Source organism: Ananas comosus, linkage group 20 (genome assembly GCF_001540865.1).
Source record: "Ananas comosus cultivar F153 linkage group 20, ASM154086v1, whole genome shotgun sequence".
Classification (NCBI taxonomy): domain Eukaryota; kingdom Viridiplantae; phylum Streptophyta; class Magnoliopsida; order Poales; family Bromeliaceae; genus Ananas; species Ananas comosus.
The window spans coordinates 824,973-939,212 of NC_033640.1; the positions used below are offsets into that span (position 1 = coordinate 824,973).

Consider the following 114,240-nt stretch of genomic DNA (forward strand, 5'->3'; position numbering starts at 1 on the left):
TATATTAGAGAATGCTGAGGCTTTATATAGCTCTTACATAGAGAGAGAATCCAACATGCGTCGTATTACAATGGTACATGTAATGAAGGATTGAGATAAATCTCACGCTTCAGTCATTCATATTATGTTCCACATCTCTGTATACATGTACAGTGTAATGAAGATTAGAGAAAATTCCACTTTTAGTCATTATAAGTTATGGCTACCTATGTTAAGTCCACGCTTTCTAGCATCATAGGGGTATTATGTTAGAATGACATATGTTGCCTTCTAGTTCATTCATAGGGTAAATAAATCTTTAAATAAACATTTATTCTCAAATATAGATCTAAGTTTGTTCACCATGGATCTCATCCAACGAATAAAAAATAAAGTATCTGTCATTTTTGTATGACAAAATACCTCCACATCCGTTATCTTCCTATCTACGCTGCTGTTTCTCAAATATTTTTTTTCTATCTCACAATATGTAATACGTAAAACTAAATTTTCTCTTATTAACGTAGATACCACCAATACGGTAATACTTTCGCCCATACACGTAATACGTAAAATTAAATTTATTTCGTATATCCGTTTTTCTCAAATATTTTATCTCTCAAACATAATACCGGCCAACACGTAGTATTCAAATGCCCATGACGTAAATATTCAATTAAATTTTAAATTTGTAATCCCGTCAAAATTAAAAATTTAATTACTAATACTCTTTGTGTTTTAAGTTTCTAGCCTATAGTCTACTCCTAATTATTAATCACACTGGATCAAACACTATCCACTCACCCATCATCTCAACCTCTCATCTCTCCATCCAATGGTTAAAAACTCAAAATACCACCTTCGTGTTGCTTGAGAGATATCTTCTTCAACTTCTCTCTCTCTCTTCTCTCTCTCTCTCTCTATCTCTCATTCTCTCTCTCGTCTCTACGTAATATTTATTATATATATATTATATATATATATAGTTCGGCTGGCGATCTTATCGATAACAAATTGCATTGTGCATCAAGTTTTCCGCCATTAATTATAATCTTTTGACTATTTTCACCCGTTAGATTATTACTATTCAATTAACACATCAACTCAACCCTAGGAGCGCCCACATCATCCTAAAACTATATTTTTAATCCAAGACCGATAAACCTAAATAGCCACCAAATGCTTGGTGCTTATTTAATAGATTCCGGCTAAGTCTAATATATATATATTATATATAATATAATAATATATTATATATTATAGTATATATATTGAGACGAGAGAGAGAGAGAGAGAGAGATGCAAGCGTAGAATGCTATCGTAGCAACGGCTCTAGTTGCCATATATTTGTTTTCGATGATAGGCCTCCAATCGATGGAATCGGGCACCGGTGAACATGTCTATACCACGTGGAAGGTTTAAGATATATTCAAATTTAATATTTCGACATCATTGCTAAATATCAAGGGCTGTTCAAAATTTGTAATTATTAATAGCTCGATATGAGGCGTTTTCTCGTTTAACGGTCGAAAGATATCCAAGAATCAATTGAATTTTGCTTAAGAAAATTCCTGAAACTATTTAAAACAAATCTAGTACTTTTGATCTTGAATATAGACTCCTATCTATATTTTTAAAGAATTCTTTGTCAGCCGTTCATTTTTGTGGTCCACTCAATCGGATAAGAAAATAATATCGAAAAAGTATGAATTTGATTCTAGATTTTCAAGTGGTATAGATCATGGTACAACAGTACGACGGTTCATTTGAGAGCCCATCATCGAAATAATGGTGGCCAACGGGAGCCGTTGCTAACGATTAGTATTCCAGCTGAACTTTATTTATATTATATATATATATAATATATATATATATTAATATATAGTATATATAGCGCATGCTACTATACGTATATGAGATTGGAGCCCGTTCGTTATCATAAGTTGTTTTTCGATGTGGAGCGTCCGAATCGACGATCTTGCTATTATAATAGTATCAGTAGCCGACTATTATATATTAATCATAAGTATATATATAGGCGGGCTACTATATCATGATGGTATATAGAACCCTTTACTCATAAGTTCTTCGACCGATTCAGATGAAAGAAATTGCTGGCGGTTAGGATAAGAGGTTACATGTTAGGTTGACTATGCGGCCCGTAGGGGATGAGTGGTTGGTGAATAGTTAAATCTAACGGTTAAAATGATTAAAGGGTAATCTACGGCCAAAACTTCTGGTACAAATAGCCTCTATACTCAGTAAGATATAAAGCCGGACTTTCTCTCTCTCTCTCTCCTCTCTCTCTCTCTCTCTCTCTCTCCTCTCTCCTAATATATTATATATATATATATATATATATAGTCCGCTAGCATACTATCGATGGTACGAATATTTGGTGCTATCTAAGTTTTTACCGTTAGATGTTATCTCTTTTATCATTTTCACATTCGACTTATACTATTCAACAACCAACACTCAACCCTAGCGGGCTCACAATCATCCTAGCCGTACATTTTTTAATCGAAGGGCAACAAACTTAAAGCACCAGAGTGAATTTGCGTTATATATTATATACTATCTATAATATATATATATTATATATATATATATATATATATAATAACTCTCTATATATATAAGGGGCAATTGTTTATATATCCCTGTAAAGTTCTCGATTTTTTGATTTACCCCATCTTAGAAAGCTAATGTTAAAAATACCCATTTTACGTTCTAACCTATTTCAAATATATATCTAGAATTAAAATCTGTTAATGAACTCTGTTATCGCTATGAAATTACTATTTTGCCCTTTCAAAGTACCGACTTTTCTTATTGGCCATTAAGTTAGCAGTATAAAAAGTATCTTATTTTTTGATCTTTTCAAATATACCCTTCTGTCATCACCAACATTTCTTATTTGCCCTTAAGTTAAGGGCAAAAGTGACATTTTAATTTTTTTTTGACTGTGCTAGATATTTAACTCACGTTTAACCGAAATTAACTTAACGGATGGTAATTGTAAGAGTATTTTGAAATAACGGAGAAACATATGAGAAATACATTAGAAAAAAGTAAAAATAAATGAGATATTTTTAACGGATCGTAATTGTAGGGATATTTTGAAATAACGAAAGAACATACGAGGAATATATTAGAAAAAAAAATACAATAAATGATAGTTTTTTAAGTTTTGGAGAGGTATATAGGCAATTGGAGTGCGGCTAGGATGCTTATGGAGACACGGAGGGCTCCGTACTTTCACATTGTTTTCGATGTTCGGACTTTCGAATCGACGATCGGCTCCGTTAGATTTGATCTAGAGTATTTGAAGTATCTAGAAAATAAATTTTGCGATTTTTCGATATTATTTGCCTTGTGCTCGAAGTTGCTCAAAATCAACGGCTGAAAATAAAAATCTTACAAAATATGATGATATGACATTAAAATTTTAGATCAAAGTTATTTATCTTGTTTTATATGGTATATGGTATAAAGAATTTTCTATCAAAATTTCATGTGATTTGGATATTTCTACATCGTTAAACTTGCAACCGGCTCACCACGGCCGTTAAAATTATTGATTTTGAGCCCTTTCGATCACTAGGCAAATGATATCGAAAAATCACAAAATTTATTTTCTAGGCACTTCAAATACTCTAAATCAACTCTAACGAAGCTGATCGTCGATTTGAAAGTCAGAACATCGAAAACGACTTGAAAGCACGAAAGCCTCTGTGCTGAAAAATTCTAGAATGCACCGGATGTATTGGTGAGGTGGCGTCACAAACCAATTAAATATCTCCTTTTAGAGATATATATCTCATCATGATTGTAAAAAAATATTTTTATTATACTTTTATTTAAGAAAAAGAGATATGATTGGCTTGTTATTAATAACATGGTGTAAGTGTGACAGTATAGAATCCTTCCTCTGTGCTTCCATAAGCATACCAGCACAACTCTTGGCAATTGTCTATTTCTGTATTTGAACATTGCATGCATGGGAAGTCGTGAGAGTGCCTGTTTGTCTCGGAGACCCTCCCCCCACACATCCCAATCTCCGTACCTGCTGCGTGAAAATGCATGCACCAGTCCTTGTATTCAGCAAAATTTCAAAATAATAATAATAATAATAATAAGAATAAAGCACTACTTTTGAAACTTAAATTTAAGGGAAAACTTCAAAACCCTCCCGTTGTTTCACACTTTTTTATTTTAGTATCCTATAATTTAAAGTATATTAAGTTAGTATTCTATGATTTTTCACTTTATCACTTTAGTATCANTTGCAACCGGCTCACCACGGCCGTTAAAATTATTGATTTTGAGCCCTTTCGATCACTAAGCAAATGATATCGAAAAATTACAAAATTTATTTTCTAGGCACTTCAAATACTCCAAATCAACTCTAACGAAGCTGATCGTCGATTTGAAAGTAAGAACATCGAAAACAACTTGAAAGTATGGAGGCCTTTGTGCTGAAAAATTTTAGAATGCACCGGGTGTATTGGTGAGGTGGCGTCACAAACCAATCAAATATCTCCTTTTAGAGATATATGTCCCATCATGATTGTAAAAAAATATTTTTATTGTACTTTTATTTGAAAAGAAGAGATATAATTAACTTATTATTGATGACATGGTGCAAGTGTGACAGTGTAGAATCCTCTCTCTGTGCTTTCATAAGCATACGAGCACAACTCTAGCAATTGTCTATTTCTGTATTTGAACATTGCATGCATGGGAAGACGTGAGAATGCCTGTTTGTCTCGGAGACCCTCCCCCCACACATCCCAATCTCCGTGCCTGCTGCGCGAAAATGCATGCTCCAGTCCTTGTATTCAGCAAAATTTCAAAATAATAATAATAAGAATAAAGCACTACTTTTGAAACTTAAATTTAAGGAAAAACTTCAAAACCGTCCCGTTGTTTCACACTTTTTTATTTTAGTACCCTATGGTTTAAAGTATATCAAGTTAGTATCCTGTAATTTTTCACTTTATCACTTTAGTATCATGTGGTTTAAAGTATATCAAGTTAGTATCCTGTGGTTTTGCACTTTATCATTTTAGTACCCTATAGTTTAAAAAACCACAGGATACTAACTTGATACAAAATTAAAACCACAGGATACTAAAGTAATAAAGTGCAAAACCACAGGGTACTAACTTGATACATTTTAAACCACAGGGTACTAAAGTGATAAAGTGAGAAACCACTGGATACTAACTTGATACATTTTAAACCACAGGGTACTAAAGTGAAAAAATTGAACCACAATGGGGTTTTTGAAGCTTTTCCAAAATTTAACTAATAAAGCAACACTAAAGGTGGAACAAATTAAACCCAATGAGCCGTAATTAATACCGTAATATCTGCAGGGGTTGAGGCGCATGTGTAACCAATATTTTGGAGTGACATGTGGTGGTGGTGTTCTTGTACAATTTCATGTTTCATTTTTATTTTTAGTTTATTTGGAAATAACTATTTTTTTGTTCATTTATTAGTAAATCATAACATTTGATTTTTATGATTTGGGTTTCCTGTCGTTTTAATTAACAAGTATTCTTTTTTTTTAAAAAAAAAATTGTACTCATATGATTTGTAAGTTACAATATTTCTCATGTTAAAACAAAATATTATCTTAACAAAGATATTCGGTGAACTACTTATCACTCACTGAACGCGTGTAATTATAGTTAATAAATACCATCGATCTACGCCTATAAGAACGATCTATTCTTTTGTTTCGTAAATTTCTTTGCCAGTCTTTTTAAATTTAAGAATAATGTGACTGCTAATTCAATTATCTTTTTTTTCCTAAAATAATAGGGTAATAATAGTCTATGAAAAGTTAATATTTAAAGTTAATAATATGCCACACCATAAAAAATGTGAAATAGCTGTTATATACCGTGTTATTAAACTAAATCAGCTATATTAATTGTATAAATCTCTTTTGGAGGTATCATGTTGTTTCTATAGAAAAATTTGGATCAAATGTAACAAGATAATTTGATCAAAAATAAAATTTTAAGTTAATAGTGTAAATAACATTTCACATATATGTAGTGAGTTCACTTACTAATAGTGCAAATTTAAACTTTTTTTTTTTTTTTGTTTTTTAGGCAATCACTTTTACCTTTAAAAATCATGTGATACCTCCACTATGAAAATTGGCCAAAAACACCAATTTGTTTGCTTGTGGTGTTCCCACATGCTTTGTTCTGATTTTTCTCCCTTTTTTTTTTTTTTACCCTTTGGGGTTTAGCACATAATTTGTGGTCCTAAGAGAATCCCATTACCATCTCACCAAGCCCCTCCAAAATCCAGCAAATATATATGCCTCATTAATTACACATGTTATTATTAACTTATTATTGCCTAGGAGTGTAAATGTGGGATGAACATGAGTGGAGGATATATAGAGTAGCTATGTCCATTTCTATCATTTATGTTTACATGCAACACAAAAGTGGAATATTTATATTATTATTACATTAATGAATGTGATTGGTCCTAATTGTGATGCTATTTTTTATTGCTAGATGGAAAAAAAAATAGAACTATAACTTTACAATTAGCAGATTGGTTGATTGAATGTAGTTCAAATTCATTGATAAAAATTGACCAGATTTAATTAATATGATCTGCTCCTAATGAATTAATTATTATGGGTGTTGGATTTAGAGGGCATGCAGAAACTTACAAACTAGATAGCCAATATATCCGATAATCAAAAGAAGATCGTGTTTGCTTGTTATACACGCCTTCTAATTGGATCATCCTTGTCTTACTGCTTCTAAATTTTTCACGTATCTCATATTCTCCTATGTGTTGCTTGTTATAGCAGCCTTTTTAGATCGTTCTTGTCTTAATCCTTTTGGATCTTACACATTTCTTGCCTTCTCCCACGCATTGCGGATCGCATGTGAATTACGGATCGGATGCAAAGAGGGCAATTAAAATACTCTTCTATATCCACACTCCAAAACCTCGCGAACATATATAGGTGGAAAATTCAGAGAGAACATAGAGAGGGAAGAGAGGAAAGAAAATTTTTATTTTCTTTTTATTTTCTTACGTATCAAATCCGAGAGAAAATGGATTATATTTATAGATTACTAGAAATTTTTAAAATATTCTAATTCTCATATAGAGATAAAGATAAGAATCTCTATTAGGATATTAGAAAATATGTTTCTTAACTAATAAGAAATATATAATTCATTTTTATCCTTAATTTATTAAGATAAATTCTAATTCACATCTAATACGAATTGAGTTGAATTAAAATCGGCCAATGTGAACACACCACATGGAAATAATAGGAATAGTGAAAGAAGATGATTTTGTAGTTTTACATAGAAATCCTGTATCAGTATATGTTGAGTGTTTAACATAGTTGGAGCTTATGGATAAATTTTTTTTTAAAAAAAGAATTTTTAGTTAAATTCCATGAGTAACATGACATATGAATATACAATAAAACAATAAACTTTCTAAAAAATAATGACATGTATATTTGGATAATGCAAAAAATTTAATATCTCAAATATGCTTTTGAAGTACATTACCATAGATTGCAAATGCCAAAAGAGGCCAGGGTGCATTTGAGATCCACTGTTCTCTCAACTTGGCTGGGTAAATTGCAGTGTACTAAAAGGACTTCTCCATGCTTGGGGCCCCACCCACTTGTTTGACACATTCAAAAAAAAGAAAAAAAGAAAAAAAAGAAAAAAAAAAGGGGAGATTTATGGTTTCACTATTAATTATGGTTAGAGCTTTCAAGAATAGAAGAAGAGATCTATCCAAGATATTCAAGTATCAAGATTTAAGTTAAGAGTTAACATATAAACAATCTCATATTGAATAACTAATAAAAGATATATAAAATTAATTTTATGTTAATAAAAAATTAATATATAGTCTCACCTTAATAAACTAGAGAGAGCTCAAGATATTCTGTATATGATTGTGCATGACTGTATTATTGAGACAAGAGTTTGAAGATGAATCCATATTTCATATGTAGTCATGAAGACTCACCAATATCATTCAGATGTTGATGCCGACTGAAAAAGAAGTAATATCACGTACGCGGTGATCTTTTGGATAATATGATATCAGAGTCAATTTCAAATTCTTTTATTTTGTACGTGTCTTCTATATTCATCATGCACGTGAGTGGATGTGTTAATATATATTTCTGGATTATTTTTTATATATATCTTTCGATTAACAACAACAAATATAAAATATTGTGTTTGAGGGCTAATACAATAATATAGGGTTTTTTTCCCCCTAAGGTTTAAAAACCATGCCTTAAATTTGAAAGATTATATACTTACATGTGAGTATTTTAAAGGGTATATATTTAAAAAAAAAAACCAAAATTTCCCATGAGTTATTATGGTAAATGCTAATTGGACCAAAGCTTTTTATGCTAGTTTTCTTGTTTTCCTCCCACACTATAAAAAAAATTATTACTTGGACCAGGTACATTCTAAATGCCTGGTCTTGTTACAGCTTCACTCCCAAATAGTAGTTCTGAACACTTTTTTTTTATTTATCAAATATTTTATCAGAAACTGATGTGACTTGTAAGCTAATCTATATCTATATCTATACTTACTTCTACATTAAAGGAGAGTTAGGTCACCTCAAAGTGGTTAGGAAGTGACACGTGTCCTCCTCAAGCTCTCCTATCTCTTTTAAAAATTTGCATGCACCCGGTCTACACAAATATAACATACACCAAATCTATTTTTTTAATTTAAAATTAAAATATAATTTAATGGATATATTTACACTATATAATAAATTTTTGTACAAAATATTATAGGGTTTAAGTTCCAACAATATGGACTTATCAATATAGTGTTTAACATATAAATATACACTTGGTGCATGAAATAATTTCTTCCCAACCCACTTCTCATTTATTAAAAACTTTGCCTACGCCCGGTCTATAAATATTACATACACTAACCTTAATTTTTAATGATTAATATTATTAAATTAAAATATAATTTTATAAATGCGATCTATACTATATAAAATGCCCCTATATAAAAAATTATCAGAGTTAGATTTTTATATCAAATATTTAAAAATAAAGTGTGTAAAATTTACTTATACACCTGGTGCACCAAATAGTATCATTTGTTTTAATGTAGATAAAGATATATAGATAGCCCCTCAACTATAATTTTTTTGAATTGAGTATATAATACGAAATTTTAAATTTTTATACTTTCAAATTTTAAAGTTATAAATATCAAATTTTATATTTTATATTTTAAATTCTAAATTTCAATTTTAACTCATAATATTTATTTCTAAATTATAAACTTCAAATTTTAAAATTTTAAAATTTTAAATCTCTAAACTCTATAAAATTAATTAATTAATTTACTATATTTAAGGAGGGTTTTGGGGAACCAAAGGGTGACACGTGTCCCCCCAAACCCTCCTTTACTCGCTCTTTCCCTCTATATATATAATAAAAATATATATAATACGAAATTTTAAATTTTGATACTTTCAAATTTTAAAGTTATAAATTTCAAATTTTATATTTTATATTTTTAATTCTAAATTTTAATTTTAACTCATAATATTTATTTCCAAATTTTAAACTTCAAATTTTAAAATTTTAAAATTTTAAATCTCTAAACTCTATGAAATTAATTACTTAATTTTATTCATAATTAATTAAATATATTATATTTAATTAATTTTATTAATAATATGCGTAATAAATTGCATAATAAAATTAAACCTGATAGATGCAATTTAAATCACGTAAAATATCGTTATATAAAAAATACAAAATTTAAATTTCAGGACTAAAATTTTAGAAATATAGTGTATATGTGTATATATATAATGAAGTTTATTAAACAAGTTCTTCTACAGTTTTATTTTTCTTCTATTTATTAATTTTTTTAAAATTATTTTGATAGATTTATCTCAAATTCTTTTCATATAAATTTTTATAAAATAAATTGTTGTATAAATTTCTTTTGCGCATATACCAATTTTAATGACTTTTATTTAAATAGATTTAACTATTAAATTATTTTTATCTAACTTTTATTTAATTAGTAATTAGACTTATAAAACAATATAAAAATATTTAAAAAATAAAATTTATTATAAAATATTTTTATATCCGCAGCATCGCGCGGGTATTTCACTAGTAATAGTATAAACTGGGCCACTTATTACTGATTTAAAAAGATAAAGATTATAAATGCAATATATGTAAGACGTTTTACAAATATGCTAATACATTAGCAACACATATTATAAAGAAAAAAAATAATTTTATATAATTTTCTGTAAACATATGGAATAGCATATATATTCCTATATATATAGTTTGGTTCGGGTATAAGCAAGAACTAGCTATTACAGAGATAGGTACAAATATGGGGATAAGAAAAATAACGTTTAGATGGAAATTGGATTGTTTTCGGGGATAAGAAAAATATTAGGCAGTTTTATATAAAAAATGGAGGTGTTGGTGGGGATAACCGAGAACAACTATTCTCGGATAAAAAATTAGCGTTTGGGTATAAAGCGGGGATAAAGGCCTATTCCTATCCCTATCCTCTAACCAAACGCTTTAAGTTTAAGCTTTCAAATTTATTCCTCAAAAATTCTTAATGGTTTCAAATATACCTCTATTGCTAATGTCCGTTTAGAAAAATGTAATTAGGTATCGGTAAAATATTTAATTTTGATTAGTGAATGAGGTAAATTAATCTTTTTACTCCTTTGATATTATTATACCTTCTTCACTGAATCAAAATTCTAGCAATGAGAACTCTTCTTCTTCCTCCTTTTTTTTTTTTTTCCTCTCTCTCCTCTATGCTAGTTTTGAACATGTAACCAGAATTTCAACATCCTGATTTATCCACAACGTGTGTAGCTTTGCCCATGTCGAGCACCGGGGAATCAGTATTAGATAGGTAGGGAAAAAAAGAGAGTGAAGAATAGGTAAAGAAGATATTACAATAATGTTACTGGATAAGTTAGTTTTTATAGAAGAAGAAGATGGCTATTGGAGTTTTTTTTTTTTTTTGAGGATATTTCTGCGTAATTCTAATCGTTGAAATTTTTAAAGAGATATATTTGTGATGACAAAATTAACATTTCACCGCTCTTCTGTTAAAAAACTAGTGAGCTAACGGCAACAAACTGAAAGGACAAATATGAACTTTTAAAGAGATAAATAAATTTGAAAACTTAAATTCTGCAGAGATATATCTGCTATTTGATATATGTACAGAAAACTGTATAAAATTATTCTTATAAAAAATAATACATACTTTTTTGAGCAAACAAAAGGTAGACCAAACCAAATAGCTACTTGATACCATTCAGCGACAATCAGAACATCTCTTCTTACAAAATGCCAATATTAGAGTTGTCATTGAGTATATATATGTATATATATATATATATATATGAGTCCGGCTAATATGCTCTTATGAGTACGATCACCTTCGTACTCATAAGTTGTTTTCGATAAAAGAGCTTCCGAATCGACGATCCATACCGTTAAACATTATCTAGAGCATTTAAAACTTCTAAAAATTAAATTTTAAAATAATTTTTCAATATCATTTATCTTACGATCAAAAGCCCACAAAATTGATAATTGTTAACGGCCGGTATGAAATATTTGCTAGTTTAACGGTAAAAAAGAATCAGAATATGTTGAATTTTTGATAGAAAATTCTATTCACTATATAAATAAAGATCAAGAACTCCGATCTTAAATTGAAGGATCCAATCATCTATTTTTATGATGTCGTTTGATTTTAACCGTTCATTTTATACCTGCTTAATGGACTTTATAATGATTTCGAAAAATTACGAAATTTATTTTCTAGAAGTTCCAAATACTCTAGATCATGTTTAACAGTGTCGATCGTTGATTCGAAAAGGTCATATCAAAAACAGCTTATGAGTACAAAGCGCTCTATACTCATAAAAGTATAGTCCTACTATATATATATATATATATAAATAGTATTAATTAATAATATATAATAATATTAGTTCGCGGGCTGCTTAAAATCTATGTATCTACCCAAGTTTTGCTTTGTACCTTTTCATTATTTCTAACCATTGATAAATACAATAATTCAGTGGAGACCACCAACCCTTAGGGGGATCATCAACTCAACCGAACAATATCACCCCTGACCCTACTTTTCATCCAAGGTTAAAAAGCTTGATAACAAAAAGAGCGTTTTTCTATAATATATTAGTCTAATTCGTATTTAATATATATATATATATATATATTCACCGGTCGCAATGAATTCCCATCCCTATCCTTTCCGGCCCGGTCTGGCCTATGGCCTGTCCATCCCCTACCCCGCAATTCACGTCAACTCAAATTCCATTTCACATCCCCCCTCTCTCTCTCTCTCTCTCCTCTCTCCCCCCTCCCAGCATCTCAACATTCGCCTCCACAGCCCAAGAAGCGTGACCACCTTCCTTTTACTCCCTCCTCTTTTCCCCATCGAAATCCCCGCCATGTCTCCCGATCGTCCACCCTAACATCTCTCTCACACTCACACACACACCACACAATGCACAAAAAAAAAAAAAAAAAAAAAAAAAACAATGTCGCCCATTAATCCTCCTCTGTCACGTGCATGCAATGTCTCCGCGGCGGAGGACATTCCCGGTGCCGCACGCTGAACACGAGGTCTGGCTGATCGGTGTTCCGGTGGCGCTCTCCGACTCCGTCCGTGCGCGCTCTTCGTCGGTCGAGGCCGACGCGACCCGCCTGCGGCTGGACCGCGTGAGTGCGAACCGGGCCACGTCCGAGCCGTCAGCTCGACATCTGCCTTCCCTCTCCCTTGCATCCTCGCCGCGCCACTCCCCCGCGCCACGACCGTCCCTCCCTCCGCTCCTCGTCCCTTCCGCAACAACACTCTCCGGCCCCCTCCCTCCGCCTCTCCCTCCTCCCCTCCCTCCGCTCCCTCGACCTCTCCTACCAACGCCCTCTCTCGGCCCCCTCTCTATACCGACGCTCCCCCTTCTCTCCCTCCCTCCGCCTTCCTCGACGCTCCCGTCCAACCCTCCCGGCCCCCTCCCCTCCTCCCTCCGCTTCCTCCTCCTCTCCCACAACTCCCTCTCCGGCCCCATCCCCCTCGCTTTCTCCTCCTCAACGCCCCTTCTTCTCCACCTCAACCTCTCCAACAACCGCCTCACCGGCCCCGTCCCCTTCTCCGGCGCCGGCGGCCTCTGGTCCCTCGCCCGCCTCCGCGCCCTCGACATCTCCTCCAACGACTTCTCCGGCGGCGTCCCCGCCGGCGCCGCCGCCCTCCGCAACCTCAAGCTCCTCGACGTCAGCCGCAACCGCCTCTCCGGCCCCCTCCCCCCCGACCTCGGCGCCTGCCGCCACCTCGCCGCCCTCGACCTCAGCCGCAACGCCTTCTCCGGGCCCCTCCCGGACTCCCTCCGCCTCCTCTCCTCCCTCGTCTCCTTCTCCGCCGCCGGTAACCGCCTCTCCGGACCCCTCCCCGCGTGGGTCGGCAATCTGTGGGTTCTACAACTTCTTGATTTCGCCGATAACGACCTCTCCGGAAGCCTTCCGGAGACGCTCGGCGGGCTGAGGGACCTGAATTACCTCGGCCTGTCCAACAACCGGCTCGGCGGCTCGATCCCCCGTTCCCTCGCGCAGTGCGCGCGGCTCCGCGAGCTGCGGATGAAGGGGAACGCGCTCTCCGGGAGCATTCCGGAGGCGCTGTTCGATCTGGGATTGGAGTCGATCGACCTCTCGTCGAACCAGCTGTCCGGGGCGGTGCCCGCGGGGTCGGCGAGGCTGGCGGAGGCGCTGCGGTGGCTCGACCTGTCGGAGAATCGGTTCGCGGGGAACATCCCCGCGGAGATGGGGCTGTTCTTCAACGTCAGGTACCTCAACCTGTCGTGGAACGAGCTCCGGACGCAGCTGCCGCCGGAGCTCGGGCTGTTCCGGAACCTCTCGGTGCTCGACCTCCGGAGCTCCGCGCTCTACGGGCCGATCCCCGGCGAGTTGTGCGACTCCGGGAGCCTCGCGGTGCTCCAGCTCGACGGCAATGCCCTCTCCGGCGCCATCCCGCCGGAGATCGCAAATTGCTCCTCACTCTACTTGCTGTAAGCGGTCGCTGAATATAAATATATAAAATACCGTTATCTGATAGCTTAAATTATTATAATATATATATTTTTTTTTCTATAATACTTTAACAATAGCAATCATTTATAGCTGCTGCATATAATTGAGCAATCATTTTGTAACTGTGTGTATATTTGTGCACTACCTTTTTAGAGGCTTTATATATACCTTTTTTTTTTAATTTATTATAGGTTGTTTAAAGTCTCATTTGATACGGTATTTATTTTTTATCTTTTCAAATAGAATTTTTATGTAAAATAAATGCAAGAGGTAGCACTACATTGTTTGCAATCTTTCAATCCCAAACATTTATTTGACAATAAAAATAAAAATTTTAAACTTATTTTTTTACTTTGAACTTTTTTTAAAAAAAAATTATTAATCGGATGCATTGCAAGATAATTAATTATGATAAAAAAAAATTCATCCTATCAGCGCATCATTAAATTATATAATATTAATGTTTAAAAATATAAAAAAATAACGATAATATCAAACGAAGCCTTAATAAATGTTTGAGTTGAAATAATAAGATAGAATAAGAAAACAATTAAGTTAGTATGTACACAGAGAATGCTAATAATGTGGTAGAACTCAAATTCATGATTCTCTATATTTTGACACCGAATTTTCGATCTACAATCTTATTTTACTTTTGAATTTTCACAATTTATTCGAGTTATAATAAATTTTTTAAAATTATAAAATTTAGATAGTTAGATTGAAAGCATAAGATATGATAAGGAGTGTCTGTAACGGCTAGTATTATTATTATTATTATTAATTTTGGTTAATGCAGGAGTTTGTCGCACAACAGCTTGAGCGGATCGATTCCGGCGGCGATGGCGGAGCTGAAGAAGCTCGAGATCCTGCGGCTGGAGTACAACAACCTGACCGGCGAGATCCCGCCGCAGCTTGCGGGGCTCGACAACCTCCTGGCGGTCAACATTTCGCACAACCGCCTCATCGGCCGCCTGCCGGCCGGCCCGGTATTCGAGACGCTCGACAGCAGCGCCATCGACGGCAACCTCGGCATCTGCAGCCCCCTCGTCGCCGAGCCGTGCCGGATGAACGTCCCCAAACCGCTCGTCCTCGACCCGAACGCGTACCCGCGCGACGGCGGCCGCAGCGGCGGCGCCGCGAACCAGCTGGTCGACTTCCCGGGCCGAGCCGCGGCCAAGCGCCGCAACTTCCTCAGCGTGTCCGCCATCGTCGCGATCTCCGCCGCGGTCGTCATACTCGTCGGCGTCGCGGTGGTCACCCTACTCAACATATCGGCGCGGCGGAGGATCGGGCTGCTGGAAAACGCGTTGGAGAGCATTTGCTCGAGCTCGACGAAGTCGACCGGATCGCCCGCGGTCGGAAAGACGGTTTTATTCGGTCAGAAGAGTAGCCTGCGGTCGGAAGTCGAGACGGTCGGAGGCGCAGAGGCGCTGCTGAGCAAAGCCGCGGAGCTCGGCCGCGGAGTGTTCGGTACCGTCTACAAGGCGTCGGTCGGAGAAGGGAGGGCGGTGGCGATAAAGAAGCTTCTCGCCGCGAACGTAGTGAACTCCCACGACGATTTCGATCGCGAGGTTCGAACCCTAGGGAAGGCGCGGCACAGGAATTTGATGCCGGTGAAAGGATACTACTGGACTCCGCAGCTTCAGCTGTTGATCTCCGACTACGCCCCCCGCGGGAGCCTCCACGCGAGGCTCCACGAGGAGGATGCGGCGCTGTTCTCGTGGCCGGACAGGCTCAAAGTCGTGCTCGGCGTGGCGAAGGGCCTCGCGTACCTGCACCAATCCTTCCGACCGCCGATCATCCACTACAACATCAAGCCGAGCAACGTCCTGCTCGACGAGAGCGGCGAGCCGATGGTGTCGGACTTCGGGCTCGCGCGGCTCCTGCCGAAGCTCGACAGGCACGTCGCGAGCGCGCGGTTTCAGGGGGGGATGGGCTACGTCGCGCCGGAGCTGGCGTGCCAGAGCCTGCGGATCAACGAGAAGTGCGACGTGTACGGGTTCGGGATCCTGGTCCTCGAGGTCGTGACGGGGAGGAGGCCCGTGGAGTACGGGGAGGACGACGTCGTGATACTGATCGACCGAGTGCGGGTGGCGCTGGAGCAGGGGAACGCGCTCGGGTGCGTCGTCGATCGGCGCATGGACAACGCGTTCCCCGAGGAGGAGGTGCTGCCGGTGCTCAAGCTGGGGTTGGTTTGCGCGTCGCAGATACCGTCGAGCCGGCCGTCGATGGCGGAAGTGGTGCAGATACTGCAGGTTATAAAGACACCAGTGGGGGATAGAATGGGGGGTTTCTGATGCAGCTGCTGCAAAAAGCCTATGGATGGATTCAAATCAAATCAAATCAAAATCCACTTTTTTTAAAATATTGCTTTGTGTTCTTGAGCAGTTATGTGAATCTATTTTCTGTGTTAATTAGTTGTTGTTAAATTCAGATGCTTCAATCAATCAATGTAACCTTTTCACTGTTAATTTCTGTTTTTTATTTTTATTTTTATTTTTATTTTTTTTCATATGATACTTGGTACATTTTTTCTAGCACTTCTTCAATTCTCTAGTTTTGAAAAAATATTAATAGCTTTTTTTTGTTAAAAGATACTTCTTATATAGGGAAAATTATACTTTTGGTTCTCAAATTATGAGCCGTATGATATTTCGTTCATTAAATTTTAATTTGTTGTAACTTTTTGAGCTTACTGAATTATTACGGTTAAATCCCACAACTCAATTTAGCTGGCTAAATATTAACAATTTATATAATTAAAAAAATTAAAATTTAAGCTTTTGATTTAAGGACCCACAAATTTATTTAAACTTTTCGTTACAGCGAAAGCTTCACATTTTTTATTTTAAAATCGCTTAAAATAAACCATTCAAGAACATTTTTTAGTGCTCAAAATAGTCATAGTACTTATGAGGCAAGAGTAAAAAACCACAACAAAAGAAACTCTATATTTCTTGATGTTTTGTTTTTGTTTTTGTTTTTGTTTTTTTTTTGAAAAAAAAAAAAAACCAAATAGGCTACATTGGTGCTACAAGAATCATGTGAGCAAAATGGAGAAGGTTAAAAATTAGTAAGGAGCCAAAAACTTGCCTAGAGATTCTCAATTGGGTCCACTATGGTGATGTATCTTTTTAGCTTACAAATAATTACATGTGTAACTTTCTTAGGTATCTTTTTTTTTTTTTTTTTGAGAGAGATAGGTAGCACATTACCCGTTTTGTTTTACTTCATTTAGAAATAAACTTAGTTGAAAATGTGAATCAACTAGGATTCGAACTTGGGACCTCGGGTATCAACTAACAAACCCTTTGCCACTTACTTTAGGAACAGTCGCTTAGGTATCCTAAATTTTCAAAAACAAAGAAAAAGAGGGATGCAAATAGAATGAATTTTTACCGTATATTTTGCTTTCACTTATCACTTCATTTGAGACTAACTAGGCGGAGAGCGAGTTTTCCACGAATTTTTGAGGAATCAGAACAAACAAAGGGAAGGAACGGGTTTTCTGCCTCATGCTCTACTTAGGATGTGTTTGATTTTCCAAAAAAAACAAAAAAAATTCAAAAATATTATGAAAACTATTTTTTTGTAGTTTTTATTTTTGAATTAAAAAATTTCAAAAAATAAAAAATTATTTTTTAAAAAAAATCAATTGGATAGAAAATACTTTTGTAGTCAAAAAAATTAAATTTTGAATTTTTTTAGAAAAATTGAATACCTTCTTAGCTGATCGGAATGACTTCAAGATGAATTATCTTTTTTCCTTCTTTTCAGTCCCTACATGCATCCCCATTCGGAACAGATCAAGGTGGGAGCTCCATCAACCTACATCCGTTTGCATCCCTCTTAATTTAGCATTAACTATCAAAGATTAAAAAAAAAAAAATCAATATTGCCTCTAGTATTCTAAGAATTTAGAGGTGAATAACCGTTTTGTAGAGTAACAGAATAAAAAGCTTTGAGTTTAAATCATATTATATTTTGAAGGCTAAATTACAGAAAATCTTCCTGTCGAAATCCGATTTTTCATTTTTCCCTCATGTCATTTAAAACTTATACTTTGTCCCCTCATAAAATGAAAGATGTTCACAGGGGTACGGTGTGAACTGTAATGATAAAATGACCATTTTGCCCTTCACCATTTTTTTTCCTTATCATGTTCAGAGAAGAAAAGGCTGAGGGCATTTTTGGTATAAAAAAATATATAATAATATTTTATAAACGGAACCCTAACAGATTACTAACGGCAGTGGGCGAAGTGAACATTTTTCATTTTACAAGAAAGTAAAATATAGGTTTTTAAATGACGGGAGGAAAAAGTAAAAAATCGAATTTTGACAGAAAAATTTTATGTAATTTAGCCTATTGTGATGCTACACTCGATTAAAGTAGGAGTGAAGTAATAAAAATTCCCATAATTATCTCTACCTAATTTCCAATTACTTAACCAAACATTATGAAAAAAAAAACACATTTAACTAACTAACTAAATCAAGTTTCAAAATGTGAGACCTAAATAAGCTCTTACAATTAATGCTTGGCTCCTTCTAGAATATTTTTTAGCACTTTTAGTTCCCTGAGGAGGAGGGAGCCAAACTACATGTTTTTAATGCAGGATTAATATGAAGGGGAATAATAATGGAACAAGTAGACCAAAAAAATAATAAAGGAAAAAGAGAAAGGAAAAGGTGGTCACATAATAATCCAAACTCACTCACATGGGTGGAAAATAAATTCTCCTTTTGTATCATGAGCACAAACAAATTTATGAAGTTCACGGGTCTCTTGTTGCCTTTGTAGCAGGGACACCCACAAAAGACACTTTTTGTGATCTGTTAAAAAAAAAAAAAGAAAAAAAAAAGATGCACCTTNTTTTTTTTTTTTTTTGGAAAAACTTGGTTTTGTACTTTTTTTTCTTATTTTAGTATTGTATAATTTAAAATGTTTCAATTTAATACTATGTGGTTTCTTATTTTCTTACTTTAGTATTTTGTGATTTAAAGTGCATCAATTTAGTACCCTGTGGTTTCATTTTTTTCTTTTCGTCGGCTCCTCTATTAATATTTCGTTAAATTATATACAAAAAACTTCAGATATCCTACTTAGGTTTATCGAATATTTACTTTAGAGTCCTTTAGTTTTAACTTTGTCATTGATTTTTTTTTACTCCGTTAATATTTCGTTAAATTATATACAAAAAACTTCATATACCCTACCTAGGTTTATCGAATATTTACTTTAGTACCCTTTGGTTTTAACTTTGTTACTGATTTTTTTTTCCTCCGTTAATATTTCGTTAAATTATATACAAAAAACTTCAGATACTCTACCTAGGTTTACCGAATATTCACTTTAGTACTCTTTAATTTTAACTTTGTCACTGATTTAACGAAAAAAATTAATGAAATAAATAATAAAAAGAGAAAAATAAAGTCACGGGATACTAAATTGATACACTTTAAACCACAGGGGACTAAAGTAAGAAAGTGCAAAACCACGGGATACTAAATTGATACATTTTAAACCACATGGTACTAAAGTGAGAAAGTGTGAAACCACAATGACAGGTATTTGAACTTTACCCTTTTTTTAATTTTCTTATTTATTTTTCTCATTTGGTGTTGATTTAAGAGATTTTGGTTTTTTTTCATTTGCATTAGCCTCCTTAATTTTTTACTATAAATAGTTTCCAATAAATTCATATTTACAGAAATAATCCTTTTTTTATCATGCGGGCGCTATATTGGACATTAGAGAGCCATATAAGCGTTTTTAAGTTGAACGCAGTGATTTAGTCACTGTTTGCGGTAATTCAGTCAACATGTTTAAATACAATGACTAAATTTTTCGCGTTCAATTTAATATGACCTCTTTCTGTTCAACGTGGTGCTTGTATTGCGGAAAAAAAGATTATTTCTACAAATATAAATACATTCTGCGGAGAAAAAATTCAAGGGGCTAAATACAAAAAAAAAAACCTTGGTACTACGTTTGTGCTTTAGCACATTTTTCATTTTACCATTCTATGATTTAAAATATTATATTTTACCATAAGAGCATATTAGTAAGAGCAGCAAAGCGATACTTTTTTGTACACTACTGGACTGTAAAATCGCATATTGTGCTACTCTGAGATTTGAAAAAAATATCGCTTTACTGTCCCGCTAAATGATAAGTTATTATGGTGAAACAACGATAAAATTATAGAATAATTATGATAAAATTATTTTATTTTTAAACTATGGCATGGTTAAGTGAAAATGTGATAAACCACATGTGGCAAATTGAAGTGTACTTTAAAAAATCATTTTAGTTAATTAGATTATTAGGACCGAAAACGGGCCGGGTCGGGTCAAACCATGTCGGGCTAAAGCTCGAGGTTCGGGTCCGGTCCGGCCCACTCAAAGTATTAAAAGTCCAAGTGATTCTTTTTCGTAGACTTAGGACGTGTTTGGTTCTCTGAAAAATATTTGAAAAAAAAAATTTTTGATAAGAAAAATATTTTTTGTTCCTTTGATGGAGAAAAATATATTTTTCACAAGATTTTATGAAAAAAATCTCCTTCTCATTTTTGTCTTAAATTTTTTATTTAAAAAACAAAAAAATGAAAAAAAATATTTTTTATAATTTTTTTCGAAAAATAGCTTCCACCCTCTTATAAATATAAATGTAAAAATAAAATATATTCAATATAACAATATTAAGAATAATTCTCTATGTAGCTTAAATTTTTACAAAATAATTATTATTTTCTAACTATGAATTAAAGCTAAAACATTTTTCTCTTAATTTTGTTCCCCGTTTTCACTATAGATCATTTTGGTTTGACTATACATTATTTAATTTTTTTAAAAAAATTTTAATTTTAATATCTAAAATTTTAATTTGTTTGATCTTGGTCATTTGCTTGTTCCCTGATACAAAATTTAAGTATATAAAATATACTAATTAAATTTATAAATATAAACACCGCATTCGAAATTTGAAATTGCAAAATCATTAACGAAATCAAATCAAATAAATTATAAATTTAGATTAGTAAAATCAAATATTTTTAAAAATAAATAATTGATAGTTAAAATAAATTGTATATATTTTTATATTTATATTTATATTTATATTTTTTGTTTCTTCACCTAAATTCCAAACAAAGAGGCAGGTCGGTAGGTGGCCCGTAAATGCATAAAATAATACATGTGTGTGTGGGGACCACACACACATCCACCGTTCAACCTCATCAAACCAACCCACTTTGGGGTCATCTGGGCCGTCCATCAGTCAGAAATCATGCCATGCACCCGGTGCGCGGTGCGTACGCATTTTTTATTTTGGATTAATTGCATACAGCTCCCTATAAATACATCGAATAATAAATATATTCCTACAAAAAGTTCAACTTTTTATATTTAGCCTTGCAAAATATGAGTAATGTACATATTTTGAAGGATAATTATGATATTAATGGTTTTATGTGGGTATTTATAATATTTTTAACCTTTTGCAGAGTACTTGTGAATTAAATATTTTCATATATTTGTTAAGAGTGACAAACAAGTTTTTGCCAACCGTTGGAGCCTATTTGGTTTCTCGAAAAATACCCTAGAAAACTTATTTTAGGGTGGAAAATTTTTTTTCGTGTATTTGGTTTGCAGGAAAAGTTGATTTTTTGAAAAATAATTTTTCACATTTTAGGAAAAAATTTTCTTTTCATTTTTCATTTTGTTCGGAAATTTTTTTTTTTTCTTATGAACGTGTTTTGAGGAGTAAAAACGAAAATTTTTAGTATATATTTACCATCCAACCGTCATCTTAATCATCTTTATCTTCCCAAACTATATGCGTAATTATCTCCATTTCTTATCTGTTAATCATCTTCATCTCCTTTATGAAACTATTTTATCTAAACCAAATTATACTTAAAATTATTTTTATTTACTTAATTATTATTACTTATATTATAAATAATTTATGACGTCTAACCAAACAGCAGAAACTAAAAACTTTCTTTTCCACGAAAAACTTTTTGCTCCGAAAATAATTTTCTACTATTTTTCGAGAAACCAAATAGGCCCTTAGCAATTCATTAAAGGCTTATTTTGATTTTTCATAATTTTATCATATTCAGATACTTTTATTATTTTTTTAAAAAAATTTACCTTTATATAAGGATATTTGGGCACATTTTTTTATATCCTAAATCCAATAAATAAATTTTGTCCTAAAAAGAAAAAGAGCTCGAATTGATGTATATTTGTATAAATTATATCAAAAGATATATCCAATAAAAGCATTTTACCAATGTAAATACTAAATGTTAATTACGGTGCATGAGATGTACTGGTACATCTGGTGCACGCAACAGTTTCTCGTATCATAAGCTCCCCCTTTTTGCCACGTCATGAACCCTAAAATAATAATTAAAAAAACTACGAAAATAAAAAAAAATCATAAATTTAATTATTAATAATTAATTTATAAATAAATATACCTATATAAATCCCCCCAATTACGAGTCAAAAAAAAAAAAAAAACGAAAAACTCCGCGATCACCCCTAACCTCTCTCTCTCTCTCTCTCTCTCTCTCTCTCTCGCTCAATTCATGGCGACCACCTCGGAATCGACGACGACGACGACGATAACATGCGATCACTGGTGATTGCCCCAAGTTTTCACTTCATTTTCTTTCGATTTATCCCAAATTTGGTGTTGATCGATCTAATCCTCTCGTTCGATCGATCGATATTCGGATCTTCGATTTGGGGGTTACTTTTTTGGACCTTGGATTGGGGATCGTAGATTTGGCTTCGCAATTAGTTTCAGTTTCTCATTTTTATGTGATTAGGGGTCTTTTTATGTTAGCATGTAGCAATCTATGTATATCTAACATGATTGAGCTAAATCACTTTGACTTCTATTTCTTGTTGTTATGTGATTTTAGGTATTTTTTGATGTTAGCGTGTAGCACTCTATGTATAAATCACGTAGCTTCCATTTCTCATTTTATGTGATTTTAGGGATTTTTTAGGTAGCATGTAGCAATCTTTGTATTACTCACTTGATTGAGCTAAGTCACTTAGCTTTAATTTCTCACTTTTATGTGATTTTAGGGTTTTTTTTTATGTGAGCATGTAGCAAACTATGTATATGTATATCTCACATGATTCAGCTAAATCACTTAGCTTCAATTTCTCATTTTTATGTGATTATAGGTTTTTTCTTTTTTTCTTTTTTTTTAAATGTTAGCATGTAGCAATCTATGCATATCTCTCATGATTATGAGGCTCTCATATCTCAATCGCCCCACTTACATGAAAAAGTGGGTAAAAATCTAAGGAGAAGCCTTAATTGTAACCCATTTTGTAATCGACCCCTCAAGTTTAAATTTTCTTTCTTTTTGTTTTTTGAGTGATGCATGCTTAGTGTTTGATTATTTTGACTTGAATTATTTCGGTCGTTTGTATTGGAGATTTTGCTAAAAGTAAACAACTTGTTATCTATCGAATGTTAATTACAATTAGAATGAACATTGCCATTAACTAAGGAACTGGAAAAACCGTTTAAGTTTAATGAAATAGCTATTAAGTTTAGGGAATCTTCAATTTATTTCGTGTGAACGACTTGAATAAAGATAATCAAAAGTTGAAGGGGTTTCAGTGCAGAAAATAAATTTAGGGATATATTTCACAAAAGCCTATAATTTGAGGGGATCTCCGTACAAATTTACCTAATCAATTTCAACCCTGAACTTTAGTACTGTCTCAAATAAGCCCGAAAATTTGGGTTGATTGTAAAATTTTGATGCAAAATTTTATTTGGATGATAATGTTATGTTGTTGACATGTTGCATCTAGTGAAACTGCTAGATGTCCCAACAATTGAGGATGAATCTTGTCGAACAAACTGTAAACTAAGAGTACAAAATGGATATAAATACAATTGAAAATTTAGAATCAACCTAGTTGAGTTGTTGAAAATAGAATACGGTAAAGAAAAAGGTTACAGAAAGGACGCAATAAGTTGGTATAGTAGAGGTTGTAGCTTTAGAATGAACTTACAGAGTGATAAGATCAAAGCTTTTTACTAGAAGTGCCTTGTGAAGATAATGGTTTTTTGAGTTTGATGAATGTTCGGACTTTAGTTTCCAATGACCTATTGTTATGGGAAAACCAACTAAAGCTAAAGCTCTTGCGGCATCAATTAGATAGATGACATGATAATCTTTGTATATTAATAATATTTATAGTTCATGCTATAACATGAAGTAGACTTAAGCCTAATTTAAAAAATAAGGTGCTGAGAGATAAGTATGGACGGCCTTTGTTATTAAGGCATTTTTAGATGCTTGAGTGATTTGACATGTCAATATCTACACAATCTTGTGCTCCGTTACATATAATTAAGTAGCTTTTGTACTTTTGCTACTGCCACTACCGCTAGACATTCTAATGCAATTCATGATTTTATGAAGGTAAAGAATGAAAATTATGTTTGAGGAAGACTATTTTTTGGGAAATTGCTTTGCCTAATACCTTGGATGATTTTGTTATTTATCAGTGAGAGAGACATTCCAACTTCAAACATCGATTTGCACTATGCACACTGCTCTCGCAATCTTCAAAAGTGTTCAGTATGTGGAGATATGGTTCCACGAAAGCTTCTTGATGAACATTACGACGAAAGCCACGCTCCGGTAAATTACTGATGATCCAAACATATCAGTTTTTCTAGGTTCCTTATTCTGTGGATGCTCTGGGTGCTGTCTTTAATAAATGTTGATCCAATAATTTGTTTCTTTCCTATTTTTACTTTATGAACTGTATTTCATCAACAGTAAGTATATCTTTGCCCACTAATGCTGGAATTTTTTGAGTGGAAAGTCGTTCTTACACCTTCCTATTCTTGCTTAACAGAAAAGAAGGAAAAAAAAAATTGTAACTTCACCTCATCCATTTTAATCAAATTGCCTATAATTGATTTTCTGTTCTTCAGAGATAACTGGCAGTAAAGTCTAATCTTAATAAATACTGGTACTTTCCAATATTCCACTTGCACATATGCTTCTAACCTTAAGCATTATGGATCTTGTAGCATACCTTATTAGCGAGCCTCCTTGCAAAGGCGATTCTCTCATATCTTTTCTCTTCTCCCACATAGTGCAAATAGTAAAGTCTGCAGCTTATTAGTTTCCTTTGCAGCTATACCAGTGAGCACTTTCTTATATCTCAGTTTCGATACTGTTCATAACTTCATACCTGCCTAAGCAGTCGTATATAAGCCACTGATGTGTCCAATCTCTGGCAATCTTGTGCAATTTAGAAAGCTGAATTTCTAGAGAATAATCTCTTATCCGAATATCATTCCAAAAACCTAGTGTCTTTCCCATCTCCCAACCTTACCCAGATCCTACTCGTAAGTTCCCTAAATTTGCCCGAACGCCTCCCAAGAAGTAAGAATAGGTTTAATACAGTTCAAAGCCATTATATATTTCCTGTTATCTCTGCAGTTGTTAGCCAGAATTGTTCTTTTCCAGATGAAACTGCAAGAAGTTGCTTCTTATTCTGCACCGCTACTTACATACCAAAGCTTTGTTAATTGGACACTAGCGGTGTATCTAAGATTTTTGATGCATAAAAATATCTTAATCATCGTTCTAATAAGCAGCCATGTAACAGCTGCTGTGATAGAAATCCAGTCTCAAGCATTTGACTTTCGAATGCAGCAAAAAAGACAATTTACCTTGAAAGAGAAAACAAATCAGTAAACCACATATGTATCTTTCTCCCTTGGTTTTAGCGTTATCCTATATTATATCATAGCCAAAAATCTATGTTGGACTATATGTAGTCCATATAAAATTACTGTTACTGGGACTTTTATCTGATTATTTTTATCTTTCTTTTGTTGTCGATTTAGCCTCCTTACTTTTGTTAATAGCTTTTAAATTCATATGAGATGGTAATCAGCTTAATCTCCCCCTCGTTCAGGTGAATTGCTCACTATGCAGCGAGACTATAGAACGTGAGGCTTGGCCTCTTCATAAAGGTGAAAAATGCCCGCAAAGAATTGTTACATGTGAATATTGTGAGTTTCCATTACCAGCGGTTGATCTCTTTAAACATCAGGTATTTTTATATTTAGTCCGGACGGGAATGAAATTTTAAATTTGTTTCCAAGCACGTCCCATTGTGATCTGATTGATTGTAAACTTATAGGAAATTTGTGGAAACCGAACGGAGTACTGCGACATGTGCAATAAGTATGTTAGACTCCGAGAACAGATTGACCACGAAATCCAGTTCCATAGCAACTCAAATGGCACCGCAGAGTCTTCGAGGTAGACCTGTGGAAATTTATTCTTTGTTATTTTACTTCAATCATCTTTATATTTTTTTAATTTTTCCATGATTTTCATTTTTCCCCTAATAAAACGTGGAAATATCTATATCCCATTTAAAATATAAAATTTCATCACTTCGGTTTCTTTCTTAAAACTTCCTTATTAGGCAATAGGTACAGTTTATTGCAAACTTCAGGGGCTGGAATTGTTAAATTCTTGACCGCATTTTAGGCTTCATATTATTACCCATCTATCGCTGATCTTTACTTATCATTGTAGGCAATTTAATGAATTAAGCTTCTAGGTTGTGATCACTTTTCAAATTACTATGAAGTTTTCATACTTGTTTCTTGTCGGTTAACGAATAGGAAATCTATTCCATCCCCATTTATGCAGTGTTTAGTTAGGGAATAGGGTGGGGATAATCATAGATTTTCCCTGTATCGCCCTAAATATCCCAATATTGAATTGCCACATTGAATTTCCGTAGCCGTGCTATTCCCGGGCAAAGCAATTCCAAGGAATACGGTGGAAAATATCCCAAACTAATCACTATTATTTCAATATTTCTAACCAAACAAAGCAGGGATAATACGAGGAACTAGTATTTTTGTTATGGATATTTGCACTATACCCCGTATATTAATCCCGAACCCAAACATTACCTTGATGTTGACTTGCTCCTCAAAACCCGTCCCTCTTATACTTCAAAACCTTTCATACATATTTGCATGTGCATTATTTGATTGCGCATGGATGTCGACAAATCTGAAGTAGTATAGAGGTTCCAAACCAATGTTAACCACACTTGAGTAATTCCCTTCAACTAGGTCTTGTATTTTAAGCTGATGTTACCACGCCAAAATGCTTGTTCGCAGTTCCCATGAGTAGCATTTAAGCTTCAATATACCAACCAATGATGCCTAGAGAGAAACCAGTATTGTGGGTACGGTACGTCGTGGTAACCTAGAAAGTGTCTTCTGCTTTCTACGGAGACATTTAATTTTGAATTTTGAATCAGCCATAGATGGCTTAAACTGCTGGTTCCAGATGAAATTATCGTAAAATTTGGCATTTAGCAAGTTTCTAGTAGCTCTACTGGTTTAAAATTATTGTAAAATTTGTGGTTTCGGAGTCAAAGAAAACAGAATCGAACTATTTCGTATCAGTGTCATTTACTTTTGGGGACTCATTATGTCTTCTTTTTTGTTTGAAGCACGAGGGGAATACCCGAGCGGGAAGAGCGCGCTCCGCGAAGGCAAGCTCGCGGGTCGTCGCACAAGAAGTTGCTCTTCACGATCGCGATAACTGGTTTTGCCGTGCTGCTCGGGTCGTTCCTTTTCCAGAGACGAGTGGAAAATCATCAGCCGCAGTAGCTGTCGAAATGCGCCGTCGAACATCTGGGGCTATCTCTGTGTATTTTCCCCACGAAAGAGATGATAGAACCCATTTAAATTTGTATACGGCGGCTAGAAAAAAAGGAAAAAAAAACTAAAATGGGAAGTATGAGTAGTAGTCCCTGGGAACTCCGTTAAGCATAACTTCATCAGGTCTAACCTCTGAAGCATTTTCTATTTATCGTCGCGGTAATAATTTATTGCCTTTTGTATCTCCGTTAATATGCCTATTTCATATGCTTTTATGGTTATTTTCGTCGCGAATGGACATTTATACGTGTGATATTGGTGCTCCCCTAAATGTGACTCTTGTTTTTCCTCTTTTTCTTTTTCGTTATATATATATTTTATATATATATATATATATATATATAGAGTTGAGTTAGAATACTATCAGTAGTAAACGAGCCGTTTTACTACCGATTTGTTTTCGATGATAGAACTTCCAAATTGACGATCGGCTCCGTTGAACATGATCTATACCACTTGAAGTGTTTAGAAATCAAATTTCAAATCTTTTCGACATCATTTGCCTAATGATCAAAGGGTTTCAAAATTTGTAATTTTAATGGTCGATAAGAGGCGTTTTCTCGTTTAACGGCGTAAAGATATCCAAATCAATTGAATTTTTGTTAGAAAATTCTTTAAACTATTTAAAACAAGATCTATACTCTTGATCTTGATTACAAGACTCCTATCATCATTTTTTAAAAAGTATTCATTTTCAGCCATTCATTTTTTTGTTCACTTGATGGATAAAAGAACAATATCGAAAGTGCGTGAAATTTGATTTCTAGGTAGTTTAAATGATTTAGATTATATTTAACGGAGCCGACCGTCAATTTGGAAGCTCTATCATCGAAAACAAATCGGTAGTAAAACGGCTCGTTTACTACCGATAGTATTCTAGCTCAACTCTCTCTCTCTCTCTCTCTATATATATATATATATATATATATATATATATATGAGGGTATTTAAATCTGTGAAATTCATACAACATTAATGCGTATATGTGAATGCAATTCTTTTTTGAAAGTAATCAAATTTCGGTGCGATTCTGCTGCTTAACCCCAAATTTCTCTTTTTATTGGAAAAGCTGGGAACTTGTTAGGTTGAGCCCACTCTTATAGTTTATTAGAATAGAACCCATGTTTTGCTGGGTAGATAGTATTTCAATCAATTAATATATATAATTTTTAAAATTTTAAAATTGAAAAAATTATAATGAAAAATACAAAACCAACTTATATATATATTCTTTTATAGATGGGAAAATTTCAAATACTCCGGTGGTTTCGCAGTTTCTCACTTTAGTACTCTGTGGTTTAAAGTGTATCAAGTTAGCACCATGTGGTTTTGCAGTTTCTCACTTTAGTACCCTGTGATTTAAAGTGTATCAAGTTAGTATCCTGTGGTTTCGCACTTTCTCACTTTAGTATCCTGTGGTTTAATATTTCGTTAAATTATATACAAAAAAAACTTCATATTTCGTTAAATTATATACAAAAAAAAACTTCAGTTACCCTACCTAGGTTTATCAAATATTCATTTTAGTACCCTTTGTATCCTTTAGTTTTAACTTTATTACTGATTTAATAAAAAAAATACCTCGAAATGAATAATAAAAAAAAAAAAAATGAAACCACATGATACTAACTTGATGCAAAAATAAAACCACAGAGTACTAACTTGATACACTTTAAACCACAGGGTACTAAAGTGAGAAACTGCGAAACCACACGGTACTAACTTGATACATTTTAAACCACATGGTACTAAAGTGAGAAACTGCGAAACCACAGAGGGAGTATTTGAAGTTTTCCCTTTATATATTATAAAAGCTATTTTTTTTATACTAATATTTTTAATTTTCAGTATTTGTACAGTTAAATATTCTAATAACTTTAATTAAAAATTCAATCAAACTTAATAGTTTTAGTAGCTAATTTATAAATAAATTTTTAATTTAAGAGTTAAAATTGGAGAAATTATTCTAAGTTGCCAAATATATAAGATCGTCTGTACCTTACTAAAATTTATTGGAAAAATATGTTAGTGTTTACAAATGATGTATATTAACACACCGTATACTACAATTTATATTAGAGAACTAATTTCTAATATCAAAATGTAATTAAATATATCTAAGCTATGAAGTCTAATAATTTAAATATATTTGCCGAATTAAATTTTAAATTATTATTAGAGATTTGAAGCACGAGGTCCATGTAATTATATACATTTAGTCTAGAGAATACTCACCGGACTTTTTGAAAAGCTCTTTTTCGTAGTTCTAAGAAAAAGAGGAGAAATTTTTGCTTGCACCTTATATATACTAATATTTTATACATCGTAAGTATATTAGATGATTGATAAAATACCTAATAATTAGTATTATAAAATAAAATATAATATAGTATAATATAATATAAAATATAAAATATTTTAATAATTGTTTGTATTATAGAAATTTATTTTTTATTTATATTTTATATTCGGTCTACGGCTCAATTGGTGCGTGGAAAATTTATATTGAATGAGTGACGTGTTTTTATTGCCTAGGGACTACATCAGAGACTTGGCTCCTAAAGTTACCTTTATGATGTGACCGTACTGAATATTCTATATTCTATATAGATAGTTGAATAAGAGGGAGGGTTTTTTTTTTTTTTTTTTTAGACTTTTTTTGCATTTGGTCTAGTAAAAGAAAAATTAGTTTAAAAATAATCCTAACAAATTTATATTTTCAAAAAATAGCTCTAAACTTGTCACGCAGATGCCACGCCAGCGCCACGTAAATGGGGCTGGGGCCAATTTGTTAAGTTGAACACGGTGAACCATTCACTGTATCTAAACACGGTGAATGGTTCACCGTATTTAGAGAAAATACAATATATATGTATTGCGAAAAAATATAAAAAATATATATGGAGGTATTTGAACATGATAAATGAAAAAGGAGGGGAATATAGATATGGAATACAGTGAACCATTCACCGTGTTGGAACACGGTGGATGATTCACCTTGTTCAACTTAAAATTATGTATTGATGTGACACTTGCATGGCAGAAATATGACTAAATTTGTAACTATAAATTTGATGGGACTATTTATAAAAAAAATATTTTGAGGTAACCAAAGGCCCAAGAAAAAAGCCCCTTTTTTTATGTTGATTTTTTTTATGTCGGTGGGTCACGGCGGACAAGCGTTCAAATCTGGATCTCAATAGTCAAAGGATAAAGGGTTTTTGTTGACTAATTGTTTAATAAATAAGAGTTTTGAGTGTAACTTTTTCTAAGCAGAGAAATTCTATACGGTCACGCTTGCAGTGATTTTTTTTAAGCGGAGAAATTCTATGCTGTCACGCTTACACTACAAATTCTATACTGTTACACTTGCACTACGACATTAATAACAAGCCAATCGTATTTTTTTTTTGTTTACAAAGTATAATAAAAATTTTTTTTTTTATAATCATGATGAGATATATATCTCTAAAGAGAAATATTTGATTGATATGTGATGTCACGTCATCAATATATCCCGTATATTTTAAAATTTTTTCTCTAGGAGGTAGAAGGAAGAAGAGGTAAAAGAGAGGGGAAATACTGGTTAAGAGAATAATAATTCTCTTGTGATACTACAGTAGGCAAAATGGCTTGTTCTTTTCTTAGTTCCATGAGAAAGTACTAATAAAGAAAAGTAGTCTCTTTTTTTTTTTTTTTCGCAAATAATATCACCTTGCGCTTACCAAAATAATACTAGTAAAGTGACCCACACATTGCGATTGACTAATACTATAAAAGACAGAATGATAAAGTTAAATTTTTTAAAAAAATTTAACTTACCACAAGACATCAATAAATACAAATAGAATTAAAAGAAAGAGAATAAAAAGATCTTATTTCATTCCTTTTTATTTTTTTGAAAAGTGGACAAATAGAGATAAGAGGATAAGAAGGGGAAGCATCAAAAAAATGAGGGAAAAGGGGAGGGGAAAAAAAGGGTAAGAATAAAAGAGGAACTACCCATATAACAAATTTTATAAAAAATAATGTATATATATAAATATAGATTTCCACGCTCCCATGGAAAAATAGAAGCATATTTTTAGTCTAATCGCATGACTAGTAATTTTAGCAGCTTCGCAGACACAATTTCGCAGTCAATTTCTCTCACTCCAATGCATTATTTGGGAGCAAATGCGAAGATGATTACGCGAGAGTCAGATAAAAAAATCGAAAGCATTCGCTGAAAAGTTCAGATTATTGAAGCCAAGTTTGAATCAGATAAAAAAATTCGGCACGGAACGATTGAATAATTGTGATCTTTAGACCTAACAAGAAACATAATCATACCAAACCATTTAAACACACAGAAGTATACATCTAAACAAAGATATTAGAAACCCATACATAAGTTGCTTTATAGAAGTACATCATCTTATGCAAATTTCACACATAATATCTTAGAACAGTGTTTGTTATCAGCAAATGATCATAGTACTTAGAGCACACACCTACGAAGCTCGTGGAATAACCGGAATGCAGTTTATAAACAGAAGGGGGTAAATACCAGTTAGGAGGTTACTACTTTTGCGAGGTTTGAATCGCGGTCACGGTCGAGACCATCGAGTCGACGCCGCAGACGTTGCGGCCCCTGCAGATCCGGTAGTACCCGTCCTCGCCCCAGCTCTCGCCCCACGAGTTCTTTATGATCCAGTAGGGCTTCTCCTTGAAGCGGATGGGGGAGTAGCCTGCGGAGCCGTAGCCGACGAGAAGAACACCGTGGTCTAAATGCCTTCCGCAGATGTACGGGCACGAGACTCCCCCGATGTATGTCTGCATGAATACTGCGTTGATCCCGACTGCAGGTGAAGTGTTGTTTTACAGGAAGATCAGCGACCATTTCGGATATATCCGAGTGAACCAACTAAGTATTCATGAGGATAATTTAAATTCGTGTTTCCGAGCTCGGAGCTTTTGACGGCTGAATATTCAAACTAGTTACTGATATTTATGTAACTAAAGATATCTTACAAATGTATACCCGCAAAATCATAATCATTAATGTAAGTGAATGAAGTGGATGATACCCCGGCTTTAGATAAGGACATTTTTGTAACGATCAGCGCTTTTTCATGGGTATATATGAAAAATTCAGAGATTATACGGGCATTAGTGAAAATGTATTATTACTTTAACTAATGAAAAGTACTAGCATTGGTAATGAAATATATAACCACAGATGATTTACTTGCGAGAGGGCCGTGTTTCACGAGATTGGCAGCGATTTGATCTTCGTCGATTGAGACGACGCTGAAGTTTTTAACCGAGGCAGCGATCTTGGATTTGTCGAATTTGCAGCTGCCTCCGTCTGTCCCGGTGTAAGGGTAGTCTGCCTCGCTCTCCAGGCCGCCAGATTTTAGCAGGTACTCGAAGGCGGTAGTCATTAGCCCGCCATTACATCCTTGGTCACATGCATCCGCTTCTGATGGATCGCACTGCAAAATGTACATAACAGTGCATGTATGAGACAACTGATTTGATTTAACATCCAGCTGGGCGAAGCGCAAAGCTCAAACCTAGAAAATACGTCAAACACTCGAGGGTTACAATTTCTTTTTTCGTTGTCAACATAAGGAATGGATATCGATACAATATCACTTGGGTAGCCTCGAGAGTTGTTTTCACTTGAAGTCGGTTACCCACACTGCGAGTATTTACCAGAGACAAGAGTCTAGTAGAAGATACCTAGACTGCCTTGAAAAAGATGATTTTACCAACAGTTTTGGGTAGTATATTGAAAATTCTATCACTCAACTATCGGTTGACAGTTTATACTAACCAACAAGAGAAAGCCAATGTCCAAAAGAAACCTAGCTAAAGTTGGCTGTCAATAAAAAGGGAGACATTAACAAAGGAAACTACTTATGCGACAAACCATAAGTAATGAAAACTAATCTCAATAAGAAAACAACAACAATGTTTCCACAAAACAACAAATCTAATTTTCCTTTTGTTTTATAGTGATAGGCAAGATGAGAGGATTCTGGTTTACGCTACAATAAAAACAATAATTCCTTCAATATCTAGGCCTGTGATTACGGTAGGCTATCGAAGGACCCAATAATAGTCCATAATTATCCTCTGCATGTGTGTAAATAATTGTGTCCTCACACTATAAGCTTTTGGATTATCTGTGATCTAATGAAAGAGAAAGAAATGAATCCTCTGGATCTAGACGTCTGATCTCCTTGAGAAGATCATCGAAGAATCCTTGAAAAGATCATCCATTCTTTGTCTTCTTCTTGTAATGTTTTGTCTCGATCTTCTCATTTTACTTTAATTCAACATAAAGAAAAGTTATTAAAAACTCCACGTGGAGCCTCAAATCCTTCAATTAGAAATATACAAGTATCATTAGTACAAAAAGGAATCATTAATTCTAATCCTCTACTTTTCTTCTGAGTTACATAGTGAAAGGATTTCTTGCAAGTAGATGACAAAAATCTTACACTGCTAAAATAGCAACGCAAAAACAGGAAAATACAAAACCTAATAACACATAAGGTAAAAGGACAAAGCGGAAAAATTAATTAAATCAACACCATTAAGAGATTAGCGGAGCTAAACAGAAAGAGACCTCATGATCACAATCGACGAGCTGCTGCTCGCTGAGGCTCTTCAGCTTTCCGGTGGCCAGAAAGTTTGCCCCTTCCAACGCCCCCGATGCACTGAACGACCAGCACGACCCGCACGAACCCTAAACACATAACGAATCACAAGTCACAACAGTTGAATGATTTTTTGTCCCACCAAAAATAGCGAGAAAGATATAATTTCATAACCAGAAAAGTTCAGATACTCAATTAAAATCAAAAGATAGCCCTAAAAACTGCACTTAATCACTCTCTAAATCAAAGCGCCAAATTTTACAACCACATGGCTATAGTTTCAAAACCCCATTAGGATTTACCGTTGAAATACCATCAAATTGAGCACGTAACTATCATCATTTTACTCATTAAACCATTAGATCTTACACAAATTAGTGAGATTAAGCAAAATTTTAAACATATTAAATACCATTTTAAACAGGAAATCACATACTCAATTTGACAAAAATAGCTACATAAAGTTAAAACTAGAATAGATCTGCATCGCCGGAGTTCGTAAAATTTGCGGTTTTATCTTCGATTTCTCTCTATTTTCTTCTGACGAGTTACACGATTATAATTAGATGCATTTATATCATAATTAGGGACTAAAATTATACTTTAGATTATCATGCGTCGCACGCGAACTACTACTACTACAAATATGCATATATAACATAAAAAGCACAAATCGAGAGGATTTGGACCTGATTCTTGACCCCGGTGACGGCGCCTTGATCCCTCCAATCGAAATCGGAGGGGAGATCGTTCGTGGGGAGGATCGGGGCCTCGTGCGAGGAGCCGAAGATGCTGCCGCCGACGCCGCCCTTCTTCCGGCGGAGGCCGAGGAAGGCGCGGCGGAACTCGGCGGGGGTGAGGTCGGAGAACTGGGTGACGCCGTGGACGGCGCCGGGGTCGAGCCGCTGGTGGCGGCGCGCGCGGCGGAGGTTCGCCGCGAACACCGAGCGCCGGTGCGCGCGCTCCTCCGCGCTCGCGTACGATCTCCCGAACCGCCGCTCGAAGCTCACGAAGTGCGCCTCCACCGCCGCCGCCCCGAGCCCTAGATGGCCGCCGCCGCCGACGCCTCCCTCCTCCTTCGCGTCCGGCACCACCTGGAGGATCAGCGGGTCCTCCGCCTCCGCCTCCACCACCGCCGCCGCCGCCGCGGCGGAGGAGACGACGAGGATCGAGAGGAAGAGGAGGAGGGGGCGAAGGAGAGGAGCCATGGATGAGGGTTTGGGGATCGTGTAGCTTCTCCGACACGCATTATATAGAGAAAGATGTTGACGAGGTAAGGAGATGTGGGTACAAAATAACTTCCCCAATAAGATTAAAAAAACGCAATTCCAAATTTACCCCTCCACAACTTCAAAATATCATCAATGCCCCTCCGAAATCTAAAATTACCACTATTACTCCTCTAATAAATATCCAAAATTATCACCAGTATCTCTCCAAACATGCAGGCTAAATTACAGAAAGCTCCCCTGTCGAAACCTAATTTTTCACTTTCTCCTCCTATCATTTTAAAACCTACACTTTACATTCTTATAAAATAAAAAATATTCGCTTTACTCTCTACTGTTAGTGATCCATTAAGTTTCCGTTTATAAAATATTATTATATATTTTTTTATGCCAAAATTGCCCTCAGCCTTCACAGTTTATATGCCGTAACCCCTGTGACCATTTTTCATTTTACAAAGAGGTAAAGTGTAGATTTTTAAATGATAAGGAGGAAAGTAAAAAAATCGGGTTTTTGACCGAAAGATTTTATTTAATTTAGCCAATAAAACTATTATTTTTAGAATATCACCAATGGCCCTCCGAAATATAAAATATTACCAATACCCCTCTAAATATCTAAACTTATCACTAATACTCCTCTAAATATATAAAACTATTATCAATATATATTTTTTTAGACCCCAAATCCTGTTTGGTTCTCTAAAAAATATTCCAGATAACAATTTTTTAGCTGAAAAACTATTTCCATTTATTTGGCTGTTAGAAAAAACTACTTTTCTGAAAAAAAATATTTTATTCAATTTCATAGAAAACTAAAATATCACTAATGGCCCTATGAAATTAAAATATTACTAATACCCCTCTAAATATCTAAACTTATCACTAATACTCATCTAAATATATAAAATTATTACCAATATATTTTTTTAGACCCCAAATTCTATTTGGTTTTCCCAAAAATATTCTAGATAACGGTTTTCTAGCTGGACAATTATTTTTACCTATCTAATTTTTAGAAAAAAGAACTACTTTTTGAAAAAAAAAATGTTATTGAATTTTATAGAAAACTAATATTTTTTATATTTTAAATTTTTTATTTGAAAAAAATGGTGAAAAGGAAAATCTTTTCTGAAAAATAGTTTTTCAAAATAATAACATTTCCACAGCTTTTTGAAAAATAACTAATCTCCTCAAGTTAATAATATTTCTCAATTTAGAAAAATATTTGTAAAGTACACACCCTTCTAGAAAGGTTATTAAGAAAATTTAATTCCTAGAGAAATTATATGTAGAGTTCTTTACTATTGACCATTTAAGAATATGCTTGCGAATAATCTTTTTGGTAAAATGGATAGAATTTGTTTGAACTACATACCAATTTGATTCAACCATTCAATCTTTTAATATTTTAATTTTAGTATTTAATTTTTTAGTTTATTTGATCTAAGAAATTTGATGGATATATTTACGCTAATTGCTTCATTTATATAAATTATATAAAATATTTATAAACGATAAATTCAATTTTAAAAATAAAAAGTTAATAATTGACTCGAGTTTAATAAATTAAAAAGATTAGACAATAAAATTAAAAATTTTAAAAATTAGTTCGCCGATAAAATTAGTAAATTTTATAATTTTTTTATTTTTTTAAGTAAAAATATATAAAAATATGTCAGTTGTGTATTGTTTCGAAAGCATTTGCATACATCGCCTAATTTGACTAATAAAAGAGTATTAATTATAAGATAATATTTATAATTTACGAAAATAAAATTAAATTATTAAATTTTAAATTTTATAAATTATTATAGAATTTGTTTGCAAGCACAAGTAGCCATGCTATTTATTTATTATTTTTATTTAAGTGCCCTCTCTTAATTTTTTTGAATTTTATGGTTAAAGCTATTTTTAACCACTTTTTGGGCTAATAATAACGGTATTTGATGGAGGGCAGTTTCGTAATTTTACACACAAGATAGAGAAAATTTCATGGGTTCGCAATAATTTGGGGACATTATGGAGCCGCGTAGGGGACTAGTTTTGGGCCAATCATATCGGTGCCGTATAAGTGTACCCCTCTGCAAAAAGTCGCGTGTTGATTAGTGCCATTTGAGCCGTTCGATGCGCGACACGTGTCCGTCCGCGAACCAAATAATATCTTCGAGAGCGTTTGGTGAATCGAGCCCCTGGATGGGCCCCACGTGTCCCTTTGATGCTTTTTTAAAAATTGGTCCACTTTGTCCGAGTATCTTAACTCGGCATTAAATGGACCCGGTGTACGAACTTCGAGAATTTCCCTGAACCGGGTGCATCAGTACATTCCATGCACCAAATTTTATACAATTTTTTTTAGGATGATTTAATTTGTTTTTCTATCTATCTTTTTAACTAATTTTATTTGAATCATTCAGTGAAAATGTTTTATATTAGTTATTTACTTCCAGTAATATTTTATTTTAGTGCACCTAGTTCATCTGGAAGTTGGTAAACCATATATCTATGGACCTTCTATTCATCTCAATTTTTGGATTCTATAGTCTAATTTATAAATAAATAAATAGAAATAAAGAAATAAATGCTAGTATATGATTGGGCAGATGCACTGGGTGCAACCAACATGTTACACTCCAATTATAAATGGTATAAATAAAAATAAACTAGGAATGTAAATCGAGCTCCCGTCCAGATACGCTCCGAATAGAACGATATATGAGGACCAATAATAATAATAACAATAATAATAATAATAATAATGATTCATTCTAAATTCATCTTAACATGCTAAAAAATAAGTTGGATCGGACCTGATCCATTACTTAAATATCTGTCAAAAGTTCGCTTCTGTCTTGATCTGTCAAAATAGAGTGGTAAATAAATACAAGCGAAAAAAACAAAATAAAAATCAATCACAATTTTGAATTCGCTCCGACCCGTGAAGAAAATGGGACGGGACGCGGGAGACCCGACAAAAATTTTATGAAGATTGGCCCCAGAGTGATTACTTTGCCCATCAAAACTGGGCACCCACTGCTCTCCCAAGTTGGGAGTGAGAAATTGTTGGGTGCAGTGTACCATATACTTATAAAACTTTTTTTATTATTACTTTTAGGGTTTAAAATTTAGATATTAGGTTTTAGGATTTGGGTTTGAGATTTTAGGATTTAGGGTTCAGGTTTCATCATTCAGGTATTTAGAGTAGGGATATCTATGGGTTGGATTCCGAGCAGAATTTTTTAAAAATCCGAACCCGACTATGAAACTCGAAAACCTGGACCTGAGTCTGAATCCGACGGATTTCAAAAATTCATATCCAAATCTGAACACAACCAAAAATCCGAAAACCCGAACAGAAAACAATTATTTCTTTCCTCTCTTTACAATGTTTCAAAACATATTACAATAAACCTGTCTAAATTTTTAAAATATAAATTCAAATGTAACATCAAATATTTATTATATAATGTAAAATTAATTCCAAATTCGTTGGATTTTCATTTTTTATATTCATATTCGAAACTACATTCATTTAGTATAAAAAAAAATTCGCTCCGTTCGAATTCGGATTAAATTTTGGATATCCGTACCCATTGACATCTCTAGTTTAGAGTGCAGAGTTTTATCTTATTGTATACGTAGAATCTTAATCTATACGTAGAATCTTAACTCTGAAACTCAAAACTTTAAATCCTAAACCCTAAACACAGATCCTAAGAAAATAAAATTTTAAAAAAAATTTACAAGTACATGGTACACCCGGTGCAATAAGCAATGAATCACCATCTATCAACTTCAACAGTTAAAAATTTCTAATGTCAAATTTGAAAGTTCGAGGACGAAATTAATTAAAGAGTGGTTTAAAGGTCAAGGATTATTGGTGCAATTAGCCCATTCTGAAATTAATGCATTTCCTATTCCTTAAACTGAAGCACCCATAATTTACACCAACAATTACAATATTGGTACTACTAGTACTTAAGGAGTAATATCCCACATGCATCTGAACTACTATGTAGATGCATTTATGAAAGCAGCTTCATATATATATAATATTTTATATAAAAAAACATTCAAATACCACCTCTCCCTTTAGGGTGCGTTTGGTCTGTAATCCTGTCAGGATAACTATATTTGATTAATCCGTTATGTAATCTAATCGTTAATGTAAGATTACAAATCGAGCAGAATTACATCGAAAATATTAACGGGAGGGGGGTCGTGTATCTTGCATTACTGAAACCCGTTAATACTACATATTATGTGACAATTTTACCCTCCAACAACCCCAAATCTAATTAACAGCATTATTTTCATCTCTCTCTCGCCTTCCCCCCGGCCCTCTCTCTCGCACGCCGCTCTCTCTCTCTCTCTCTCTCTCGCACGAACACCTATCATCTTCTATTGCGTCGTCCTCCCAATTAATCATCACGATCTCCTTCCATCCATTCGTCATTTCCACAAAAAATAATATTCAAATGACCACAACAAGGGCAATTTTGAAAAAAACTATACTTTTATGTCAGGATTACTAAATTTTATAAACTGAACCAAACATATTAATCCTATAAACACTGTAATCTAGTATTACATTACTGTATTAAACCAAACGCTCTAATGCAGCATTAGTAGTAACCTCACGCCGAAATCCAAGATACCTGGATATGTCGAGATACTTTGTAATATTACATAACTCGAACCAAACGGGCCCTTAGTAATATGTAGTTTAAAGTGTATCACTTTTGTACCCTATGATTTTATTTTTCTCTTTATGTTATCCTCTTCACTAATTTTTTTCGTTAAATTAGTAACAAAGTTAAAACTAAAAGTTACTAAAGTGAATATTCAAAAAACTATAGATAGAGTATCTGAAATTTTTTGTATATGATTTAAGAAAAAATTAACGAAAGGACTGACGAAAAGAGAAAAATAAAATCACTTGGTACTACATTGATACACTTTAAATCACATGGTACTAAAATAAGAAAGTGCAAAACCACATGAATGGTAATTGAAGTTTACCCTAAAATATATATATGTATCAACATTAAAGAAAAGATGCAATATCGAAAGCATAAAGGATCCGATGCATCTGATTTTTGACCCTTGAATAAAAAATTGAACGGTTGAAATAATTGCAGTCACCCCTAGAATTGAGTAGTAACTCTAGGGTTGAGTGGTTCCCACAAAGTAATAGTATTAATCCAAATGTTAAATGATTAAAGAGACTAATCTACGGGCCAAAAAGTCAGAAGTATCGAATCCTCTATACTTCCTATAGTATAGTAGCTCCACTGATACATGCATACATATATATATGTATATGTATGTGTACATATGGAGTGCATCTGGTATGCTTCTAGAAGCACGGAGCGCTCCGTTCTTACAAGTTATTTTCGATGTTGGGACTTTCGAATCGACGATCAGCTCCGTTAGACTTGATCTAGAGTACTTTAAGTATCTAGAAAATAAATTTTACGATTTTTTGATATCATTTGACTAGTGATCGAAGTGGCTCAAAATCAACGGCTGAAAATAAAAATCTTACAAAATATGATGATATGACATTAAAATTTTAGATCAAAAATATTGATCTTGTTTTATATAGTATAAAAAATTTTCTATCAAAATTTCATATGATTTGGATATTTCTACACTGTTAAACTTGCCAACGGCTCACCACGGCCATTAAAATTATTGATTTTGAGCCCCTTCAATCACTAGGCAAATGATATCGAAAAAATCACAAAATTTATTTCTTAGGTACTTCAAATATTCTAGATCAAGTTTAGCGGAGCCGATCGTCGATTCGAAAGTCCCAACATCGAAAACGACTTAGAAGCACGAAAGGCTCCGTGCTTCCAGAAGCATACCAGCTCACTCTGTATATATATGTATATGTATATGTATATATATGTATTGTGTGTGTGTGTGTGTATATATATATATATATATATATATATATATATATATCCAGAAGAACCAGAACTTTGATCCATTTACAACTCACCACCTGACATTTTTTAAAAATTTGAAAGTATTATCTGAACAATCAAATCAATTTATCGAAATCGATTCCTCGGTTCAAACTTCCCCTTTAATTTGCCTTCAACACAATTAATTTCAAGAAGGGATATATAAGCAAGGCGAAACTTCAAGCTGTAGGTTATAATTCTTTTGTCTAATTTAGAAAAAGTATGACGAAAACTCGTAGAAGGTGATTAATTGCAACATGCAGATTGTTGAGGTGATACATTTGAACTTAAAAAACTTTGGGTGGCAAATTACAGATGGGCCAAAGTTGGAGTGGTTCGGAAAGTTTTTTCTGAAACCAAGCAGAGTATACCCGCTTAAATCAGGAGCTGAAACTCTTAGAAGAGAAAAAGAAACCATGACAAAGGTTAATATTTTGCAGTTACACTACTATATTATGATGATAAGAAACAACAATTCTTAAGATAAAAGCATAGAAAAGGGTGCATTAGTCTAATTGTGTCGAAAAAGGGGAAAAAAAAGCATTCCGTTTATAAAGATATGGGACTATTAGAGCATGAGCAAAAAGATCATACGGTGTAACGGTTCTTAGCAACTTTATCGTGTTTCTTCGCATCATCCTGCGACAAAAGAGTCAATAGTGAGGAACCCACAAACTTATTCTGACCAAACATTACGCCCAAAAAAAAGAAAGACGAGAAGCTAAAGGCACTTACGTGAACTATGAAACCGATCGTGTCTTTGTAATCTAGAAGCTCCTTCCATTGCCTCCCAATGCTTACCTGATATGGAGAAAATGAAGTTGTTTTGATAAATGAAATAAAATGGAAAGCCACATGACCTTTATTATGTAACGAAAGTATGGCAAACAAGCAGTGAAAACTCGACGCAAATGTAAGAAAGATAAACCTAATGGGTAGTCGACTACAAATTAAGTCAAAACTCATGGAACTTCACATCAATTTTTATTTGTAAGAAATGACAATTCCCATATAATAAAAATTATTAACTGTCATTAACCATCAGAATAGACATGATGATTATCCCAGGATATCAGAAGTACGTAAATATCATTTGTACATATCAGATTGGTTATAAGCAATGAAAAATATGAAGACCGATTTATTGAGAGAAAACCTTAAAAAAAGATATGTCATGAAAGAGAAAATGCATTAAATTAAACTAATGAAAACATTCTTTACAAAGAATAAATATTTATATACCAGTTCAAGCAGGTAAATCTGGAGATGAGATAACTACCAAGTGTTCAAGAGAGGATCTCAGCACGAAATATTTTTGAGGGAGTTAATTAAGGATTAACTGATCAATAAGAAAAAAAATGTGTGACATAGCATCATTACTCTTAATCTGTCAATACTTGCAGAGAAAAACTTTACCTGTGGTAGCATTGAGTGAAGATTAGCATGGAAATTGTTACCACTCTACTTTTTCAGGGATCTACCGTGCATTTTACTTATTTGAAAACCTAATTTGGCAAAGTTGGCTGAAGTTATTCATAATAAAGTAACTATTAGTTAGCTACATGTGTCATTTTAGTTATCTCAAAACAGTCAATAACTACCTGAAATCAGAAATTAGTGACAGAAATGCAATACATTAAACTGAGTTAACAAGTTTGTACAACACTTTGTCAATTTTCTAATGTAATGTAGTATTGATGCTGTTCGTACCTGAGCAGTTTCATTAGCAGCATTTTTTGTCCACACAGCTATTCGTTCTTGCTTCCCACGTATACTAACCACTGCTCCACAAATTTCATCACCATAGTCGAATTGCTCACCAATCATCGCCAATAACTGACAAAATATTTCAAAGACGTCAAGAACAATCAATACATGATTTTGAATACTAACGAGATTTTTTTTGTTTTAAGGCAAAATACATACTGTATGCAACCACAATGTGTCTGATTTCCCTCTAGTACAGCTAATTGTCCACTTTCCTCCATTAGCACAGATCGGGTCTTCCCACTTAGGCTCAATCTTGTGTTTGAAGCAATGGAAGTCAGCACCCACAACCAACTTGCTCGGGTGGTTAATATTGTTGTAGAGGCTAATGACCATTTGTGACACAATACATACATTTGACACAATACATACAATTAGTAAAAGGCAAGGATTTAAGTGCCCATCGACACGGGCCGTATCGTGCCAACAAGATATCGGTACGATACAACCCCCGTACCGATGGCACAGCTCAAAATCTTCTAATTCTTTAAATTAGTAAGTAATTTTCTCAAGAAAATTCAAAAGATTTGATAAAAATACAAAATACACAGTTAGACTATTTTGTTGTTAAAGAAAATAAATATTTCATGCTATTATGTGTCGGCACACATGAAATTTTTGTAATTGACACGCATCGACACGGTTTTCTACACACCATGTCGTACCATGCCGGCAAGTTTTCGGCATGACCCCGTGCCACGACACTTAAATCTTTGGTAAAAGGTAATAGTTGAACGAGGGAAAAGAACAGTTGATAGATTATAATTCTTCGAAAAATATTTAAAAGGAAATGAATATCAATATAGCCAAATCACATAATTAACCAACATTTCATCTCTGATGTACCCAGCAACTGATTTTGAACATTCAGCACTCCCTTGTATAATGTTCACAATATATCACCAATAAATCACTGTTGCAGAGGGTCGTACCTCTCCAACACAAGCGCATGGATTTCACAGATACAAGAAGTAATTAGTCTATGATGCTAGTATATGAAAAATCATTTGATCCTTGTAGATTGGACAGGGAGATCAACCAAAATACATTATTGATGTATGACTACCCAAATTGGACAATTAGACTAAAGCGGCGTGCACGAATTACCTTAAGATGGTATATCATTTGATCTAATATCTAGAACCTACTTATATCCATTTTCTAACCTTTGTACTTATAATTAACATTTTCTATTAGTGATATTTCGGAAGACTTTGAAGTCTTAGAATTGTTAACATAACATTCAAACAAGGAAAAACAAGGTTATAATCTACTTATGGAAGTGAAAAGCGTCAGCAAATTTATTGAGCTATAGTTTGATCAAATATCTAATTCTGAGACACTTAGAAGAACAAAAGACAGTTAGGGGCATAATTAGTAAAATAAGACTACTAGAAGAGTAAGGAAACTTTGTTTTCAAGCGGCTAAGTTTGTCAATATGGGAGACACACAAAACAAATCAATAACCTTATTGAAGCAGTTACTCCAATAGCAAAATAACACATTACGTGTGATGTATATATCGAATATCGATACCCCTAAACCCAATGAGGCGATTTATCTTAATCCAAAAAAATGATGTGAAGGCCAAATATGATATCGAATTCTAGAATTCGAACATATTCCTCATCTCCCAAATATACAAATTTTCTGAGTAAATCAAGCAAATATACGGAACAAGATATTCATGCATCCAATTACGGCCTACAAGCTACCAATATGACAATATCTCGAACACTCACACATAATGCTTACAACAAATGATTTAAGTGCCCATCGGTATGGGCCATATTTACCGTGCCGTATCGTGTCAACAAGATATTGGCACAATATGGCCCCTGTGCCGACAAACCCTCCATTCTTTAAATTAGTAAGTAATTTTCTCAATAAAGTTTAAAAGATTTGATAAAAATACATAATAAACAGTTATAATATTTTGTTCTTAAAGAAAATAAATATTTCATACTATTATGTGTCAGCACATATGAACTTTTTGTGACCAGCACGGCACGGCACGCCCCGTACCGGCAAGTTTCCAGCACAACCCAGTGCCACGCACTTAAATCCTTGCTACAACAGTGCAAAGATTGAAAATTTAGACGAGATTGGAAGAAATTTACGAACTCCAGCAGTCTTCGACACCAGCAGTCTTTGACAGCGGATTAGTTATCACTGGATAATTTATTCTGAAAAATCTACGAGGGCTTACCATCGATAGCTCAAACACTTGCTTGTACGAGGATTTTAGTAGCGGTATCTCAAACAATCGCATATAATACTAAAATTTAGACGAGATTAGAAGAGATTTACCATTCTGAAAACCTTAGGAGGATCGGATTTACAATCGATAGCATGAACACTTGCTCATAAGGTTTAGAACATAGAACACTTGCTCATAAGGTTTAGAACATAGCAGAGAGAAAGGGATGTGAATTGTGTTACCTCCAGAAGTCCTCGACGGTGGCGAAGGTGTGGATGGGGCGCAGGGAGCTGCCCCACGCGGCCTGCTTCGACTTCCCCGAGGGGTTGTCGAACCAGAACGTCCACGCGTGCTCCAGCGGGTGCCCCTGCGACGGAGCCCCCATCATCCCCATCCCAGCACCTCCTCCGTCCATGGCGTCGCTCTCGATCTCGCCCTCCTCCATCTCCTCCTCCTCCTCCTCCTCCTCTTCCTCCTCCTCCTCCTCCGGCCCCCGCGGCGGCGGCGGCGCTCCGCTTTCTCTCTCTCTCAGCCTCTCCTCCGGCGCCACCCCCGCCGCCGCTGCCGCCGCCGTCGTCGTCGTCTCCGTCTCCTCCGCCATGAGGGCTCCTCGTTAAAGCTAGGGTTCGGGCTAGCGCTCTCTCTCCGTAGCGATGGGTGGAGTGGAGGGGAGGTGATTTTGGAGCGCGCACCGCAACAAGGGTTTGGGCATTAGAAACGTAGAAGGTTCGGGAGCTTAGTTTTTTTTTTTTTTTCTTTTTTTTTTTTTCTTTTTTAGAAAAAAAAAGAAAAAAAAAAGATGGTAAATAAATCATTAAAAAATTATATATCGATAGCATCAAGCGCTTAGTACTACCGAATTTTTTGCCATTAAATTTATCCCTTCTATCATTTCTAACTGTTACACCGTATTATTCAACTAACCACTCATTCAACTCTAGAGGACCACTATTATTTTAATTGCATATTTTTTCATCCGAGTACTGAAAACCTAATAGCACCAATGATTTGGTACTATTAATACTATTATCACGCCCCGAGACCGCTACCACTTTGGTCCGGTTCGAGCGCGTCGAACAGACGCCGGACGGACAGCACCTCCCCTGCCCGTCCAAGGCTAAGCATCAAGATTGTGTACAACAAGTTTCCAAAAAAAACAATTTGAATATATACACAATCAACAACAACAGTGAGAGCACAACCAGTGCTAAACATCACAAGAGCAAGCATCACAAGTATATACAAATGAACAAAAGAGAGATACTAACTATTACATCCATTTAACTCTTTAATATATTTGATTAACTTTACATTCTCTCAAAACATAACCATAAAGTTTACAATTCTCCAAAATACCTCACCACCTATGCATCATCCACACTCATGTACATAGGTAGCTCTAATACAAAAGGAGGTCTCTACCAAACCACTAGGGCGCTATGCCCTTACCACGATTCTCGCCGGGGGTATTCGAGCTCGACCCTGCAACAGAGTAGGGTGAGAACTATTGTCCATAGTTTTCAGTTGGTTCGGCTGCTGATTCCGCCGATCTCCCCACTAGGTCTAAGCAGGCATAGAAAGACAGATAGATAGATAGATATGTGTATATGAAAGCAACAACGATAAAGTAGAAATACAAGTATCCTACTATACCTCAATCTGATGTAATGAATGCATGCACTACATAGTAAACGACTAGCTATCATACTACTATGTTCAATAATGAAGCTATTCATTAGATCACCCAATCACTCGGCTAGCTCAAAGGCTCGCCTTCAATCTCACGCCTCAATCCCATAAGTGAGGAGACCCAAGCCGCTCGACTCACCCGGGACCGCCTGCGGACAGCTAGCTACTGCCCTATTGTGTGACCAAACCTTCGGAGTGCACAGCTTGTGTGGAGAGATCATGACAAGCATATAACAGGCTACGCGAGCACGATCCAATCCTCGTCAACTGAAGATACCCTACCAGCTAGGGTTGTCATCATCATGGAATCAATGTATTCCTATACTCAGCATCCTAGTGTCTCAACTACACTAAGGTTCTCATATGCCACTCGTTCTTATGTTTACATTTAACTAGATGTCACTCGTTATCAATTAGGTATTCCCAATACACTAATTTTCACATCACTAGTTTTTCATCTGCCTAGAGTCAAATCCACAATTTATCATCTCATTATAGGGTTCCAAGCCATATTGCACTAATCTCATGCCTCCTAGGTTCAAGTGCTAAGCCCATTACACTAATATACCAAGTAGCATGCAAGAATGGAAAGCAACCATCTAAGGACCCTATAATGCAATGTCACAATATGTGAATATAGTCAATAATGAAGCTTAGACATAGGGAGCAGTTCAACTGCTTCGGGATGGCACCACCCACTTTTTGGCGATGCTACGAAGTAGGGAATCCAATCTCACGATCACACGTCGCCGCCTCGACCTCTCGAGCGGAAACGAAACCGAAACGCCCTCCGCTTGGCGATATCTCCGCGCCGATTCGACGAATCATCGAACCATCGTCGCCAACGCGCTTAGACATCTAGCAATTAGGTTTACAACCAACCAAATGAGATCAAACTCATCGATTTCTCAAAACCCTAAATTGGAGCCCTAGGTTGCAACTAGTGCAATCTACTCCAATAAAACCCTAGATACATGCAATTAGCACCTACTTAGCACCATTAAGCTCCACCAAAATCATTTCTAGAGTATTTAAACCCTACCCTAGAAATCCACTATTAGAAAGGTTAGAGCTTACCTCAAAAGCTTTGCCCTAAGCTTGAGAGGAAGTAGATGGAAGTGATGCTCTTACTCCTTGCTTCAATCTCCACCAAGCCTCCTCTCCTTTTCTCCTTCCTTGAGAGAGAGAGCAAGAGCTCTAGAGAGAGAGAGGAGTGTTATGTTGAGGAAAAAGAGAGAATGAGGGAGAAGAGTGACTCCCAAACCTCTCTTATAACGCATAATTATCAAAACCTCTCTCAACTTTGCCTACATCACCCAGCCCAACCTGGGCTAGTTTGGGCTACGGGGACCGATCCCTCTAAGGGAGGACCGGTCCCCGAGAGCAGTTTCACCCACACGCTTACGAGGAACGGTCTCCTCCCAAAGGGACCGGTCCCCAAGAGCATGAAATATGCAATTATGCAGATTTTTGCATAGTTGCTGCACTTTTTGCATTTTCATCGCATTCGGACTTTCCGAAGCATACCAAGTTAACGATAAGTCAATTCCAAATGAAGCCCAACTCTCGGATTTCGAGAATTCACTTCCTTACAACTATTCCAGCCAAGTTCCCTTTTATAAGGATTACATAGAGATTGGGGCAATTGCTTATATACCCCTAAAAAGTTCTCAACTTTCTGATTTACCCCTCTTAGAAGGCTAATATTGAAAATACCCTTTCTACGTTCCAATCTATTTCTAATATACCCATAGAGTTAAAATCTGTTAATTAATTCTATTATCTTTGTAAAATTACTATTTTGCCCTTTCAAATATACCCTTTCACCATCACTGACTTTCTTATTTGCCCTTAAAGTCAGGGGCATAAAAAGTACTTTGACTTTTGGTCCTTTTCAATATACCCCTCTACCGTCACCAACATTTCATATTTGCCCTTAAGTTAAAGGCAAAATTGGCATTTTAATTTTTTTTAACTGTGGTAGATATTTAACTCACTTTTAACTCAAGTTAACTTAACAGGAGATAACTGCGGGGGTATTTTGCAATAACGGTGAAACATATGAGGGATATTTTAGAAAGAAAAAAAAGTAAGGACAAATCGGATATTTTCAAACGTATGAGAGGTATATAGGCAATTATCTCTAGAGATTAAGGAGCAATTTAGTTAGATGTAATTAAATATACAATATAATTAAAAATATATATTATTTAAAATGCAGTAATTATAATTAAATGCACTTTATTTGGTTGGATGTAGTAAAAAAGAGTTGCAACTATGCATCTTATTTTTTTTTTTTTATCTTAGTGAAAAGTGTATTTTTAAAATTTTATTATTTTATATATGTGATAATTAAATTAACTCTTTTGTTGAAAAAAAGAAATATATCTAAAATGAAAAACTTTAAATACTATCCTTGCAAGTTTCACACTTTTTTACTTTAGTATTCGATGATTTAAAGTGTATCAATTTAGTACCCAATAGTTTCGCACTTTCTCACTTTAGTAGCCCGTAGACTCGCGGGATTTTCGTAGTCTTTTGAAGATCTATAAAAAATCAACCAAATAACAGGAAAAGTTTTTTCCAACGAAAAAATATTTTTGGGAGTCATTTTATGAGGATCCAAACACACCCTAAACCTAAAAAAAAAGCCCCCCTGTGGTTTAAAATGTATCAAATTTTTTTCCTGTGGTTTCGTTTTTATCTTTTCGGTAGCTTTTTCATTAATATTTCATTAAATTATATACAAAAAACTTCAGATACCTATCTAGATTTATCAAATATTCACTTTAGTACCATTTAATTTTAACTTTATCATTGATTTAAGAAAAAAAATAATAAAATTGATGAGAAAAAGGGAAAAAAGAAACCACATGGGGACAAATTAATACATTTTAAACCACAGGGGGCAGAGTAACAAACTACGAAACCACGGGAGGTTTTTTGAAGTTTTCCCAAAAAATAACTCATCTCTATCTCCCCCCCTCTCGCGGACACACACCGCGTTCCCAGCGCCCGCACGCTCTGAGCAACTTCGAACGCGCCGAGGTCGCCGAGGGAGCAGGGACGAGCATGGCGACGAGCGCGCGCGGCGGCGGCGAGGGAGAGGCGGCGGCGGGGGGCGGCGGAGGAGGGGGAGCTGCGGCGGAGATGGAGGTGGAGGCGTACCGGCGCCTCTTCCCCGTCGCCTACTTCGAGCGCCACCTCCGCGAGTCCGTGCGCCTCGACGCGCGCCCCCTCGCCTCCCCGCGCGACACCTCCGTAGCCCTCGGCCTCGTCGGCTCCGCCGACGGGTCCGCCCTCGTCAAGTTCGGCGACACTGTAAAAACCCTAGCTTTACTCGTCCCTTTCGTTCTTTTTGCTCCTTCTAACTTCACTCGATCGAGTGTTTAGAAGCCCGTTAATTTTACTTTGTTTCTTGTTCATTGCAATGCGACCTATATAGTTTGATTTTGGTAAAGAGACTCACAAGTTATCTAATTTATGTTTGCTGCTCTGATTTTGATTAGTTTCCGAGGTTAATTTTGTGAATCAAGCTTAACTTTTTGGCCCTGCTTATGCTTCTTTTCGAAGTAGTAGCTGTTTCTAGTAGAGCGATTTGGCAAAGAGACAAATTTGGATTTTCTGCTTTACCAGGAAGCACATTTTAGGTTTTGAGCCTCGGAAGCAGAAGCTCCAATTCAGACATTTTTGATTCTACTGTAGAAAGATGTTGTTAGTACATTAATATACCGCTTTTTTCATAGAAGAACTATTCAGATAACATTTCATTTTAAACCTTCGCCTGGTGCGTGCACCAACTGATCGATAAAATGCTTCTGAGAACACAGACTATGGTGGCTGCTATCAAACTTGAGGTGATGACCCCTCCGGCAGAATCTTCAGATGAGGGTTCCGTTGGTTCGTGCTCAATTCCGTACTTTTCCTGGCTTTTTGTTTGTTTTCCTTTATTAACTCTTTTCTTTGACAGCCGTCGAGTTCTACATGCCGCCAATTTGTTCTCCGACCGTTAGGCCCGGGAGGTCGGCTGAGGTGGCGCCCGTCATCTCTAAGCAGTTGTCGGACGTCATTATGAGGTGTGTCATCTCGCTTTCTTTCATCTTCAATTTGAACTCCCATATAAAGAGAGCAAAATATTAAGTATTTTTACCCTGTTTGCATGTGTTTAACGTTATCCTTTTGAATATTAAGGCCCCATACGGGTATGCAAAATAAGCAATTTAAAGTTCGAGCTATTTGGAGAGTGCATCGTTATGTCCGTGTGACTAGTTACTTCAAGCTAGCGATATGAAGTAAAGAAGCAATTTACACATCATATAAATACGCACATTACTGACCATGCCGATGGCTTATCCTAATTTGTTGTCAAAACCTAGCTGTAGTTTTTGTGTTCTGCTATCTTTGCTTGTTCTTGCGAAAACAAAACTTGGAAATGCATCTCTATACTAGTATAGTGTTATTGTCCATGTAATATCTTTTGTAGCCTAAGCAGTTGCTTTGCTGTTTTGCAAAAAATGATCTTTCTTTATAGTTTCCTATCACTATTATAGAACTAATAATTTCCAGTCAATTGCAGTTCTGGGATGATAAACTTGAAGGACCTGTGCTTAATAAATGGAAAAGCCTCATGGATAGCCTACTTGGTATGGCTTCTTTTCCTTCTGAATCAAATATCTATTCCAAATTTAGTCTAGTATTTCCTTATATTCATGTGAATGTTGTTGTGGGATGCATAGAATTTGAACTTATTTCTTTTGCTATGAAATTAGTAGAACATCAAAATTGGTATCCTGCACTTCCTAACTTTTTGTCCTATACGTTTAATGTTTGTCGTTAACCCTGTAAGATTGCTCAAGTATCTTAGCCGAGGCCAAGGATTTCCGTGCCAGTCGGCATGTTCTGGCATGGCTGACGTGTGCTGCCTGAGCCGGTTAGTTTGCGCCAAATGTGCCAACATATAAATGAGGTCTGTTCCAAGGTGTCTCGATATGCTGTGCTGTGCGAGTGGCATACCGACATGCCCCATACCACTGGCACACCAACATGCTCTGTGCCAGTGGCACAGCAATACTTGTCCAGGGGGTCCAGGACAAATTTAGGAAACTTCTCTTACCCTTGTTGCTGCAGTTATGATGCTGAGAATCACCTTCCTAATGTCTATTTGTAATGGAAGGACCCTTTATTATTTTCCTGCTATTTCTTTTTTTTTTTTTTTTTTTTTTTTTTTTTTTTTCTGTTTTTGACTTTTTATTTTTATTTTGCAGGATATCTACTGTCTGAATGCTGACGGCTCTCTCTTTGATGCTGCGCTAGTTTCAACAGTCGCTGCATTCACACACCGTATGTTACTATTCTTGTCAACTACAGTTTATAAGATTTTATCTCCTCATTGGGTCAAACTTATGACATATTCTAAAAGCACGATACCATGGCTCTAGTAGGATATATGATTCCCGTGGAATAAGTCTTGCTACATTTTATGACAATCAAAAATAGAATGTAAATGTGGTGTCATGACAATTGAAAGAGGTGCTATGCATAATCAACTATATTTCCCAAAAAAAGAGTATACTTGGAGATTATCTTGTACTTCCTCTAAATTATGAAAATACAGTGACTTTTACTAGTCTTGGAGCTTTATCTAAGATTGCAAAGTAGAAGAAGGAACTAAGTGAAAAATGCCTTCACTATATTTGATTTTAAACTAGCATTTTCGTCTTATTTAGTTTAAAACAATATTTAAGGTAGGTGACAAATATGTGGTGCAAACATGATATAATACCCTTTAAAATCCCTTCTCTTAGAAGGGTTAGTTGCAGACACTCAACAAGCTCGATACACCTGTATTTCCATACTGAGCAGAGTCAGCTATATAATTCACCACTCAGTCCTATGTTTTGTAGTACTCTAACTCTCTTAAATTACCATTAGCTTTAACTAAATAATCAGCTTGATCATAAGTTGGATAAATTAAGATGCTCAATCAATCTTATTAGTTACTTGTGCTTTTTTATGATAGCTGATTAAATGCTACATTGCTTGTTTGATATCGTAGCCATGTATTCATGTAGTTTCTACCTCATTTAAATTGTGATTTTTGTATTTCTATTGCCAATGCATTTGTTTTCATGTCCATAAATCACTATTGATCTTGATCATTTAGTGAATTTGAACTGGTTTCGACAGTGGAAATCCCTCTAGTTTCGGTCAGTGACGATGGAAGAGTAGTCACTGTGCCGGGGGAACTTGAAGGCAAAACTAAACTTCCGTTGGTCAACAAAGATAAGAGGAAGCTCATGCTCAACAATGTCCCCTTTTCCCTCACATGCGGACTCCATAAGGAACATATCTTGGTAGATCCCACTGCCGAAGAGGAATCCATAATAGAGACCTTTGTTACTGTCGTGCTAGATACTTTGGGTCGCGTCGTTTCTGTATACAAACCGGGAGGTTCTGTTCTTGCCTACACATCGATTCTTAAGGTAATTCCACCATTTTCTTCTTAGAATAGTAACTTGAGGCCTATTTGGCTGAAACTGGAGCTTTTGTATAAGTATTATTTCAGTAGATTTTATTCGAAGAAGCACTTATAATTGTTTTCGTTAAATTATCTTCAAATTGAAGATTTTACTTTTGGAGCCTAAAAACTCACTTTAGCTTACTACTCCAGCTAAAGCTCTAGATTATTTGTTAGCCGAATGCCTAGTTTCTATATGCTTATACTTTTTGTATAAGAGAAGCTATTGTGGAAGCCACGTTGAGCATGTAGTTAAGTTGAATCTATCGAAGGTCATTTAGTACAATAAGATAGTGCGAGTTCATAGTGCTCAGAATTCCTATCCTCTCATTGCTCTTTAACTGTCATGAGATACATTACCATTTCCAATTTTCACTAAGTAAATTATGCGTACGCATGTAGCTTAACTGTTAATGGCAACCCCAGTTTATCCTTAGTTCTAATGTACTTGAAGGTTAATGACTTTGATTCGGTTTCAGGAGTGCATCACTCTCGCTAAACGTAGGGCGCAGCAGCTAAGGAATATCTTGAATGAATCCGTTTCCGCCATGGAAGTTGATAAATCTTCGTAAGTACTACTAATGTTAATCAAATCACTTTTTACGTATTCTTTTCTGATTCTGAAATGTGAAAAGGAAACATCTGTTTTTGTGCGATACATTTAACCTGTTACATCAAATAGTTTAGGGAAAATGTTAGAAATAATAGTGATGTGATGTGACATGCTAACAACTTATGAGAATGGGAATTGGCATGTATCTGAGTTTATCTTCTTTGATTGTGTTTATAACTTGAAAGTTTAGTTAGATAATATAACTCGAAAGTTGATTCATTAGCTGCGCTTGCAAGCGATTCAATGACGAAGAAAATTTTTTGTATGGGCATGATTTTTTTTTAAAATTTTTTGCCTTAGTTATTCTGATTCGATAATTCGATGTTGGAAGTATATTGATTGTTTCTCAAGCAGGTACAATTGGTAAAATACAGTACATGTTACACACATTATATAAAGTCACATTATAGAGTTAAACTTAAAAAGTGTCGATTTTTATATAAATATTCATCACATATTTATATAGATTGATTCCTAATTATTAGTGTTTTTTTTGGGACAAAATAGTAAAATTCGTAATGTGCTTATATTTATGCTATTTTGTCCAAAACAAATTTCTCCCTTTTTTTTTTTTTTCTATTTTTTGCATCTCTCTTTTGCAATTGTTAGCTCTTAGTCTTTTTATGGATTAAGTTTTGATTTTTTTTTTTAATTTTGGAATTTGGAAATATATATTTAATTTTATAAGAAATTTCTAACTTTAGCAAAATCAAGAATCAGATAGTTCTCAAAAATATAGAAATTCTTTTTTCTAAATTAGAATTTATAATAAATAATTGGAGAGATATTTTTATTCTCTTTTTATTGAACAGTACTATATTCACATCTTTTGTTAGAGTTAAACTCCTGTACTTTTAGAAGCATGAAAGTGTTTGTGTTTGTGATTTTTTTACACGTTGGATCGCTTCAAAATTCGTACAACATTGTTAATAGTAGATTCTGTTAAGCATTTTTAATTTGGTATTTTAAATTTTTTAAATTTGAAATTTCAAATTTTAGATTTTTAAATTTAGATTTAATCTTAAATTTTAAATTTTAAATTTAAAACCTTGAATTTTAAAATTTGAGATTTAAAAATTTAAATTTAAATTTTGAATTTTTAAAACTTAAACGTTATATATTTAAATTTAAAATTTAAAATTTAAAATTAAAAAATTTAAATCTTAAATAGAATATAAGGGTCAATTATTATTTTTTTTATTATAAACTATCTACTATTCTTTTTATTTTAATCTTATCAATCAAAAGTTATTTTCTTATTTTAGAAACAACTCAATTTCTATCCATACGTAAAATTAGTCTATCTTAGGACTTATTATGAATTTATACCTATTCCTGAAATAGACAGTTTTTGTTTATTCCGAGCAAATGAGTTATGAGTATAGATTTTTTTGTGCTCATAAGTTTTTTGATCGGTTAGATCTATTTCTTTGATCATTTTTATCCGTTAAAATTATTTATTTTAATCGCATATTTTTTTTATCAACGGTGTCGAAAATTTATGAGTTATAAAAGTGTTTTATTATATTATAAAAGTACAGTAGTTCTAACTTATATATATATTTAAAGATGTTGGTGAATTTAGAGAAAATATTTCAATAGTCTAAGCCATTTGATGAGTTGACACTGTTGCAATTAAGCAGGAGTGTCGAAGCCTTCAGTTAAGGAATAAGATTAAAGATGAGAAGAGGTGTATAAAGAAGAGGTTATTATTGAACTCGCCATTTGAATTAAATCTGAAACCACAAATAATATAATATTATAAATTATAAATTATATTAATATAAAATAATAATATATATATTATTTTTTATGTGTCTATGATGAATGGGGTGCAGCTAATAATTTAATATAGTAACAAATGTGCATAAAATTAATAATACAAAATTTTATACATTAAAAAATTCTCATGCCCCCTAAAAATAGAGTGGACACGTACGTAACCAAAAATGCAGAGCTGCATCCTGATGGACCCGGTCTACCGCATCATACAATCGCAAACCAATCAAAATGCAATACGTGGGACGTCTAAACGAGCCAATCACTCACACGCGGTCCGGTGTATACGCCACGGTGCACGTAATAATTTCTCTCATGCAATGCAACACTTTCTCTTGCGTTTTTAGCTTCTCCAAACACAAACCCTAAGAAAGGGGGAGAGCATTGTGCTCGCAAATGGAACACGAGGAGGAGAGAGTTCCGGCCACCGCCGCGGCCGACACGGCCGCTTCGAAGACGGTGCAGCGAGACGCGGGTGATCACGACGCAGAGTGCGGAATAAAAGGGCGAGAGGAAGCAGTCGCCGTGTTCGCGGTACATCGCGACAGCAAACAGAAGAAGAAAGAAGCGGAAGCAAAAGTAGAAGCAGAACCAAAAGGGCTTCCGCACCAGCAAGTTGTCCAGCCCGAAGACGTCTACAATGAGAAGCTGGAGCAGCTTTGAATTCATAAGGCTTTTTATCGCTCTTCCTGCTTTCCTCGCTTTTTTAGGGTTTTATATAGGGGAAACTTCAAAAGCCCCTTCTGTCGTTTCGTAGTTTTTCATTTTGCCTCCCTGTGGTTTAAAATGTATCAAATTGCCCTCCTGTGATTTCGTTTTTATCTTTTTGGTAGCTTTTTCGTTAATATTTCATTAAATTATATACAAAAAATTTTAGATACCCATCTAGATTTATCAAGTATTTACTTTAGTACCCTTTAATTTTAACTTTATCATTAATTTAAGAAAAAAAAATAATGAAATTGATAAGAAAAAGAGAAAAAAGAAACCACAGGGGGGCAAATTGATACATTTTAAACCATATGGAGGCAAAGTGAGAAATTACGAAACCACATGGGAAGTTTTTGAAGTTTTTTTTTTTTATATATGTATCAGTTTTTGAAGGCTTTTTACTGCTGGTCATGTGTTCCTTTTTTTTTTTTCTTTTTTCTTTTTTTTTTTTTTCAGGTTACGAGAATTTAAGATGTCAGAGAAAAATGTTCCAAATACTTTTTATTATATCTGGATTCGAGACCTTTTAATAGATTTAAAACCTGAAATTGAACTAATCAGAGAAGCATTTTATTGTTTGTTTCTCCTACGGTGATTTAATTTTATTATAATTTTATAGCATTGAAAGAGAAAAATTTAAGTGAAAATATGTACTTGTAGACGCCGCAATTTCAAATCAGGCTCCATAATAAAATTTGAGTTGCGATAATTACTTTTTTATATAGTTTAAAACAAATATTCTAATAATTTGTTATTATTACTACTATTTTTAATTTGTTTTTGAAAATGGGCTGAGCATTACTTCCTTATTGCATATATATATATAGAGAGAGAGAGAGAGAGAGTTATACTACTACACTATCGATAGGACCAAACGCTAAATATTATTGAGTTTTTGGCCGTTGGATAAAAGGATGTATCGTTAGGATAATAGTGATCTATTTTCTCAAAAAAAAAAAAGAATAATAGTGATCTTCGATTAGAATGATATGACAGTCGGACTATATACAGGCTCCTATAATATCTATAGTATCGAAACTTTGGTACTATATTCTTGTTTTCGATTTTAGGATATTCAAATTAACGATCCACATAGTTAAAATTGATTTAGCATATTTAAAATTTTTAGAAATAAAATTTTATATATTTTCGATATAGTTTAACTATGATCAAATTATTTTAAAATTATCAAGTTTCAACTACTATTATGGCGAGTTTGTAATTTAACGGTGTAAAAGAATATAAAATTTATTCAAATTTTAATAAAAAATATTTTAAACTGCCTAGATCAAGTTCAACATCTTTGATCTTGAATTCAAAAGTCCTATTTTCAAATTTTAAAAATTATTCATTTTTTACCGTTTATTTTGACATATATAATTACTTACTAAGTAAAAGATATCGAATAAAATTAAAATTTTATTCCTAGGCTTATCAAAATCATAGTTAGTTAATCCGGATTCAGCAAACATTCGATATGGATATAATACCCATAAAATTCGTTTTCTAATGTTTAAATTCATTGAAAAATTAGGCTTAAAAAACGGATTAGGCATAAAATATAAAATATAAGATAATCTATATTTAAACATAAAAATTATAAATTTTTTATTCAGATTTTCAGGGAATAATTCGCGAATAATTCGTGAATTATTCGGCTGGTCTAAAAATTCGTGAATAATTTTCTTTCTTTGAATAAAAAATTCATAAATGAACCATTTAATTTAAAATTTTTAATAATTTATGAATAATTCACCAATAATTCGCGAATTAACTAATAAAGATTAAAATATCTATAATAAATAATTTATGTCCTTTGCTTTGTTGGAAAAGCACTTTTGTGGCACCCTTTGATTTGATTTTGGAACGCTGCAATTGTTTCATTTTCCTGTGGACTCTTTGACCATTATCTGTTGATATAAAAAATCTAAGAAAAATGCTACCTTTTAAAAATGGGTCAATTTCATTTGTGCCCCTCTAAACTTCAAAAATATCATAAATGTCCCTATAAATTTGATTATATCACAATTACCCCTACAAATACTTATTATTTTTCAAATATACCCTTACCCTAACTATTTATCTCTTTATAGAATGATAAAATATTTAGATTATCATAAATATGGTCAAAATGTCCATTTTGCCCTTAACTTCTAAAATTTTTTACAAAAGTATTTTAGCATGATATATTTATTTTAAAATATTAAAATAAACAGTAAAATATATCATTTTACTGTTGTGTGGTTTATAAAATAAGATACTTTATATCATTTATTTTAAAATTCGAGATGCCAAAGTATAGAAATTTGTGCTAGTTCAAATAACTTAATTCACATCATGCATATATATTTAAGTTATATTTTGAATAAATTGTTTAACCTTATTTTAAGGAATTGATAATAAATTAGTGTAAAGGTTATTTTTGAAAGTTTCTCCCTTTTAAAAGGTTATTTATGATATTTCAATTTTTATAGGGGCATTCATAATATTAGACTTATTTGGAAGGGTAGTGATGAAATTTTCCCTTTAAAAATGAACAGAGCCCCCTAACCTATAGTTGTTTTTGAAAAAGCTCCTCAACTATTTTTGTTTGGATGTGTGCCTCATTCAAAGCTATATATAAAGTGAAAACAGCTGTTTTTTTTAGTGGACTCATTCAAAGCTTTTACGAGTTACTTTAAATTATTTTGGGAAAACTTCAAAAAACCCCTTGTGGTTTTGCACTTTTTCATTTTCACCTTTTAGTTTAAAGTGTATTTAGTACCATGTGGTTTCGTACTTTTTTACTTTAGTACCCTGTGATTTAAAGTGTATCAAGTTAGTACTCTGTAGTTTTATTTTTATATCAAGTTAGTACTTTATGATTTTATTTTTGTATTAAGTTAGTATCCCGTGGTTTTATTTTTCTCTTAATGGAATATTAAACCACAGGATACTAAAGTGAGAAAGTGCGAAACCACAGGGTACTAACTTGACACACTTTAAACCAGAGGGTACTAAAGTGAGAAAATGCGAAACCACAGAATTCTAAATTGATACACTTTAAATCACAGGATAGTAAAGTAAGAAAAAGTAAAACCACTGGGGAGGTATTTGAAGTTTTTTCAATTATTTTCTATTATTTTCTGTGTCAGAACAATTTGAATACATAAGCTTGTACTTTTAATTAGTATTTTTTAACAGCTTGTATTTAAAATTATTGGTTTATTGTTTATAATATAGAGATTGAAAAAAAAAAGATGATTTAGTGGCCACGTTGAAAAAAATTAGTATAATATATATAGAAAGTGAAAACAAATCTATAAGGTACAGTATAGTGTTGTATAATTAAGTTAAGAAAACATTTCAAATACCACCTACGTGGTTTCATATTTTCTCACTTTAGTATCCTGTGATTTAAAGTGTATCAATTTAGTATTATGTGATTTTATTTATTTTTTTTTTATTATCGATTCTACTAATTTTTTTTGTTAAATCAGTAACAAAGTTAAAACTAAAGGGTACTAAAGTGAATATTCGATATATCTAGGTGGGGTATCTAAAGTTTTTTGTAAATAATTTAACAAAATATTAACGGAAAAATTGTCGAAATGATAAAAATGAAAATACAAAAAATTAATTTGATATATTTTAAATCACATGATACCGTAGAGTACTAAAATGAGAAAGTGCGAAACCACAGAAGTGGTATTATCCTTAAGTTAAAAAAAACTCAGTTTAAGGGATAAGGGGGGGAATAAAAGCAAAACCCCACTCACAACTCAAACTCCTTTACAAAGAAGAAGAAGAAGTACCCAAAACAAAAAGAAAAAAAAAAAAAGCATCATCCTTACCATCATCATGAGAAGCCACTCAAACCCAAAATCCAAAGCAGAAGCAGAAGCAGAAGGTGTTCATGACCATGACCAGCCACTCAGCAGCTGCCACGTGGACCAGCCTGCGGCCACCCTGAACCGGGTCCACACCCTCCTCCACCTTGGTGCCACTCTGCTCTTGCTGCGAGCCCGCGCCTCTTCCCTCCGCTCTTGCGGGGGCCGCCCCCTCGCGATCTTCGCGTCCTCTCTCCTCCTCCTCTCGGCCGATGCCGTGCTCGCCTTCTTATGGGCCCTCGGGCAGGCCTTCCGGTGGCGGCCCGTGACGCGCGCCGTGTATCCGGATCGGCTCTCGAAAGCGGCGGTCACGCTTCCCGCGGTGGACGTGTTCGTCGTTACAGCCGACCCGGAGAAGGAGCCGGCTGTCAAGGTATCAGTCGTTTGTCTCAAAAAACTTAAGCTACATAAGAGAAAAAAAAAAAAAAAGAAAATAGAAATCACGGTGCCCTTATTCATTTCTTTTTTTCTTTTTTTTTTTGAGAAAGAGATAAGTAGCATGCTATTCGTTTCGTTTATTTCATTTAGAAATAAACTTAGCTAGAAACGTGAATCAACTAGAATTTGAACTTGGGTCTCCGGTACCGTGCCCTTATTTATTTCAAAATGTAATCTAGTTGGGGAGCATTCGCACATTTTTATCAAGTTAAACTAAATTAGAAGCGAGTTTTTACGATCCTCGTTCTGGTATCACGTGAAATTATTATTTTATATTTAACAGGTCATGAACACGGTGATGTCGGCGATGGCGCTCGACTACCCGTCCGACAGGCTCACCGTGTATCTGTCGGACGACGGGGGTTCGCCAGTAACGTTGTTCGCAGCCAAGGAGGCGTATCGGTTCGCGAGGGCGTGGGTGCCGTTTTGTCGGCGGTATAAGATCGCGACGCGGTGGCCGGAGAAGTACTTTAGCGGCGACGAAGGCGGCGGCGACGGTGAGTTCAGAAAGGAACGGAAAAAGCTTGAGGTATTATTCATTACATATCATTCTCTCCGTTATACCATTTTGTTACTATAGTATACACGAATAATTCAATAATTAGTTAGGAAAAACCATTAATGTGAAGTAAATATTTAAAAAGTAAGCTAAATTATTGAAAATTCTTATATAAATATCTATTTTTTTAAATTTTTTTATGACTTTCAAAATTCTATATTTTAAATTCTTAACATTTCATAAATATTTTAAAAAGGATACGATGTTAACTGAGAGGACAAAATGATCAAATTATAATTACTTCTTATATAAGAAAAAAAAATAATTTTTAATATATTTTTATCATTTTGAAGGGTATTGTCAGTATAAATTATAAGAAATCGACGGAATAGTGACAAACCCTAACAAACGAGGCGCTAAATGTAACAATTTGAAATGTTGATGAAATAAAATACATATTTTTAAAAGTTAGGAAGAAAAAGTAAAAAAAAAAAGTAATTATAAAATTTTTTTTGTAATTTAGCCAAAAAAAAAGTAATTATATTCTATGCGTGCTAAACTTTATTTAATGAAATAAAAGAGCATTTTACAATAAAAATATTTATATAAGGAAAATACAAAGAAGCAACTCAATTTGTCAAAGGAAAAATCTTAAGTCACACTTAAAGATAATTTTATGTATATCAAAATATAAAAAATAATTTTTGTAAACCATCACTCCAATGTAGAATTTATATATTTCTCTATTAATTATATCCTTAATAATTTGACATGTCAAAATAAAATTTATTTTAGTGAATATCCTAGAATTCAATAAATAAAATTAATGTTCATTTATAGCTTCTTTTAATTAATTTAATTAAATCAATAGTGAATGGGGCCAAAAGCAAAGCTCATTGTATGGGACAAAAATTCTATGGGCACCAACCCCAAATTACTTAATTTGGGGACAGTCCCCGATGGGCGCCACGTGGCACACCATCCACCACTGCTCTCCCCATATGCTCTCCCAATATGGGGAGAGCAGTGGAACTTCTGGGTGCACCTGGTGCATCTATACCAGGTGCACCATAAAATTAATTTTTAATTTTTAGTTTTTTAAATTATAATTTTATGCAATACTTTATTTATTTTTTTTAGGAGTTATCATGTAGATAATATTAAAATTTTAAACTCCATTTGGTTTCGGAAAAAAAAAAGGAATAATAAAAATTATCCACGCTATTCCACGAAACCAAAAATAAATTTATTTTAAATTTTCAATTTTCTAAATCAATAATTATGAATTATAAACCATATAAATCTTAAATCATAACACATATACTAACATATTAAGTTACAATTTTAAAAAATTTTAAAAATTACAATTATGGTGCAACCTGGTATAGATGCACCAGGTGCACCCAGAAATTCCACTGCTCTCCTATATTGGGAGAGCAGTGGTGGATGGGGCGCCGCGTGGCGCCGTGGCGCCCGTGCCATGCGGCGCCCATCGGGTACTAGCCCCAAACTAAGTAATTTAGGGCCGATGCTCATAGAATTTTTGTTCCATTGTATGCATGCTACAACAATTGAATCAATTAATGCCACGTTTCTTGGACACTTTTTTTTTTTTCTTTTTTTTAACCCCTCCCATGTTAGTGTACCAAGTTGTATACTTACTAGGGTTCTCTAGAATATCCCTAGACCTAACCCAAAAAAAAAATTGGGTCTTTTTGGCAATACAAATACTATAAAAAGAAAAAAACTTTTAAAAATACTTTTTTTGAGAAATTAATGATGCTTAAAAGCATATTGAAATAATTTACCGTCATATTTAAAAGCGTCAACAAATAAAAAATTGTTAGTCATATTTAAAAGAGTCAACAAATAAAAATTCGTTATATATATATATATATAGTTGAGCTAGAATACTATCGATAGCAAACGGGCTCCGTTGCCACCCATTTGTTTTCGATGATAGAGTCTCCAAATCGACGATCGGCACCGTTGAACATGATCTATACCACTTGAAGTGTTTAGAAATCAAATTTCAAATCTTTTCGACATCATTTGCCTAATAATCAAAAGGTTTCAAAATTTGTAATTTTAATGATCGATATGAGACGTTTTCTTGTTTAACGGCGTAAAGATATCCAAATCAATTGAATTTTTGTTAGAAAATTCTTTAAACTATTTAAAACAAGATCTATACTCTCGATCTTGACTACAAGACTCCTATCATTATTTTTTAAAGAATATTCATTTTCAGTCGTTCATTTTTGTATCCACTCGATGGATAAGAAAACAATATCAAAAAAATATGAAATTTGATTTCTAGATACTTCAAATGGTATAGATCATGTTCAACGGTGTCGATCGTCGATTTAGAGGCTCCATCATCGAAAACAAATGGGTGGCAACGGAGTCCATTTGCTACCGATAATATTCCAGTTCAACTCTATATATATAGAGCAAAGTTTTGAAATATATTTCAATATTTTGAAGCGTTGAAAAATTAAAATAATAGTGCAATTTATCTTTCAATTAATTGGTTTGATATAAAAAACAACGGTTCATATATATGACGATACTTTTGAAATGTCGGTATTTGGTATACAGTAGCATCGTCAAAGAAACATCGTTATAATAAAAATTTTTTTTTTTTGATAAGAGAACGAAAAAACTTAAATTTGTTTCACTATAGTTTACCACAGTTTTATTTTATCATCCTATAATTTAAAGTTTTAGTTTTGTTTTACTAAATAGATCTATTGGTAATTAAACAGAATTAAATAGAATAGTTATTCAATCTACTATATATTAAACACATTAAGGACCTCACTTATATATGATGGGGCCAAGGGCCAGTTGTGAAAAAATAAGATAAAAATATATAAAACTTATCTGAGCGATGAATCATTTTAATTCAACTATTTGACATTTCACAAATTTCTTTTTAGTATTTATTTTTTTTTAAAATTTGTTTGATTTAAGTCATTTAATGATTCTTTTGACACAAAATTTAAATTGCTGGTTAAGCCTGCAAAGATAAATAATATGTTCAAAATTATTAATTGGCTCAGGTAAAATAAATAAAAAAAATTAGATGGTAAGATTAAAATTTTATTTTTAATTATTGGATTGTAAGATAAAAATGGATAATAAATCAGGTAAATTTCACATATTTTTATCTAAAATTAATTAAAATTAATTAGGCTATTTTAGAATGATCTGTCGATAGAGTTTCTATTATGTGTTTTTATTTAATAATATAAAAAAGGGTAAATTTCAAATACCACTCCGTAATTTCACACTTTCTTATTTTAATACCCTATGGTTTAAAGTATATCAAAATTTTATTTTTTTTTCTTTTCGTCAGTCCCTCTATTAATTTTTTCTTAAATTATATAAAAAAAAATTTAGATAACCCGTCTATAGTTTATTGAATATTCACTATAGTATATTTAAGTTTTAACTTTATCACTGATTTAACGAAAAAAATAAATAAAAAAAAATAAAAAGAGAAAAATAAAATTATAGAGTAAGTAAGTAATATACTTTAAACTATAGGGTACTAAAGTGAGAAAGAGTTTTCTAAAAAAAAAAACCACTAGATTGAGTCTAATTAAGCTGCTTTTGACTAAAGCTTTTTGTCTTTTTATGGCTTGAGCATCCAATTTTGACCAAAACTTTTTGTCCCTCTTTTTTTTAAGAGAAAATTCTTAGGTTATTTTATTAGCAAATTAAAAGTACATTAAAGGGCACAATAGAGTTAGACAAATTAAACTTTTTGTCCTTTTATAGGTTGTAAAAGTCCACATTATCAATTAATTTAGTTTAAAAAAACAAAAACAAACAAACAAACAAAAACAAACAAACAAAAAAAAGAAAAAGAAAAAAAGAAGTACATGCGTATTGGAAACTAATTAATGCCAGTTTCTTTCATTCAAGAATCTACAAAGCTTTAATTAAAGCATTAAACCATTTATGATGACTGTTTGTAACATTTATCCTTTTCAGGCTAAAATACAAATTTTTTTATAAATATTTATTTATTTTTAACTTTTGAAACTTATAATTATTTTTTAAAATTTTAAATTAATCACTAATAATAAGAGCACGTTTGGTTTACGACTTGTAATATTTCAGTAATATTTTATATTTTTTTGTTAAAAATATTTATATTATTATTATTTAACTTAAGTTAGTTGTGAAAGATGCTGGTAAAATACTATTATCATTATAGATTTTTTAGTGATAAGAATACTAGATTATTACAGAGTTATGAGATACTTTTATTTTCACACTTTTATTGAGATTAATTATTAGTATTCTATTAATAAGAATTTACAGGTTCCTAACAATTTCCAAACCCAAGTGATCGTAATAATATATTAAGGCCCTGTTTGGATGCATAGTTAAAAAACTCCATAGGATTTTTATTCTGTAGTTTTGGTCTAAATGAAATACGGAATTCCGTAACTACAAAAAAATTCCACAGCTTCATTTTTAAGCTGTTTGGATGCAGATCATACAATTCCACAGTATTTATAACAATTAAATCTTTAAAATTTTAAAATTCAAAATTCAAAATTCAAAATTCAAAATTTAAAAATAAAATTTTAACAATTAAAATTNAAATTTGAAAGTTGAAATTTGAAATTTGAAATTTGAAGTTTGAAGTTTGAAGTTTGAAGTTTGAAATTTGAACTTTTTGAAATTTGAAATTTGAAAGTTGAAATTTGAAATTTGAAAATTGAAAATTGAAATTTGAAATTTGAAATTTGAACTTTTTGAAATTTGAAATTTGAAATTTAAAATTTAAAATCAAAATTAAAATTTAATTTTAAAATTTAAAATCTTGAGATTTAAAATTTTATGTTGAAATTTAAAATTAAGAAATTGATACATCTTTGGGAGCTCAAAATGGTGGAATTTTTTTTCTTTGGTTAAAGTGGATTGTAAGTTTACTCTATTTTTTGGAGTATAGTATAACTATACTTCAAAAATTATGTTATTCTTTTTTGTTCCAAACGCTTCATAGGATTATTTTCCTACCAGCGTAGCATAGTTTAACTATGCTACGTTTTTAGAGGTATCCAAACGGGGCCTAAGTGTAGAGTTAGTGAGCTACATATTATGCTTTCGAAAGTATAAATGAGCTGATACTTTCGACTTTTTGACTTTTAGATCAAGAATTATAGGACTAAGATGATAATGACCCTCTCAAGGATTTAGTGGCCGTTTAGGGTTTAGTGGTCATCCTAGAAAAATAATATTAATCCAATGCTAGAAAATGATCAAATGATTGATCTAAATGTTGAAAAATTAGAAGCACCACATCAGTGGTGCTTTCAGAAGCACCACAGTAGGACCCATAAGTTAATAACAAACGTGCTGTGCTAAATATAAAATATACGATATTTTCAAAATATTACAAATCTTGAACCAAATAGCTTATGAACTCTTAATTCTTGTAATTTTTAGGATTATGTAAATAAGAAGCCAATCCATACTTTATGAATTTAATCGCGCAACTCGTGTATTATTCTAAAGAAAACAAGTTAGTAGTGTGTTGTATTGTTTCATGCTTTGTCAATCGTAGAGAGCTTGAATTTCTTCAAAGAGAGCGAAATATCTATACCTTGAATTAATTAATCAAAGATGAGTTTTTGTAACTATCCAGTCCACTAGCAACAATAACTCGTTGGGCCCAAACACCAGCCCTAAATGTTTAAGCCCCAGTTATCCAAAATCACCTTATCTTTCAGACTCTATCTCAACTAAGACTCGCTACACATTTCCGGCCGGTGAACTGGCTCTGATACTAAATATAACGACCCAGCCCACTAGCAACAACAACTCGTTGGGCCCAACCACTGGCCCAAAATACTTAAGCCCAGTTATTAATACTAGTGTCTAAGTCTCTTATATACCCAATCATATCCCCATTCCTATCTGATGTAGAATTATTGGGGTGTGATAGTTTTCATTCTATCGCAGTTTATTCTCTGTTTTTTATACTTTCACTAACAATTTGAAGCTTCTGCTGCTGCAGTGAAAAGTAGAAGTTTGATTTTGAATCGCAGAAGTTAGCATAAGCTCTAATTTCATACTTTTAATTTTTCCGATTTTCTTAACAGTAGTACTCAATCTTGTTGATGCTTTTGTAAGTTTTAAATGATATATAACAAGAACATTTTTTGGAAAATGAAAGATATATTACTAGTTAGTCCTAGTAATATCATGATATTGCGACTTGGTCCTTAAAGTAATGTATGTATATATGCACGTACATTAATTTCTCTGTACTTTCTCACATATTGCAATTGCATTCTAAATGAAACAAAACAAACGATTAATTTCATACACGTCCCTGTAAACATAGTGAATGATAAATATATCTCTACAAAATTTAACTTTCATATGTTGTTCCTGCAAAAGTCCCGTTATTTTTAAATATGTTCCTCTGGTTTGTTACCGTTAGAGAACCGTTAGAGAATTATTTATATTTTCAATTTTGTCATCACAAGTATATCTCTCCAAAAGGCATAACAGTATAATATAAGGGGATAAAAATGTTAAAAACTAACCAGTGTTAAGTATTTAACTTATGGTTAACTAAATTTTTTCTTACGGATTCTAACGGCCGGGACATATTTGAAAATATAAGGATTTTTGCAGGAACAACATATAAAAGTTGAACTTTGTAGGAATATATTTGCTACTTACTATGTTTGTAGGGATCTGTATGAAATTAACCAAAAAAATAATATAACGCTTGAATATTATTATATATATGTACATTAAATTTAAATTCGCACGAAAATTTAGACATTTCCAATTGCAGCTTTAGAGAAATTTATTGTGTTAATATAAAATTATGTGTATCAAGCTCCAACATATTAATGGCTAAGGTATTTTCACTTTTCCTTCAAAAATATCTTTTAATTTGATATTTTCTCATGATTATTTGTAACATATATATAATTTGAAGATCAAATTATATGTTACAATGACCACCCAAATAAAAAAATAAAATCATATGATAACATTTAGAATCACTTGAATCACTTGAATAAATGGATTTAAGTAATGCTTAACTCCGCAGATTATGTATGAAGATTTTAAGGAGAGCGTAAAAAAGGCGAAGGACAAAGCAATTGCGAATGGAGATTTCGCGAAAACCGCTCGCAATCGTCCTCCTCGCATCGAGGTAATTTCATTAATCTGCGTTAAAATCTCGTCGCGCATTTGTTTAAATTGAATTTCCTCATCACAAAACTTGTTCTAACAGTGTTTTTATATATTTTTTTCCTTTTTCTTTATTGAGCTTGTAATGTTACTTTAGCATAAGTAACTACTTTAACTTTGAAAACAAATATTAGAAATACAACCCTATAACTTTGCTAATAAGTAAGAAGCATTAAAGTACACAATTCAATTATATTTTAACATTAAAATCAATAAACTTGAAGATAATTAACTCCTAATATCTTGTACATTTTGTAGGTTAAAATTTCACTAATCCACAATATATATATATNTATATATATATATATATATATATATATATATATATGCAGTTCATTTCTATTGTAGAAATTTATCTATATTATGATAAATGCATTTATTTTTAGTTTTTTTTTTCTCTTAATTTGGTGTTGATCATAATCTAGGTTATTAAAGATGAACAAGAAGAGGAACAAGATGATCAAATACCTTCACTAGTTTATGTTGCTCGCGAAAAGCGAAAGAATTATCCTCACCACTTCAAAGCTGGTGCACTAAATGTTCTTGTGAGTTTCCTATTTCTTTTCTTTCTTTTTTTTTTTCCTCTCTTTATAATCTTGATTTTCTATAGTTTAGTGTAAAACATCGTTCTGTAATAGCTTAAGCTTTTGAAGAAAACAATCCAGTTGCCTCGCATGGTATTTGTGCGCGAGGTCGTGAGTCTAAATTTGATGTTGGTGATTGTCTACAAGGTGTAATCAAATGTGCTTCATCGATCTTTGTCGTCGACGTAGTGATGAAATAGTTTGCATTTATTTAAGGGGTTTTTGCTTATTTATCCCCGTTTACTATTCAAAATTTTTAAATTTATTCTGAAATCACCAAAATATCTTTCTAAATCGCAGATCCCATTAGTAAACACTAGAGGTTTGGGGATATGTGAAGGAATTTGAGAAATTAATAAGGGTATTTTGGTCAACCAAGAATATGTCGTCAGATATTTTCAAGTTTTGAAGGGTATATTAGATATTATCCCTTGATACTATCTGAACAAGTGACCTAAACGCGCTTTTCATAACTACCCTTAAAGAAAAGCTTGGACATTGCTGTTCTCTGACAGTTTAAGCTTTTTCTGCAGCTTCGCGTCTCGAGCACGATCAGTAATTCGCCCTACGTACTGGTGCTGGACTGCGACATGAGCGCGAACGACGCTCTCTCGCTCCGGCAGGCGATGTGCTTCCACCTTGATCCCAGACTGTCCCCTTCCTTGGCCTTTGTTCAGTTCCCTCAGAAGTTCCACAACATCAGCAGGAATGACATTTACTGTGCTGAACTCAGATCAATCTTCAAGGTACAACTATTACAGCACAAACTTCTCCTTTATAACAAACAAAAAATTTGTGTAATATGCATGGATACCTCTTAACTATAGCTTCTTGAGTTCAAACGCTCTAACTAACATGTTGTTTGATTTCAGTTAAGTTACAGAAGGGAATAAATTCTTATGGAAAGCACGGTCTCCGTATAGTTTTCTTAAAAAAAAGCTTTTCCAAAAAAACTACTTTTTATGCAAAGTAAACGAAAAAAAAAAAAAGGGGACCGACCGTCCCTAGAGCAAGTGGCAAAGGGCTTGGTGGTTGGTATCCGAGACCGAAGTTCGAATCCTAGTTGATTCACATTTCCAGCTAAGTTTATTTCTAAATGAAATAAACGAAGCGGGTAGCGTGCTACCTATCTCTCTAAAAAAAAAAAAAAAAAAAAGGGGATAAATTTCAAATACCACCCTGTGGTTTCGCACTTTATCACTTTAGTATCATGTGGTTTAAAGTGTATCAAGTTAGTGTTATGTGGTTTCATTTTTATCTTTTCGTCAGCTTTTTCGTTAATATTTCGTTAAGTTATATACAAAAAACTTCAGATACCCCACCTAGGTTTATTGAATATTCACTTGAATACCCTTTAGTTTTAACTTTGTCACTGATTTAATGAAGAAAACTAGTGGAATCGATAATAAAAAGATAAAAATAAAACCACAGGACACTAAATTGATACACTTTAAACCACAGAGTATTAAAGTGAGAAAGTGTGAAACCATAGAAGTGGTATTTGAAGTTTTTCCAAAAAAAAAAAAAAAAAAAAAAAAACTTTTCCAGCAAGATGGATTCTTCATGGGGATCCAAACATATCTCCTAATTTCTGATGGAATTTTCTGAAGTCCATGGAAAGTGTAAATTAGATTCGATGAAATGGTTGAAATTTTTTAAGTATGATAATTAATGGTCAGTATATTGTTCTTCTTAGATTCTATGGAAAGGTTGTGATGGTCTCAGAGGGCCAATACTCTCTGGAACTGGGTTTTACATCAGGAGGGATGCTTTATATGGAGCCAAACCAACTCACACATCAACAAAAGAAGGTAACTTAGATTCTATATTAAGGCTCCTCGCACTTTAGCTCGTCTCAGTTACCTCGCTGCGTTAAAAATTGCATTAATTTACCGACCGTCTCTAGCGCGAGTAGCAAAGGTCTTGGTGGTTGGTACCTGAGGTCTCCAGTAGTTGATTCATATTTCCAGCTAAGTTTATTTCAAAATGAAATAAACGAAGCAGATAGCATGCTGCCTATCTCTCAAAAAAAAAAAAGCATTAATTTTCCCCTCCTAGACTTTGCCATATCCCAAATAGCTTTAGCCATTGGCAAAAATAAGTTTTTAGATAACAAGTAATGCAATAGAATCATATGAATTGATATACAATAGCTCAGTAAGTTATCACTTTTAATAGTATTAGCAGAATAGGAGATCTCTTTTATCTGAACTTTTTTTTTCTTTTTTTTTTTTTGAGTTGCAAATTAGACAGGCGTTGATATATATGGAACAATACGATATGCAAACTCATTTTAGCGTAGTTTTACAATCTGGATCTATTTGAATAGCGGCAAAGTACATACTGACAACTGACGTAATTTTTAATACAGAAGTGTGATTGAGAGCGCGACGTACTATTTTACCCAAGTTTATTCTTATGTAGCTCTAATTAGATAATGATGTATCATATCATCTGCAATTATTATTTGTACTAAAGTTTGGTTTGCATATATTGGTAGAGTTCAAATCTATGGAGATCTCAGAATTGAAACAAAGGTTTGGCACCTCAAATGAGTTCACAGCTTCATTGAGGGAGAAAAGCAAAAGTGAGCTCAGTAAAAGGAGTGGAGCATCACACACTGTTCCACAAGAGGCAATGCGTTTGGCTTCATGTGCATATGAGAGTGATACTCAATGGGGTGAACAGGTAAAGTTTCAAACAATGTGAACCCAAACACAAACACATCTACATGATTTTGGCTCGAACAGAGCAGAAATTTTACTAAAGTGCTATTTGAGAAGAGATGTTTGAAAAGGCATTAAAATTTTTGTTACTGTAATGTCTCTAATAGTTTCTAGCTGCGACAGATATAGAAGATCAAATTAGATCCTTTGATTTTGGAGTGCCAGCTTTCGGGGGCTGAAAAGCTCATCTTAACTTCCTATCGTACAAAAAAAAGCTCCAAAATTTCGTAGTTGCCAAAAGCTTGACTAGCGGTGGCTTCAACCAAAAGCAAAAGTACATCAAACAAAAGTTTTGTAGAAAGCATATCTTATGCTTATAGTGTGGGATGCGTCTTGCATAGCGCCACGTGGCTGATCAGAGACATGCACGTAAATAAGTAAGGTTTTCACATTTTTCTTCGTTAAATGTTGTAGCAATCCCTACCGCCCGAAAGATATTCATAGGAGGGGTGAAATAAGCTCTTCAGACATGGCTGTAGCTGAAAGTAAAAGCAAAAGCCAGGGCGACCAGTCTACTGACTCTTCGTTTCTCTCTCTTCAGGTAGGGTTCTTGTACGGCTCCCTCGTCGAGGACTACTTCACAGGCTTCCACCTCCACTGTCGCGGCTGGACCTCCGCATACTGCGATCCGCCACTGAGGCCGGCGTTCTTGGGTAACGCGCCGACCAACTTCCACGACACGCTCGTGCAGCACAAGCGGTGGATGACCGGCCTACTCGAAGTCGGTGTCTCGAAGTATTGCCCCCTTATTTTCGGAATGCGAATAAGCTCTTGGCGGTCGACACTTCAAAGCATGTGCTATGCTTGGCTTGCGTTTGATGCACTATATGCTTTCCCTTTATTGGTATATGGCATTGTTCCACAGCTGTGCTTCTCCAAAGGGGTCGCCGTGTTCCCCGCGGTACGTGTGAGGACGTTTTACTTGTGTTTGATTTCACGTAAAACTATCGAAAACTTCTTTCGGACGTAAAACTATCCACTTACAGGCCTCGAGCTCGCAGTTCCCCATCTTCGCGATAGTTTACGCATCAGCGATGCTTCAACATCTAGCGGAAGTGATCGTCTCCCGAAGAACCCTCGCGACGTGGTGGAATGAGCAGAGATTCTGGATGCTGATTGCAGTCACGAGCTATCTCTTCGCCTGCGTGGACGTTTTCGCGAAGCTGATCGGCGCGAGGGCCATCGACTTCGACGTCACCAACAAGGCGGTTGACGAGTCCCAGATCAAGATGTTCGATGACGGTGTGTTCGACTTCAGAGGGGCGTCGGTGATCCTCCTCCCTGCGACGACGCTCAGCTTGCTCAACGCGGGGGCGCTAGTGCGCGGAGGATGGAGAATGGTTGCAGAGAGCAAGTTCGACGAGCTGTTCGGGCAGCTCTTCCTCATGTGCTTCGTTTTCGCAATCAGCTACCCGTTGCTAGAAGGGATCTTCGTCCGGAGAGATGCCGGACGAGTCCCGACGCGCATCACGATGTGGTCGATCGCGCTGAGTGCCGCACTGCTGTATTTGCTTGGTTGAGGGGAGCATTTTGATCAGATTAAATTCATAAAAATTTGGTTTTTACAAAAAAGTAATCTTCTGTTCTTGAAGTAATGTAACGTATATGGGTTTTTCGTAGCCCCCACAAAACTTCTTTTTTACGGCCCCAGCAAATTTATATTTGCAGAATTGCCCTTCTCTTTACCATGCGAGCATCATGTTGGACAGAAAAGAGCCATGTTCAGATAAACAAGATGATCCAATCACCGTATTTAAGCATCATGTTGGACAGGAAAGAGTCATATTAAGTTGAACACGATGATCCAGCCACTTTGTTTAAATACAATGATTAGGTTAATGTGTTCATATCCACACGCAAGTCCGTACAACAATAATCCAATCAGTATTTAAACGATGTGACTTGATTACCGTGCTCAACTTAAAAACACCCACAATAGTCCACTCCTATCCAACGTGGCGCTCCCGTCGTAGGGAGATGATCATTTCTGCAAATATAAATTTGTTGGGACCAATGGACCATTTGTCAAAAAAAAAAGTTTTGAGAGGACTAAATGCAAAAAAAGCCCTAAAGCTATACGACAAAGACCCCCTAAACTTTAGCAATTTTGTAAACAGACATCCGAACTTCTAATTTTGGCAATTAGACCCACTAAATTTTAATTTTGCAAAAAGTTCTTTCGAGTTTTGAGCACATGTACAGGGGTAGGAGGTTCAGCTCAGGGTTTTGAGATAATCCAAGGACAATTCTTCGCATTTAAACATCAACTCATTCTCAAACCTTTGGAGCACGAACCGCTCCGCCGGAGCAATGAGAGTCGTGACGCTGTACGCTTCCTTGGAGAATGGCACTCGCCCCGTCCGTCCGGCGCGGTGGAGGTAGCCGACGGCACTTTTGGGGAGATCGAAGTTGTATATGTGAGTGGTTTGCGGTAGGTCAAACCCTCGGCTTGCTATGTCTGTCGAAACTAGTAAGCAACCTTGTTGTTGCCTCATTTCCTAAAGAAGAACAATAAGTACTCGGATAGTAGAATCAAATTCATATATGATCATATGACATGGTACGTAATCGCAGAACTGCGGTGTAGAACTAATTGTGAATGATTGTTGGGGTATAAAAGAAAAGGAAAAATTTTCAAATCACTTCTAAACATCCAAGGTTCCAGCTCTCTAGTTTGGTTTCGGTATCAGTGTAGGTTTCCAGAATCTGGGCTTTCTAGTTTCAGCGTTCTTGGTAGTTTCTGCTTCCGGTTTCTAATGCTGGAATGAAAGTTCCGAAGTATATGCGACATGAGAACTTAAACCAAAAATAATCTATGAAAACTTTTCGTTGCGAGCGCAATAATAATATGTAATTGGAGTAGCAATTAAGAACACTTACAGAGAATGAGGTAGCCCGAGCATTGAAATTCATATCTTCTTCAAGGAGAAGGACCTCCAGGGGTCCGCTGTATGAAGCTTTAAGGAATTCGATAACAAGGGTTGTCGACGGAAGCTCTCCGGCTCTTTTCGATTTCTCTGACTAGCAAGAATTAATATACTGTAAAGTCAAACAAGAGAACACGGAAGCTACAGATCATTTATGGTGAAAAAACTAGTTTATTCATCATTTACGAAGGGGATAAAGTATGCCAGTAGTCCCAAAATACTCGAGTTGCTATTATTCCCAATTTGTCTCAATGATGCCTCAAATTCTATGCCGAGATTTGATTCCAATAGTAGTTTGAGCTATTGAATATATGATCAGGGGCCGAATGCAACTCGACGAACTCGAATCGCCTAACAAAGGAATTAATTCAAGTCCTGAGTACTAGATGAACTTGAAAATATCCATGATAATCGCCATTTGACAAGAAATTTTCACTCCGAGCTACATTATAATCCATCTCGCACCATGAAAACATTCAGGAGAATATCCTATCAGGCCGCCTAATTGATAGATGCAGATTTCTTTGATAATGGGAGTTAAAAGAGTTTTTGTTCATGACAATCAGTGTGGAATTCAAGTAAGATGCCGCATCATTTCCTTCATAAGACTAGCACTGCCCAATTTTGAGCCCACTGCATGCTTGACAGAAAACCAAATTTAAGATTACTTGATTCAATCTTCAAGCATGCTGTCAAAAGTAATTATTTGTTGAAGAGTGGAAAGTATGTTCAGAAAACTAAAATAAATAAAGGAGGATACCCCAAGTTTACTAATATAACCCCAACTGGCCATGCAACGACACAAGTTGACGTGAATTTCTAAATGTCACGACTTTTCAATTCAAAGTTCAACAATTCCGCAGTTCACAATATGCAGAAAAGAATGTATCACAGAATTAAGTGAAGCATGAATCCAAAAAATTACACGAAAAGCTAATTGATAATAAGACAACAAGTTAATGTACATTAAGGGGTATTATTATATTTCAATCAAAAGGGCATAAAAATAACAAAAAGTTAAGAGCCACAAACCTGATCAGCAACAAATATTATTCCAGATTTAGGAGCATCTCTCTCAAGCAAGCAGAGCAGAGTACGCAATCTGTCCTTTTTACTGCATATCTGGAACGATAAACAGATCAACACATCCAAAACCACATCAAACCTTTCGAATAATGAAAGAATGGTTTTATGAAACTTTGTATTCTAAATGTATTAGAAACAACTTTATCAGATGCTAATGCGATTCAAAACAAAATGCGTGTTGAAAGAGAAAACAAAAGTAAATAACCAGAGAGATCAATATCGATGGTTTCCCTTTAAAGTTTAAAGCAGGTGCTCACCACATATTTGTGATGTAGGTGTGAAGGCATAGGTTCAACAGGATTGACATGGACATGAACCACATCATTCTGCATCAAGAAGACAATCAGCATACAGAAAGACCAAGGTATTTCTACCACTAACGTATGTTAACAACGCAACATAATGAAGCCATGGTGAAGTGAGAGTAGAAATTGGAAAAACCTTCGTCCACTTCTGTTGCGCGCAGTCATATAGAAAATGGTTGTGTTGGGGAATTGATGCGCTAGCAAAAACAGTTTGCCGACTTTCAATTGTTGAATAGGCAGTCAAGAGCTTGCGGAGAGAGTACCCTTGCTTCGATGAACTGAATATAAAATCCGCCTATCAAGAGAAGAAGTCCTCGCAAAATTAATCTTTTGTGAGAAAAAATTAGGTATTGGGTAGGAAACACCAAGTAAATGTACAGATGACGCCCTCTCCCAGCAACTCTCAATTATAATCATTGCATTGACTGCCAATACTAATATTACTTCAACTTTCACTAAAATAGCATATCACACAAACTGATTGTCTCTAGCACTAATTAGGAGGCTAACCGACACACGCTCAAATCCCTTCTAATCACAATTACATTTTAAAAGCTTGATAATGTGATGTTAATGTATATATGGTAATAGAAATCACCTCATCAATAACCAATACCCGCATAGCTTCCAGCTTCAAAAGATGTTTCTCAAGCATTTGACACAAGCTCCCTATAGTCGCTACAACTATCTCAGGGGGCTCTGCCTGAAAAGAAATTAACAATATACAATATTAGTACAGATATGAACCTTCCACATGGAATAAAGATAACTTTTATGAGCATGCGAGTTACAACATTAGTTAAAAACTATGATGACGATACAAATTTACATGTATGGGGAAAAAAAAAGAGCATTATCAGTATTAAGTGAAGTGGAAAATCGCAGTAGCATTTTTTTACCACATATCAAATAATTCACCATCCGAAGTTTGATAAAGTTCATGCAAATCGGGTAACTAATATAGCCAGAGGCAAAAAGATGCAAGGTTTCCTCTCTTACTCAACAATACGCCAGCAGAATATTATAATGGATAAAACACAGAATAGTTAACAATAATAAAAAAGTAACAAAAGCAATTACAAAGGAGAAAGGGAAGAACAGTGATAGAAGACTAGAATGAAGGGAAAAAAAGATAGAAGGCAGGAAGAAAAGGGTCTAATCCATCTCTTACTCATTTAAATTTAAAATTATTATTATAGCCTATAATTGGATAGTGAATTGCTCATCAGTCTTCTGTCATACTAGGCCTGAAAAGTCCTCCGAGTATCATAGAAGAACAAACTATAATACCAAAATATAACATCTTTAATCTTCAGTTTGATTACTTCTTCAAAATTCTGTCCTTCAGATTGATTTTGGTATGGGCAGATCCTCGACTACTAACGAAAAGATAAAGTGGTACAATTAAATCTCTTATGGAGATAAACAATACCTTTAACCAGCTCTTTTGCCTCTTTAACATTCCACCATCTAGCAAAGCCATAACAGTGCAAGCCCTCTGCATCTCTTCCATTCCTGCTGGCTTCGCGGCCAGCATTCTAGCAACTTTCGCAACCTTAAAGGGGCAACAAGAAATGAAAAGATCAAAATACAAAAGTTTTATCAAGACAATTGTAGTTACAACATAAATAGCAGTAATCTGCAAGGCACATACTTGCATACCAAGCTCCCTAGTTGGGACAACTATCAGTGCTTGTACAGCCGACCTTCTAAAGTCTAAAGCTGAAAATATTAGCAGTAAGTATGCCAACGTTTTGCCTGAACCTGTCTAGAAACACATTATAGTGCAACATCAGCAAATTTTAAAAATAGAGGGATAAAAGCTAAATCTAAATTATTAGAATCTACGTGATACAAAGCATCATAAATGTCATACGGGAATGGATCAGCTCAAACGGAAATATGTGATATGAGCATCTCGCCAAACTTAGACGCTTAGAAAGAAATATCAATTTCAGTCAGTGATTCGGTTCTATATATTTTGTCCTTGATTTGGTTTCCTTTCTAAATTTCAGACTTTTCTTATTATACCAAGTTTCTTCAACTATACATAGAAGCTCTTCTACAAGCATGCTAAAATAGAATTATTTGATAGAGATAGAATAACGAACAAAATAAATATCTTTGTACTTGGAGAAAGAGTAAAGTTTTCGAACTTTTGAATGTGATATGTTATAACTTTTGAAATTTTCGGCAGTAATCTGTAAAACGTTAAAGTTCAGGGGTCCGAGATATACGAATACGAATACGAATACAAGGTACGTTGAAGCTGAGAATCGCTCATGAGTTGCATGAACATAAACAGCAACACATACTGCTCATGCAAGTCCTTCTGTTGCTGCAAAAAGGATCTTTTCGCACTAAATTGTTAAACAGGTATGCCGACAATATAACTGGCCATAAACATGTGTTGAGCATTCACAAGAGCCTTCTCGAACTTGACTATCGCAAAAGCCAATGCTTACATGGAAATCAATGACCAGATATTGAATGAATATACTTTCAGATGCCATATAGAATTAAGATGTTAATACAAGACAATTGCTTGAAACAAAATTTTTACCTGAGCATGAAGTACACAGTCCCTTCCGGACAATAGAATTGGTAAGGCTTGTTCTTGAACGTCAGTAGGCATGACATATCCAATCTCTTCAGCCCTGGACAACAGAAAATAAGTCGAATATTCTCATGATCAAAAGTTAATAACAAGAAAACTACTTTCAAGGGTAAAGCTTACAGCATGAAAGGCAAACAAAACTGATGGCCTTTTATACTTAATATACACCATAACGTGCATTTTGGCACGATTAATGCTATACAATCATCATTGCTAAATATTATAATCATTTGATCATCGCCCGACAGTTCGGAGAGGTAGATGCAGTTGGATTTACAGTAGTTACATTTGCATCTAGTCTAAAGAGTGCCGCAACCATAATATATACATTTATTTAGAACTAGCCGTTGGAAGTTGCATTTGTGAATCTTGTTACTTCATATCTGGGATGGTTAAATTACCTCCAAAAAAGAGAAATTTCTCCCTTTTTTTTTTCCTTTTTTCTTTCTTATATACAAGAGATGAGTACCAGTTGTTCCATTTCCACCTAAGTCCGAGTTCAACTTGGATCAAAATGCAGCATTTGGGCCTTCATTTGCAATTTAAACCATACTATTTACGCGCAACAGCAACATCATCATCAACAACAACAATAACAAACAAACAAACAAAATAAAAACTTTTGAGTTTGCATGCAATTGCAAATTCGACTAAAACTGCAGATAACTAAGCAGTTTCAAAAAACTATAAGTTTGTTTGCTCCGTTTATTCCATTTATCTGATTCTTAATTCATCATCCACACGTTCCCAAGCATAAAACAATAGGGGAAATTAAGAGGAGGAGGGGGGAGGGGGTAGGGGGGGCACGGAGGAGAGGAACCTCTTTAGAACGTGATCGGGAACGCGCCCATCGCAGACCTCGCGGAGCGTCCGAGCTCGACACCGACCACCCTCTTCGTCGACGCGGACGCCGCGGGAAATGGTGGAGAGGGCCCTTCTCCGGAGCCTAGGGTTTGGGCAAAGGGAGGAGGAGGAGGAGGAGAAGGGGGTGAGGAGGAGGACGTGGGTGGGAGGGGTTGCGGAGGAGGCCACGGCCATGGCCATCGCCATGGACGAAGACGAAGAAGAAGCAAAGAGTGATGCGAGTTCGAATGGGTTATGCGAAGCGAAGAAGAAGATGAGAACTTTTGCGCGAGTGTCCCTGTAAAATGATTAAATTGCGAATTGTGTTTTAAAAAAGTTGTAGGTGCAAATGTATGGAGATCCCTCAACTATAGATCGTACTGAAATGAGCCCCTTAACTTTAATTTTTTTAGTTAATTTGTAACTTTTTTATTTGAAAAAGAATTTGAGTAGTTAAACAAGTCAAAATTGTACTAAATTTGATAGTTCGATTAGATATTCACTAAATATAGTTTAAACTATTAAATTTGGTGAAATTATCAATCAATTTGGTAGAATGGTCAATCTATTTGACTTACTTCAAAAAGCAGCATAGAGTTGAGGATCAATTTTTAATTACTCTAAAGTTGAGGGAGTCTCCACACATTTTTACCTCCACAATATTATTACATTTTTCGCTTCTCAAACCCTCGCGCCCTTTCCCCTTCGCCCTCTCTCTCTCTCTCTCTCTCTCTCTCTCTCTAAGGCCTCCTCATCCATTCCCAAACCCTAGGAAGAGTAGAGCTCAGCAATGGCGTGGTGGTGCGAGGGAATGGAGGAGCCCCGTCACCTAATCGCCCCTCGTAACCCCTTTAAACCCTAATCCTCTTCGATGTTACTCTTTGCCACTGCTTTTTTACTTCTTTTTTTTTTTTTTTGATTGGTTGATTCATCCCTTGTTGAATGCCGCTTTGTTCCCCGTTGATTCCTGATGATGGTGATTTATCACAATTTTTTATGAAAATTAAAAAAAAAAGTGTAGGATCATTTGATATTTGGCGCTGCTTTTGCTTCCGCTTTCAGCTGCAGTCATCTTTAGTATAGCACTTGGCAAACATCAAAAATCTCCAGATTCTGCTGCTGCAGGAAGATTAAAAATGGAATCTTTTGAGTCCAAAGATCACAACCTCTAATTTGCTGCTTTTGCTTTTGCTGCAAATAGAATCTGTTTGAGGGATTTTAGTATAGCGCTTCTCTTGATTAGCAGTACCAAAGAAGCATTTTATGAGACGATTATTAGGAAGAGAAAAGAAGAGAGTAAAAAGACGAGTTCTTTTCTTGTTTAAATGTAGTTGGAAAGAAAAAAAAGGTAAAATAAAAAGAGTTGATTCTCTTCTGTTTGATTGGGGAAAAGAGAAGGACAGTTATTTATTTTCTAGTCGTTTTGATTTTTCGCTTTTTCTCATGTGTTTATTTTCAGATATAACTGTCCAAATAATCCGCAAATTGATGTTTTTACCCTTTTTTTGTTTTTCTACTGCAGTGTCTTGCACTTTGAATTCAGAAGGATTGATATTATCCTTGAAACATCCAAAATCAGGTTTGAGAAAAATTTAATACCATGCGTTCTATAAGGATTCGCAGGAGCTTCAATAGACCTGAAGATGCATTTGTTATAAGTGATTCAATGTAGGTAGAAAAGTGATGCATTGATGAGGCTTTTTGGTTCATATGAAATTTTATTACTTTGACGTTTCTTGTTAAAATGATTTCTGCAATCTCAATTCATTTGCTATGGAAAGTATACAACTGTCAGTTGATGCTAAGCAATTGTAATTCCATTACTATATCGAGCAGGAGAACCAACTAACTATGTGTTCATGGATGGAAATCTTCGAGAAGTCAATTGGTTCAAGCAGTCCTACGGCTCTTGGTTCCTCGGAGACTACGTTTGTGAAGGTATGCTTTAACTTGGTAATTTCATTTTTTTTTTCTGCACTTCTTTAGAATGGTTCCGCCATCATCTGTATACTGCTTAGAAATGGTTTGTCGAGAGAGGGATATTACCATTACAAGTAACATCAGCAAGAAAATTGATAGATACTGGTTTAGTAAAGTAGCTTTATGCTACCTGTACTCTTATTAGTGAAAAACTACTAGCAAAGCAAATGTTGCATGTTATTAAGCATATTATAATAGGGCTGTAGAACACACACTTTTGATAGCAAAATTACCGAGCTGTAAATAACCATTCCTAGTATAATTGGAGACGTGCTTATCTCCGCTGTTATATACTTAATAGTTAGCATACAATGTAGTGTCTATATCATGGGAAAAGTGTAACCTTTCAGAACTAAAATGGTAGCTGAAAATACTATTCAATTTGAGAATCTTAGAGATATTAATATATTGAATACCCTTCCATATGTACTTTAGATTAGATTCTTTGAAGAAAAGAAAATTATTTCTTACGGTCGCTACCAGCTTATTTTCATTCTTTCTTACGACAGATGGCAGCTTGTATATTTGTACACCTGTTGATCCCGTTTTCATTCTCTTACCAATTTTTGAGGCTGCCCGAATGTCGGTATGTTTGTATAATCTTCGATGCATCTTCTTGCTTATTGGTCTTAGTACACTTAAGATTTAATTTAGTTATTTTTAAGCGACAATTACAAGTACAACAACTAAGCCTTCTTTTCCTATTATTATCGGGTTTGGCATGTTATCTTGTGAGATTTATTCTTCTATCCCGTTTATGGTATGTTTTTCGTTTGTAGAGTAAGAGCTTCGATGGAATAATTGAAATGCTTTTCACCATTCATCCTTGCTAAAGGAATGATGTACAGTTTGTTAGCTGTAGTTTGATAGTTACTTTCTTAATTGTTATAATTGTCTTTTCCTTTTAATTATTGTTTCTCTAACTCTCTTCTCTTCTTAATGCAGAAGGCTAATAATGGTGTGTTTAGGCAATTAGATGAAATTTTATATGTTGATGGCTACCCAGGATATCAGCATCTCATGTCCATTGCGGGAGATCATATGCAAATGGTTTGTGAAGTGAAAGGTAGTTGTTTCGCTACCTACTTGGATCAATTGTTGCATGGCAAAATAAATTTTGTGAAGAAAAAGTATCGAAGTAAATTGAAAAATAATCTACTATCCATGATCAATTATATTTACTTATTTGTGTTTTTTTTCCTTTGGAAGTTAAAAGCATTGTCACCATACACTGAATAGCACAAGTTTCGAGTGGGAAAAAGAAAGTTTTCTCTTATAATGAGTTTCATATTTATTTGCAGAAATTGGATCTTCGAAGTTCTATAGGCTGGATGATTCCAAAGTCATAGCTTGGTTATGCTGTAAGGTGCGCCTTGTGATTACTCCCTTGTTGGATGATGGGTACATCAACCTGTAGCGGATTACTTTACTGCATGCTGTGGTCAAACAATCTCTAATTCCTCTTTTATATGGTTATGCTTAAGATGTATAAAAGTTCTAATTTTATATAAGGATTATGTCTCATGGAAAATAATTATAATATCTTTCTCCATCTCTGCATTACACAATAACCCACCTCCCGTTTACCTATTTTACCTAATAAAATTTTGTTGCGCATTTGCTTCTATTTTCTTCCATTAAAAACTTCAGCAGTTAATTGTCTTTTATAGTGTATGTTTTCTTTTTGCAGGTACAACAGTTGAAAGAAACAATTCCAAAATTAGGAAAGAATTTTGCAGCTCGAGAAGAACGAGACACATGTATGTAATCAAATCGCTCATGCAAATCCTGTCGGATTATTTTAGACATGAAACACACAGCTGGGGCATTATTTTTTCATAGTGTGTATGGTAGTATTTACTCTGTTACGGTGATGAAGAATTCTTTTTCCGTCTGAACTACAAATTAATAACAAGATTCTGATATTCCTTTCTACAAGTACGGCACTGGAATGAAACATGTCCCGAGTGTGTTCAAAACTTCATTGCCAAGAACATGAGCATCTATGTCACAAATGGTTTTGCCTCATTAGGATGATGTTTGCCGCATTGCGTGGGAGCTTTCTCTTCATAATTATTTCCCAATTAAGCTACTTAATAAACATGGTCTATGTTCGCAGTGAAGGACATTATCTCATTGTTGGGTGAGTACTTGAACGATGATCCTTGGTTGACGCCCCTTTGCCAGCACTTGCAGTAAGATTTGTTTGTGCCCATGAAAAATTTGTTCTCGTCAAAGCTGCCCTTAGATCATTTGCTTTTATATGTTTAACTAGTTATGTTTTTCAGCTTGGATATGCAAGAATCTAAGAACAATGCATTAAAATTTGATGCTTCTCCAGTTTTTCTAGATAATACTGCATCTGCTCGGCCCGTAGAGGTATTCCTTGAGAACTCTTCAGTCGCTAATATTTTTGGTGCCTATTTGGCATAGCTTATGGAAAACTTATCCACTCCGAAAAGCAACAACTAGGCAGAAAAAAAAAATAGGTACTTCTGCTTTGGCAGAAAGCTGAAATGAGCTTCTGACGCATTTTCAATAGTCTGCACCTGCTGCATGTGGATGGCTGTTGAAAGGATTTTTGTAAAAAAGCTCCAGTCTTGCCAAACAGGCCGTAATTACTAGTTCTATTTATCAATTCCTTATTTATCTGTCGATGAATGCGGTCGGTTCAAAATACTTCTCGCAGGGCAAGTTGGGGAAGAGCAACAGCATGTCAAGCAAAGGAAAACAACCCAAAAAGATGAAGCTAGAAACCGACTCGAAGAACATAAAAGACATGTTCAGCAGGGCCACCAGAAGTCGAAACAATCTCTGATTCTGTTTGTATTATTAATCATTCCGAAAAATATGTGTCATAAGATTTTGCTACCAATTGTGTGATGTTAGAGTCTTGAATCTAGCTCAGAAAGGGACACCACATTTTTGTGAACAAATTTTGCTGTAATATGCTGTTTCATTATTTTCCCAAACTTTAGCTTATGATTCCTATGTTTCCCCAAACTTTATATCAATGTCAAGGTCTCTGTCATTGTTGCTCTTGTTTTCTATGATTCTTATAATATCCCAGTTGAATATTTTCCCAAAATTTATCAATGTAATGCTCTTTATCATTATTATTGCCCAATGGACAAACTATACATTTGGATGGCAACTTGTTATCAACCCTTCAGAAGTTAGCGCCTAATTTTTTTATTTTTTATTTTTATATTTAGCTTTGGGTCAGGTCAATGTCTTCATCATCTTTTTTTTCTTTTTTTTTTCTTTTTTTTTTTATATTCACAATCTTTCATTCTCAACCACTAATCCAACTAAGATATTTTCTATAGGGTAAAATTCAAATACCACTCCTGTAGTTTCGCGCTTTCTCACTCTAGTACCATATAGTTTAAAGTGTAAATGAAACCACAGGGTATTAAATTGATACACTTTAAATCACATGGTACTAAAATAAAAAAGTGCGAAACCATAAGGGTGGTATTTGAAATTTATCCATATATATATATATATATATATATAACTAGGTTGGAATACTATCGATAGCCTAAATACTTGGTGCTATTAGGTTTTTGGCATATAGATGAAAAAATATACTGTTACAATGATGTAGGCCCTCTAGAGTTGAGTGAGTTATTGGTTGAATAGTACAATCTAACGGGTAAAACTCGATAACACCAAGCGCTTCGTGCTGTCGATAGTATCTCAGCCAAACTCTCTCTCTCTCTCTCTCTCTCTCTCTCTCTCTCTCTCTATATATATATATATATATATATATATATATAAAAGGAAGGTTGCTATTAAAATAGCTTTAAGTTGATGGTACCAATACAAAGCAAATGGTCAAATGCAATGAACCCACTCATCATTTGACTATTCCTCTAATAATCACCTAATGCCTATCAAAACCTAGCCTCAGTGGAGTTAAAAATAAATAAATAAATAAATAATCTTGTGAAAATGCTTATCTTGAGGTGTTGATTTTTGAAAATGTCAAAGTTGGAATTGGGGTGTTTTGGTAGCACCTAAGAAGAGAATCACACAAAATCATATCACTTTGATTAGATTAATCAAAATATTCTAAAAGAATAAATTGGTTGAAAAACATATTCACTAGGATATATATTGGTATAATTAACATGTGATTTCTGATAAGTGGTGTGAGCTTCATAGAAATTTTTTTTTTTTTTAAAAAAAAGTTTCTTGCACTTTTCAATCCCAAAAATAGAACAAATTCACAAAAAAATTCCGTTCGAAATAAAAAAATCAATTAGTAATAAAAGACACATGATAAGTACATTAGTAGATCAAATTTTGAAAAGATACATATTAATTAGTGACCAAATTTAATAGATCCGTAAGCAATACCATTCCAAATAAAGTATAAAAATGAATCTAATCAGATTCTGTCAATTAATAGCATAAACTTATAATAATGAATATTAAGTTATAAATTAAATAACATCATTGTATTATTACTATTATTATTATTATTTTTAACACAAGTAGATGTGAATTTTCAAAAGGAGAGACCAATTCAAGATCTTCATTTCCCACCTTCTAGAAGTCAACACAAAGAAAGAAATTAATATTAAATAATAATTGTCATTTAAGTTTTTATTTACTAATATCTAAAAAATATTTTAAATTCTAGCTGGTATAGGATTACAATCCTAAAATTAAGGGCTAAATAAATAGCTTATATCCTATAAATTAGAAGATTGAGTACCAAACTTAAAATTTTAAAAAGTTGAGGGTAGTGCTATGCATTTTTTACCTTCTCTTAAATAAGGGGAAACTTCAAATACCCCTATTGTGGTTTCGCACTTTCTCATTTTATTACCCTGTGATTTAAAGTGTATTAAGTTAGTATCCTATGGTTTCGCACTTTCACATTTTAGTACCTTATGGTTTCAAGTGTATCAAGTTAGTACCCTATGATTTTATTTTTGTTTCAAGTTAGTACCATATGGTTTCAATTTTCTTTTTCTATTATTTATTTTGGGGTATATAATTTAACGAGATATTAAACCATAGGGTATTAAAGTGAGAAAGTGCGAAACCACATGGTACTAACTTGGTACATTTGAAACCACAGGGTACTAAAGTGAGAAAGTGCGAAACCACGGGGTACTAATTTGATACACTTTAAACCACAGAGTACTAAAATGAGAAAGTGCGAAACCACATGGAGGGTATTTGAAGTTTTTCCTAAATAATAGTGACCGAACTAAAAATATGCAATATGAAAGGGGGCTGAGTGAAATTTTCCTCATCTTCTCCATTTATATATAAGTGGCTCGGACTCTTCGTCCCCTTCCTCAGAGTGAGAGAGAGAAACCCTAAGAGAGAGAGAGAGAGAGAGAGAGAGAGAGAGGAGTTTAGGGCATCAATGGCGGAGGGGGAGGTGGGGACGGAGTTGGAGGAGGCGCAGTTCGCGGCGGGGTGCTTCTGGGGGGTGGAGCTCGCGTTCCAGAGGGTGGAGGGGGTGGTGAGAACGGAGGTGGGGTACTCGCAGGGCCACCTCCCCAATCCCACCTATGGCGACGTGTGCCGCGGCGACACCGGCCACGCCGAGGTCGTCCGCGTCGTCTACGACCCTAGGGTTTGCCCCTACCAATCCCTCCTCCGCGTCTTCTGGGCTCGCCACAACCCCACCACCCTCAATCGCCAGGTACTCTCGTAACACCCCCCAATAGTCCCGAATCGGATAGAAAAGAGATTATAATTGGATATATATATATATATATATATATATATATATTTATACTATTATACTATTGAGAGTACAAAGCGATTGATACTATCGCGTTTTCAATGCGGTTAGGATTTAGGGTTGAGTGGGTGGTTAGTTGAATAGTATAATATATGGGTGGTTCTTTAGGTTTAGGGTTGAATGGGTGGTTAGTTGAATAATATAATATAACGGTCGATAGTACCTCGGTACGATCGATAGTATAGTAGCCGGACTCTCTCTCTCTATACGTGTGTGTGTATATATATATATATATAAAAGAGATCCTAGTAATAATAATTGTGATTAAGCATTTTGAGTCGACGGTGGTGCGTGCCCAACGAGTTAGTAATTATTGAAAATTTTTGATTTTGTTACCAAACTTTTTAATTTATTTGATTTGAGGCGGTTAATGAAGCTTTAGCTTCAAAATTTGAATGCGTCTGTAAGTTTATGTTTATAGATTTAATTAGCATATTTTATGCAATTCAAGTAAACTGTAAATTGATTGGAATAAGCAGTTGGCTTAAATTTTGTATCGAAAGAGCCACCAAATGGCATAAATTAAATAATTGGAAAAATTGAATACTACAATTAAAATTTTGAAATGTTGTGCGCGGTCGAATCAAATGATCTATAGTTTAGGTAAGTTATGTGCATTTTTACCTTTTTTTTGATACGCTAAAATACAGAAAAATCCTATAAATATCCGCTTTTGCATTTTTCCTCCTATCTTTTAAAAAGTCTTTATTTTATCCTCTTGAAATTTAAATTATAGCATTTAACTTCGCACCGTTACTATTTTGTTATCGTTTTGTGCATACGTTGTATGGAATAGCCGGGTAACTACTGATATAGCCATTTATTCTTGAATCTCTTTTATAAAGTTATCTAATCTAAGAAAAAAAATAAAATAATGATTTTTATCTATTTTCATCATTTCTAAGAATATAATAAATATTTCAGGAGGTTACTGTTACCACACAATTTATGCACCAAATTGTGACGAAATAATAACGATGCTGTAATAAGTGCTACAATTTTAAATTTAAAGGAGGGAAAATAGAATTTTGAAAAGACGGTTGGATGAAGTACAAAAGTATATATTTGTAAAAAAGTTTTCTGTATTTTAGCCTATATTATTATACTTGTTAATGGTCATGCCTGAGTTGCCTTTTTGTCGTATCCCTGTTTTGAGTGACAACGTGGTATCTGAGTCGGTCCTCTGCTTTGGCGTCGATCTTATTTTTCTAAATGAAAATTTTTTGTTGTTGAATGCGTCGGCAGATGAACTTTTCTACTCTTGTTGCCAAATAAATATCTTACATGTGCAGTAAACACTCCACCATCTTCTATTGTATAGAATTAGTGTTTAAGAAAATAAAAAAAATCGATAATGATATACCAAATTAGGCCTTAAAATAATATTGTCTAGCTTAAACTTTTAGAGACAAATGACTATTTCATATAATATTTGATTTTGGATCCACTAGGTTTCGAGGTAATTAATTTCCTCCTATTCGCTATAAATCCATGTCTGAATCTTATAAAAAATTCTCTAGTACGCAAGTACGGGAAGTGTTTAATGTAATATTAAATCATTCTTCACTTCGTGGATGGAACTAGAACTTTCTTTGAAGGGCTAAATAGTTGTAGTTTATTAAGTTTACCATCTGATCTTTGAATTATGTAGTTTTATAATATAAAAACTAGAATCTAGGGATATAGAGGAACAGTTATTTATATAGTTCGAGATGTAGTAAAATTTTCATTTTTGTAGAAAAAGAAATGTAGCTTGATTTGCATAGCGCTTGTAGAAAAATGCCAAAATTCAGGAGATTACAAGAGCGAAAACGTTTACCAAATTTGTGCTTGAGAAATTTTCAGATATATGTACATGAAATTGGTAAGAATCCTTTTATATTTTGACTCGGAATCAATTAATGAACTTAGTAATAGTATTCTCTGTGGAGACTATAGGACTTTGTTGTTTCATAGTCCAAACCTGAAAAGAGTAAAGCTTAGGGGGTGTTTGGTTTTAACGTAAAACTGTGAAAAATAGTTTGGTTTGTCGAGTTTTACGTTTTGTCGAGTTTGGTTTGTGGGGGGAAAAAAATGGCTTTTTTGTTTGGTTGAAGGGAAAAAAATTCCCATTTGTTTGGTTGGGCAACAAAAAAATGAATGAAAAAGTTTTACGTAGCTTGACTTTTCGTTTTCCGTTAACAATCGGCGGAAAACGAAAACACTCCATTTTCCTCAAATCTATAAAAATAGTTTTCTAAAACAAAAAATTTACGGCTAAACAAACACACAGAAAACTATTTTTCAAGTCGGAAAGTAATCTTCATTACATTTTATGGCCAACCAAACGCACCCTTAATTTGCAAGCAAAAAAGCTCCTAAATAGTTGCGCACAACATGAAGTTTCCGAACATTTGATGTTCTTGTTCTTCACTGCGCGGAGGTTGAATGGTTCTATATTCTGCTTTATCGCAGGGAAACGACGTCGGCACTCAGTATCGGTCGGGGATCTACTACTACACTGAGGAGCAAGCCAAGCTCGCTCGCGAGTCGATGGAAGCGAAGCAGCAGGAGTTCAAAGAGAAGATCATGACGGAGATTCTCCCAGCCAAGGAGTTCTACCGAGCCGAAGAATACCACCAGCAGTACCTCGAGAAGGGCGGCGGAAGAGGAGACAAGCAATCTGCAGAGAAAGGATGCAATGACCCCATCAGATGCTATGGTTGATTCACTATTTTTGCATCAGTAGTGGTTTTAAGTTATGTTGTTTCTCTTATGCATTATATATTATGCATAATATATATGTGGTTGATTTGATACTCCTAAATCTCAGCAAAATAAGCATGTTATTGTTGGTAAAATTGCTAAATATTATACAAAATGGTTGTTTGTGATGTTTGTGGGTATTTTTGTTTCAACATTGCTTCGCATTACTTTTGTTGCAAAAAGATTCATTTGTGTTTGAATTAGTGTGTACACAAGTAGCTTTTTTTTTTTCTTTTTTTTTTTTTAATCATTCCTGTGGTTTCGCAATTTTTCACTTTAGTGTTCTTTGGTTTAAAGTATATCAATTTAGTATTCTATAGTTTTATTTTTTTCTTTTCGTCAACCCATCCGTTAACTTTTCGCTAAATCATATATAAAAAATTTTAGATATTCTACTTATAGTTTATCGAATATTTATTTTAATAACTTTTAGTTTTAACTTTGTCGTTGATTTAACGAAAAATAATTAGTGGAGGGAATAATAAAAAAAATAAAATAAAATTACAGTGTACGAAAGTGATACGCTTTAAATTACGGGAGGCTAAAGTGAGAAAGTGTGAAACCATAGGGGTGGTATTTGAAGTTTTTTTTTTTATTTTTTTTTGGGAAAACTTCAGAAAACCCCCCTGTGGTTTCGTGGTTTCTCAGTTTGCCCCTCTGTGGTTTAAAGTGTATCAAATTGCCCCCCCTGTGGTTTTATTTTTATCTTTTCGGTAGCTTTTTCATTAATATTTTATTAAATTATATGCAAAAAATTTCAGATACCCATCTAGATTTATCAAATATTCACTTTAGTATCCTTTAATTTTAACTTTATCACTGATTTACGAAAAAAAAATAATGAAATTGATAAGAAAAAGAGAAAAAAGAAACCACAGGAGGGTAAATTGATACATTTTAAACCACAGGGGAGGCAAAATGAGAAACCACGAAACCACAGGGGGGGTTTTTGAAGTTTTCCCTTTTTTTTTTTAATAAGGAATTCTATTTTGGATTATGTCGATTTTGAGGATATATGAATAGTAGTGATTAAAGCCTAAGCATAGGATGGTTCACCACTCACGTGGTGGACCAAATCCAAGCAAACAAATTTCGACATCAAAACATAAGACAAAATTTTAAAATTTTATGGAGCATCGATCTCTCCGTCGGAAGAGGACAAAGCCCACTTGTTTGTCTCTCTATTTTATATACTTTTTCTATAAAAAAAATTAATATTATATTATAATTACATTTTTATTTTACTGTAAAAACTTTCAAAAAATTTCACTTTGTCATCTTTTTTAACTGTAGGTATTTTTACTGAAATAAAAAATAAAAGTTCGAAGCGTTTAAGAATTGTAAATTACAGATTGAAAAAGTAAAAAATATGATAAATATTTGAAAAAACTTCAAATACCATCTTTGTGGTTTCACACTTTCTCACTTTAGTACCCTGTGGTTTAAAGTATATTAATTTAGTGCCCCGTGGTTTCATTTTTATCTTTTTATTATCGATTTCACTAATTATTTTTGTTAAATTAGTGACAAAGTTAAAATTAAAGGGTACTAAAGTGATTATCCGATAAAGTTAGGCAGGGTATCTGGAGTTTTTTTGTATATAATTTAATGAAATATTAACGAAAAAGCTGACGAAAAGATAAAAATAAAACCACAGGACACTAACTTGATACACTTTAAACCACAGAGTACTAAAGCGAGAAAGTGCGAAACCACAGGGGTAGTATTTTACTGTGAAACGGGGGTGCACCAATGGTGCACCAGGTGCATGTAAAATAATTTATTAATTTACAAATTTCACGGTCCAAAATAAGGCCAGGCCCGAGCATCGCGCTGCACCGCATCACAACGAAGCTCCCTCGCACGTGCGAATCTCCACCACTACCCCTCTAAAAAATTATCGCGTGCACCGTGTGTATAAATGCATCTCATACACCACCTCTTGTAAAAGGAAAGCTATAATATATGCCTCAAAAATCAAAATCTAATTCATTAGATATGCAATATAATTTATTTATGACATTAAAAAGGTTTATATTTAAAGGCTAAAATATAGAAAAATATTCTATAAATACTCGTTTTTCACTTTTCTTTTCTGACTTTTAAAAGTTTATATACTTTTTTTCTTAAAGTTTGAAGAATATTTTTAAGGGTTACGTTTGTTAATAAAGCATGCGAAAGAATCAAATTATCCATACTTATAATTTTTTTAAATATTTTTTTAATAATGACGGATCTCTGACGGAGGGAGAGGGAGAGTTACATGCATCAACTTGAAATCTTTAAAGGGTTATGATTTTTAAAAATTTATATTTTTTTCTTAAATTTTTTAGAATATTTTTAAGAGTTACGCAGTTGATGGAAAAAAATAAAATAACCAAATTATCCTTATAAATTTTTAAATATTTTTTTAACAATGGCTGAGCTCTCTAAATGCATCAACTTGAAATCTCTAGAGGGGTAAAGGGTAGGATTTTCAAAGTCAGACAGATTTTCTATTTTTTAGTCTATACATTTAAATTTTATAATTATTTTTGGAGTTGGGCTGGAATACTATTGATAATATCACTATAACAAAATTAGGTTATAGGGACACATGTTTGGGACACTTTTGAGTAAGTGTCCCATTTATGCTAAAACTTAAAAACACATTTACTAATGCCTAAATATAAAGCCCAATCCAACCAAAAATAAAAGATTATTCTATTCAACCCACCACACCCAGTCCATTTGGCTCGATTACAAACAGAAAAGAAAAAAAAAAGAAAAAATCAATTACCATCTTTTCTTCTCTCTTCACTCAATCCACTGAAATTCTAGACGAAGAGCCTTTACTGTCGTCCTCCTCCGCCACCGTAGCCAACGAGATAGAGTTTCGGCGGTTGCTAAATGCTTAAATAAGTGTTGGTAAATTAGCAGCACTCTTTTAGGTTATAGCGACACTCTTTAACTGTCACTATATACCTAGCGATCCCACATATAGCAACACTTTTTAAAAGTATCGGTAATTTTAGCTAGTAGCACTTTTTTGACATGTACCTACATTTAAAAGTGTCGCTATAAACCGTTTTTGTTGTAGTGTATTTGGCTCCTTTTGTTATTAAGTTTTTAGCCATTGGGTGAGGGATTGTAGGATTAGGATGATATTAGTCCCTTAGGGTTGAGTGATTCCTACTGAGTTATAATATTTAATCCATTGGTTAGAAATGGTCAAATAAATTAATCCAAAGGCTAAAAATTTGATAGCAAAAGAGGGCAAACACTTTTATGTTGAAACTTAATATTTAGAACTTAATACATCTTTGGGTAAGGGAGTCCAAAATGGTGGAATTTTTTTCCTTTGGTTAAAGTGGATTGTAATTTTACTCTATTTTTTGGAGTATAGTATAACTATATTTCAAAAATTACGTCATTTTTTTTCTCTCCAAACGCTTCATAGGATTATTTTTCTACTGGTGTAACATAGTTTAACTATGCTACGTTTTTAGGGGTATCAAAACGGGGTCTTAATGATATTCTAATCCAACTTATTATTTCTGTATAAGCTATTTAGATGTTGCATATCATAATCATAGTCGAGGAGGTGTACTTGGTGCATGCAACAATTCATTTCTCCTCTCTCTCTCTCTCTCTCTCTCTATAGATCTCCCCCTCACACATGCATGGTATAGAGAGAAAGATATATAGAGAGAGAGAGAATGGGTGAATGGGGCCAAGCTTAGAGAGAGAAAGAGGAGAGAGAGAGGGGCATAGAGGAGTCCGTCGTTCTCCTATGCGATCTCTCTCTTTCTCCTCCTTAGTACATAATTTCTCTCTCTCTCTCTCTCTCTCTCTCTCTCTCTCTATACATATTCTATATATATACACACATTGCATGTGTAAATGGTTTCAAGCTTCTTCTCGCTGTTCACGTGCATGGCGCCGGCGATGGAGGAGCGCCGCGACGCCATCGAGGAAGCGCCCGTGCCGAGAGCAGAATCCGATCGGGGGGTCAGCGTAGCCGTCGACGGAGGCGGCGGCAGCGATCGCGGGGCGACGTCAGAGCAGAGCTACGGCCGGGTGGCTGTGATCGGCAGCGGCAACTGGGGCAGCGTCGCGGCGAAGCTCATCGCCTCCAACGCCGCCAAGCACCCCATGTTCCATGGTAAAAATTTAAGAGCAAACTTCAAATACCACCTTAGTTTCGCACTTTCTAAAATACCCTGTAGTTTAAATAGTTTAAAGTCTATTATTTTTCTTGTTACGTCAGTTCCTATATTAATATTTCATTAAATTATATACAAAAAGCTTCAGATACCCGATCTAAATTTATCGAATATTCATTTTAGTAATCTTTTGTTTTAATCTCGTCACTCGTCACTGATTTAATAAAAAAAAAATAGTGAAAGAAAAAATAAAAAAAAAATAAAATAAAATTACGGGGCACTAAATTGATACACTTTAAACCATATGGTACCAAAATGAGAAAATGCGAAACAACAGGGATGGTATTTGACGTTTTTTCTATAATTTAATACGGTATCAGAATAAAAAGTTTTGTGTTCGAATTTCGTACCGTATAATTCAGTGAAAGAGAATTTCAGAGAATTTCAGAATCCACCGTCATCGTCAATTGTCATAGGGAGAATTGTTGAATATATAAAATTAAGAAATTGTAGTTCTCTTAAATAGCTCAAGACCTTTTTTGGTATTGTATTTGAATATAAATTTTTTTAAAAAAATCACTTTCTCTCTCTCTCTCTCTCTCTCTCTCTGATAGCTTGAGCAATTAGGAAGTAACAGTATCTAAAAAGTAACTTTCAAATGTTTTTTTGACATTATTGGTCTAATAGTGTTTTAAAATTTGTAATTTTAATGGTCGATATAAAATGTTTTTTTCGTTTAACGGTATAAAGATATTCAAATCAATTGAATTTTAATTATAAAATTCTTTAAACTATTTAGAATAAGATCTATAATCTTGATCTTGACTACAAACAAGACTCGTATTATCACTTTTTTAAAAATCTTTATTTGTAGCTGTTTATTTTGTGTCCACTTGATGAACAAGAGAACAATATTGAAAAAATATGAAATTTAATTTCTACATGTTTCAAGTGGTATAGATCATGTTCAACGATACCGATCGTCGGTTTGGAGGCTCCATCATCGAAAATAAATGGATGGCAATAGAGTTCATTTGTTACTGATAGCATTCCGGCTCAACTCTGTCTCTGTCTCTCTCTCTCTCTCTATACGTATATATTCAAGCTATATCGAGCCGAATGTGAGCGAGATGATCCCAGCTCGGATTCGGCTCGTTAAGATTTCGAGCTGAAAAATAGTTATTAAACAAGCAACACGTTCTCGAGCTCATTTCGAGCCGAACACAAGCTGGCTCGCTAACAGCGAGCTGGATTGCCAGCCCTAAACAACAGTCGGAGAAAACTTACTAAAATTCGGTTAGACGATTATTAATGAACATGACTACATTATTTGCATTGAAAATTTTAAAATCTGATTCGTAGAGTTATTTTGTGAGAAACTTTTAGATGAAGTGAGGATGTGGGTGTATGAAGAAACATTGCCGAATGGCGAGAAGCTCTCTCACACCATCAACCAAACCAATGTAAAATTATCTTTCATTTCCTTGTTCAATTTCTTTGTTACAATGCTTGCACCTTAGGAATTGAATACTTACTGCATGATTAATTATTTTGCGTGACGAACAGGAGAATTGCAAGTATTTACCGGGAATTAAGCTCGGCGTAAATGTAGTAGCAGATCCTGACCTAGAAAATGCAGGTAATTTCACAAAATCATATATATTAATAGTCTCAAATGTCGTCGAATTGTGATGCCATGTTTCTGAATTTGGTTTTCTTTTACTGGCAGTTAAAGAAGCGAATATGTTGGTGTTCGTGACGCCGCATCAGTTTGTGGAGGGCATATGCAAGAGGCTTGTGGGGAAAATAAGGCCGGGGGCCGAGGCCATTTCGCTCATCAAGGGAATGGAGGTCAAAATGGAAGGACCATGCATGATTTCCAAATTGATCTCCGACATGCTCGGCATCAACTGTTGTGTCCTCATGGGGGCTAATATCGCTAACGAGGCAAGAATAGATTGAATCTTCTCTTTCGCTTTCATAATGAAAAAGAGAAGAGAAAATAATAAGCGGAGATATCTGAGTGCAGATTGCTGTCGAGAAGTTCAGCGAAGCGACAGTCGGGTATAGGCAGGATAAGGAAGTGGCGCAAAGATGGGCTAGACTGTTCGGCACATCATATTTCCTAGTATCTGTCGTAAGTGCTGTTCCATTGCTTTCGATAACTTACGTGTGCTGCGCTAATTTATATACAGATCTTTTCAAAGTTACTTATGTCGACTTGATCGAAATCATTCATTGTGTAATAAGAGTTATACAACGTTAACACCGATTCCAAAAGCCCGAGCCCCTAAAAAAAGGGTGACCAATTTCTTTAAAGCGCACAGACATAACGCCCATAGATCTCAACTGTGACTTGATCTAACTTGCTCTCTGCAACGTAAGCAAAATGCTAGCCTACCCGCCAATAATAATAACTCCGTCTTCTACTACGAGTCGAGCATGAATACTTGCGAAAGCATTTGGACCCTAATACATCCTATCGAGAAACGGTCTTAATTAAGGCATATATCTATATGGAAAAAATTTCTTCATAGAATCAACAATTTATTAGTCGATACAAAGAGAGAGTAAAATTATAAGTACACAATATTCCAGGTTAGGGTAATTTTCCCGTAAATGTTTTACTAACCATATATCAAGATCAAGGTGTATTACCATGCCAGGGCCATATTGTAAGTGAACGGATAACCGTAAGGGTGTAAATGATACATTTTTGTGGTCATAATCGCCGACAGGTACAGGACGTCGAGGGAGTAGAGCTGTGCGGAACGCTAAAGAATGTGGTGGCTATTGCGGCAGGTATCGAACACACACCTTCGAACAGACACCCAACTCTTTTAGTGTTTGTTTTGTTCCCTCCCGTCGGAGAGTTAAGATCCAAAATGGTGATTTTGCAGGTCTTGTTGATGGCTTGGACATGGGAAACAATACCAAGGTTTGTAATTCTTTCGTACGAACTATTACCTAAAAGACCGATCGAGTAGGAAATGAGCCCAAAAATATATATTACCACTCTGACTCACGTGCATTGTGAAATTTAAACCTGCTACATGTCAAAAATGGGGATTGAACCCATAACCTCACAGAATGAAGTACCATATTACACAACAGATCGATCAAGTAGGAAATGGGCTTAGGAATATATATTAACATGAACAAATGGAACAAAATTGCGGCAGGTTTATCTTTTTATATTCCCTTTGGATGTTGTAATATTTTAGGCCGCGATAATGAGGATTGGTTTGAGGGAGATGCGCGCTTTCTCCAAATTGCTCTTCTCGTCGGTTAGGGACAGCACATTCTTCGAAAGCTGCGGCGTCGCTGATCTGATCACTACGTGCCGTATGTACTTCGACTCGATTCGATTCTTTCGCCTCGACTCATACTCGATCCATATACATGCATTCAATGTTTTTTACTTTTTTGTGGCACAGTAGGGGGGAGAAACCGAAGAGTTGCCGAGGCATTCGCAAGAAGCGGCGGCAAAAGGTTCTTCTCTATATGCCTTCCGTATTTATCTTATTTGAATTGAACTCTTTTAAAGCACTTTCACGTTTTTATGATCTCGTCGACAGATCATTCGATGAGCTCGAGGCGGAACTACTGCAAGGCCAGAAACTGCAGGTATGTGAATACGAATTTGTAAAACTTCTGCGACGCTGAAAATACACTGCTCATGAATTGAACTCCTGAAGGGCGTGTCGACGGCGAAAGAAGTGTACGAAGTTTTGAGCAACCGAGGATGGCAGGGGCTGTTTCCGCTCTTCACGACAGTGCACGAGATCTGCGTCGGCGAACTGCCTCCGACGGCGATCGTCGAGTACAGCGAGCACTCGCCGAATGTATCCATCATGGAGGGTTTCACTCAACATTACTACTGAACATCATACTATAACATTTTGTTACCAATTATATTGGAATGTTCACAAAATCATGTAACTTGAGAAAACTTATATTTGTAACTGGGCTAGGTTGAAGTATGTTGAATCTTTTATATAGAAAATTATTATGAATCTTCAAGGCATTATAAAAGGAATTATTGATCATAATATAAAGCATATATATAGTTTGCTGTTCCTTTTTGTAGAGAAGTGTGTTTTAAGTTGTTAAATTGAGACCATTTGGTTGTGTACGTAATTAGAAATACAGCGTAATTAATTAAGATGCATGCAGTTAAAAATACAGTGATTATAATGATGCATATTTTATTTGGTTAAATGCAGTCGAAAGCGTTACAGCTATAAATAACTTGTTTGATAATTGTACACGGTTGAGAAGTGTTTTTTATAAAATTTTATCACTTTATATATGAAATGGAGAGACTTTCTCCAATATAGAGAAAAAAATTTATTTTCTGATTAAAACTAATTAGGAATTCAAATATCTTAGTTGGAATTCACGCCAATTTGAGCATTGTTTTAATTGCTGCAGTTAGGCTTCCGCATGAAGTTTCGACAGTAGCAACTGGATTCAAATTCATCAATCAAACACCGGATTTAAATCTACATGTAATTACAACTGCAGTACAGTTGCAACTACATGCAACCAAATAGCTTAAGTTAGCGATTAAATTTATAAAATTTTTAACATAATAAGACTAATAAATTAAAAAATCAAATGATCGAAAGTTACGACGGTATCGATAAAAAATAGTAAAATATTTGGTGGGCCTATTCTGAAGTGGCCTAACCGTATTCAAATCTGACCTGACTTGACCTGATCCGACTGATTTTTGTCACATAATCTCCGTTTGGTCTAGCAAAGAAGGGGTTCGACCTCATCCTCTTATCGAAGAGGTTCGATCTCATCATCTGTTCTAAAAGTACGTGTTCGGATGCAACTTTATGATTCCGCTACGTAATTACTATATCGATCAATTCGCTAGCTCAAATCTTAAAGCGACACAAACGACGGTGATCCTCGTCTTACTCTCATGCCAAGGACACGAGAACTTATCGGGCTAAAGCCCCTTGACCCGAACCCGACCCGAGCAGCTCCACTTGTTAACCCAAATTGGTGGCATTAAACCGGTCGAGTCCGAATCGGGTCGGGTCGGGTCGGATCGAGCCAATGTGTTTGACATTGAGACACAATCGAGTTCACTGGACCATGCACAACCATAATAGGAGTTGAATGTTCCTTTAGTTTGATTGGTACCGTTCATTTTCGAGTGTGTGATCTACCGACATTTTTAATAATAATAATAATAATAAAGAATATATATTAGGCGACAAATATGCTACATTTTACTTATGATCCTCAAAATATAATACACATGATATTTTGGTCCGCAAATTTTAACTTGGTTGTAATTTTTTATTCGAACTTTCTTAATTCTTACAATCAAGTGTTGCAGTACGTATTAATGTGATTAATGATGCGACGACAATTAAGATGTCATATTATTTTTACATTAGCGATACTTTAATATTAAGTTTGCTAAATTGAATTGTGAAATTTAATTACAATACTTTACAAAAATTTAAATTAAAAATTATAATATATTAAAGTTTGAGAATTAAAATGTGGAGCTTTTTATATTTTAAATACCAAAAAAGTGTTTTAATCATGTGTTGCAGTGTTAATATGATTAATGACGTGACGACAATTAAAATGTCATATTACTGTTTCACATGGGCGATATCTCAACATTAAGTCTGTTTACTGAATTGTGAAATTTAATTACAATAGTTTATAAAGATTTAAACCAAAATTTATAGTATATTAAAATTTAAAAATTAAAGTGTGAAGCTTTTTATATTTTAAGTGCCAAAAGTGTGTTTTAAGGTTTAACCCACACTTATCATTTTGACTAAATTACATAGCGTGTTTGGTTCGAAGTCGGAGTCGGAATCGGAATCGGAATCAAAATAAGCTGGAATCGAAATCGGAATGACTCATTACCTAATTCCGTTTGGTTCATCACCTGAATCGGAATCGGAATAAATCATTCCCATTGTTGGTGTTTGGTTCAAGTGGATATAAAAAAAATAATCAAATTAATATACTAACATNATTATCTTTATAATATATTAATTTAAATTCAAATTCATAAGTTAGATTCGAAATACTTGATTAAATTTTAATTTTTAATTTAAGTTCAAATTAAAATTTAAAATTATATATTTAATTTTTAAATTTTAACTCATATTTTAATTAAAAAAGTTGAAAAAATAAATTTAATCTGAATAAATATCAATTCCGTCCGGATTCAACTTCCAATCCGGCATCCTAGGCCGGATTGAAAAAAAGGGTGATTGGGGAATTCCCATTCCACTCGGGAATTGGAATCGGAATGGGACTCTCGCGTACCAAACACCCACAAACGGATTCACCCATTCCGATTCCGATTTCATAATAAAAAAGAAGCGAACCAAACACACCCAAAATGTTCACAGGGGAGTGCGGTGTGAACTATGATGATAAAATGATCATTTTACTTCTCATCATTTTCGTCTTCTCCCTCATCTTGCTCATCCGCCGCCTCGATCGGCTGCGGTTCGGGCCTCGATCACCCGCAGTTCCTCTCCATTTTCTTCTCCATCTGCTCCCCTTCTCCTCTGCACCCTCGTCGCCCCTCCATTTCAGCGACAGTAGGAAGAAAATCGAGTTGGGCGTGGATGGAAAAGTGGGCAAGGCTAGGTAACGAGGGTGAAGGCGAGGCGACGGAAGAGGACGATGGGGTGTTTGTATGCGTGGACGGAGATGTGGGCGAGGACGAGGCAGTGGAGGAGGGCGAGGCGGCAAGGCGGAGGAGGGCGAAGCACAGTACATAGGGCGGAGGGTATTTTTGGCATAAAAAATATTTTATAACGGAATCCTAACGGATCACTAACAATAGGAGGTGAAGTGAATATTTTTTATTTTACAAGAAGGTAAAATATAGATTTTTAAATGACAGAAAAAAAAAAGTAAAAATTGACAGAAAGGGTATATGTAATTTAGCCTATAACGTTATTTTAACTTTTGTAATTCCAAGCATATGTACTTTGCTACAGGGCCAAGATAAGAATATTTAATTGCAGCTTTTGAGGACAAATTCCCATCATTCTTTTACCCTTTTTCTTTTTGGATAAATTAAATTTGCGGATGGAATGCATAAAAAGTCCCTTCACTAATGTATATTAGGAATGGATAAAGTATTAAAATATAAACTTTAGTTTAATTAACTAATTTAAGGAAAATGATTGATTTAGATGCTAATTAACTAAACATATTGAAATATATGTTTCTCTGTACGTAAGAAACATTGCATAACTTTTTCTCGCCACTAAAGTTGGGGGATTCAAATTATAACTTTTACTTTTTAATTTCAAAATTATATTTTGACAACTTATTGTTACGTCGAATAATTCGGACTTTTTAAATTATTGAGTCACTATTATGAAATATATATAGAGAGAGAGAGTTAGACTGTTATACTATCGATAACACGAAGGCCTCCATATTATTAGGTTGTTTTCAATAATACGGCTTTCAAATCAAAGATCGGTCCGTTAGACTTGATCTATACTGTTGAAATTATTTAAAAACTAAATTTCATAGTTTTTCAACATTATTTAGCTAGTGATTAAGATGTTTCAAAATTAACACTTTTAATTGTTGATGTTATACGTTTGTAAATTTAACAGTGTAAAACAAAACAAATCTGATAAAATTTTTATAAAAAATTATTTTCACTATTTAGAGTAAAATTAGTAAATCCGTTCTTAAATTTAAATTTTTTATCATCATTTTTATGAGATTTGTATTTTCAGCCGTTTATTTTTAGATTGCTCGTTTGATAGGTAAATGATATCGAAAAACTATTAAATTTAGTTTTCAAATGCTTTCAATAATGTAGATCAAATCTAACGAAACTGATCGTCGATTTGGAAGCTGTATCATTGAAAATAATTTGATAGCACGGAGGTCTATGTGATATCGATAATATACCAGCCGGACTCTTATAATTAATTAAACACCTGGTGATCATCATACATAGGGCCTACTAAAGTGATCATCATAATCACTAATTAGATATTTAGAATCACGAGGCCTCTCTTTAAACTTTAATAATTGTTGCTTTTTGGTGCCATGGAATAGATGTCTCCAAAATCCCAGTAGTTGTCCTGTGAAGTAAGGTATAGCTTAGCTTTTTCATTGTATTTGTTATCCAAAAGATATATTTATGAATATCTTGTTCGGCATATCCATTTTGTTTACCGGAGTGAAATGCAAGGTACTCGATACCCGAGAAAGTATATGTGGCCTCCTAAATTATATTTTAAGATATTTAAGATATTCTGTTGGCTTAAAAGGGTCAACATTCTGTCATATGGCGGTATGCCAGATTGGACCGAGTCATGTTTGAAAATCCAACTGAGTCATGTTTGAAATGGCGTGGGATCGGATTGGATCGAATCATATTCGAAGTGGTAAGAGGCTGGTTGGACGGAGTTACAATCGAGACCCGTAAATACTGTGTTTGTACGCTTTAAGAGGCCGTTTCGTTAGATGTGATATCAAATGCAGTGTAGTTAAAAATATACGCAGTTAAAAATGCAAGAATTACAACTACATACATCCTGTTTGGTTGGATGTAGTAAAAAGTACTGCAACTATAAATAATTTGTTTGATTGCATACAGTTAAGAAATAATTTTTAAAATTTTATCATTTTATATATATGATAGTGAGATTATCTCCAATATAAAAATATATATATTTTTATTTAAAATATAATTAGGGACGTAAACTTATCTGTTGTTTAAAGTTACTCCTTTCAACTACTGCAGTTGGAACCACAGTCAATTTGAGCGTAGTTCCAACTGTTGTAGTTGGGCCTCTTCCTATAGTTTTTCCTACAGCAGTTGAAGTTAAAAATATCATATACCAAATGTTGAATATGTATTTGCATATAGCTGCACCTGCAGTGCAATTGCAACTACATGCAACCAAACGATTGCATCTTTCTAACGGCTTGAGTTTTAGGGATTAATTATTAATAGCTGGCGCCCAATGATCCGACAAAATCATCACCCCGATCCGAATGCGTTATGCTCAGAAGTAATAACTGTCGGTGTACTGTAATGAACAAACTAAAAGCAAAGCGATTCAAAGATAATCTTAAATGGTGTACTTTTTCACTCTATATAAAGCCCATGTAAGAAGCCCCAGATGACAAAGTGCAGAAACCAAGCAGTTCTCTTCTTTCAACTCTAGTTGCATTGCAGTGCTGCAGGTTTAAGCAGTGAGCATGGCATCTTTCGCCGCGGGGATGGCGGCGCCGATAAGGGGCGAGCGGCACCTCTTCTCGGCGTCGGACGACAGCGCGATCATCAAGCAGATCCTGGCGACGCACACCCCCGACGGCCGCGAAGTCGACGCCAGGCCGCTCCTGCAAGTGGTCGAGGACGTTCTGCAGCGCGCCACTCCGACCGTCGTCGTGGTAAGATCAACTGTAAACCAAGATGTCTTAGGTTCGTTTGGACCGGTCGGATCGTAAACTAGTCCTAGCCTAGGCCAAGTCACATTTTTGAATTCGATTTGGTCGAAAACCGCAAAATGTCGGTTAATCATTATTCAACCACTCAACCCAGTTTTGACCTAACGTACAATGATTCATTAAATCTGATCACTATATATATATATATATATATATATTAGTAAATTAATAATTTAAAGTAAAAATATATAGAATTTATCTGAACTATGGATCATATTGAGTCTACTATTCGACCTTTCAAAAATTTAATTCTTACTATTCAATATTTCAATTTATTTGTGATAAATTGGACAACGGCATTCTGACTTTAAAATTTAAGCTAAAACTTTTACTTTAATGAATTTACAGTTGCGAGAACTGTGTTGAATCTAAAATATATAAACGCCGCTCTCTGTTAGCTTAAGTTTTTAAGAGTGCAATAGTTATTTCGTATTCTTTAACAAATTGCATGAAATATATTAACATAAATTAAATCTGTAAACATAAATGCCGCATTCAAACTTCAAAGCGAAAGTGCTATTTATCGTCTGGAATCAAATAAATGAAAAGATTGGTTTAAATTGTCGGATTGTCGATTCAAAACGGTTCATACTTCACATAAGTTATGTGTGTAAAATATGTATTAGAATATTGTATTAATTTCCATATATAACTGACCGTCCCTAACTCGGTTGGTAACCGAGATCCCAAGTTCGAATCCTAATTGATTCACATTTCCAGCTAAGTTTATTTCTAAATAAAATAAACGAAGCAGATAGCATATGCTAAGTACCTATCTATCAAAAAAAAAAAAATCCCAATATATGGATTTTAACATAATTTTATCTATATTTGGATTTATGATTACTAGAGCCACCACTCTCTGATCAAGTAGTAGAAGAGAAGGCCCACCAGTAGAGACCGTTGGAATGCTCGAGGCCTTAGCATACACCATCCATAAATCTCCTGCGAGTAATTTTTTTAAAAAAAAAATTAATGTTTATATATTCATGTACAAATGTTATAACTTTTAGATATATCCATGTATATAGCACTTTTTACTAATTCCTTTTTACTACTATAATTACTTCTCTATTCATGAATTGACAAAAAATAAGTGGACGTAGTATTACTCATATTAATATTCCTTCGCCATTCATTTATCTTCATTTCCAACAAAATAGACCATCAATTCATTGTTTTTAGCGGCTCTTGAGATTTGCGTGTTTCATGTGGGACGATGATTGATGGTATGTATCCATTGATGTTATTATCTAAAAAATGTAGTTTTTTGAGAAAATCTAAAAGGTAAGTTGATAGAGATATACGACCGCTTCATATAATATTTATATATATATATATATAGAGAGAGAGAGAGAGAGAGAAGAGAGAGAAGAGAGAGACTACTATGCTATCGAAAGCAACGGAGCCTTCCGTGCTTCCAGCTTATTTTCGATGTTGCGACTTTTGAATCGTCGATCGCTTCGTTAAATTTGATCTAGAGTATTTGGAGTACCTAGAAAATAAATTTTATTATTTTTCGTTATCATTTGCCTAGTGATCGAGATGGGCTCAAAATTACAAAATTTCAATGGGCCATAGTGACGCCGTTTGCAAGTTAAACGTGTAGAATATCCAAATCACGTGAAATTTGATAGAAAATTCTTTATACTATATAAAACAAGATCAATATCTTTGATTTAAAATTTTAATGTCATATTATTACATTTATAGATTTTTATTTTCAGCCGTTGATTTTGAGCCCATTCGTTCACTAGGCAAATGATATGTAAAATCATAAATTTATATTTAAGTACTTCAAATACTCTAATCAAGTTTAACGGAGCCGATGCGATTGAAAGTCGCAACATCGAACCGAGCTGAAAGCACGAAGGCTCCGTGCTTTCGATCAGCATACGTAGCTCTCACACTCTCTTCCTCTCTTCTCTCTCTCTCTCTCTCTCCTCTCTCTCTCCTCTGTCTATATATATATATATATATAGATTTAGGCTACTATGCTATTAATAGCACCAAGTCATTGGTGCTACCAAGTTTTTGGCCATTGGATTAAGAGATGTGTGGTTAGGATAATGTGGGCCCCCTATAGTTGAGTGGATAGTTGGTTGAATAGTATGATCTAATGGGTGTAAATGATCAAAAGGATAGATCTAACGGCGGAAAATTTGATAGCACCAAGTGTTTCGTGCTATTAATAGTATAGTAGCCGGACTCTATATATATATATATATATATATATATATATATATATATATAGTGTCAATGCGTGATGTTTTAAGTGAGGAGAAGTATCTAGTACAGTAGCTTAAGCGTTAGAGAAAAAGCATCTCATTTTGCGTGGAATGATTATTACAGATTACGTGCAAGTGTTCGGGTGGCAGCGACGCGCACGCAATAACTCTGACTCTCTTCAACTCGCTCTCGAGCTACTCCTGGGACGCCAAAGTCGTCCTCGCACTCGCGGCGTTCGCGGTGAGCCACGGTGAGTTCTGGCTCACCGCGCAGCTCCACACGGTCAGTCCGCTCGCGAAGTCCATCGCGCTGCTGAAGCAGCTCCCCGACATTCTCGAGCATACCGACATTCTCAAGCCGCGATTCGACGCCGTCAACAACCTCATCAGGGCCATGCTGGATGTCACCAAGTGCATCATACAGTTCACAGAGCTTCCTTCTGAATACATCTCCGTCGACTCCCCCGACATGTCGACGGCGATGGCCCACATCCCGACTGCGGTGTACTGGACCATAAGAAGCATCGTCGCTTGTGCTGCACAGATCATTGGGCTCATAGGCCTCGGTCATGAGTAAGCTTAAACTATTAGAGAACGGTGTTTTACATTTTACGTCAGACTTTTTTATGATTTTTTTTTTTTCGATTTTTAGGTACATAACCTCTACCACTGAGGCATGGGAACTATCAAGCCTAGCCCACAAAGTTAGCAATATTCATGGCCATCTCACAAAGCAACTCAACCTTTGTCATCGATACATTGGTTTGGAATATTTTATCTTATACTTATCTATACAATTAGAAAGAACGCTCGATCATTACTCACTATTATATGAAACAATTATTTTTTTCTAAAAGTTTAAGCTGACAGAGAATAATATTCTTAATATTTATGTTCAACATTTCCTTTTGTGTTTGCGCTTGAGACTATGAAACAAGCAGCCTAGAGCTAGCACTCAAACTTAGAATCTTCTGCTCTAATATTATGTCAAATGATGTAAAAAAATAACTATCAGAGAACACTATTTTTAGTATGTTTATATTCAAAATCTATACACGGAAATACATATGCATGCAGATGAGAAGAAGCAAGTTGAATCGTACCAAAATCTAGTGCGACTGTTCGACACGGTGCACATCGACAACATGAAGATCCTTCGGGCATTGGTCTCCTCGAAGGAAGACCATACAATTTTCGACGGCACGACCAAGCGAAGAGTTAGCATCGACGTGTTGCGACGAAAGATCGTGATGCTATACATTTCCGACCTCAACATCAGCAATGAGGAGCTACTCATGCTGGTCCAGATTTACAATGACATCCACCACGGGAGACTGGAGCGGCACTACGAGATTATTTGGTTGCCGATAACCGATAAGCACGACCCATGGGACGAATCCAAGGACGCGACGTTCCACCGCCTGGTGTCGGTCATGCCATGGTACTCGGCGCACCATCCTTCATCGGTCGACCCCGTGGTGGCGAAATACGTAAGGGAGATGTGGCACTTCGAGAAGAAGCCCTTGTTGGTAGTGTTGGATCCGCAAGGGAGGGTAGTCTGCCCTAATGCACTCCACATGATATGGATATGGGGAAGCCTGGCTTACCCCTTCACCAGCAGTAGGGAGGAGGCTCTTTGGAAGGAGGAGACTTGGCGACTTGAGTTCCTCATCGACGAGATCGATCCCATTCTGCTGAGCTCGGTATTCAAAATCTTTAACGGTCGAAATTAAGCCAGTAATAGTGACCATATTTAGTGAATCTTCTATTTACCATCTAATGTTAGCGTTTGTTCACGTCTTGAACAGATTAAAGAAGGGAAATACGTGTGCCTATACGGAAGCGAGGACATCGAGTGGATACGGAAGTTCACGACGCTGATGAGGCATGCGTGCGAAGAAGTTGGGGTTCAGGTGGAGATGGTGTATGTCGGGAAGAGCAATCCCAAGGAAAGGGTGCGGAAGGTGGTGGCAGCCATTGCGGCAGAGAAGCTCAGCAGTTATTGGGAGGACCTTGTCATGATCTGGTTCTTCTGGGTTCGGCTGGAGAGTATGTGGCACTCTAAGATACAACGCGGGAAGAGTGTTGACGATGACCCTATTATGCAGGAGGTGATATCGAACACTCGTTTTTCTCTAAAAGCTAGAAACTACTAAAAACTCTGAAAAAATTATAAATACTAAAAACACTGTCCATGCGAACTCATCTATTGAAAAAAAAAAAGCCTATAATTTGGAGAAAATCCAACCGTTCATGTTAGGAGTACACACATGCCAATTTGGCTGTTCTCTTACTTTTCTTTTTCCTACTACAACTTAGCATAGAGCTTCTGCTGTGGCGAAAAGTCGATACGACTTTAGTGCTTCTCCTAGTAGAAATACGGAAATATTTATTAAACAGAATTGCACATTGAATAGGTAATGACGATGTTGAGCTTTGACGGGAGCGATGAAGGGTGGGCGGTGATCAGTCGGGGGTCGTTCGAGATGGTGAAGTCGGGAGGGAAGAAGCTCATCGACTGCTTGGTGCAGTTCGATGAGTGGAAGGCCAGTGTTGAGGGGGAGGACGGCTTCGTCCGAGCGCTCACGACGGCGCTGGTGCCGCACCAAACTCGCGAGCACTGCACACGCCTCATCCTGCCGGTGGATGCCCGCCGCATACAGGAGCAGCTGGTGGTCTGCGCCGAGTGCAAGCGCCCCATGGAGAAGTACGTGCTCTACCGCTGCTGCAACGACTAGTTACGGCTTAACCAGCATTAATAATCTAGGCTCAGGTGAATGACACACTAACAAATTACTTTAGAAAAGCTCTATAATGACTGTGCATGATGGCATGTAAATGTGATACACACCATTAGCATAGAGCCTTCACGAAATAATTTGTCAGTATGTCGTTCACCTCACCCAAAATAATTTCTAGACCTCGTCTGATATATATCTTTTTTTTATTTTTTTTCAAGTAGAAATTTTATGTGAAAGGATTGGAGTGGATTGTGAATTGTTTGTCGTCTTTTATGCGAGTGCTTGTGTGGCAATAAAATACAAAAACTTGGAAATAATTTTCTTTTTTTTCTCTCTTTTTTTTTCTAGCGTATCTATTTAGTTCCGTGTAATTGCAACTGCATTATAAATCTGAGTTACATGTAGGTCAATTTCATTATATTACTATTTAGCTTCTATATATAGAACTAGATTGCAATACTATCAATAACACCAAGCTATTGCTGCTATTAGTTTTTAACTCTTGGATTGAAAAATGTACGGTTAGGATGATGTGGGCTCCCTAGGGTTGAGTGGGTGATTGGTTGAATAGTATAATATAACAGATAAAAATAATCAAAGAGTTAAATTTGACGGTGGAAAACTCGATAGCACCAAGCCGCTATCGATTGTATCCCAGCCGGACTGTTTATATATATAGTTTTAATATTTTTTTTCTAAATTTTAAAAATATTTTTTGATATCGGCAATTTTCGAAGGGTTTTTACGTAATTAGAGTTGGACAAGAGGGGTTAATCCAATTTTTAAATTGATTCCCATGTGCATTAGTCAATGACCTAACTCCGTACTTCATTTGGAGCAAAACTATTTAATTAATCCCCATTTTTCACGCACGCGAAGCATTTTAGTCAACTATTTATTTGTATTTGCATGCCACAATGGAATTACTTGAAGTGTACAAGTTAAAATAACCATTAAAAAATAAGCTCAAACATTAATTCCTTTATAATCCACTTAATTATAAAAAACAATGCGTAGAGATAAGTACTAGGTAGAAACATATAGAACTTAACTGAACTATAGATCATTTTGAGTCAACTATTTGATTTTTTAAAATTTTAATTTTATTTATTAAATATTTCTGGTCGTTTGATTTGAATTGAAAGTACTAGGTAAAAATGGACAGAATTTAATTAAGCTATGGATCATTTTGAGTCGACTATTCAATTTCTTAAAATTTTGATTTCATTTACTAAATCTTTCAATTTGTCTAATTTGAATTGAAAGTACTAGGTAAATACGTACAGAATTCAACTATGGATCATTTCGAGTCTACTATCCAATTTTTTAAAGTTTCGATTTTACTACTAAATCTTTCAATTCATTTGATTTGTTAATTTCAAATTTTAAAATCATTAATTACTTTAATAAATTTATAGCAGCCCGAATTATATAAAAATATACTAGTTAAATATGTAAAAATAAAGGATAAACTTCAAATAACCCCCATGTGGTTTCACATTTCTCACTTCCTCACTTTAGTACCCTGTGGTTTAAAGTGTATTAAGTTTGCCATTGTGATTTCACACTTTCTCACTTTAGTACCCTGTGGTTTAAAGTGTATCAAGTTAGTACCCTATGGTGTTGCATTTTTCTCTTTTTATTATCCATTTCCCTATTTTTTTTCGTTAAATCAGTGACAAAGTTAAAATTAAAGGATACTAAAGTGAATATTCAATAAGCCTAGGTAGGATATCTGAAGTTTTTTTTGTATATGATTTAACGAAATATTAACGAAGGAAAAAAATCAGTGACAAAGTTAAACTAAAAGTTATTAAAGTAAATATTCGATAAATCTAGGTAAGATATCTGAAGTTTTTTATATATAATTTAACGAAATATTAACAAAGAAGCTGACGAAAAGAAAAAAATAAAATCACGGAGTACTAAGCTGTACTCAACAGGGACTAGGCCTATAGGCCGCAACTGTAAACCTCTCTTGTTTCTCTAAACACAAATAGGGTATATTCTTGTTTACTCAAAAAAAAGAAATCACGGGGTACTAAATTGATGCACTTTAAACCACATGATACTAAATTGAGAAAGTGCGAAATCATAGGGTACTAAATTGATACACTTTAAACTATAGGATACTAAAGTGAAAAAGTGCGAAAATACAGGGGTGGTATTTGAAGTTTTTCCAAAAATAAATGACGTGATCAAATAATTAAAAATTTTGATAGTACAATTATTAAAATCTTGAAAAATTAGGCAGCTGAATCAAAATAATTCATAGCTCACATAAGCATTGCACATTGTGGCCTAATTTCTACTGTTCAAATTGTACTCCAATATTCTCTGCGTCTTTACTCGAGAGGTACAGTGTAATCTTTCAATTGGTTTGATTTGAATTGGAAGTACGAGATAAAAACGTACAAAATTCAACTATGGATCATTTCAAGTTCACTATCCAATTTTTTAAAGTTTTGATTTTACTACTAAATCTTTTAATTCATTTGATTTGTGCCCGTCAACAGTATGCTAACTTTAAAATTTATAGCAACACGAATTATATAAAAATACACTAGCTAAATATGTAAAACTAATAAATGACGTAATCAAATAAATGAAAATTTTGATAGTATAATTAAAATTTTGAAAGAATAGGCAGTCGAATCAAAATAATTCATAACCCATATCAGTATTGTACATTGTGGCCTAATTTCTACTCGAGAGTTGCCGTGTAATCTTTTAATTGGTTTGATTTGAATTGGAAGTGCTAGGTAAAAATGTACAGAATTCGACTATGGATCATTTCAAGTTTACCATCCAATTTTTTAAAGTTTTTATTTTACTACTAAATCTTTCAATTCATTTGATTCTTGTCAGTCGACGGTATGCCGACTTTAAAATTTATAGCAACACGAATTATATAAAAATATACTAGTTAAATATATAAAACAAATAAATAACGTAATTAAATAATTAAAAATTTTGATCGTATTAACTAAAATTTTGAAAGATTAGGCAGCTGAATCAAAATAATTCATAGTTCAGATAAGTGTTGCACAATGTGGCCTAATTTTTATTGATAAGTGTTGCACAAATTGTACTCTAATATTCTCTGCGTCTTTACTCAAGAGGTGCCGTGGACCGCACGGCACCTTAACCGTTAAATATGTACATAAACTTTCCCAAATTTTTTTCATCTAAGCTTTCGATCACTATTATTACTAATATTATCTTTCCCTAGCTATTCTCTCTAAACAATGGAGCTATTTAATTCCCCTGTAATTCTATTACTGCTGATCATCATCTCCTCCCATCTTATTCTGCTTCAACACAGTACTGTCACAGCTCTTGATCATTCCTTGCAACCCAAAGAGGAGCACAAACAACTCAAAGGTTTTTAGATCAATTAATATCTCTCTCTCTCTCTCTCTCTCTCTCTCTCTCTCTCTCTCTCTCTCTATTTTATCTTGGTTTTTTGTTTTCTTATCTCTCTCTATATTTCTTGTTGTTAATTTGCTATGTTATTAGTATTGAGTTACTGATTAATTTGTTGCGCTTTCTTAGCTAAGTTTTCTTCTTTTTAAAAGCAGAATTAGAAGCTCTAATTTAAAATTTTTGTTTCTTATCATTACAGAAGCACCAAACTGTTTGACAAAAGTTCTGCAACAAGAGAATTTCAAACTAAAACTTTTGTATTTGAATAGCAGTGAGAATTTTAGGCACAAACTTGATAAGATTATCAAAGGGTGAAATCGATACAACATAAATTTGTTTAACTAGAAAATCACAAAACTTGACACGACACGACACGACAAAAAAATAAGTCAAATCGGCACAAGTAACACGATTATCAAACACGAGTACGATTTGCGACTCTGAATTGATTTTTTCGAATATTCATAAACTTATTTTAGCTTTCTGTCACAATAGAAAGTTTGGATTTTTTTTTTTTTTTTTGGTTAAAATCCTCTAGTAATGATTGTTGCAGCTTTCTGTTGCAGTAGAAACTCTGTACTTTTCTGCGCGTCAAATGCTTTACTAAAAACTGAGGTAGTGAGATTTGGTTGTGCAGGTGAAGATTTCAGTCCTTACCCTTTTCACCGCCGTCGCCGCCCCCGACCGCGGGGCGAGATATTCCACCCGCCGACCGGCCAGTGCGTGCTCCGGTCCTTATATATTGTATATTTTATATTAAAAATAGATATTTTGTTACGTTTTAATCAATATTCGATAGGTAAAGATTTCTTATATTTATTATAATAATAAAATATTATAAACTAAAGAGAGGCGGCGCTTCGTACGCGTATGTGTATGTTCATACTGCATGTACTCATTGTGAGGACTGTGTGCCTGTGAAAATAATGAAAGCTTGTATATATTTAAGTGTAATGTAATAATAACCGCTATGTGGCTTGACATTCTTTTAAACTAGCCCTGCCAGGGTTGTACTACTCGGGCGAGGTAGTCGGCAGGTACGTTGAAACTCTAAGCATGATAGATACATTACGTGCTAACTACTTTGTCAGAGTACAACCTATGACAGGGGGTGGTTTAAAAATAAGGCGATATAACAAAAGGGCGAATTGAAGGGCGTCATCTTCGCTGATGCAACATGACAAACTAGTTGTATTTGGTGACTCGTGGTCGGACTCCTAAGGGTCGATGAGACGTGCCTAATCTCTGCTAGTGTAAGAAGCTTAGCTGTAGGTTCGTTTGGTGCCAGGGCAGCGACTACTGGCAGCTCTCCACACAAGAGGCCTTGCCGCAGCCGTTGTGGCTGGTGACGCTCAGGCTGCCCAGCGTATACTACGAGTCGACGTGCCCGACCGGGCGCGGCTGCCGGACGTCCGTCATCATGCAGGGGACGTGGCAGTCCTTAAAGACGCCGCACATCATGGTGCTCAGCCTGACGCTCGTGCCCGGCTCAAAGTCGACCAACCGCTCTAAGCTA

General features: G+C 34.6%; 12 protein-coding genes across 15 annotated transcripts; 9 read left to right on the top strand and 3 right to left on the bottom strand.

The window, feature by feature from the left end:
* On the top strand, nucleotides 12,668-16,669 carry LOC109726022 (probably inactive leucine-rich repeat receptor-like protein kinase At3g28040). Its single transcript, XM_020255454.1, is given in 4 exon segments — nucleotides 12,668-12,963; nucleotides 12,965-13,007; nucleotides 13,010-14,148; nucleotides 14,970-16,669. Coding segments are annotated over 4 exon segments (2,979 nt in total). The 3' UTR covers nucleotides 16,471-16,669.
* Nucleotides 22,705-28,211, top strand: LOC109725751 (XIAP-associated factor 1). The gene is made up of 5 exons (XM_020255087.1): nucleotides 22,705-22,828; nucleotides 24,731-24,866; nucleotides 26,161-26,298; nucleotides 26,389-26,510; nucleotides 27,730-28,211. The coding sequence occupies exons 1-5, from the start codon at nucleotides 22,776-22,778 to the stop codon at nucleotides 27,887-27,889; spliced, it is 609 nt and encodes a 202-aa protein (XP_020110676.1). The 5' UTR covers nucleotides 22,705-22,775; the 3' UTR covers nucleotides 27,890-28,211.
* On the bottom strand, nucleotides 32,255-35,813 carry LOC109725960 (cysteine proteinase 1-like). Its single transcript, XM_020255372.1, has 4 exons — nucleotides 35,280-35,813; nucleotides 34,560-34,679; nucleotides 33,171-33,417; nucleotides 32,255-32,781 (listed from the first exon to the last, which is right to left on the bottom strand). Exons 1-4 carry the CDS (start codon nucleotides 35,796-35,798, stop codon nucleotides 32,504-32,506), a joined length of 1,164 nt encoding a protein of 387 aa, XP_020110961.1. The 5' UTR covers nucleotides 35,799-35,813; the 3' UTR covers nucleotides 32,255-32,503.
* Nucleotides 42,167-46,490, bottom strand: LOC109725961 (eukaryotic translation initiation factor 4E-1). Its single transcript, XM_020255373.1, has 5 exons — nucleotides 46,001-46,490; nucleotides 43,718-43,883; nucleotides 43,502-43,627; nucleotides 42,527-42,592; nucleotides 42,167-42,430 (listed from the first exon to the last, which is right to left on the bottom strand). The coding sequence occupies exons 1-5, from the start codon at nucleotides 46,357-46,359 to the stop codon at nucleotides 42,380-42,382; spliced, it is 768 nt and encodes a 255-aa protein (XP_020110962.1). The 5' UTR covers nucleotides 46,360-46,490; the 3' UTR covers nucleotides 42,167-42,379.
* On the top strand, nucleotides 50,439-54,754 carry LOC109725342 (exosome complex component RRP43). Its single transcript, XM_020254496.1, has 7 exons — nucleotides 50,439-50,768; nucleotides 51,278-51,347; nucleotides 51,418-51,523; nucleotides 52,024-52,090; nucleotides 52,712-52,787; nucleotides 53,634-53,929; nucleotides 54,444-54,754. Exons 1-7 carry the CDS (start codon nucleotides 50,520-50,522, stop codon nucleotides 54,534-54,536), a joined length of 957 nt encoding a protein of 318 aa, XP_020110085.1. The 5' UTR covers nucleotides 50,439-50,519; the 3' UTR covers nucleotides 54,537-54,754.
* Nucleotides 56,456-57,151, top strand: LOC109725942. Its single transcript, XM_020255349.1, has one exon. The coding sequence runs from the start codon at nucleotides 56,753-56,755 to the stop codon at nucleotides 57,017-57,019; it is 267 nt and encodes an 88-aa protein (XP_020110938.1). The 5' UTR covers nucleotides 56,456-56,752; the 3' UTR covers nucleotides 57,020-57,151.
* LOC109725683 (cellulose synthase-like protein G2) lies at nucleotides 60,821-74,086 on the top strand. Its single transcript, XM_020254965.1, has 9 exons — nucleotides 60,821-61,309; nucleotides 61,658-61,903; nucleotides 68,967-69,071; nucleotides 69,535-69,654; nucleotides 70,227-70,439; nucleotides 71,390-71,504; nucleotides 72,194-72,381; nucleotides 72,961-73,320; nucleotides 73,406-74,086. Exons 1-9 carry the CDS (start codon nucleotides 60,908-60,910, stop codon nucleotides 73,937-73,939), a joined length of 2,283 nt encoding a protein of 760 aa, XP_020110554.1. The 5' UTR covers nucleotides 60,821-60,907; the 3' UTR covers nucleotides 73,940-74,086.
* On the bottom strand, nucleotides 74,536-80,463 carry LOC109725685 (DEAD-box ATP-dependent RNA helicase 58, chloroplastic). Of its 4 annotated transcripts, none has more exons than XM_020254966.1 (10): nucleotides 80,175-80,463; nucleotides 79,301-79,394; nucleotides 78,392-78,505; nucleotides 78,170-78,292; nucleotides 77,336-77,440; nucleotides 76,874-77,032; nucleotides 76,690-76,758; nucleotides 76,379-76,468; nucleotides 75,300-75,440; nucleotides 74,536-74,917 (listed from the first exon to the last, which is right to left on the bottom strand). In XM_020254966.1, the coding sequence occupies exons 1-10, from the start codon at nucleotides 80,402-80,404 to the stop codon at nucleotides 74,633-74,635; spliced, it is 1,410 nt and encodes a 469-aa protein (XP_020110555.1). In that variant the 5' UTR covers nucleotides 80,405-80,463; the 3' UTR covers nucleotides 74,536-74,632. The 4 variants fall into 4 exon arrangements, with proteins under 4 accessions (XP_020110555.1, XP_020110556.1, XP_020110557.1 ...); XM_020254967.1 differs by lacking the exon at nucleotides 80,175-80,463 and adding an exon at nucleotides 79,842-80,168; XM_020254968.1 differs by lacking the exon at nucleotides 80,175-80,463 and adding an exon at nucleotides 79,756-80,168.
* LOC109725689 (ribonuclease H2 subunit B) lies at nucleotides 80,871-85,230 on the top strand. Its single transcript, XM_020254975.1, has 10 exons — nucleotides 80,871-81,039; nucleotides 81,720-81,776; nucleotides 82,034-82,135; nucleotides 82,687-82,763; nucleotides 83,123-83,243; nucleotides 83,479-83,543; nucleotides 83,868-83,937; nucleotides 84,297-84,372; nucleotides 84,466-84,556; nucleotides 84,867-85,230. The coding sequence occupies exons 1-10, from the start codon at nucleotides 80,988-80,990 to the stop codon at nucleotides 84,993-84,995; spliced, it is 840 nt and encodes a 279-aa protein (XP_020110564.1). The 5' UTR covers nucleotides 80,871-80,987; the 3' UTR covers nucleotides 84,996-85,230.
* On the top strand, nucleotides 85,304-90,835 carry LOC109726023 (peptide methionine sulfoxide reductase A2-1-like). The gene is made up of 3 exons (XM_020255455.1): nucleotides 85,304-85,327; nucleotides 87,471-87,848; nucleotides 90,405-90,835. The coding sequence occupies exons 1-3, from the start codon at nucleotides 85,304-85,306 to the stop codon at nucleotides 90,654-90,656; spliced, it is 654 nt and encodes a 217-aa protein (XP_020111044.1). The 3' UTR covers nucleotides 90,657-90,835.
* LOC109725686 (glycerol-3-phosphate dehydrogenase [NAD(+)]-like) lies at nucleotides 94,364-98,823 on the top strand. The gene is made up of 11 exons (XM_020254971.1): nucleotides 94,364-94,839; nucleotides 96,227-96,303; nucleotides 96,407-96,479; nucleotides 96,570-96,787; nucleotides 96,870-96,977; nucleotides 97,579-97,642; nucleotides 97,741-97,778; nucleotides 98,065-98,185; nucleotides 98,278-98,332; nucleotides 98,419-98,467; nucleotides 98,539-98,823. Exons 1-11 carry the CDS (start codon nucleotides 94,578-94,580, stop codon nucleotides 98,722-98,724), a joined length of 1,251 nt encoding a protein of 416 aa, XP_020110560.1. The 5' UTR covers nucleotides 94,364-94,577; the 3' UTR covers nucleotides 98,725-98,823.
* On the top strand, nucleotides 104,081-109,632 carry LOC109726024 (protein SIEVE ELEMENT OCCLUSION B-like). The gene is made up of 6 exons (XM_020255456.1): nucleotides 104,081-104,272; nucleotides 106,682-107,130; nucleotides 107,210-107,319; nucleotides 107,635-108,260; nucleotides 108,366-108,668; nucleotides 108,975-109,632. The coding sequence occupies exons 1-6, from the start codon at nucleotides 104,081-104,083 to the stop codon at nucleotides 109,293-109,295; spliced, it is 2,001 nt and encodes a 666-aa protein (XP_020111045.1). The 3' UTR covers nucleotides 109,296-109,632.

Coding starts and splice junctions, on each gene's coding strand:
- LOC109725751 (XM_020255087.1), top strand. CDS start 22,776: ATGGCGACCACCTCGGAATCGACGACGACGACGACGATAACATGCGAT. Junction 26,299..26,388: donor TTGATCTCTTTAAACATCAG/GTATTTTTATAT, acceptor GTAAACTTATAG/GAAATTTGTGGAAACCGAAC. Junction 26,511..27,729: donor GGCACCGCAGAGTCTTCGAG/GTAGACCTGTGG, acceptor TTTTGTTTGAAG/CACGAGGGGAATACCCGAGC.
- LOC109725960 (XM_020255372.1), bottom strand. CDS start 35,798: ATGGCTCCTCTCCTTCGCCCCCTCCTCCTCTTCCTCTCGATCCTCGTC. Junction 34,680..35,279: donor TCACCGGGGTCAAGAATCAG/GTCCAAATCCTC, acceptor TTATGTGTTTAG/GGTTCGTGCGGGTCGTGCTG. Junction 32,782..33,170: donor GAAACACGGCCCTCTCGCAA/GTAAATCATCTG, acceptor CTTCACCTGCAG/TCGGGATCAACGCAGTATTC.
- LOC109725961 (XM_020255373.1), bottom strand. CDS start 46,359: ATGGCGGAGGAGACGGAGACGACGACGACGGCGGCGGCAGCGGCGGCG. Junction 43,628..43,717: donor ACACATTGTGGTTGCATACA/GTATGTATTTTG, acceptor ATATTTTGTCAG/TTATTGGCGATGATTGGTGA. Junction 42,593..43,501: donor CTGCTAATGAAACTGCTCAG/GTACGAACAGCA, acceptor TCTCCATATCAG/GTAAGCATTGGGAGGCAATG.
- LOC109725342 (XM_020254496.1), top strand. CDS start 50,520: ATGGCGACGAGCGCGCGCGGCGGCGGCGAGGGAGAGGCGGCGGCGGGG. Junction 52,788..53,633: donor AGTCGCTGCATTCACACACC/GTATGTTACTAT, acceptor TGGTTTCGACAG/TGGAAATCCCTCTAGTTTCG. Junction 53,930..54,443: donor CCTACACATCGATTCTTAAG/GTAATTCCACCA, acceptor ATTCGGTTTCAG/GAGTGCATCACTCTCGCTAA.
- LOC109725942 (XM_020255349.1), top strand. CDS start 56,753: ATGGAACACGAGGAGGAGAGAGTTCCGGCCACCGCCGCGGCCGACACG.
- LOC109725683 (XM_020254965.1), top strand. CDS start 60,908: ATGAGAAGCCACTCAAACCCAAAATCCAAAGCAGAAGCAGAAGCAGAA. Junction 71,505..72,193: donor TCACACATCAACAAAAGAAG/GTAACTTAGATT, acceptor ATATATTGGTAG/AGTTCAAATCTATGGAGATC. Junction 72,382..72,960: donor ATACTCAATGGGGTGAACAG/GTAAAGTTTCAA, acceptor CTCTCTCTTCAG/GTAGGGTTCTTGTACGGCTC.
- LOC109725685 (XM_020254966.1), bottom strand. CDS start 80,404: ATGGCGATGGCCATGGCCGTGGCCTCCTCCGCAACCCCTCCCACCCAC. Junction 77,033..77,335: donor GGGTATTGGTTATTGATGAG/GTGATTTCTATT, acceptor TTCTCTTGATAG/GCGGATTTTATATTCAGTTC. Junction 76,759..76,873: donor CGCAACAGAAGTGGACGAAG/GTTTTTCCAATT, acceptor TTCTTGATGCAG/AATGATGTGGTTCATGTCCA.
- LOC109725689 (XM_020254975.1), top strand. CDS start 80,988: ATGGCGTGGTGGTGCGAGGGAATGGAGGAGCCCCGTCACCTAATCGCC. Junction 83,244..83,478: donor AATGGTTTGTGAAGTGAAAG/GTAGTTGTTTCG, acceptor ATTTATTTGCAG/AAATTGGATCTTCGAAGTTC. Junction 84,557..84,866: donor CATCTGCTCGGCCCGTAGAG/GTATTCCTTGAG, acceptor TACTTCTCGCAG/GGCAAGTTGGGGAAGAGCAA.
- LOC109726023 (XM_020255455.1), top strand. CDS start 85,304: ATGGACAAACTATACATTTGGATG. Junction 85,328..87,470: donor ACAAACTATACATTTGGATG/GCAACTTGTTAT, acceptor TTTATATATAAG/TGGCTCGGACTCTTCGTCCC. Junction 87,849..90,404: donor CCACCACCCTCAATCGCCAG/GTACTCTCGTAA, acceptor GCTTTATCGCAG/GGAAACGACGTCGGCACTCA.
- LOC109725686 (XM_020254971.1), top strand. CDS start 94,578: ATGGTTTCAAGCTTCTTCTCGCTGTTCACGTGCATGGCGCCGGCGATG. Junction 96,304..96,406: donor ACACCATCAACCAAACCAAT/GTAAAATTATCT, acceptor CGTGACGAACAG/GAGAATTGCAAGTATTTACC. Junction 96,480..96,569: donor TCCTGACCTAGAAAATGCAG/GTAATTTCACAA, acceptor TTTTACTGGCAG/TTAAAGAAGCGAATATGTTG.
- LOC109726024 (XM_020255456.1), top strand. CDS start 104,081: ATGGCATCTTTCGCCGCGGGGATGGCGGCGCCGATAAGGGGCGAGCGG. Junction 107,131..107,209: donor CTCATAGGCCTCGGTCATGA/GTAAGCTTAAAC, acceptor TTCGATTTTTAG/GTACATAACCTCTACCACTG. Junction 108,669..108,974: donor ATGACCCTATTATGCAGGAG/GTGATATCGAAC, acceptor CACATTGAATAG/GTAATGACGATGTTGAGCTT.